Source organism: Emys orbicularis, chromosome 4 (genome assembly GCF_028017835.1).
Source record: "Emys orbicularis isolate rEmyOrb1 chromosome 4, rEmyOrb1.hap1, whole genome shotgun sequence".
NCBI classification, from domain to species: domain Eukaryota; kingdom Metazoa; phylum Chordata; order Testudines; family Emydidae; genus Emys; species Emys orbicularis.
The window spans coordinates 10,934,136-11,078,314 of NC_088686.1; the positions used below are offsets into that span (position 1 = coordinate 10,934,136).

The window sequence follows — 144,179 nt, forward strand, 5'->3', positions numbered from 1 at the left end:
ATAAGAACATGCTGATGGCCTGATTTATTTTTAGAAGTGCTGAACACCTGCAGCTCCCATTGACTTCAGCTGGAGTTGTGGATGGATCGCATTGTTGAATATCAGACTCAAGAGAGCTGAATCAAATGTATTCCTGGCTTTAACTGCCACACAATTCAGAGTTGGAGCAGAAACTAGAACCCTCCCAGATACTGGAGTACATATACACCTCTACCCCGATATAACGCTGTCCTCGGGAGCCAAAAAATCTTACCGTGTTATAGGTGAAACCGCGTTATATTGAACTTGCTTTGATCTGCCGGAGTGCGCAGCCCTGCCCCCCTGGAGCGCTGCTTTACCGCGTTGTATGCAAATTCGTGTTCTATCGGGTCGCGTTATATCGGGGTAGAGGCAGGTAAAACTGCTTGCTGTTCAGACTTCTTTTAATCTAAACGCAGCTTTTTGGCTCTCAATCCAATAGTTTTTACTTTTATTGTGGCATATAATCCTGTGTTAATGTGGAACTTTGTGGCGTGACTCTTTCTATGTAAGGACCCTTGGAAAAAGCAAGCTTTTGTTTTACTTACAAAATTCAGAACTAGTGGGTAATGTGAAAACAAGTTGTAAAAAATGAAACAACGTGTCCCGAGCAAAGTTACAGAAGCCATTTAGTTGCACAGCAGATGGACGGGACTATTGTGAGAGTAAAGCAATTCATTTTTAGTCAGTGTGGTACTTTAAAACGACAAGAAAACTAAACTGAGTGTAGGGGCTGGTCCACACTAACCTCCCAGTTCGAACTAAGATATGCAACTTCAGCTACGTGAATAACGTAGCTGAAGTCGAAGTATCTTAGCTTGAACTACAAGGTACTTACCGCGAGTCCACACGCGGCAGGCAGGCTCCCCCGTCGACTCCGCGTACTCCTCTCGCGGAGCAGGAGTACCGGTGTCGACGGCGAGCACTTCCGGGGTCGATTTATCGCGTCTAGACAAGATGCGATAAATCGATCCCAGAAGATCGATTGCTTACCGCCGAACCCGGAGGTAAGTATAGACGTACCCTAGTTCTACTCCGGAGGCTGAGAGTAAAGGGGCTGCCTTCTTGCTCAGCAGATCTGCCCTCTCTTCTATGTATCTGACTTCAGTGAAGAAGTAAGATTTTTTTTTTTACAACTTCTTGCCCCTGCAGAAGCAACAAAGCTCTGGGGGAGAGAACTGAATTCTTTTCAGGCTTGCATATCAACAGAATTGTTAGCACAGCTAGCTGTGCAACGCCTTTGTTTTCAAATTACGCCCTCAGTTACAGTGCCTCTGTGCAGGTATACTGGGGGGTAATTTGGCCTTCAGCACTTCTCTAATGGTTGCCTGAAAAGTAGCTCAGATGTAGTCCGGTGGTGGTGGTGGGGGAAAGGCTCAAATCAGAGATGTCAGCCTTCACAATGAATTTCTCTTCGGTTTAAATCTGATGTGCTCTCAGCTAGGTCCCTCGGGACAGGGTGTGAAGGCAGGCGAGAGCTTACAGGAGAAACCTGGTATATTTTGAGATTGAGGCAGAGAAGCATCATTTCACAGTGCCCGACTTCAGCCTTGCAGTCTGGTGGATTGAAGAGCAGACAAATATAGACCTGTTTCTCAACTCCCTTGTTTGCTAAGAGAAGGTGAAAGGGAAACAATTTAATCTCAAGTCCACCCATTTAAGTCTTGGGTGTTAAAGGTCTCTGGAGGAGTTAAGAGTTTGGAACCCTGGGGAATGGGGGTGGGAAGGATTGGGGGGAGTTCCGGGAATAGAGGGGAATAGGAGGGTGGCCCAGGAAGCTCACGGGGGAATGCAAGGGGCGTCCCTGGTGTGTGCAGTGTGCTTGGCCTACAGAAACTATGAAGTGTGGTTAACAGTTTGGAACAAGGCACTGAAGAGATAACAAAAGGGTACCTCTGAAGTCATGGGGAAAGAATGCTAAGCGGATTCTGGCACTAGCAGGTAGTGACGTTAAGGATGTACAGGAGTATTGGATAGCGGCAGCATTCTGAAAACTAAGATGGCTTATCATGGCTGTGGTACCAGTAGCGCTATTGCTAGTCAAATTATTTACCCTCCTGGTTTCGTCCATCATCCTCTCCTCTGTCTGCCCTGAGCTCTTTTTGTCACTTGCATAAAAAAAGGCCTGTTACAGCTATTGTAGTTAAATATCTCCCTTTCATAAATATTGTAAGAGGTATTAGAGTTTCCTAGATACTGACGTTCAGTCAGAAATTGTCTACCTCTTTGTGTACGTAGTTACACCTTTTTGAAATCTCATAGACTTTAAGCCCAGCCAGATACATGGGAAAAACTTCTCTGAAGTAACTCAGAGCCCTCCCCATCTAAGGTCCCCTCACCAGCCATTGGAGTTACTTGCTGCTAGCAGTCATAGATTGGCTACATGCCATTGTAGGAAGTCCCATCATACCATCCTCTCCATAAATTTATCAAGCTCAGTCTTGAAGCCAGTTAGGTTTTTTGTCCCCACTGCTCCCCTTGGAAGGCTGTTCCAGAACTTCACTCCTCTGATGGTTAAAAACCTTTGTCTAATTTCAAATCTTGCCTGAGCTATTGATAAGAATGGAATTTGTAGCTTTAGCTCAGCTCTCAGAATGGCGTCCTTCTGCCCCTTCCTTGACCATAATCTTCTACTAGTAACTTGGCACTGTGTTCAGGAGATGCTGTAGATTGTTTATGGTTGTCTGTGGTCCCTCTTCACAAAATCAAGGTCATTCAGTTGTGGGTATAACTATAGGCATCTAATGCTCCTACCTGATTAAGAGCTTCAGTCCTTGGTACTGCAACCTCATTGCTGTAATGTATGTGTCCTCTAACTATGCCCTTTCATGGTTAAAGGCCTTTGCTGAAATGAAACCAACTCTTGTGGAATTTATTAAATTAGTAACGTAAAGCAACTGAGCATCCCCCAACAAATGGCAGAAACAATAGCATGTTTGGAATGGAAAATATTTACCTACTGGGTATTTGCAGTGCTGAGATTATTGTGTTCAGCAAATGGTTTAATAGGATCAGTTTAGTCAAGGACAGAAAGAGGTATTAACAAGTCTTGTTTTTCCCTCCTCGTTTTTTTGTTTGTCTGTTATTACTTTTGCTTTAAAACACCAACTATGCTATATTGAGTAACTTTAAAGCATGTTCAGTAAAGGCTTCTAGCCTTCCCAGACATAGAGTTAAGTCTAATTTTAGGAGTCTGAGATTAATGTATGATCTGGACAGTATCATGAGTGTGTAACAATTAACTGATTGCATTTATGATTGATTTATCACACTTCTCTTCCAGAGACTTTTCTAGTTTCAAAAGTACTAGTTCAAACAGGGCACACGTGTTGGGTGCTCCTTTTGAATAGCGCATTGCATGCAAAAGTTGTCATGTACAGTAGGTGTATTTAGGTGTTTGTGTCAAAGCTGATGGAATAATTCCTTTATTAAAATTAAAATCACTGTTCTTGATTTCTAGATCTTTCTTTTGCACTTTTACTAATACTTGTAGAGTTTTCAAGGTGACCTGGAACATTCTTTCTACAGCTTGTGCCCGTTTTTGCTTTCTGATGTATAAAGAAGGTGAAAGGGATTTGTAACGTGGTTTTTTTCCTGTTCTTGGCTAAGACCTGGTCTGCATAGAAAATTAGGTCAGTTTAACAACATCAGTGGAGGGTGTGAAAAATCCACGCCCCTGAGCAGTGTAGTTAAACTGACCTAAGTCCCCGTGTAGACAGTGCTAGAATTCTCCCCTCAAACTAGCTACCGCCTCTCCGGAGGTGGACTTCCTACACTGATGAGAGAATCCGTATATCTGGTGTTTTAAGTGTAGGTAAGCCCTTAGGCCTTAACTACACTGGCAAGTTTCTGTGCAGTAAAGCAGCTTTCTGCGCTGTAACTCCCGAAGTGTACACACTGCCAACCAACTTAGTGCGCAGATACTGCGCAGTTGCAGCACTGTTTATATATATATAAAAAAAAAGCCACCCCGACGAGAGGTGTACAACTTTCTGCGCCAGAGCTACAACACCGTGGTGCCAGTGTAGACACCCTGATAGATTACAGCGCTGTGATTGGGCTCTGGGAGGTGTCCTACAATGCCATTTCTCGCCTCTCTGGTCATCGTTTTAAATTCTACTGCCCTGCTCTCAGATGACCAGCCGGGAGCCCCACCCCTTAAATTCCTTGGCAGTCCTAGGGCTATTCTCTAACCACTCTGAAGCCTTCCTCTCTGAAGGGCTACGATCTTTGAGAAAATGAGGATTGTATTTTCAAGGGTTTCTGTTCGACAATGAGGTGTATGGTTGGTCATGTACAGATGTAAAATATATAATCAAACAGTAACTTCTGGTTGGGTACTCTAATCAGTGTTCCATCGATGACGCTATGTACTGTACCCCTGAGGTGAATCGGCTAAATACTGTCTAAAAGAACCATAATCAACTGATTTCAGTTATGTGGTTACATACTACACCTAGAGTGCCGAAGATCACCTGAACACTGGAAAAACCTTGCATATGCAAGTTGATGCTCGTTTAAGTGCAGTATCTCTTCAATCTCTGCCACAGGATTTACTGGCATGGCTCAGGCTGCTGGGTGACCAAGATGCTGTGTCATTCAGCAGTAAGAAGGTTCATGAACCCTCTTGACAAAATCCCTGGGAAAACCCTGATTAAAGGTGCTAGAGCCTTAATGAAATCTTACAATGTATCTTTTAAAAATCAAAATGAAATTCTTTGTCCTTAGCAATGTTTTAATTTTTAAAGCAGCATAAAAATCTCAGGGGATTACATGCGTCTTGAGACCCCGGAGTTCATAGTGAACATACTTTTAACATGCAGGGCTAAGCTAAGAATGGCTCATGCATCAACCAGATGGAGCTATAACTTATTCCTGTCTTGCAGAGTACAAGTTTAGATCCAAGGATTAAAACTGATTGAATATCCATCTGAAGGTTGTATATCAGCAGAGAGAAACTGGAGTTCTAATTACACCAGTACTTTTGGTATTGTGAAATATAATACAAAGTTAACTCACTCACTTACAGGAAGCCAGTTGCTAATAAACAATCATGTTAGATGCAGCATTAGAAATGAAGTAATTGACTGAGCATTTTCTGTGATGTTGGGCGAGTGCAGGTGGAAAAAAGTGATTTGGCCTGTTAATTTAAAGTGAAAATAATAAAGCTGCCTAAGTTTTGATAACTGAGGGCAGAATGCAGTTCTTCTCCCTTTGCAGAAGGGTTAAAGGGATGCCATCAAAGGTGATAGGTTTAGAACTTATATAAGGAGTATAAAAACTTTTTAGATGGGGGAAGGAGGATTGTCAAACTTAAGAAATCAGAAGCTCAAGTTAAAAAGCCCCTTCCAGGGTAAACATCTGATGGGTAGCATGTCAAGGGTTTGTAGCAATGCATGGAATTTAAAAGTGTGCTGGTTAAACTTCAGGGCTTTTAATTGTGCTGCTGCTTGGCAGGGAGGGTGCACGTTAAGTAATTGGTTACAGCAGGATTTGTTGTGTTTGGCTGTTGCTGTGCATTGCGGAGTGCCACAACCACTTCCAAAGTGGCTCTGTCTTACTAAGGGCTGCACCTTGTAATGTCTATTGTGTTTAATAAAACTGCCGTTTGCAAACCCTATTAGGAAAAAGGATTATGGTCCTTTTTTGAAAAGTATCCTTATGCTGCTATTAAAAAGAATAGAAGTGAACAGGTTAAATAGTTCAGTTTTGATTCACTTTCCTTATTTCTTAAAGTTTTTCCTGTATCTCTTGATGAAAGTAGTTTCTCTATGCTACCTTCCCTGCTTCTTGACAGTTTCTCAAACCCCCCCCTCTCCCCCACCCCCCCGACCGCGTTTGGTTTCCCTTTTGCTTGGGAGGCTTGCAAATTGGACAGGAAAGAATGAATGGGAGTTAGAATGAAATTGTTCTAATTGTAAGCTAGTCACGGGTTCTCACAACAAATTTTTTGGTGGCCTCAGAGTGTGGCCACCAACTCTTGCTGGTGGCCGATCTGACAAATTTTCTTAAAATACTTAATTAACTTTAGGAAAAACAAATAAACCTGCACATATACATGCCCAAATCATTGTAATTTATTTCTGAAGGGTTTTTTGAACACTCAATAATAAAAATAATGTACAGTTGTATTTTGATGCCCCGGTCCCTGCTCCTCCCCCCTGCCCCCCGCGGACTCCACTGCTTCCCCCCTCCCATTGCCCTGAGCTCCCTTCTGCAGCTTTGCACCCTGGGCTCAACCCGCTCTTTGCCTCTTGACCACGGCACCCAGTAAGGCTGGCACTGCTGAAGCCTGGCCGCCCTGGGCTGAAGGCCCACGGCTGGCACTGTGGGGGGAGAGAGGGGCTGAAGCTTGGAGCCCTGACAGCCTGAGGGGCTGAAGCCAGGCAGGGGTGCTGAAGCCTGCACCTGAAGCCTCGCAGCTGAAGATTGTGGGGTGTGTGTGTGTGTGTGTGGGGGGGGGGGGGGGGCGGCACTGAAGCCCTCCCTCGGAGCCCCTAGGTGCTGCAGGGAGGGGCTGCTGCTTTGTCCTCTTCCCCCATCTCTGTTCAGGAGGCGGTCATGGCCTCAGGAAAACCCCCTGGTGGCCGCATCTAAGGCTACATCTACACTACAGGGGGGGGTCGATTTAAGATACGCAAATTCAGCTACGCGAATAGCGTAGCTGAATTCGACGTATCAGATCCGACTTACCCTGTTGTGAGGACGGCGGCAAAATCGACTGCCGCGGCTCCCAGTCGACGGCGCTTACTCCCACCTCCGCTGGTGGAGTAAGCGCGTCGATTCGGGGATCGATTGTCGCGTCCTGACGAGACGCGATAAGTCGATCCCCAAGAGATTGATTTCTACCCGCCGATTCAGGCGGGTAGTGTAGACCTAGCCTTAGACTCTGTATCAAAAAACCTTTATAAATGCCATCGTTCTCATGCTGAAGGCAGTCAGCTTGTCATTCTATTTACACTGTAACTACAATACTGTAGCTCTGGAAGTTTTCATGATAGCCTTGCTTATGCAGGGGGTTGCTAAGAGAAATTACACTATCCGATCAGTTTTTCTCATCAGGCATATCTGTGAGAGGCTGACTCCTTTAGAGTGAATGCTTTGACAAGTCCATGGAAGAAGCATCCACTTCAAATCACATCTTAAAGCTTTTTTTTTTTTTTTTTTTGGAAACTTTCTTCTGTATGAGAGGCTTCTGAATACTGTCTCTCCTATCACACTCCCTGCATTTATTCTATAGATGTCTGATCACAGAATTCATGGTGGAAGCGTGCTTTTGTTCATGCTCCTCTTGACTTTGTAGTGAGTCACAAGAGTAGAACAGGAGCAGAGACTGATTCTACTGAGATTATAGAGCTAGAAGTTGTAGCAATATTCTTTGGATCAAGTATAAAACACCTTTTACCATAAATAGGTTGCAGATGCATCTTCTGGTGCACCTGAGATAATGGGCTGCTTTCATCAGATGAGTCTGTCATTTTGAAGAAAATAATAATTAGGGCTGTCAGTGATTAAAAAATTAATCGCAATTAAACAATAATAAAATACCATTTATTTAAATATTTTTGGGTGTTTTCTACATTTTCAAATATTTCAATTATACCAAAATACAAAGTGTACAGTGCTCACTAAAAAACAAAAGAAATAGTATTTTTCAATTCACCTAATACAAGTACTGTAGTGCAATCTCTTTATCATGAGTTGAACTTATAAATGCAGAATTATGTACAAAAAAAATAACTGCATTCAAAAGTAAAACAATGTAAAACTTTAGAGCCTAAAAGTCCGCTCAGTCCTATTTCTTGAGCCAATCGCTCATACAGACAAGTTTGTTTACATTTGCAGGAGACAATGTTGCCCGCTTCTTGTTCACAATGTCACCTGAAAGTGAGAAGAGGTGGGGGGAGGGATAGCTCAGTGGTTCGAGCATTGGCCTACTAAACCTAGGATTGTGAGTTCAATCCTTGAGGGGGCCATTTAGGGATATGGGGCAAAAATTTGTTGGATGATTTAATTGGGGATTGGTCCTGCTTTGAGCAGGGGGTTGGACTAGATGATCTCCTGAGGTCCCTTCCAACCCTGATATTCTATGATTCTATGGCACTGTTGTAGCCAGTGTCACAAGATATTTACGTGCTAGATGCACTAAAGATTCATATGTCCCTTCATGCTTCAACCACCATTCCAGGGATCATGTGTCCATGCTGCTGACGGGTTCTGCTCGATAACAATCCAAAGCAGTGCGGTCCGACGCATGTTCATTTTCATCACCTGAGACAGATGCCACCAGCAGAAGGTTGATTTTCTTTTTTGGTGGTTTGGGTTCTGTAGTTTCCGCATCAGAATGTTGCTCTTTTAAGACTTCTGAAAGCATGCTCCACACCTCATCCCTCTCAGATTTTGGAAGGTACTTCAGATTTTTAAACCTTGGGTCAAGTGCTGTAGCTATCTTTAGAAATCTCACATTGGTACCTTCTTTGCGTTTTGTCACATCTGCAGTGAAAGTGTTCTTAAAATGAACAACATGTGCTGGGGGTCATCATCCAAAACTACTATAACATGAAATATATGGCAGAATGTGGATAAAATAGAGCCGGAGACCTACAGTTCTCTCCCAAGGAGTTCAGTCACAATTTAATTAACACCTTATTTTTAAATGAGAATCATTAGCATGGAAGCATGTCCTCTGGAATGGTGGCCGAAGCATGAAGGGGCGTACGAATGTTTAGCATACGTGGCACGTAAATACCTTGCAATGCTGGCTACAAAAATCCCATGCGAATGCCTGTTCTCACTTTCTGGTGACGTAAATAAGACGTGGGCAGCATTATCTCCCGTAAATGTAAACAAACTTGTTTGTCTTAGTGATTGGCTGAATGAGAAGTAGGACTGAGTGGACTTGTAGGCTCTAAAGTTTTGCATTGTTTTGTTTTTGAGTGCAGTTATGTAACAAAAAAAAAATCTACATTTGTAAGTTGCACTTTCATGATAGAGATTTCACTACAGTACTTGTATGAAGTGAATTGAAAAATACCGTTTCTTTTGTTTATCATTTTTACAGTGCAAATATTTGTAATAAAAATAATATAAAGTGAGCAGTGTACAGTTTGTATTCTGTGTTGTAATTGAAATCAATATATTTGAAAATGTAGAAAAACATCCAAAAATATTTAATAAATTTAAATTGGTATTCTATTGTCTATTATCCCTTCCTTAGGTCCTGGGGGCTGGTAAGCATCCTTAAGTTGAGCAGCATATTTTCATGTGGTGATTCACCAGAGCCACAGAAAGTTTCTCAGATTCATGGTCAATGGATCCCACTACCAATTTGTAGTGCTGCCTGTCAGCGTGTTCCCAAAATGCATGGTTGTAGTAGCGGCGTGAAAATTGGTTGTCCATGTGCTCCCCTATCCTGGGTTCACTGACAGAGGCTTTCCTCTACCTTGGTTAAAAAGGCCTGCTGTATGCCTTCCTGCCAGTTTTGCTCCTGCCTGCTGCCTGAGGTCTTCTCCAAAGTCAAGCAAGATTCCACTCACCTTATTTGAATAGCCCTTGCATGGCCCTGTCAACAATTAGTTTTTAAGTCTACTGCCCCTGTTGGTCAGACCTCCACTGCTGCTCCCGAGAGATGTGCATGTGATCTCCCAGGACCACTCACCTCCTTCATGCCAGCCTTCAGGCCCTCTACCTGAAATTCTGCTAAATCGTAGGACGCCTTCCACTAGGACTACTTGCCTTGATAAATGGAAGATATTGTCCGTTTTGGTCCATACAAAGAGATGTGCCCCCAGCTCAAGCTCTGATTTGCCATATCTTGGACTATCTTGTGTTTCTGAAATAACAAGTGACTTGTTCTCTGTTACACCTGTCTCTGAAGGTGGCTTTCTTGGTTGCTATAACCTTGGCCAGGAGAGTAGGGGAGCTGTGAGCTTTAGTGTCAGAGCCTCCGTATACAATTTTCTTTAGGGACACTGTTTTTCCTTCAGCCTCACCCAAAATTCCTGTCTAAAAGTGGCTTCCGATTTTTCGCATTATTCAAGCAATTTATTTGCCGATTTTCTTTCCGAAGCCTCATTCGAGTAAAGGGGAAGAAAAGCTCAACACTCTAGATGTTAGAAGAGCTTTGGCTTTTTACCTGGATCAGATTAGGCCTTTCAGATCTTCATCTGAGCTCTTTGTTGTGGTTTCAGACAGTGAAGGGTCACCCAGAGGATCTCTTCCTGGATTTCTAGCTGTAGTCCTTTGTGCTATCGATTGTCTGATATTGCACCTCCAAGTAAAGAAGTGACTCAGGCAACTTCCACAGCCTTCCTGGCTTGTGTACCCATACTGGACATTTGTAGGCCAGCAACCTGGTCGTCAGTCCACACGTTTGCCTCACTATACCATCTCCTCAATCTAGAGCTGATGCCAGATTTGAATGGGTGGTCCTACAATCCCTGTTCAAGTAGATTCCAAGCCCACCTTGTTTAAATTGCTTGTGAGTCACCTACAGTGGAATAAACATGTGCAATCACTGGAATTAAAAATGGTTACCTACCTTTCCATAACTGATGTTCTTTGAGATGTGTTGCACATGTCTTTTCCATGACTCCTCCTCCTTCCCCTCTCTACCAGAGTCTTTCCAGTTGGAAGGAACCCAGGGGCGTCAGGGGCAGCTTGGCCCTTTATACTTGGGTGCAGTGGTGTGAGGCACCAGAGGGAGCTCATCCTGCCCCAACAGGTACTGCTTAGGGAAACCTCTCCGACATGTTGCTTGAGTCCAGACAGTGTTGTGAGTTTGAGAGTCCTGAAGGAGTTGTATGTTGGTGATGGAGAAGACTGGCATGGTTCTGAAGGAGCATTCTTAGTAGTTGGATATTGTGAGCTGTATAATTACTGTAATAATGTACTGTAATCAATTTAATTACACTTGTGAAAAATCTGCATAATTACACTCCCCCCCCCCCCCCCCCCCCCAAGGATTAGGCTCTTGTGTAAATGTTCTATATTGACTCTGGCTGAGGGAAACATCAAATTCATTTTTTCAAGAGAACTAATTTGGCTCACTCACCAACACAAGAAGCTGGTATTATAGCGTAACTATAGCTACATCATAGTTAAAACTGAAGCTAGCTTTCTGTTGTAAGCCCAACTTTCAAACCTCCACACTTTTTATTTTTCCCGAAAAGAGACAAACCTTTCTGAAATTGCCTATGCTGCATCTCCTGTGAGGCTCGACTTTGTCTGGGAAGCTGGATTAAAAATTAGAGTTTTAATTTATAGTGTCTTGAAAAATTGTCTTTAACTTTCATTATTTACTTATTTTGACGGGTGAACTCTTTTTATAATATATGTAACTCACCTCCCCTTGTGGGTGAGGCCTCCGCTGAGCTTGTGTGTGATGACGTAGCATGAGGAGAGGTGGTCTTTCAGATAAGTAGACCCTACCCCCTTAGGGCTTTACTTGCTGATTTTTATCTATAAAATTCTAGCTGGTTAGGGTTGCCAACTTTCTAATTGCACAAAACTGAACACCCCTGCCCTGCCCTCTGCCCCACCCCCGCTGGCTCCATCCCCCCTCCCTCCATCGCTCACTCACTTCCCCCAGGCAGGGGGTTGGGGTGAGGGAAGGAGGCTGTCGCGGTTCCCAGCCAATGGGATCTGCAGAGCCGGCACTAGGGGCGGGGGCAGCACACAGAGCCTCCCTGACCGCCTAGGGGCCGCAGAGACCTGGCGGCCGTTTCCGGGAGCTGCGGTGAGCTAGGGCAGGCAGGGAGCCTGCCTTAGCTCTGGACCCCCACTGCCCCGCTGACCGGACTTTTAGCAGCCCGGTTGGCAGTGCTGACTGGAGCTGCCAGGGTCCCTTTTCAACTGGGCGTTCCGGTCGAAAACCAGACGCCTGGCAACCCTCTAGGCTGGTAGTGAATAGGGAGCCAGTTTAGATCCAAAAGCACTGGGGTCACGTGCTCCTGGAAGGAGGTACAGTGTAACAAAGACATTGCCAAATTCTGCACCAGCTTCATTGCTTAGGGCATGTCTACATTACGCGCTGGATCAACGGGCAGCGATTGATCCAGCGAGGGTCGCGATAAATCGACCGAGTGCTTTCCCGTCGACTTTGGTACTCCATCGGAGCGAGAAGCGTAGGCGGAGTCGATGGGGGAGCGTCAGCCGTTGACTTACCACAGTGAAGACACTGCTGTAAGTAGATCTAAGTACTTCGACTTCAGCTATATTATTCACATAGCTGAAGTTGCGTAACTTAGATCGATTCTCCTCCCTCCACCCCCTCCCCGTGTAGACCAGACAGTAGTCTCTTAAAATCATCAAAACGGCTCCACCTACAAACTCAGGTTATTTTCTATTGGCTTTGCTGACAAGAAATTCTTATTTCTTTGGAGGGAAAGTTTAGAAAAATTATCAGCTTTTACCCCAGACCAAGTGCAGCAGGGAAAGAATTAATGGGCTTCTTAAAGAGGGATTATAAATGAATCCCTGTACTGAGACTGTGGTGGAAAAATACTCCATACGGTTTGCCTTAAAGTGTCCGGATGTAGACGTGGTCCTTTGCTTTCCTCTCCCTTTTAATCTATGGCTGTAGCCAGCACAGAATTCTTACCCAGGACTCTGTGCATGTGTGAGAGAGAGACACTATGACTTGTTACTGACTCCAGATACAAAGAAAATAAAATTTCCTGGTAACTTGTTAGGATTTTTGCATATATTTTGACAAAATGTAGGGGGCACCATTATGGGTGAATCGGCACTGTAAAGGGGGTGGCTAGAGAGGTGACACAAAATTATGTGGCTGTAGAAACCGGCTGGATTCCTTGGCTGTTCATCTCTACATATTCTGATAATCAGGTGTAGGTTTTGTTGTAAAGGGAGTGATAGCGTGTTAGCTGGACTCCATTGAAGCGCACACTTCCAATCTTAATGATTTTTAAATGAAGTTTAAAGTTAATGAATTTGTAGTAGCATATTTTCAGATGGAATTTTAGCCTCTTTTTTTTTTTTTTTTGGAATGATTATAACTTCGATTTTTATAGGTGGATTCTTTTCTTTTGGCTTGTCTACACAGGGATGCTCAGAAAGGTTAATCCAAACTAACTAAAGTTGTGAATTAAAAGTGGATTAATTTAACTGCATTAAACCCTTGTGCGGACATTCTCATTCAAAAACAAAGTGGCCTTGATTCAATTTAGTTTAATTGGCCCGTGTACACCTGGCCACTAAAAGTTACCTAGGGCGCTTTAATGTAATACTGTTTCGAACACACTATGTTAAAATGCACCAGCAGGGTCTATACAGACCAATTAATGTGAAGCATGCTAATTTGCTTTGGCAATCATACTCCCAGAGAGTGCATTATCGCACCCTGTAGACAAGCCCTTGGAAACTAATAGTCTAAAGCAGGTTGAAGTCAGGAAAATAAAATTTGTACAGAAGTCCAACTCTGTTCCACTTTCTAACAAAGTGTATCCATAGTGTCCAATTCAAAAATAACATTAGGTTGTCAATTCTGGGCCTAAAATTAGATTTGTGGCTTTATTTTGATGTGTGGATGCTTGCAAGCATGTTCCCTTGCATTTCTGCTTTGCTTATGTACTCCACTGTCAATGTGCACGTATGGTAATGCAATGAACTCCCATAGAATTCTCTTGCCGTCTTATATGCTTCAGCTCAGATGATCAGTGTTATTACATGTTTCATAAGAACGGCCATACTGGGTCAGACCAAAGGTCCATCAAGCCCAGTATCCTGTCCTCTGACAGTGGCCAATGGCAGGTGCCCCAAAGGGAATGAACAGACAGGTTATTATCAAGTGATCCATGCCCTGTCACCCAATCCCAGCTTCTGGCAAACAGAGGCTAGGGACACCATTCCTGCCCATCCTGGCTAATAGTCATTGATGGACCTATCCTCCATGAATCTATCTAGCTCCCTTTTGAACCCTGTTATAGTATTGGCCTTCACAACACCCTTTGGCAAGAAGTTCCAGAGGTTGACAGTGCGTTGCATGAAAAAATACTTTCTTGTGTTTGTTTTAAACCTGCTACCTATTAATTTCATTTGGTGGCCCTTTGCTCTTGTATTATGAGAGGGAGTAAATAACACTTCTTTATTTACTTTCTCTATACCACTCATGATTTTATAGACCTCCATCATATCTCCCCCCTTAGTCGCCTCTTTTCCAAGCTGAAAAGTCCCAGTCTTATTAATCTCTCCTCATACGTAAGCCATTCTATACCCCTAATCATTTTTGTTGCCCTTTTCTGAACCTTTTTCAATTCAATATATCTTTTTTTTGAGATGGGGCAACCACATCTGTACGCAGTATTCAAGGTGTGGGCGTACCATGCGTTTATATAGAGGCAATATGATATTTTCGGTCTTATTATCTATCCCTTTCTTGATGATTCCCAACATTGTTTGCTTTTTTGACTGCCATTGCACGTTGAGTGGATGATTTCAGAGAACTATCCACAATGACTCCAAGATCTTTCTTGATTGGTAACAGCTAATCTAGACCCCATCATTGTATAGTTAGGATTATGTTTTCCAATGTGCATTACTTTGCATTTATCAACATTAAATTTCATCTGCCATTTTGTTGCCCAGTCACCCAGTTTTGTGAGATCCTTTTGTAGCTCTTTGCAGTCTGCCTGGGACTTAACTATCTTGAGTAGTTTTGTATCATCTGCAAATTTTGCAACCTGACCTTTTACCCCTTTTTCCAGATCATTTATGAATATGTTAAATAGGACTGGGCTCAGTACAGATCCCTGGGGGACACCACTATTTACCTCTCTCCATTCTGAAAACTGACTATTTATTCCTACCCTTTGTTTCCTATCTTGTAACCAATCCATGAGAGAACCTTCTCTCTTATCCCATGATTGCTTATTTTGCTTAAGAGCCTTTGGTGAAGGACCTTGCCAAAGGCTTTCTGGAGTTTCGCAGTTCAGGGCAATTGCATTTGTGTTTCCCCTCAGCGCTTCAGCAAGGGCACCCACTCTCAGCCCTCCGGCTTCCCTGGCCGTCACCTCTGTTGGGTGGAGACACGCAGCTCTCCCCCTTCTGACGGGGATGTTTCCAGGCTGAACAGTTCCATGTCTATTCCTAGCAGATACCAGACAGTTCTTCTTATGCAAGCTTATTTTATGAAGGTAAAAGCACTACAGAGAAAACATGAAAAACTGTAAGAGAACCTACACACATGCTAATAAGCTTACCAGGGTTCCCTCAGCCCTAACACAGGCTGTAGTAGGAGCAGTGCTTCCAAACCTCACCCTATGGGATTCCTTGTGGTTTCAAGTTCATCACATCTTCAGCTCAGAACACACATTTTTTGGGGGCCTCAGGAGTCCTTCTAAACCTTCCCTAAAGATTGGGGCCCTCCGTGGACTAGGTCCTTTCCATTTGCTGGAACAGGAAGATGGCCCTGACCCTGTTTAAAACCAGGATATTTATCCAACAAATCCTTTCTATGTCTGGGGAAAGATTCAGGACATTCTTCAAGGTAGGCCAAGATTTAGGCCTTCGTTTTCTCTTTCCTCTTCCCTTCAGCTCACTTCTAAGGTTATATCATATATCTGGCTATATAATAGGCTGAAATTTGATTTATCTTGGCTAAATTAAAACTTAATAAACATGGTTTAACTTTCTGCAAAAGGTTTGGATTGAGGGGTGACACTGTCACCCGTTACCCTGTATTTATTGGTTCTTGCTGGACAGCTTTTGAAGTATTTTGTGATGTGTTTTTTGGCATTTAAAAAATGTAAATTCCTGAAAATCAGGTGGTGGGGAACCCCCTCGCCCCTAAACTAATGGACACTAGTGTTATAAACTATAAAGCTTTCCTGTACAGACTAAGAACCTCTGAGAGGTGATTTGTCCTAGGATAACTGATTCCAGAAATTCTTATTTATGTAGATTTTCAGATTTGCACTTAAGTAACTATTAGTTTTGATATAGTAGCCTTAGAAGTAATTATCTATAAAATATTGTAGTAGTTAAGGAATCTGAAAAAACCTGACCTGAAACTAATTCTTGTTTTTCTTTGTCCTTAGATTTTTTTTTTTATTATTATTATTTTTTTTTTTAGGAAGTAGTTAAGAAAAAGCACAATGGAGTTTTATGAGTCTACCTATTTTATCATCCTCATTCCTTCAGTGGTTATTACAGTCATCTTCCTCTTCTTCTGGCTTTTCATGAAAGAAACATTATACGATGAAGTCCTTGCAAAACAAAAAAGGGACCAAAAGTTTCTGCCTTCTAAGACAGATAAAAAGAAAACTGAGAAGAAAAAGAACAAAAGGAAAGACGCTCAGAATGGGAACCTCCACGAGTCGGATTCTGAGAGCACACCTCGGGAGTTTAAACTGTCTGATGCCCTGATTGCAGATGAAGAGCACATACTTCCTGTTCCCTTGGGTCTGACTGAAGTTTCGAGCAGCGTTAGAGAACGGAAGAAGAAGGAGAAGAAACATAAGACTGTGCAAGAGGAGCACGTGTCTAAGGAGCCAGAAGGATCCAAGCCTGCAGGCAAGAAAATTGAACCAGTCCCTGTTACGAAACAGCCCACTCCACCCTCTGAAGCAGCAGGATCGAAGAAGAAACCTGGGCAGAAGAAGCAGAAAAATGGAATCGGTATATCATGTTGTATATATTACTTGCATGCCAAAACTCTGTTCGCCTTATTGCAAGGCAATGTAGTATTTAGTTATTTATCAGAACTGTTCTACCAGTTCTGCATTGGGCAAAAGTTCACTTCTCGTTTTTAAGGGTTTTTTGCTTTTTCCATATTTCATCTGGCAGTGATGTTCCCCCCACCCCCCCACCCCCAACCCATTTATTTACCTCTACCAAAATTGGTGAGAAGTAGAACTACTTTATCTCCTAATTCTGCTTTGTTCTATGGCAGGGGTAGGCAACTTATGGCATGTGTGCCGAAGGCGGCACACAAGCTGATTTTCAGTGGCACTCACACTGCCCAGGTCCTGGCCACTGGTCCGGGGGGCTCTGCATTTTAATTTAATTTAAATGAAGCGTCTTAAACATTTTAAAAACCTTATTTATTTTACATACACCTCTACCCCGATATAACGCTGTCCTCGGGAGCCAAAAAATCTTACCGCGTTATATGTGAAACTGCGTTATATCGAACTTGCTTTGATCCACCGGAGCACACAGCCCCGCCCCCCCGGAGCGCTGCTTTACCGCGTTATATCCGAATTCATGTTATATCGGGTCGCGTTATATCGGGGTAGAGGTGTACAACAATAGTTTAGTTATATATTATAGACTTCTAGAAAGAGACCTTCTACAAACGTTAAAATTGGAGTGAATAAATGAAGACTCGGCATACCACTTCTGAAAGGTTGCCGACCCCTGTTCTATGGTTTGGCTAAATTGGTCTTAAGCTATGAAAGGCTTGATTACCTCAAAGACTGCAGAAAACTGTTTGCTAGACACTCTCTGGCATCATGCTATCCCAAAATGAGGCCCTAGGACATGAGAGAGACGAGATGGGTGAGGTAATACTTTTTATTGGTCCAACTCACCCACTTTGTCTCGCTCATATCCAGGGATCAACATGGCTACAACAGTACTGCAAACTCTAGCACCTAACAGCTGCTCTGATGAGAGCGGGCATACATAAAGCCCTGAATCCTATGACAATTCATTTTGCTTTAAGTTACCAGGCTCTTTATATCAGTTGGTTACTGCAAAGTCCGATCCCTACGGTAAGAACTCTTTCCACTGGGTAACTATCTTGGAGCTGTAAGAAGTAGAAAATTTTAAATAAAATGCTACCTGGAGCTAGAAAAGAAACTGGTACAGCCATTATAGCCAACCTCAGTTACTAGAGTGTAGATCCTTCCTGCAGAAGGCAAGGATGCTGCCTGATCGTAGACTGATTTATTGGCTTGTTTATTATCCATATTATCGAGGTAGCAAAAGCTAGTATGTTAAATGTGTTAACTACAATTGCTTAAATATGAACAACGGTTTAAAAATACTCCAACTCTTAAAATAATTCAAAAACAATTGGAGGTCTTGGCCTTTTTGCATGCAGCTGTAACCTGTTAGGCACAGGGAGTGAAAAAAATGACGTTGGTTTGTGGTTTAGAATAGAAAAGCAGATGTACTAAATCCTACTGTGTGGGTATTCAGATCTTTTAAGAAACTGTCTTTGTGGGCCTGGCTATGAAATGTGGTTTGAAAAGACTGTTTTGAGGGCAACCACAACTAACTTTTGTCCTTGGATTACAGAAACTGCCATAACCCTATTGTGTGTTCCAGCTCTGATGGGAAGATCATGTAGTATACTCTCTCCAAAAAAGAGAGCTGAATGTCTATTAAAAGCAACTTTAAAAGGAATAGTTCCATAACATGGGACATTTTCTGCTTCTCACTGTTCCAGTGTTTGAGTGGGGAGAGGTGAATTGTTTAAGGGGGTGGCAGGAATACGTTGCTGAAGACGAGAAGTTAACTTTTGTAACAAAAAGACCATCAATTTTGCTTTTGTGCCGCAACGCATCTTGATTGGAATTGTTAAAACTAGAGAATGCCAATTGCCATTTGTTTCAGTCTTTGGTTTCACTGCTCTGTGTTCTGCTTGCATGTATAATTCCCAGCATTGTTGCTGCTGCTAAGTTTGCTACAACCCTGTATTGTCTTTGGGTTTAACTTGGCTTTATTACATATGCACGCAAAACTTTAAATTCTGATTAAAGTGTAGGCAAGAGCGTCTTCAGTCTGGAATGACTTTACTGCTTGTTGCAGTTTCACTGTTTAAATGTAGTTCTTTGTAAATCGAGAAGTGAATGTCTCTCTCATATCCCTTTTGTAGATGACCAGGATTCAAAGAGTGAGTCATTTATGTCTCCTACCAAAAAACAAGACCCACTGCTGTTCCAGCATGAGATAAAACAAGAAAGTGGATCAGGAAAGAAGAAAGTTTCTACAAAGAAACAAAAAATTGACAATGGTGAGAAAATACTACAGAATATTTCTTAGTTCAAATATCATTAACTGGGTATTATGTAAATAGGTGTACACTTGAGTAGCACAACCAATTTACATTCCCTAAGATTGGTAAAGGAGTAGCTTTTTCTAATCAAAAAGTAGGAATTTTAGAGGGTAGAGACCTTTTAATTTCCTTAAAAGAAAAGAAAAAATTATTCAAAATGGGGATTTGTTTTAGGCTTAAAAGCTACCTAGCTTTAGGCAAAAGTCATTAGAAAGTCTTCAAATTTCAATTACCCCAAGCCTTCTATTCATCCTTTCTCATAATACAGTGTCTCAATGGGACATGGAGTGAAATTGAAAAGTGACATATTTAAAACTAATAAAAGGGACTAATTTTTGTTTTACACAACACACAAGCCAATGGTACTTATTTATCCACCCAATGACACTGAGACTGAGGCGCTTGGTTAGGATTCAGTAAAGAACTTTGTAGGGTTGGGAACCTCCACAGTTATGTTAGGGATAATAAACCCTCATGTTTCGGAGAATAAGCTGATCATGAACTGGTCCAGGCGGTCATCACTTTGCATTTCGATTACTGCAACATCTTTTTTCTGGCCTTGACAAGTACTTTCTTGCCCTGCTCATATCCCTTCCAAAGGCTGCTGCAAGATCATATTCCTAGCCCACGTTTTGACCTGTCACCCATCTCTTTGGCTCTCCCTTCACTTTTGCTATCCTATCAAACCTAAGCTGCTTGTCTTCATTTTCAAGGCTCTTCATGGTGTATCCCCGCCCTATCATCTCTTATTTGCTAATGAGATGTCAGTTCCTGCCTCCAATCAGCCTATTATGCCAGCCTCCATCACCCACATGTTAGATTTTAGAACAAGCACCTTCCTGCTTCCCCCTCACACTTGGGAGAAGTTCCCTGCAAACATCTGCAAAACTGTTATCCTCCTCCAAAAATTCCCCTTAGCCGTGATGCCTTCAGAAAGCTTGACAATCTTTAGACTGTTGGTGCACTGAGAGAGACCACTGCCAGTCATGCTGACCAATATTTTCTTGTTTCCTTGGACTTCCCTGTCTGTCTTTATCCATCTGCCTCTTGTTCTGTTTGCACAGTGCCTGGCACAGTGGTTCATGATTGGGGCTTCTAGTTGCTATGGTAAAACAAATAATTAATAGTAAAAATAGCTGCTTCATGAGAGAACTCCTCAGAGGTATCTTCTTTCATAGTTGTCCATAAGGGAATTTCTTGCATGTTCCTCTGATGCATATGTGGCTAGTCGCTGTCGGACAGGTATTGATCCTATATGGCATTTTCTTTCTTCAGTCTGTTTCAGCCAGAGTGCTAACATTTCTTGGACCGTAGACCTTGCCCAGGCAGAGGGAAATCTACCAAAAACTCAAATAATTTCCAGCACCAGGTCAGCTGAACTGGCATGAAAACCAGTAATGTAGTCGAGTCCAACAGTCAAGCAGTTTTTACCCTTGTTTGGATTAGACTAATTTTTCAGCCAGTTTCAGTAGAACAGTGAGGGGGAGATGGCTGTAATGAGCTTACCTGTAGTATGGCTTCCAGCTGGTTGAGCTAAACTGCTCTTAGATTTAGGTTGGATATAATGGTAAACTTTCCTGAAGTAGACATGACTATGTACAGGATGGTGACTTATGATTCATAGGGAGTATAGGGTGCTCGGCTAAGTGTCAGAGCTGGTTTCTCTTGCCAGTGCTGACCTGCTGAGTGATCTTGGGCAAATCACTCCACCTCTTTGGGCAGGGACTGTCTCCTGCTGTGGGTTTATACATTGCCTAGCACTGGGACTCCCAATATAACTCAGCATGCTAGGCACTACTGTAGTACAAATAACCTGTGAGCTTGTTGCAAAATACTCAATTTCTTAGTGAAATTGACTTCAGTCTGCAAGTATGCTAGGCCTGACTGCTGTCCCTAGTGTATTCTGCCTAAACAGTTTAGTTTGCTTATGGGAATAACCTGCTGGGTGTATTCATGTAAAGTAGATCAGTACTTCACAAATGTAATAGTCATTTCCCCCCCACCTTAAACTTCATTAACGCTGAACTCTCCATGGTGTTACAGCCATAGGCAGTCAAGCCTCATAAGTTACATGTGGCTATTTCATTAAAGCGAAATGAAAGTTGGAATATGAGTCTGTCAGTTTAAGTGCTCAAAGGCGATATTGACAAATGTAAATTGAGTTATTAAATCATTGCTTTAGAGACACTCATTTGATTAGTTAATTGAACCCCTGTACTCAGGTTATTAATCTGTGGTGAATAATAGAAATGGGGATTTATGAAACTAGCTGATGAAGTTTTTAAAGGGGACCAGGTACATTTCACCCACCTCTTTCTAGCATGATGTGCTTAAGTTTTGAAGTGAAAGAGAACTATTATATGACATTAACATGTTCCATGGAACTGTAGTTGCAGCTTTGGTTGATGAGCCTCTTATTCATGCAACTACGTACATTCCTTTGATGGATAACTCTGATCTGAGCCCTTTGGTGGAAAAGCGAGAAGTGGCTGATATGGCAAAACAGGAGCTAACCGAGGCGATCCAGAAAAGCGGTGCTAAGAAACTGAAGAATGAAACTGATAAAGGTAATGTAACAAAAAGAGACAATGTAATCAACTTACAACCTCCATTGTGTGTGGCAGTTGCATGAATCTGTTGAGCTGAAGAGATGAATGTTCAACTCCATCTTCAGAATGTCACTATACATAGTTAAAATTATTCCAGTAGGAAAGCAGACATTGATTTTCTTAATCCTGAAAAAAAACCCTTTCTTCTTTCCTAGGAATACCCAGTCTTTTGGGGTTTATTTGTGACTACAAGGAATTGCTTTTACATTTACCCATCCTTTTGATCCTTTCTACAGTTCTGGGTAAGGAGCCCAGTTCCCTTATTGACTTCCTGGTCCATATTGGGAGCCCTCTGCCCCCAAAAGAAAGTTCAGAGGAGACCTGCAAGTCTCGTTCCACTTAAATTCATTAGGCAATCGCTGACTGTCAGTCCTTTTCTGGAACCCACCACCAAGCTTCTTGAAAGTCCAGTCATAGGGCTTGGGGGCCCTAGAAACCTGTCTGTTTACATACTCACCACCCCCGAATTTAAGTACCGTGTACTCTGAGCAAGCCAGTGCGCTATGAGGCATAAAACAATAGGGACCGAAAGAGGCTGCCGGACACTGCAGGGCCCTGAAATGTGACCTTCACATGTTTGAGTGGTGGAAGAGGGGGATGTTGGGAATGAGTGAGGTGGTGACCCATTAGTCAAGCCTGTAAAAAGGATCAGTCTCTTGATGTCCTTATAAACATTATCTAATTAACGACTTGGCAGCGTGCTTTATGGCACTTTGATTTCTATATACGGTAACTTAGACTGGCACTCCAGCACTTTTTCCCTGTGCTTGTAGTCCAGATGGCTGTTCTATATACTACAGTGAGGCTAAAAGCTTCTCAGTTGCACCCATCCCTTCTTGTTTACTCCCTTGAACGTAATTCAAATGTGGCTAATGCTTCTGTCAACTGGGATTTGTCCACCTAATTTAGAAACATTCCCTTATTTCAATTGTAAGCTTCTTGGGCACAGGGGCAAGGTTTTCCTCTATTTGCAGAGCACCAAGCACATGTTGCTTTGAGCCAAGTTCTTCTCTTCCTACGGCATCTTAACCTACTTGACTCCTGCCAGCCAGGGATTTTGGAGTTTCGCTCCATGATAACTGCATTAATGACGGCCTTAAATCTAGTTACTGCTTGATATGAAGGCCTGTGGTCAAGGCTAATACGGATTTATCTGCTGAATAGAGCAGATAATTAACTACAATGCTCAACATCTTTCCCTGGTCTGTGGGTTTCAGGGTTTTGTCATTCATTGGCTTGTTCTCTTTCTAGGTAATCTCTTGAGCGCTGGTAAAACTGATTATTTTTGCCACCTGTGCTTCTACCACTTCTGTGTTAGTAAATGGAAGATGGTTTTGATTGGACTTGTATCTCAGTACCCACGTCTAATCTTAAAAAACCCCATTTGGGGAGTGGGTTTGGATCCCTTACTGTTCTTCTTTGTATCTGCTTTTTCTTTTTTCTTTCTTTCATTCTTTCCAAAGTAATTAGTTCTCACAAGTTTCTCCACTGACATTCATTCTAGTGCTAATTGATGTTTGGTAGGTATATTGAATATGCCAGAACTTTGTTAAATTTTACTGAAATTACTAAGGATGGAGTATATTTTTCTGAACTGTGTTATCATTCAAATACCAAAGATAAGCAAACTGGATTTGACTGGTCTCTTCTATCCACATAAAATCAGTCTGTTTTCCTACTGCTAGATGCCTTCTGTAATTTAATCTAGGAATGAATCAGAGTTATTTTACACTGAGGCTGTTGTGTTATTCTTGAAAACTTCCATTTTCTCCAGTTCAGAGTCATGCTGCTTGATGAATTCAATATCCTTGCTATTTGCACATCACTCTTAGGCTAGGTCTACACTACAGCGGGGGTCCGACCTAAGATACGCAACTTCAGCTACGTGAATACCGTAGCTGAAGTTGCGTATTTTAGGTCGGCTTACCTGGCGGTGAGGACGCGGGAAAGTCGACCGCTGCCGCCGACTCCGCTGCCGCCTCTTGCCGAGGTGGATTTCCGGAGTCGACGGCAGAGCGATCAGGGATCGATTTTACCGCGTCTTCACTAGACGCGGTAAGTCGATCCCCGATAGACCGATTGCTACCCGCCGGATCGGCGGGTAGTGAAGACATAGCCTTACTTACGAAATAATACTAATTGCCCTTTAAATTGGGAACTAAGTGCAAGTTACTGTCTCTTAACCTAAAGACTCTCCTACCTAGTACACTTAATTCATGTGCTGGTTTTCGTTTTCTTCAACTTGTTGTTTGATTTGTGGCTGGTGACTTCATATAATTCTGCTGAGTGTGCAAATAGTGATAGGTATTCTAGTAGAACTATATTCCAAAGAGTCAGCTGTCAGGCTTCATTGTCATTCTGTTCTAAATATAAGTCATATTGTCTTCACTGAATACATGACTCTTTGCTGTTTAATTTCAGTTTGAAACATCATAATACATGTGAATGTGCCTACATACATTTATTATTTTGGAGCAAAGTAAATGGATATGTATTCACAACAGTGTAAATGTCATTATCATTTAATTATAGAAAATGCTGAAGTAAAGTTTAAGGACTTTCTCTTGGCTATGAAGAGCATGATCTTCACTGAAGATGAGGCCCTTTGTGTGGTTGAGCTGCTAAAGGAGAAATCCAGTGTGATACAGGATGCCTTGCAGAAGGTGAGCACTGTAAGAGCTATATATTACTATTTATTTTTAATACACAGGTGTTTGGAAGGGACACTATTAAGTTAGCTAGTCCAAAAATGTGACTTGCCCGAATAATGGCTGTCATGAAGATCTTGCATTCATTTCCAGAACACCTCTTTTTCTACTCACTCAGCGTTGTTTGTGTATACAAGTCAATGGTCAGCTATCAGTATATGTATACTGGTTATTGTACTAGGTCCTGGCCTGGTAGGTTGAGAGTTGGCTTTGCGCGCATGTAAAATGAACATTGGTTGGGGAAAAAAAATAGAGCCATACATTTCGGAAGGCAAGACCTACAAGATGGCGGCACTGCTAAAGCAGCCCCATTTTCTGACCCTGTCCTTTCTCGTGGAGATGGTATAATATAACTCCTTGTGTTATCACAGGAGCTTAAACACAGTGGGTGAATTTGGGCTGGTGGCAGGAAGAGGGATTGGGTCAAAAGGGAGAGGGAAATGAATGCTTTATCACACCTGAGAAAAGGTCACTGCATCCACTCAGTACAGATGTTTGTTTGAAGTGGGGCCAGACTGTCTGCCTTATGTAAAGTCCAACTCCATTACATGGGCCCCACAGCAATTTTCCTATACGTCTTGAAGATCATTTGAAAACTTGTCCTATGTGAAAAATCTAATGTACTATGTATGCAGCTAATTGTGGTCTTGAAAACAGATAATGCACTTCTGCATCTTCAATACATTCTAGAAACAGGAATTGTCATGTTAAGTCAGACCAATGGTTCATCTGGTCTAATATCCTTTGTCAGTACTTGATGCTTCAAAGGAAGGTGCAAAACCCCAATAAGCATGCTATTGCCTATCTCTCCATTATTTGGGAAGCTTTCTCATTAAACCCAGCAGTCACTGCATCGTGTGTCTTAAAATGTGTAAGGGATATCCCTCCTTCATCTTAACTAGTCAGCTGTCAGATGCTTATTCATATAAATATCTAAACTTCTCGAATCCTACTAGGCTTTTTGCTTTCATAGCTTGTGGCATTGGGTTCCACAGGCTAATTATGCATTGTGTGGAAACTTTCCTTGTTATAACTCTTTTTCCATTTGTTGACATCCAAAGAAATTAGAAGGCTCCTTATTTTATATTTTGACATTTGTTATTTCAGCTACCCTTATGTAATCTCCTATGAATCCCCAAAGTGGTCCTGATACTTTTAATTTCTCATGGATATTTTTCTATGTCTAAAATCACTTTGTCACCTAACCTGAACCTTTACATTCCTACTATATTCTTCTTGGGATGGGGAGACCAGACCAGAACACTGTGTGGATGGTGTTTTGTGTAAAATCAATGTGTATAGCGGTGATACTTTTCAGTAGTATTCTGTCTCATTAATACAGCCTAGCCCCTGGTTTGCATGATGTATGTCTATTTGTTGCTATTGATTTGAAGGGAGCTGTTTGAAACATAGTAGAAGTCTTGGCTTCTATAACCCCGTAAGTGTTAACTTTAGCAGGTGAAAATGTCAATATTACCCAATCAATAGCACAGGCTGGATGTGCGTGTGCACATGTGTATGTACAATATGCTTTTATAGAAAAGCTCCCTTTTCACTGTGTACTTTTTCAGGGGTTCACTATAAAGATTAGTAATTGTGGCCCTCGGACTCTGCAGAGAAAAGCAGGAAATATTGTTGTCAGTTACTTTATCAAGTGAAGAAGGTATTTGCTTTGTATTATTGAGCTGCTATCAAACAATTGGCTTACCCTACCTCTAAGTATTCACGTGCCTTCTACCTTTCTCTCTGCCACAAACACAAAATGAAGATGGAACTATTAATAGATAAATTTCAAAGAAAACGGAATATGGATCTCCAAGATATTTCACCAATTATCAGACTTAATCTAGAAATTGCCACATAGTCTCAAAAACATTTAGTAAGTCTGCCATGAGTCACGCTGAGTTCTAAAACGTCTATGTGCGGCAGAGGTCACAGGAATTTATGTCCGATCTAGAATTTGCCCAGTTCCCTTTTCTTCCCTTCTGTTTGCATATAGCTTTACAATAACATCTAGGACAAGTGTGAGTTATATATTAACCCTCTCCTAGGATCAACGTGATTCAATCATGTTGATAGACTTTGCCGCAGAGTAATATTCTGGCAAGTACAATGTTTCTGCTGTCATTGCTATATGTGGAGGGGAATCCCAGGGCAACATTTCCTCTATTAAGTAGTAAGATGCTCTAGGAGACCAAGCTTGTTGTGTCATAGCAGCACATAACTTTTTTACTACTTCTGTAGATAGCTTCTCCCCAAACCACCACATTCTTAGCTGACCTAAAATGTGGAGAATAATCTGCTCCAGTGCAGCTATACCTGCTGTGCTATGTGTTTTAAAAGCATCTCCTGGTCTAATGAAATTTGTTAGAGGCCTTTTGTAGCAGACTCAAAACTCCTTCTCATGCATTACGTTGCAGGTAGCAGGCTGACAAATGATTGCGTGCTGGATTGTGCAGCAGTGGGCATTAGCTGAAGGAGCTAAAAAACCAAAACCCCAGTCATGATTACTGCAACTTTCAGTATATGCCATAATTGATAATACAGTTTTAATACTTTCTGCATGTTTGATCACTTTTAATATCCTTTTGCTGTAGGCGAGTAAGGGAGATTCAGCTGCAACTATACACCAGCTACAAGAAAAAGACAAAATGCTTGCTACTCTGAAGGAAGAAGCTGTGGTTGCAAAGGATCAGTGCAAGCAGCTAACTCAGGTGAATATATTGAAGGGAACAGGTATGGAATTGAAAGGAAACTAACAAGGAACCTCATGGAATTTCAGTAAAGTCACTAGTTGCTAGTTTAATGAGATCAGTGTGAAACAAAAGAAGAGATTTTTCTCTTAGGAATTTATCAAGGCTAAGTCTTTTTGTTTGTTTGTTTGTTTCCCCTCCACCAAATGCCATTATTAGTGCATTTGTATTGCTCTAGTTTCCAGGAAGCTTTCAAGATATAACTCCAATATTTCAGTTAATGGAGTATGTGATTATTTTTAAAAAGTTGTGAGCATAATGTGTTAAACATAAGCATCCTCTTCATCAGTATAAGTAGGCTGGGTGTCAAGTATTATGGCTTCTAATATTAAAGATATTCATATGCCACGATTTTCAGTTGGTCCATTTTCTGATATCCACAAGCTCCCACGTTCCTATGCACAATGATCAGTGGAATTGAGGTTTTTTTTTTTTTTTTAATGGGGAAGGCACGGAAAGCTTAGATTCTTGATTGTTTTAGCCTGCCAGGTTTATGTTCACTGTATCCAATCCCTAACAGTTTAATTGTATAGGACACTGGTTTCATATAGCTAAATATAAAACAGTCTTCAGACTTTCTTAATTTGAAGATTTCAGAAGAAGGCAAAACCTAACAAAAGTGAAGAGAATCCTGTACAACAATTGGTAGATGTTGTAGTAGGCTGGAGAAGACTGTTTTTGCAGTAGCACTTGCGGTGGAGTGGAGGGGAATAGAGGTAGAAGCAGGAAGGCTTGAAATGACGGGTATGGACAAGCTTTTAGTGGGAAGGACTGACTTTTAGAAATGTATAGGGGAAAGTCCAACAAGATATTGAAGTTGAGAGCCTGGGCAGATGAGTGGGGACGGGTGGGGAGTGGTATTAACAGTGCTAACAAACGGTTTGGAGAAGAGGAAGTTGGCTGTGGGGGGCATTCAGGATGAGTTACTGGAAGGGCACATGTAAGACTGAACAGAGGGTGTGGTGGAGAGAGACTTGGGAGTAATTCATGTGTAGCTGGAAGCTGAACCTATGAGACTCAATGAGGTGTAAAAGGGAGGGGGGAAAACAAGGACAGAACGTTGGGGAAGGTGGCATGCAGAGTGAAAGGGAAGAACTACTGGTGGAGACACGGAAAGAGCAGTGGGAGTGGTTGAAAGAAAACCCGGAAGAGCAGAGTAATGCAAGCACAAGGAAGACGGCGAAATCGGCAGCATAGAGCAATAATGGTAGGTGGACAATGTGAGTAGAGCAGGAAGCCCTTGAACTTGAGGACTGTAACCTGGTGAAGAAAATTGACTTCCGCCCCTTCACTCTGCTGAAATGGAAGGAGAATGAAAAGAGGGATGGGAAGTGAATGCAATAGGAGTTGGCCGTCTCCAAGCTCCCGAAGCTTGCGAAAGGAGATATGGAGTGGCTGGAATGACCTCGAAGGTTTTGCACAATGGGGGAGAAATACTGGGATAGTTTTGAAAGGCAAGAAAGGGGGGGAAATGTGGCCAAGGGGACAGGTAGACTGGCTACCTAAGTTCCCTCTAAGCTGTGTGGCCGCGCTGCAGCCTATTAAGCACCACGCAGGCGCTCAGGGCTGCGGCGGGAAGAGATGCCTCTCCCCCAACCCCAGACCTGCTGTGGCGGGGAGAGGTGCCCCTTCCCAGCCCTGGCACGAAACCTGCCGCAACCTGGGGAGAGGCGCCTCTCCTGCAGTCCCAACCCAACCCTGGCCTGGACTTGCCGTGGCCGGGGGAGAGGCACCTATCCTGCGGCCCCAACCTTGGAGCTGCCATGGCGGGCAGAAGTGCCCTCCCCTTCCCCCCACAGCCTAGGTGCTGCTGCGGGGAGAGAGAGATGAGGGGAGTCCTCTCTCTCCCCACCCCAGAGCCCGCAGCCCCAGCCGGAGCCCTCACCTCCCGGCACCCAAATTCTCTGCTCCAGCCCTGAGCCCCTCATCCCTGGCTCCACCCCAGAGCCCGCACCCCCAGCCGGAGCCCTCACCCTCCCACTCTCCAAACCGCTCAGCCCCACCCCCGCCACATGAATTTTGTTATGTGCACCACTGTGGAGGTGATGTGTGACATATGTGGTGTACATAACCAAATTTATTCTGCATGTGCTTGGGAAAAATAAGAGGGAACACCGCTGGCTATATGTTCAACGTGAGATACCTCAGTCTGACACTGAGATAAAAGAGGAAAGGGTGTTTAGTCACAGTGGCAGTAACTTATCCCATAACTGGTGCATCTCAGAAGAAATTAGCAAGATCCTGGGAGGAGAAATAAGGGAATTTTAGAGGTGGAGAAGTGCTCCTGGGAGGATGTTTTGTAAGAGAGGTGACAGAGTTGAGAGAAGAGAGAATAAATTACTAGTGCAGGAAGTGTTTGTGTTCTCTGGGGCACGCTGCAGGGCAAGAGCAGAGTAAGCTAATTTTAAGGGGGTGCCACAGTTGCAAATTATTGGGCGTAGGGGGATATGAGAGAGAATGGAGTTGTGAATACGTACTTTGAATCACTGGTGGAAGGAAGGTGATGAGGGAAGTTTGGATAAATATCCAGACTGTTGCTGGCCCACAACTGATGCACATACAATATTAAGTTTAAAGTGTTTCTTAAGGTGTGGAAAACAGAGGTCTATTATTTCCAGATGGGTAGAAATCTGTCTCACTGGTTATAAAGGATCCCCTCATTAGTGGGAGGTAAATAGTAAATCAGCTAAGTGACAAAGTGTGCACTTGTTTCTGAGTTAAGTCTAAATTTCAGCTTTAAAAGCTTTTCTAGAGTTGAACACTGCATACAGTTTTCAATACATTGCCTTTTTCTGATTTCCTTAGCAGTTAGGTGAAAGAAATGGCCTGTTCGTGTCCCCATAGATGCTTTTGAAAATTAAGCCCTTGCTGCATTTCATTACATCAGACTGATTAATTCCCATTTTTCCAAAGTGATTTAGGCCTTTCAGTGGGACGTAAGATCCTAAGTCACTCTCTTGAAAACTTTACTCTGAGAAAAGCAGCATTATGAGGGTAATAAAGTTGTATCTCAGAGGAGAAGATAGCTTTTATTTAAGTTATAAAAGTTAGTAGTCCTAAGTAAATTGTGCATGTTTTTGCTAACTAATCTAATAGAAGCTTGGCAGAATGCTGCAGTCAACATTATTTCCTTCAGCATGCTCACAAATGTGTGTGCTTCCAAGAAGCAGTCCTGCAAATTCTGTCTGATGTTTGGATCTCTGCACCATCTAATAAACAATTAAACCAAATAAAACTTGCCTCCTTATTAGAAAATCATAAATTCATCATCTTGGTTATCCTTTCTTGGTCAGGGAATTCAGCCAGTCTGGATTGTTGAGTGTTTGCTACTAGTCTGTCGAGAACCTTAGAAGCAGGATGGTTTAATTGCAGAATACTGAAGATGCTACTGTTGCTGACCCTACAAGACACATGCTTTAGCTCGTATTTTATGACATTGTAAAGTGTTTGCACAGTAATGTGGTTCTAATAGTAATATTTTTAGTTTGTATTTAACATACTGATCATCCTGCACTAAGGATGCAGAATTGGATTGCACTTGACTGATTATTTGAGATTTAAACCTATACTGTGTGATTTAATGCTAGCAGTTATGTACTGAATGACTCTGGCTAGTGAGGGGACCTGAACATTAGACCGAACTCCACTTTCACTTCAGCCGGATAGTTCATCTGTACTGTACAACATATTGGATCTAAAATGTACTATACTTTTGCTGCAATCCGATAACTGCGTTCTCCTAGTTCATTAGACCAATTAAATTCTGCCCTTAGTTATACCTATAAAATATTGATTTCACTGGGGCATACAGAGGCAATTGAGGGACGAATTTGGCTTAATGTGATAGAAACACTATTCCAGTTTCTCTGAAGCAGCAAGAGACCATTCTTTTCATCGCAACACCCAATTTTACTTTAGTTGTGAAATTATAGAATCATAGGACTGGAAGGGACCTCAAGAGGTCATCTAGTCCAGTCCCCTACACTCATGGCAGGACTAAGTATTCTCTAGACCATCCCTGACAGGTGTTTGTCTAATCTGCTTATATGTTGATGCTAAATCTATATAAAATATCAGAAACATGTTGCTGGTCAGGCCAAACACTTGAATTCTTCTGTGGGTAAAGAATATTGATAATGGCTCTAATCTGACGTATATGGAATGTAATTAGTAATTTATCACCTTACAGTTTTTTGGGAGATTGAGGGGACAGGGGAAATGAACTTTTTTCCCCCCTGATTTCCTATCCAAGGAACTGGTTGCAGAGAAGGAGAGAAGCAACTTGGTTACGACAAAGATGAGAGAACGCATCAACGTGCTAGAAAAGGAACACGGTACTTTTCAGAGCAAGATCCATGTTAGCTACCAGGAAAACCAGGGGATGAAGATGAAGGTAAAGCTCTGTGAAAGCCATTTTGATTTCTTGAGTGAAGTACAAATAGATTAATATGAGAAATGAGTGTTTTAGCAAAAGGTGCAACACTTGATTTTGTTTCCATATGAATAAATTGCAGGTGCTACCCAGAATCTCTAGTGATTGAGGTGAGGAGTCTAGGATAAATTCTTTATCTAGGTGAAGGCAGCAAGCTCCTATAAATGGCCTTTGTTTTCAAGAGACCGGGCTCGTCATATAAAGTAACATACTGTATTACCTTTCATTCGTTATTTCCCTTATCTGCAAATGACCAGGGGTGAGCAGCATGTCTCCTGGCTGGAGCAAAGGTTTGGGATCTGGTGACTGCAGTTCTAGTCCAGGCTTTGCCACGGACTCTGTGACTTACCCACCCTGTGCTTCCATTGTCTGTACAATGGACATAACACCCCCAGTTCTTCATAAAGTGGTTTGTGATCTTCTTGTGTTATGTAATTGAAAAGTGCGATTCTTGAGGTGCAAAATCTATTTAAATCATCCAGCTTCAGAAAGATGGCCCTCATAGCCATACACATGGACTGGCACTATTAACAACTTATCTTCTGAATGACATGCTGGATGCAAAGCATCCTTAAAAGCAAATATGTTCATGGAGGGGGGTTATAAAATGCACTCCGCATTGCTAAACGCCTTACTGAAAATCATGAAGGACTCTAAGAACATAAGAATGGCCACACTGGGTCAGACCAATGGTCCATTTAGCCCAGTATCCTGTCTTCCAACAGCGACCAATGCCAGATGCTTAAGAGGGAATGAACAGAACCGAGCAAGTTATGGAGAGATCCATACCCTGTTGTCCAGTCCCAGCTTGTAGTAGTCAGAGGTTTAGGGACACCCAGAGCATGAGGTTGAATCTCTGAATAACTTGGCTAATAGCCATTGATGGACTTATCCTCCACTCTGCCATAAGATTGTCCTCTGAGTCATCTCAACCCTCATTATGCTATCCTTCAGTAACACTGTTACAATGTGACCTAAGAAGAACTTTAGCTGTATCAAAATCAAAGGCAAACTTGTTCCATCTACAGTCAATCAAAGCTTTGCAGGAAGAAGTATGGCTGTATTTATATCAACTGATTGACTAAAAACTCAGATCTTAGCATCACTCTTTTTTTTCTTTCTGCGCTGTAGCAGTATTGAGGGGAACGTGGACATTTTTAAATCAAGTGATACATTTCCAGTGTTTCTGCATACATCAGAGGGCACCCTGTCAGAATTACTGAAGCAAAGTAAGCTCTCCAGAGTAAGGCCTTTTGCTATCTATGTACAGCCCACTGCACAATAGGGTCCTGAACCAAGCCTGTGGGGAGAATGTAAATGGAACCTTCCCTGGTTTTTGGCATTCTAGTTCAACTCCCCCTGCTGGTGTACTATGGGAATTAGACTGCAGAGAAGGGAATGCTGTTTGGCTGACAGCCTGGTTATCTGAGCTGCCTATTGGTTTTTGGGTGCCTTTTCTTCCTGGAACTTCTAGGGTTGTGTGGTATTGAGAGCAACTTGGAGCCCATGTCAGTGTGAGCTAAATGTTGGCACTCCAGTAGCTTCTGTCTCTTTTCTGTCTCACCCCAACAGCAAATGTTTGTCTGACAGCCTTTTTGTATACAAAATCCTCACTGATGAATTAGTCATCTGATGAAACTAGGTCCTGGAACTGGTTTCAGCTGTCACTGAAAGTTTGGCACCAGTAGAGGAGGAAAGAAATGTTTAAGCTGCATGTGTTATAGACCCTCAACAAACTGGTAGCTCTTGCTAGCCAGCCCCTTCTGTCATCTGGCATATGGAGTCTGCCTTCTTCAGTGCTGAATCAAGCATTCTGGCTGCTGGCGCAGCCTTGTGGTGGGGGTCTCAAACTCCTGAGACAACAGGTTCTTCAGAGAAACTGTGTTCAGAGTGCAATAAAAGCACATGCATATCTGAAAAAGAGAGGATCTTATTTTGCTTCAGTTAGAATCGCAGGAATAAAGACAAGGCCCAAACTATTTTAAAGGGCTGATTTCCCCCCCCCCACCCCCCCAATCATGATTCATAGTCAATCTTCTCATTGTGGCTTTAAACCTCTGTGCACATTTTCAGTTTAACTTGACTTCAAACTTTCACAGAAATAAATTAACCCCTCCCCTGAATCTACTTTATAAATGTCTAGTGGTGTTTATTGGACTAAGTCACATAATCAGGAATGCTCAGTGATCTACCATTACTAGATTTGCATGCTGCATAAGAACACTGTGGCACATGCACACAAGAGGGAACACTGGTTTAAAAGGCAAATGTGTCCTTAATTCAACTCTGTGAGCTTAAAATATCAATAGGTTTTTGATTGGGGTACATATTTATTTGTGTATGGACTGCAAAACCTAAGAGCCTTCCAAATTAATTTTCTTGATCTGAGACTATTGTAAGTTTCTATTACAATACAGTAACAGTGTCTGTTACACAGCTATTGACTTCTCTTCCTCAGAGCTTTAAAATATGTGTGGTATTTATTTTAGTTCCAGCAACTTCGTGAGCAAATGGAGGCGGAGATAGGCCACCTGAAGCAGGAAAATAGTATCCTGAGAGATGCTGTCAGTACTTCTACCAACCAGATGGAAAGCAAGTATGTTCAGGAGTTCAGTGCCTCTGAGCCATCAGGTTTTTTAAAACTTTTGAGGCTTTCCCTGAAGATAGCTGTTCTGGCCACCTTTTAGGTGTTCCACTAACTGACACAGTCTCCACAGCCATGGCTTTATTATACTGGTATATAACTATATTCAATTACTCCTGGGGGGAATTCTGTGCCATTGTATGCATGCAGAATTCTCGTCCCCCACAGATTTCTTCACTTCCCCGCAGAAAAATGACTTTCTGATGGGGAAGCAAAGGGAAGCCACAAGAACGTTCATGCATCCCTCCCCAGCAGCTCAGGCACGTTATTTCGGGTGCCCGGATCAGCCAGCGGAGAGGTAAATCATTGCGGGGAAAGTAGGGCAGAGGACACCCCAGCCGGTGGCTCCTACCTTGTGCTGGCTCAGCTGCTAGTCTCGGCTGGTCTGCGGAAGGATAGGACCTGCTCTTTCCCTGCAAGGAGTGACTGGGGCCGGGTCAGACCTCCCCCAGCTGCAGGAAGCTCTGCACTGCCCCCCCCCCTTCCTGCTCCCATCCCTGCTCCGCCTCAGGGAGAGGGGTCACTGTAGGGGAACTGCTCCGCTGTGCACACAACTCCAATGCATCCGGACCCTTACCCCCATACCTGCCCCCCCTGCACCCAGACCCACCCCTCCACTGAGCCCCTCTGCACTCGAACTTCCACCCCAGTGAGCTCCCCGCCTCCCCCCCCCCCCCATACCTGGAGTACTACAAGAAGACCCCTGCACCCAGATCCTCACCCCACTGAGCCCCAACCAGCTACATCCAGACCCCCCACCCCACCAAGCCCCACTCCCCCAGCACCCTCAGGAGTAATGTTCTGACACTCAGTGAGTTAAGCACCTAGGCCGAGATCTTCAAGTGATTATTGGCTTTGGATGCCTCAATTTGAGACCCTTATTTTTCAGTGGGTGGGTGCTTGGTACTTTCTGAAGAGCAGGCCTCTTAAAGTTGCTCAAGTTAGGGACCCTCCAATGGAAGGAAGCATAGAAGTGCTAAGTGTCAGTATGTCTGACACTAATTATATAGCCCTTGGCCATGAGGCCTCAGTAGAAATATTGACCTTACAATCTTAAAATATTCCGGCTCCCAAGATTACAAGTCATTTTAACAAAAATATTAAACATCTGCATAAAAGATGCATCAAATGGGTAGCAATAAGATGATTATCTGTTGGTTGTTTTAGGAGAAGAGGGATAAGCAAAGTCATTCAAAGTTGCATATATTGTGACTCATATTGTTTCTGAGCCAATGAAGAGGGTTATTTGTGCTGCTCTAGCATCCTGAGATCCCAATAAGGGTAGATTCAGGGCTCTGTTGTATTAGGTGGTACCCAGACACATGCAGTTGATATGGTTCGAGTCAGGAACGTTATTGCTTTCTATGTGTAATTTTTACATATTCTGAAATGCTAAATACTTCTGTTACTCTACAAGAGTAAATTGGTATTAAACGCGTCTTTTAGAAGTACACTTTTGACTTGATATTGATATTTGAGTGTCTACTGATATTTCATTGACATGATCCTTGTGAACTGCAATTGCTTGAGATTACGTTATGAAAAACCAGTCATTCTTATTTCTTTAGGCAGTCTAGTGAACTGAACAAATTGCGTCAGGATTGTGCTAGACTTGTGAATGAACTGACGGAGAAGAACAATAAATTGCAACAGGAGGAACTCCAAAAGAAAAATGCAGAGCAAACAATTGGCCAGCTAAAGGTGACTTCTGTTTTCTTTATCCCTCTGCTATTATGCTGTGCCCTTAACAAAGCCTATAATACTTTGAGTGGGGAAATCTGCCTTCGGATAGTTTAGGATATATGAGAAATTTGAAAGGAAATCTTGCTAAAATACCTATTGCCTATAAGCCTACACATTTAGCTCTGTATTTACTCTTTCGATGTCTGATAAAAATGGAAAATTGCAATTGGTGGAAAATAGCAGGTCAGCATTTGATGCTTCCTTTCTAGGTGCGCTTTGAATATTTTGCACTTTTTAGTAATTATGAACACTCCTATTTAGTAAAAACGACTTCTACAGAAAAATGTAGTCTTTTAAAAGAAACTTTCGTAACTTAAATCTCTGAACATATTTGAACAGTCAAAAAATTGTGAATGGAATAATATCCTGTAGTAACTTACATAGGAAGCATTGTCCCAATAGGCGTTTCAAATGATGTAAGTGTCCTTTTGTTCTTGTGGCTGGAGTAACTTATTCAGATGCATGTATCTAAACAAAATGCTATATTTGTTAAGAGTAAGCTAGTTTTTCTGGCCAGCGATGTGCCTGATTTCCCCCATTCCCTCTCTTTGATAGAACAGAAGCGCTTCTCTTCTTCCTATGTGGACATATAATAACAACAAAAAAATCTGTCAAAAGGAAATTCAAAATTTCAGAGAGTGCTGGTAGCTTGTTACTAAAAGAAAATCAATTTGCAGTGAAAGAACCCATGAGTCGCTGTTGCTGGACAGGTGGTGACTACAACTGAACCAAATTTTGGATAGCAAATGCAGATTTACACAAGATCTGGCAATTCTGGATTCAGACACTCCTTCCTGAAGTTGAGGAGTGACATTGCCCCCTGTTAGTTGTAGAAACTTGTCTGCTAAAGAGCTGTGGTTTAGATTGTTTGGGATTCAGTTCAGAGTTTGGACTGCAAAGCTGTTGAAATAGACTGGATTGGCTTAGGGTGAGGCTTACTGAGTGCTGGATGTCTCCACTGTGGCCTTGCTGTATGTGGAAGGGAGGGACATATGCTGCCTTATATTGGATAGAGGTTTAGGAACATCGCTATGGGATGGTCTACAGTAGAAACTTACATCGGTGTAGCTATGCCTCTCAGGCGTTTGAAGAATCTGCACACCTGAGATGTAGCTATGCCACCCTAACCCCCGGTGTAGACAGCCCTAGTTACCACCTCTCGAGGAGGTGGATTAACTACAGCCAAGGGAGAACCCCTCCTGGTGCTGTAGTGAAGTCTACACTGAAGCGCTGCAGCTTTGCTGCTGTAGCTTTTTGAGTGTAGACATGGTCTAGAAAGTAGAGATGCACTCTGTTAAACAGGTCAGTATGGGGACTTGAAAATTGACCCTTTTTTCCTCTCTCCCAATTCCCACTTTCAATTGTTAGGTCCAACAGCAGGAAGGAGAGAGGAGATGGGAGGAAATCCAGGCCTATCTCAGGAAAAGGATAGCAGAACATGAAGCAGCACAACAAGGTATGAACACGTGTAGTTTCCTATTACTACCGAAGATGGCTGTCTCTCCCCTTTCCTGTATGTAAAAAGCATATTCTTGGGCAAATAACATTGAGCTATAGAGGGTTTAAAGGAAATGGTTCATCAATGTACTCAATACCTCCTCCAGCTGACATCTCAGGAAAATTAGTGCATTTCAACATGGGATCTATGGCCTGGGTTGTTTTAAGTGTGAAGGGTTAAGTTTGAAACTGCTATGCTTGCTTAAATAAAAGCTGTCTTTTGCTCAGTTTTCCCAATATATTACAAATGTTTCAATATTTGGTTTAATTAAAACCTTGATGTTTCTGCTGCAGATGTGCAGAATAAGCTTGTGGCCAAAGACAGTGAGATCCAGAGCTTGCACAGCAAACTTACAGATACAATAGTGTCTAAACAACAGCTGGAGCAAAGGATGTTGCAGTTAATGGAGGCTGAACAAAAGCGGGTCACTGCAGCGGATTCTGTGCAGTTGCAGGTGCAGGTACTGCATGAATAGCTGAAGAGCTTTCTCCGTGCAACAGAGCTTGAATGATATTACCGGGTTTTTGTTTTAACGAAGCTTTACAACTGAATGCAAGAATGAATATACTTTGTTCCAATGATCAGCTGGCATCCTGTAAGAGGAGATGCTCTAAGCTGCTGCATTGGTTTCAAGCAAGCTGGCTTATGTTGTATGGGGTATATGGAGTGGAAGGGAAGGGAATGTTCTCTTGTGGCACATATTGTGTTATATTCCTTGTTGTTTTTAACTTTACTACCAATAAGATAATGGTAATAAAAAAAATAGTGTTAACATAAGAACGGCCATACTGGGTCAGACCAAAGGTCCGTCTAGCCCAGTATCCTGTCTACCGACAGTGGCCAATGCCAGGTGCCCCAGAGGGAATGAACAGAACAGGTAATCATCAAGTGATCCATCCCCTGTTGCCCATTCCCAGCTTCTGGCAAACAGAGCCTAGGGACACCATCCCTGTCCATCCTCGCTAATAGTCATTGATGGAATTATCCTCGATAAACTTATCTAGTTCTTTTTTGAACCCTGTGATAGTCTTGGCCTTCACAACATTGTTCAAGTGTAGGTGCCTAACATGCAACTTTAAAACAGGTCAGTTAATAAGATCTAAAAAATATATACTCTTGTACATTTAAATTTGCTTTTCTTTTTGTGTTCTCTCTCCATAAGGACCTGATGGATCAGAAGGAGGCTTTGAAAGCTCAGCTTCAGAAGTTTCATTCACAAATGGCAGCCCAGGTACAGCATGTTCTAACACTATACATTTTGTCTTGCAGTCTTAACTGGTAAATGTTCTTTCAAAAGCCAGTTACAACAATTATATTATTTAAATCTGGATATGGTACATTGAACGTAGAAAGTTGCCATGACTCCTTGGGCAATAGAGCATGATGAAATATGCCACACATTTTATAGTTCACATAGAAATAGTGTCTACAACATTAAGTTGTGTGGAATAATTTCTTAAATCCAATGACTATTTCGGTGGAGACAATAGATGACTTGCGATAACTTTCACCGTTTTTCATGTTTTAAACGTTCTGGTTCCACTTGATTTGCTTTGACAACTTATTTCTTTGTACAGTGTCGTTAAATACTGTACATCAGATTTCAGCGCCTCATTAGAGGCTCCAGTCACATCCAGATACTTCCTGGCTTCTGGGTTCCAGACAATGAGAAGTTGACTCTCTACACAGCCAATCGTAGAAATCAGCAGGTTTAAAAAAGCCCACTTTAACTTTGCCTGCTTAATGCAGGCACAAATGGAACAAGTACAAAGATTCAGAGCTCCCTGCCTGCCTACCGCTGAGTATTGAATGTTTAGTCGTGCATGGACATATTTGCTATCCCTTCATAGAGTCTAAGGCTAGAAGGGACCACAGTGAGCATCTGGCCTGACCTCCTGGATAATACCGGCCATAGGGTTTCCGTGAAATCATTTTTCTTTGAACTCGAACCTGTCTTTTAGAAAAACATCCAATCTTGATTTAAAAACTGCCAGTGATGGAGAATCCACCCCCGCCCTTAGCAGGTTGTTCCAATTGTTAATTGCCTTCACTGTCAAAAATTTGTTCCTTTATATCCTGTATGAATTTGTCCAGCTTCAGCTTCCAGCCAAGCTAGACACCCACATGTGGCCTGAACAAACTGAAGACCACATTAATAATCTGGCGCTTGCCTTTTGTTGGAGAGTTTGATCCCTTCAGGAGTGAGGGCAGTGGTGGAGAGGTGACAGGTTGGGCTGGTTATTTTGAGGGAGGGGGGGTAGTGTTGGATGTCTGCCTACTCCTAAGTGGGGACTCGCGTAAATGACTGAGATGGCTTGTGCTGAGGTTGCCTGGGAGATTACCAGAGAGCGGTTGGTTCACATTCATTGTAGTCTCCTTGATGCTGTTCTCTGCCATCTAGTATGAGTGGGGAAACTGGATGTGAAGAATCTATGGCATTGAGGCACAAAACTGTAAGAGAACTCCCACAATTACAGGTCCATATGGTCCCTTATGGTAATGGTTCCTTGGCTCTTGGACCAGTGTGGGCAAGGACTTGAGTACGAGTTTATACCATTTCAATGTTCTTTGGCCAGGAAACATTGGGTATTGGCCTGCGCCAGTTTCAAACATCTGTAAACAAGTCCAGCAAATGTTATTTCTGGCTCAGCTTAGAAAAGGACTTTTTCGTTTTTGCTTTACATCCAGCTATTTTTCCCCCCCCCTCTGTAGAGCTCTGCTTCAGTCCTGGCAGAAGAACTACAGAAAGTGTAAGCATCCCTTCTCCTATATGTTTATGAAGAAGTTGCTTGCTTTATTGCCTGCTCAAGATGTAGAAACTCTTAACTCCAGCTCGGCACATACGAGAGAGAATTGTGAAGGAAACGCTGTCACTTAAGTATTTACTTTGCATTGTATGTGAGCCTCTTGGAAGCTGTGAAGCTTCTTCCTACGGATTTCCCCTCCCCACCCCAGACTTAGAGTACATTGTGTGTAGTTGTGTTCGCTGTGCGGGAGTGAGAGCTGCCCCTCTTGCTGACGTCTGAGCGTATGGATCGGTGGCATGTGCAGGGCCAGGAGAATGTTAGGACAGCCTCTAAAGCAGAGTTCCAGGGCACTTGTCCCATTGAGGGGGAGGGTGTTATGATGCACCAGGCTTCGTGCACATCTTGTAAACTCTTGGCAAGCATAGAGGATTAAAAACAAAAAAGAAAAACTTTATGTCCAAAACACTCTGCCAACAGAATTAATTATAGCCGGTTTGATTTTGGGCCTGCATATTCTTCTTTTAAGTGTAGCCTAACACTGTACATCCATTTCTGTGTAAAAGGTCTTGTTGCAAATTACTTGCATCTCTTATTTGTACAGGATTGCAGAAAAGGAGAAACAGATAAAGCAGGTGGAGGACTCTTTAGTCAATGAACATGCCAATCTAACCGGCAAGGAGGAGGAGCTCAAGGTATAGGAAATGCCCCTTTGAAGGAAACTGAATGACTAAAAAGCAAGCTCATTACAGAAGCTGTGATTGTGAACTGAAACCCACAAACCCAGGGTCTTGCATCCCCCCCACTGCCTTGATTGGGGCTCCTGTGGCTGTGGGGGTCTGCTTGCATAGGTCTTTTGGTGGGACTGGGGCCCGGGTTTGCTGTAGGTGTAACTTTTGGGTGGGCCAGAGTTTACTTTACTGCCTTTCTCCTAGTGCCTATAAAATAACTCCTATAGAAAAGCACATGGACACCCAGACTTCAGTCATTGAGGATTTTCAGCAAGGATTGCATAGGGTCAGCCTCCCCACAATCAAGTCCAAAAAGAACAAAAGGAATGAACTTAATACCAACTTTATAAAATCTTATGATAAAGAAACAATAAAAAATAACTACAACTTGATTTCTACCACATGACATGACTACTTTATAATCCACATACTTTATCTTCGCAGTTATACCTAAACATAAAGAAAACAAATGTAAACAGGTCCATCCCCACAGAAACACAGTGAGAAGAAACTCAGGGTTCTGAGAAGCTCAGGTTGAGTTCACGTGAGTCTCAGTTAGTCTTTGTACATAAGAACATAATAATGGCCATACTGGGTCAGACCAAAGGTCCATCCAGCCCAGTATCCTGTCTTCTGACAGTGGCCAATGCCAGGTGCCCCAGAGGGAGAGAACCTAACAGGTAATGATCAAGTGAACTCTCTCCTTCCATCCATCTCCACTCTCTGACAAACAGAGGCTAGGGACACCATTCCTTACCCATCCTGGCTAATAGCCATTCATGGACTTAACTAGATTCATTCATGGAGGTTCTCTTTTTTTAAACCCTGTTATAGTCCTAGCCTTCACAACCTCCTCAGGCAAGGAGTTCCACAGGTTGACTGTGTGCTGTGTGGTGAACTTCCTTTTGTTGTTTTAAACCTGCTGCCCATTAATTTCATTTGGTGGCCCCTAGTTCTTATATTATGGGAACAAGTAAATAACTTTTCCTTATTCACTTTCTCCACACCACTCATGATTTTCTATACCTCTCTCATATTCCTCCCCCCCCCCCCAGTCTCCTCTTTTCCAAGCTGAAAAGTCCTAGCCTCTTTAAACTCTCCTCATATGGGACCCGTTCCAAACCCCTAATCATTTTAGTTGCCCTTTTCTGAACTTTTTCTAATGCCAATATATCTTGTTTGAGATGAGGAGACCACATCTGTACGCAGTATTCAAGATGTGGGCATACCATGGATTTATATAAGGGCAATAAGATATTCTCCGTCTTATTCCCGATCCCCTTTTTAATTATTCCTAACATCCTGTTTGCTTTTTTGACTACCACTGCATGGACGTCTTCAGAGAACTATCCACGATGACTCCAAGATCTCTTTCCTGATTAGTTGTAGCTAAATTAGCCCCCATCATACTGTATGTATAGTTGGGGTTATTTTTTCCAATGTGCATTACTTCACATTTATCCACATTAAATTTCATTTGCCATTTTGTTGCCCAATCCCTTAGTTTTGTGAGATCTTTTTGAAGTTCTTCACAGTCTGCTTTGGTCTTAACTATCTTGAGCAGTTTAGTATCGTCTGCAAACTTTGCCACCTCGCTGTTTACCCCTTTCTCCAGATCATTTATGAATAAATTGAATAGAATTGGTCTTAGGACTGACCCTTGGGGAACGCCACTAGTTACCCCTCTCCATTCTGAAAATTTACCATTTATTCCTACCCTTTGTTCCCTGTCTTTTAAACCAGTTCTCAGTCCATGAAAGGATCTTCTCTCTTATCCCTGACAACTTAATTTACGTAAGAGCCTTTGGTGAGGGACCTTGTCAAAGGCTTTCTGGAAATCTAAGTACACGTGTCCACTGGATCCCCCTTGTCCACATGTTTGACCCCTTCAAAAAAGTCTAATAGATTAGTAAGACATGATTTCCCTTTACAGAAACCATGTTAATTTTTGCCCAACAAGTTATATTCTTCTATGTGTCTGACAATTTTATTCTTTACTATTGTTTCAACTAATTTGTCCGGTACTGACATTGGACTTACCGATCTGTAATTGCCGGGATCATCTCTAGAGCCCTTTTTAAATATTGGCATTACATTAGCTATCTTCCAGTCATTGGGTACAGAAGCTGATTTAATGGACAGGTTACAAACCATAGTTAATAGTTCAGCAATTTCACATTTGAGTTCTTTAAGACTCCCCCTTCTCCCCCCCCCCCGCCCCGCACGACCTGTTCTGTCCTTCCGATATACACCTCTACCCCAATATAACGTGACCCAATATAACACGAATTCGGATATAATGCGGTAAAGTAGTGCTCCGGGGGGGTGAGGCTGCGCACTCCGGTGGATCAAAGCAAGTTCGATATAACGCGGTTTCACCTATAACGCGGTAAGATTTTTTGCCTCCCGAGGACAGCGTTATATCGAGGTAGAGGTGTATTTTGTACCCTGGAATGATTGTGTCCCATTGATTGTCCCCACTCCACCAGGTTTCTGTGATGCCTATTATATCAATATCCTCCTTTAACATGGGGAACTCTAGTTCACCCATCTTATTATTTAGACTTCTAGCATTTGTATACAAGCACTTGAAAAACTTGTCACTGTTTATTTGTTTGCTCTTTTCTGATGTCCGATTCTTTTTTTATGTGAATGTTTCTCATCTGATCTGGCCCCTACTTTATCCTCTTCCATCCTCTGCTCCTGACTAGAACCTGGAGATTCTCTATCATTAGACTCTCCCCTAAGAGAAGTCTCTGTCCGATCCACATGCTCCGCTGCAGCAGTCGGCTTTCCCCCATCTCCTAGTTTAAAAACTGCTCTACAACCTTTTTAATGTTTAGTGCCAACAGTCTGGATCCACTTTGGTTTAGGTGGAGCCCATCCTTCCTGTATAGGCTCCCCCTATCCCAAAAGTTTCCCCAGTTCCTAATAAATCTAAACCCCTTCTCTCTACACCATCGTCTCATCCACGCATTGAGACTCTGAAGCTCTGCCTGCCTACCTGGCCCTGCGCGTGGAACTGGGAGCATTTCTGAGAATGCCACCATAGAGGTCCTGGATTTCAGTCTCTTTCCTAGCAGCCTAAATTTGGCCTCCAGGACGTCTCTCCTACCCTTCCCTATGTCATTGGTACCTACATGTATCACGACCACTGGCTCCACCCCAGCACTACACATAAGTCTGTCTAGATGCCTTGAGAGATCCGCAACCTTCGCACCAGGCAGGCAAGTCACCATACCGTTCTCCTGGTCATCCTAAACCCAGCTATCTATGTTTCTAATGATCAAATCTCCCATTATTGCCTTTTCCTAATGACTGGAGTTCCCTCCCCCGGAGAGGTAATCTCAGTGCGAGAGGATACCCCAACATCATCTGACAGGAGGGTCCCAACGATGGGAAGGTTTCCCTCTGCCTCTGTTTACTGCTCTCCTTCCCTGAGCCTTTCATCCTCCTTAATAGCGCAGGGGCTGTCTGACCGGAGGTGGGACAAATCTAGTGTGTCCCGGAAAGCCTCATCAACATACCTCTCTGCCTCCCTTAGCTCCTCCAGTTCTGTCACCCTGGCCTCTAAAGTCTGTACTCCGTCTCTGAGGGCCAGGAGCTCCTTGCACCAAATTCACACATACGCCATCCGCCCACAGGGCAGGTAATCATATATGCTGCACTGAGTGCAATAAACTGGATAGCCCCCAATCTGCTGCTGGGCTTCTGCCTACATTCTCTCCTACAGCTACCTAGGTTAATGAAAGGGTTTTTGTTTAAATCAAGAAGATTTGATTATAGTTTAGGTTTAAGGTTTTAAAGAATGGCAAGTGTACCTCGCCCCCTTCCCACTCCCTTCCAAACTCCCTCTTGAAACTCCCTGTTAGCGGCCCCTGGTCGCTTGCTCACTGCTTTATAAAGCCCTGGCCTTCCTGATAGCCCCGCCCTCTGACTGAGGCTCAGCCAATGAACAGAGGCTTCTAGATGTCAAACCTTGGGTTAGAAGCTCACAGCTTCCAACTGCCACGGTCCTTCAGACAGACAGACAAACACAAGCTCAGCACCCAGCAAGTAACCCCCAAACACAAACACACACTACAGACCGCCACTTACCCCAAGGGTCCCATATGTGCTCCTCCTTCACCTGGAGAACTCCCTCTCGAAACTCCCTGTTAGATTTTGGTGATCAGTCTGCTGAGTCAGAGGGTACGTCTACACTTACCGGAGGGTCCGGCGGCAGGCAATCAATGTTCTGGGATCGATGTATCGCGTCTGGTTTAGACGCGATATATCGATCCCGGAAGTGCTCGCCGTCGACGCCGGTACTCCAGCTCGGCGAGAGGAGTACGCGGAGTCGACGGGGGAGCCTGCCTGCCGCGTCTGGACCCGCGGTAAGTTCGGACTAAGGTACTTCGAATTCAGCTACGTTATTAACATAGCTGAATTTGCGTACCTTAGTCCGAAGTGGGGGCTTAGTGGGGACCAGGCCAGAAGCATTGCAACATCTTCCCTCCACTTGGTTGTAGAAACCTCCAACTGGAATTAATACAGACTCTTCCCCCTCCTCTGCTGAAATCACTGTTAGCTAGTCAGCTAGCTAATTAACCAGCCAACCACTCCGTTTAAGTATATAGATTAAAAAAACCCCACCCTGCTGCAAAATGCTTCAGGCTTAGGGAAAACCGCCTGTTTTCTGCTCCTGTGGCCTGGCTTCTCCCAACTCACACTCAGGGCACGTGGCCTTTTGCAAAGCACCTGCCCTGACTACTTGTTCTCATGGAGTCTGAGTCCAGCAAAGGGGAACCTATTAGAGCAGAGCCAAAACTGCCACACACAAGTCCAGAAACTTCTGGATGTGGAGAGCTAATTGTGCATCTGTCTAGCAACAGTGATCCAGACCCAACTCATTCCTATCCCCTGCCAACAGATCTCTTCAAGAGCTGTCTCCCTATTAGGCATGTAGGTTACACGGGCAGATGAACTTCAAGGAAGTAGGGTTGCCAGGTGTCCGGTTTTCAACCGGAAAGTCCATTTGAAAAGGGAATCAGGCAGTGTCTGGTCAGTGTGGGCGAGGGGGGCGGGGGAGAGGGAAGGGGCAGCCTATTGCCTGGCTCTGAAGTGGTGGCTCCTGCGGCAGCATGCACGCACTAGCTTTGAGGAGCAAAATTTGCAGGGCTGCAGCGGAGGACAGAGTGCAGGGGCCCATGGCGAATGGGGTGAGGGGCTCCCAGCAGGCATGGAACGTTCCCTGGGAGGGAAGAAACGCGTGCTGTCCTGCCAGCCAGCACTTTCTCCAGCCACGCTCTCAAGCAGCTCCAGGACGGGGAGGGCTTGAGTGGGCAGGGAAGGGGACTGCTGGGCAGGCAGCTCAGAGGGATGCCTCTGTGCAGGAGGGCCATGTCCTAGCTTGCCAGCAGGGCTGCCTGGCTGCTTCCGTGCGGCTACAGTGCTCTTCTGACCTGCACTACCAGGTGGCCTGCTGGAGCTGGGGCTGCAAGTCCCTTGGGGCTGCTCATGCTGGAGTTGATGGGGAAGAGCAGTGAGCAATCGGGGGAGGAGAGGGAGAGGAATGAGTGAGGGGCAGGGCCTCAGCGAAGGGGAAGAGGTGGGGCAGGGGTGTCCAGTTTTCAGACATTAGAAAGTTGGCCGCCTTACAAGGAAGTCCGAGATTATCTTGGTGTTAACGTTAGGCTCTTAGCAAAAGGTTTTGTGAAATATTTGCACTGAAGAATATGGAATGACTTGAAATAGTGTCTTTAAAAAGCAAATGAATTCATCTCTTTTTCTCTGTAGGTGGTACAGAGTATGAATTTATCCCTAAAAGCGGAGGTGCAAAAGTTACAGGCTCTGACAAATGAACAGGTAAAATAACCATGTTTACTTAACTCATTAAGTGCCAGATTCTGCCACACAGACACCTGAGTGGCACCGTACTTTGCGAGTAACCTCATTGATTTCAATGAAATTACTCTTGGAGTAGGGTAAAACTATGAAGGCTACAGATCTGGGCTCATTAGTGATGACTTTTGAGAAACCAAACATCTAAGGAATCTTTTTAAAAAAGAGTCTGCTTATTTAACACCCCAGTTACTGCAGTATACAGCTTTAATTTGTTCATCATATGGATTCATTTAAATTTTCAAACAGATTCCTTCAGGACACTATGCCCACAGTTGTGAATACAGAGACCATGATTGCATGTGCAATCTTGACCACTATCTAAAATAATCATACATGCACACCGCTTCCCATGTGCAGTTCTAAAAATCTGGCCCTTCGCATTTCAGTCCCGTGGCCAGGCATTTAAAATACTTGACAGTGCTTTATTTCATCGTAGTGAGTGCTGGATATCTGAGAGCACCAATGCAGAGGACCAATTGTTGAACGTATAATGTGGAAGATGTGAGCTTGCAGTCTTTAAAAATGAGTCAAGATAACATTATTCCTTCACTTATGTTGGAGACTAATATAGTGAAAGAACCAGTGAAACTGACTTATTCTAGCTTGAATATTGGGGAATGTGGGGTTGATTGAGTCTTGTGATGTAATATGTTAAGACTCTGCTAATCCTCTTTATATCTAGGCTGTTGCTGCACATGAACTGGAGAGGATGCAGAAAAGGTAGATTAAATAAAATAAATCCAACCATCATTTGGTAAACAATTTTTTGTGGCTCTTTGTTTATACCTTTTTTTAATTGAATGGATGCTTTTTGTAAGAGAGTGGAAAAGGGAAGCATTTTTAACTGTGTAATTTACTGTCTCAGTATTCATATTAAAGATGACAAAATAAGAGCACTTGAAGAACAGCTACAAGGACAACTTGCCCAGGTTTCAAACACAAGGGAAGAATTTAAGGTACTGTACTCTGTGTTTAAGCTTATTTGTAACATTTTCTAGATTTCTGAAAGATTCTGTAACAGTGCAAACAACTGCACTGATTTGCAGAGCGGGGCTGTGTATTTTGAGCTGTGAAGACTGTAAACAGAAATATGTAATATTGCTGGCGTCCTTTCAGGATGTCGTAGTAGCAGCAAGCTGTGCAACTGAGTACATCCGTGTTAAAAATCCATTTACATGTACTAGGTGCAGCTGTGAAGACTAATGTCTCTAAATAGTTAATGAACTCTCTGAAAGGACAAGATGTTCAGTAATAACCATGACAGGTTTTTCTGCATGTCATATTTGAAATGTGTCCTGCCAGATGTTGGTGCGTACATGGTTTGGATTATCATGTTGCTAGTGATCTGATTACAACTTTTTCTTAAACTCTAAATAAATGTAAAAATATCTGATTTTGCTTTTAACTTAAAACTTCTCATCTGTACTATGGCAGCTAAGCTATTGATTAAAGATATAGCTGTGCCAACATTTGAATTCCTTTGTGCAGAGTTATGTTTGTTTCTGTAATGTGTGCACACAAGAGCGAACAGCGTTTAAAAAATAAACAAACCCCAAACATCCTCGCTTCTGGATTTAAACCCTTATAAAGCAAGGCCTGCTTCCCATGAAGGGCTTTGATGCCTTCTTCCTAAAGGTAGTTCCTTCAGCACAAGGGGGACAGCCCCTTTACTTCTCTTCCCACACAAGATTAACTCTGCTGTGAGCTGACACACAACCTCCTAGGGTAACCCATAAAGCGTGGGTAGTCAATAGGCAGACTGTGGGTCAAAGCTAGACTGCCAGATGCTTTTGAACGAACCCCAAAATATTTTATTTACTTAATATCATTCTTTTCTTTTCTTTGGAGTCTGGACCTTGACTATACCTTGACCAAGAAATTTGGATCCTGACAAAAAATAACTACCCCTGCCATAAAAGATGTAACAGTGCTGGGAGTTGTAGCGCTTTTCATCAGAGGAAAGACAGAACGGGATGAGTATCCTAGTCCAAAATGGATTGATTCTCAATCATAACTAGTTGTGCAAATAACTGATCTTTTAGCTCGCTGGGAATTCTGGGAAAAAATGTTTCAGGTCAACCTGAGAGAGAATTTAATTTTTTTTTAGCAAACTGTGAAAAGTCAAAGAAAAATTCATTTGGGGTCCAACAGTGTTTCATTTAGATTATAAGTGCTTTGAAACATTTTTAATTATTATTTTTTTTTTTTTTAATTTTGAATCATAGAATATCAGGGTTGGAAGGGACCTTAGGAGGTCATCTAGTCCAACCCCCTGCTCAAAGCAGGACCCATCCCCAGGCAGATTTTTGCCCCAGATCCCTAATTGGCCCCCTCAAGGATTGAGCTCACAACCCTGGGTTTAGCAGACCAATGCTCAAACCACTGAGCTATCCCTCCCCCCTCCAATTGAAATGTTTCGACTTCTTCAGTTTTTTTCAACACAGTTTTTGGCAAAACAGACACAAATTTTGTGAAATGTTTCGGTGTTGCCAAACTTGCATTTTTCATGGGAAAAATGCTTTTGGCCAAAAAATTTCGCCCAACTCTAATCACAGTCCTTTTTGTTGTACTCCTTTCCTGTCTAAACTTGCCCTGTAAAGCTTTGGGGTAGATACCATGTGTTTAGAGAAAGTGCCTTGCAGATTTTTTAAGGATTCTGAAAATCACTGGTAAAAGTGGTGTAAGCTGGGTTCTAAAAATACATACTGATGGAGGAGCTAAATGTAGATTTAAAAAAAGACTACGTGGTGAATAACTGCATTTCCTGCCTTCTCCAGCAAGTGGGAACAATCAGCAAGTTGTGGACAAATAGCTGTGGAATGATCTAAAGTGCCTAGAAACTAATAATGGTTTTATCTAAGCTAATGGGACTTTAAAGGTGAGCAGGAAGGGTCCAGCTATGATGGTGTTGCTTTCAGTACAGAAGATAAGAATGTATTGATCCCATGGATCCTAAATTTATTATCTCCAGTCTGTAAAGAAATATTTTTACTGTTCTGCTCTTCATAGTGTCCAATGGATGTTTGCATCCCAAGCAGTACTAAGTTGGTGCCAGTCTCCAAGAGAGGTGAAGTGGCTATGCAGTCACCTGTGTAACTGGTGGGGAGAAAAATGTGTTCATTAGAAGCCAGCGTTGTTTCAGAAATAGCAATCTAGGCTAGATGTGCAGTCTTTTTTTGAGGTCTTGATTTGCCAGTTAAGATAGGGTTCTGTTTCTGCTCCAGAGAAACTGCTTTGTCGCCTCGAGAATGATTATCAAAGGCAGAGGAGGGACCCACAGTATGATTACTTGCCTTCTTGTAGGCATCTAGTCCAACAGCTGGAGCTGGAGCGTGCAGGAGACTGCAGACCCATCTGTTTTTGCTGTGTTTATAAACATTTTAGGGTAGCTTGCGAGCATCTGGGAGGTGATATTGGAACCTTTGCTTTACAAAATGAGCATTTTGTAAAAGCCAGTCATCAGCAATAGGTTGACGTGGTGCTAATAAGTGGTTTTCTGTAGGAGGATAGACTAGATTTCACTGTCGTATACTAGGTAAGAGCTACAACTCCCAGCACTGTTACATCTTTTATGGCAGGGGTAGTCAATTATTTTTTGTGTGATCCCATCCCTGGGGATGAGGACTATTTCTCTTGGCTATCTGGGGACAAAAGTCTTAATGTTCTGAGGAAGCAAGAAAGAGGGAAAAGCAACTTTTTTTTTAGTCTTTTGTTTTTTATGCTACTGTATTTATGTTTTAAAAAAAAAAAAAAAAAGCTGCAACTTCTCTACTTATGATTCATTACATGGCGAACGTTACAAAACCAAGCAATTTGGGCATGCTGTTCTGAACTGACGGCTTGCTATCTCCTTCCAGGTTCTTAAGGATCAAAACAAAGCTTTGCAATCGGAAGTTCATAAACTGCAGGCTCTCTTGTCCGAGCAGGTACAATCAATATTTACTGATGTCTTGTTAAATAGCCGGTGTTGTTGTTTTTTGTCTTAAAGAGTTCTGCTTCCGACCAGGGTCCCTAGTTGAGCTAGTTGAAAACTCAGCTGCTCTGTCCATTGCTTTTAGAGCCCTAGTTTTACTACTGCGAGATGGAAGGTCCTTTGTGGCCCTAACCTGATGGGTGAGCAGCAGCTTTCAGTCAAGCTGCTGGATATAAAGAAAATCCACTAGAGATCCTCAGGAGGCCCGTGGGGTATCAGGAAGCCAATGTTGAGTCAAAAGCTTGGGAACAGATTGCCCAAGCGGTTGACGAGTCAATCTGATTGGTTAAATATAACTTGGTGAGCCATGCTACACCCTCCTCCACCAAGATGTGTCAAGACAGAGGACATCACTCTTTCCTTTTGTCTGTATGTCACCTGTCCCAGCAGCCAACATGGCCATTGGAGATCAGAGACATTTGGCTCAAAATCCCTGAGGGTTCTTCTTCATTTGGATTTTGGTGCTTACTGGCCTGTGTTTTCTTGTTATAGGCTTCTCCTTCCCCAGGGGTCCTGATGACCTCTCAGGCACAGTTCGTTATAATTGTAGCTCAGTCAGATGGGGCTTGTTGCAGCAGAGAGTATGGAAGGTCATGGTGTTACAGGTGAAACAGCACTGGTAAATGAGACAGCATCTTGCTAGTGGAAGGAGCCCCGCTTCTTCATTTGGATGAGGCTCATTCTCTAGCTTGAGCTGATCAGTGAGAGACCAATGCCCCAAGGAGGGAGGTGGTATGGGGCACTTTAAAGGGACAGCTCCTGGCAGTGACATGGAGGCAGTAAACTGGTCATTCCACCAGGCAAGCCCTTGCTGTGCTAATGGGGAGGGGGGATTGCTCTGTCTCCTTTTGTCCTGGGTCACTTTACATGGATGTGATGCAAGGCTGAGTGGAGGTGGATTCTTGCAGGCAATGGTATGACTCTTCTCGTTTGCTCCATGTGGCAGGTTGTTACATAAGAGCCTTGGCCATTTGACCCAATGTTTTAGTGCAGGGGTAGCAACCTATGGCACGCGTGCCGAAGTCTGCACACGAGCTGATTTTCAGTGGCACTCACACTGCCCGGGTCCTGGCCACCAGTCCGGGGGGCTCTGCATTTTAATTTAATTTTAAATTAAGCTTCTTAAACATTTTAAAAACCTTATTTACTTTACATACAACAGTAGTTTAGTTATATATTATAGACTTAGAGAAAGAGACCTTCTAAAAACGTTAAAATGTATTACTGGCACGCGAAACCTTAAATTAGAGTGAATAAATGAAGACTCGGCACCCCACTTCTGAAAGGTTGCCGACCCCTGTTTTAGTGTATTCACTCCACAGAGGGAGTGGGAGGTGCAAGACAGCTTGCTATCAACATTTAGCTCTGTGTGTACTTTGTAGATGCTGTTGCGTTAGGTCCTCTAACTCTTTTACTGCTTTTGATGCTCTTGGTTTCACTGCAGCTGTAAATCGCACAGAATTACCTGCGCTTTCATGCAGGTTGTCTGCTAATACTGTTCCCTCCCTCAGAGTTTTGGGCTGGTCTCTACTCCAGACTGACCCTTTTTACCATGTTGTCACTCACCTTCCAGTTTCCAGACTGAATTGCCCGCTTGTTTTCCCTTGAAAGGGAGCGGTAGCCATTCATCTGTGAGCTGCCTCTTGTTTTGTGCCAGCTGCCTTTCCTCTGCGGTAGGGGCTTGTGACAGGACGAGGGGCAATAGTACCATATTTCTTCAGACAACCAAAACTCTAGGCTTTACAGCGAGCAACATAAAGCTAAAATTGAACTTAAAAAATCTGGACCCCTTTGTATTTTTCAGTCTAACCCGATGAACCTTTTTCTAATAAACTTTTTCCTTGTGTAAAGGCCCACTGACTATCATAATGACCAGTACTACTGGTTATTCTTAGTCTTATTCCTGATCTCTTACCTGGAGCACTCCCCCACGTATCTTGTTCCTTACCTACCAGACAAGTTGGTAGTGGCTGCCTGTGAAAAGCATCAGCAAAAGACATGGCTTTACCCTTTCACCACAGGTCTTGCTGCCTCAGCTTTGAAATCTGTTTGGCTGCAGTTATAGCTGCCAATCAGCAGCTCCTACCCCTGGAATGGCTCCATTGTTCTAAGGTGTGACAGTTAGAGATTCCCAACTGGCACTTTGGAGCCTGATGCAGGGTTTTCTCCAGCTGTTGGCTTGAGCGCCTCCTCCCTTGTGGGTGGCATTAAAAAAGCTGCTGCCAGCATGCACTGCTGTTGGCCCCTGCATAGATGTAAAAGCCAGAGCCTGGTGCGTGGTGCCTCAGCTAAGTACATAGATTTGGAAAATGTAGAAACTTTGATCTTGATTACACTCGTAGGTGTTCAGGTCTGTGGGCTGGAAGTTCTGAGCCAGATGCTGCAGGGTGCTGGGCGTCCTCAACTCCCACCGACATCGTTGGAGTTAGGGGGCAGTTGGTACCTCATGAGATTGAGCCTGATGTCCAGAGCTCCTTGCTGTTTGTGAACTAATATGAAGAGTATAAAAGCTAGCCTGGCCCAGCACTCCTGTCCTAACGGGTTCTAATCCCGCTTTCCAATAGCAGTATTGGGAGCACACATTATGAAAATCCTACCTCTTGGACTAGTTTAATCCAATAACTAGACAAGCTGATGCTAACCAGTCCTTTCTGTTACTAAATCTTAAACCAGTGTTGATCCAATCGGTGACCAGCTTTTCATACTTTAATTTATAGGCTAATAAAGAACTGTTGGAGCAAATGGAAAGGAGGTAAGGGATTTTCAGCTCTCATCAAGGAAGCTAAAATACCTACTTGATCCTATGGCAGTAAGGTTACTGTTTTTTCCCTGAAAATTTCTTGTAGGGCCAACTTGTTTCTTCATGGAGAATATCTTGTAACATCTTTGTTTAATTTCTCAGTATTACTGAAAAGGATGAAAAGATAAAGACAGTTGAAGAACTGCTGGAAGCTGGGCTCATACAAGTGGCTAATAGGGAGGAGGAATTGAAGGTAAAAATCTCTTGCAATATTATCATCAGTGGGAAATAGAGACTGGGGTTTCTCATGTTATGTGTAACTTTGAGCTGTGGGTCCCCATGTCAAGGTTCCAGAACATTTCCTTTGAATAGGGAAAAGTGACCTCCTTGAGGCCAAAATGTTCACTTCCTGCTGCTGATGTTTTCGTGCACAAGTTAGAACAGTCTATTCTTATTCTAGAGGAATTTGGTAATGTCCTAGTTGGTCAGGACTAAAAACCAGTGCGATCGACATGTATATGTCCAGAGTGATTAGTGACAAGATTACATCTAGAAAAAGTTATTTAAACTCTTGGGATTATTACTGTAGCTTCTGTGATTTTTCTACTCTAACGGTAGTTGGAAGATGAAGTAAATTGTAAACCGATCGAATTTGCTTTTACTGTCCACCTAGAAGTATTTGTAAATACATCAAAATGGAAGAATGTTAAATTGATGGGAAGCCCAGAAAGCCACAGTGGCAAAAAATATCATCCACTTCCACCTCTAGCTGGCCAGCAGACCGCTCCTTTCCTATAGAACACCAGTCTGAGCATGGAGATCTATGTACTTGTAAATGACCGGCTCAGTGACTGAAACTCCAATCTAGGAATGAAACCATCTGCCATAAAAAAAGCTACAGTTTGCACAAAAAGCAACAGTCTGGTAGTTAAGCAACCAAAGTTGCTGTGGGCACATCATTCTGGTGCTCTTCACTGCTCTAGCGCACTGTGAATTGGTGTCTAGTTCAAGGTGTGAAGGCTGGCATTCAAAGGCCAAGTGAGGACTTTCACAGAGGCCGAACGGAGGCCATGGAACTTGGTATCAGATGAAATTGCAATGATTACTAAACTCGCTACAAAACTTTTTTTTTTTTTTTGACCTAACATTCCTGCAATAAATATTTCCATGCCCCCTCGCCCATGCCCCCCTCCTGTAATTCTGTTCAAAGTAGCCCTTGAATGCTACTTGCTGGGAAGGAGAAGAGTGACTATTGCTGGTATCTGGATGATGCTCAGATACAATGGTGGGTGCCACCATAAACTACAAATGTACATATTGTGGGTAGGCAGTTTTTAAGGGGTCAGAAAGGTTGACGGGTATTTGAAGGGTGTGTAAATTCCCAGAGAGAGGAGGCTTGTTTCACAGTGGTAAAAATAAGAAAAGGAAGCTTTTTAGGCTAAAATAAGAAAATTACTGGCTTCCCTTGACATGTAAAACTAGACTAGATAAAACATTCTATACTGGCAGGGCGTAGGGAGATTAGATCTAGGTGGGTCTTTTTTCCATCTTTAATTTCTATCCTGTTTCAGTTGGAGTCAATTTAATTGAGAGAGATATAAAAACTTGAAGGACAATATTGCTTTTATGAGGAATCATCCAAAGAGCAGTGAACAAATTTGTGTTTGATCTTTCTTAAAACTGCATTTTTCACTTTTCCTGTGTATTTCTCTTTAAAAGGCACTGCGAGCAGAAAATTCATCCTTGAAAAAAGAAGTTCAAAATCTGCAAATTCAGCAATCAGATCAGGTAGTACTTTAAATCCTAAATTGTATTACATGCAAACTACATTAAAAGAATTTTAAGATTTAAAAGTCAAGCACTCAAAAGTTAGGAAATGCCATAACTGAGATTGCCTGTGTGACTTTAATTTGGCACCTGTGTGTATGTATTATGAAGAAGAGCGCTGTGTAGCTCGAAAGCTTGTTTCTTTTATCAGCAGAAGTTGGCCCAATAAGTAGGGCCCTACCAAATTCATGGTCCATTTTGGTCAATTTCATGGTCATAGGATTTAAAAAAATCATCAATTTCATGGTTTCAGCTATTTAAATCTGTAATTTCATGGTGGTGTTGTAATTCTAGGGGTCCTGACCCAAAAAAAGTGGGGGGGGGTCGCAAGGTTATTGTAAGGGGGGTTGTGGTACTGCTACCCTTACTTCCATGCTGCTGCTGCTGCTGGTGATGGCGCTGCCTTCAGAGCTGGGCAGCTGGAGAGCAGCAGCTGCTGGCCAGGATCCCAGCTCTGAAGGCAGAACCGCCAGCCAGCAGCAGTGCAGAAGTAAGGATGGCATGGTGTGGTATTGCCACCCTTACTTCTGTGCTGTTGCCTGCAGAGCTGGGCCCTCAGTCAGCAGCTGCCACTCTCCGGCCACCTGGCTCTGAAAGGCAGCAGCGCAGATGTAAGGGTGGCATGTTATGGTATTGCCACCTTTACTTCTGTGCTGCTGCTGGCGGGCGCTGCCTTCAGAGCTGGGCACCTGGCCAACAGCTACTGCTCTCCAGCCACCCAGCTCTGAAGGCAGCACAGAAGCAAGGGTGGCAATACTGTCAACCCCCCCATAAAATAACCTTGTGACCCCCCCCGCAACTCCCTTTTAGGGTTTCCCTTTTGAGAAACACTGGTCTCCCCCGTGAAATCTGTATTGTATAAGGTAAAAGCACACAAAAGACCAGATTTTACGGTCTGTGATGCGTTTTTCATGGCTGTGATTTTGGTAGGGCTCTACCAATAAGAGATTACCTTACCCACCTTGCGTCTCTATGCATTGAGCCAACCTTTGGTTACATAATCTTGTACAATTTTTTGATACCCACATGGGTTATCAGCAGGGTTGGAACCATTAGATCCAGATATTCAGATATTTGCTGACTGCAGAGGAATGGTGAGACTCAAGAATCTTGGGTTCCATTCTAACTTCTGGAAAGGAGCCGGTTCTAGTGGGTATAAATTCTTCAATCTGTTCCCCCAAGTGGGACCCTCTTCTGCCCCAGCCCTTCCAACCCATTCCTGACTTATCTCTTCTCCCACTCCTTGCTCCTCATTCCGGCCCCATTCTCCTTAGCTAGCCAGTCCCAGTCTCCATTCTGCAGGCATCTCATCCCAGTCTCTTTTTCCAGCAAGTCCTAGTCTCACCTCTCAGAATATCCCATCCCAATCTCCTTGTCCCACCATTCCCAGTTCCATCCTGTGTATCTTCCCCGTTCTCCCTCCCTCCCAGTCTCTCGCCTCCAGATCTTGAAATGGAACGCAGGATTCCGGATCTCACCGTTCCTCTGCTGTCAGCAAACATCTGTGAAACCCACTGGCAAAGTCTTTCTCTACTCCTCTCTAGCGCTGGCCCACATAGAGGGTGACAACCTACTACTGCTGTCAGTTACTCCATTAGCTCAAATGGCAGAAGTCTGTGCCTCTTGATCTAAAGGTTCCAAACCTACTGATGACACCCATGGAGTCTGTATGATACCATACAATGCAATTTCTGTGTTTAGTATTTAAAAAAACAAAAGAACAAAAAAACCTAGGAAATTACACATACAAAACCTGTGTTCAAAATATTAAAGTTGCAAAGTCAAACCTTCAAATTGGGAAATGCCAGAAGTAAGGTTGCCCAGGCAACCTGAATGTAGCCCTCTGGTACATATGAATTATGATGTCTAATTATATGATCAAAACTTTGATCTAATTTTTTTTTGGGGGGGGAGGAGTATGTGTCCATTATATAATGCTCTTGTTTTATTATTTGGGCAGTTGCAGGAGTCTACTCACCTATTGGCACCGGGTTTCACCCAAACAGCTCATGAGAGCACTTTTAATACTGAAAAAAGCTCACGGGGAGCCTATATAAATTTCTACTTACTGATTTTGAAGTTTATAAATGTACAGTATCTATCCCCATTCTCTACTTGCTTTACTGGCTGATAAAATGCGATCTATACAAAAGAATAACAAATCCAGCAGCAAATCCCAACCCCTTTAAACCAGACAGTTGGCAAAGAAATTTCTCTGCCTCTTGCTTCCCCCAATATCTCAGCCCCCATCTCTCTGTCCTCCCCAAAGCTCAAGGAAATACAGATCATGATAACAATCTGGTGATATCAAATAAAGTCTGTTAGGCACTATGTGCCAATGATTGTAGGTTTTTTTTACTGTATGTACTAATAAACCTACCCAATTAATTGCAAAGCATGACCTGCACTTGTACACAGAGTTATTGATTGCACTGGGAGTGCTGTCTGTGACCTGAAAAATGGACCGGTGACCTTAAGGTCCAGGCAGAGGTTTTGAGTCCACTGTCTTTTTGGTCTGTGTTTGTACAGTGCCTGCCTAGCCCGGTGGGGTGCTGGTCCATGCCTAAGGCTCCTACACACTGGGGTAATTCCAGTGCCTTTGTGGTATGTCTTGACCATTGTTAAAGAAGCAGTGGCTGGGCTTTATCTCACGAGGCATTGCCAGTTTAATAGCTCATCTTGAACCTTTGCTTTTGGGGAAGGTTTTTCTGGAGCGTGTTGCAATAACTTGGATGAGTTTTGTGATGATGGTGGTCACTAGTCCACTAGGGACCACCATAGAAGTCATCAAGCCGCCATCCTATGATAAAAACTTAGGGCCACTACAAACCCAGACCAAATTCAAACCAGCATCTTAGAGTTTGCAAAGCTTTGTGTCCCATTACTGATCCCTGCGCTCTCCAGGCCCTTTCCCTCCCACTAACCACCAGTTAGTTACTTTGAACCCTTCAGTCTCTCTAAACTAAATATTTGTTTTGCTCAGATTTCTTTTGAATCAGTTGTGGAAGAACTTCAGAAAGTGTAAGTAGCATTATGAACCTGTTATCCCTCTGCCCTAAACCTCATTCCACTTTTCCAACTCCTCTTTGCTATGTTCAGGGGTATGTTGCCTCTCCTGAACATTCCATTTTAATCCGGTGTACAAAGTTTGCATGGCTGTATGAGCTCTGAGCAACACATCAAGCTAAACTAATGCTTCTGTAAATCCAGTAATAGATCTACACTAAATAGTGTAGGGGACAGGAATTGATTGACGTAGGACTCACATTAGTTTTGCTAGCCCAGGCCTTAGGGGTCTAGGCCTGTCCTTGGTCACTAGATGCTGGACCATTAGATTATTGGCTGGTTCTCCTTTAATGTGTGTGAAAGGAGTGGATTTGTATTTCTTACCCTTAAAGGTTAAGAAAAACAAAAAAACAGCAGTAAATATTTTGCTGAAGCATGTTTGCCAGAACTTGAAATCTGAAGGTAGGCATGTGGCCTACTAGGACTACTGCTACTGATTACAAACCAAACTAGGTACCTACCAACCAGGGTGACCAGACAGCAAGTGTGAAAAATCGGGACGGGGTGGGGGGTAATAGGAGCCTATATAAGAAAAAGACCCAAAAATTGGGACTGTCCCTATAAAATTGGGACATCTGGTCACCCTACTACCAACGGTGCACAGAGCTAGTTATTGCAAAAGCAAGCTTGTACCACATTGCCCTATCCCCCTCCTTCCGCTACCCTGGGTGTGTGTAGGATACCCACTTGTGTGGTTTTGATATACAGATGTACAGCACCAAGCACAGAGGGGCCTGTCTGGGGCTCTTAGGGGCTACTGTGATGTTAATAATGATCGCTTACGCTACTTCAACTAGCTTGTGACGTTTCCTCTCTGTTCTGTGCTAAGAATCCGTGAGAAGGATGGAAAGATAAAATCGGTGGAAGAACTCCTGGAGGCTGAAGTCCTCAAAGTTGCAAACAAGGAGAAAACGGTTCAGGTACCTATCAGAGTCGTGCTGTTGCCTTTCTGTGTCTGTGCCATTAACTTCCATTTATTTGTTCTTGCCTTGTATTTAGTAGTAATAAACTTGTAGAATACATTTTGTGGTGCTGTCTCCATTGTCCAATCCTGTCTGTTTTGTCATTGAAAAGGCTTTCACACAGGAATTAGAGGCTCTGAAAGAAGAAGTAGGAAATTCCCAGCTTGAGATGGAAAAACAGGTAAAATTCCTTAGAGCTGGAAGTATGGGGCAGCCTTGCAACGGATGCTTTGCTTACTAGCATAACTGTTCTAGTACGTCAGCTGTTTTACTGGGGCCTGTCACTGGATGAGGCCTGGTTTTGTAGGGTGAAGTTTGTTATAGGGAAGGCCCTTTACTTCTGGTTATTGTGTTTAACATTTCATGGGAATTTCAGGGTTTGTTACAAAAATTAAAAAAAAAAAAAAGTGTAAAAATCAGTGCAAAAATTAACTTCACTTTTTTCTGGGTAAATATCGGGGTTAATACTGGGGGACAGGAAAATACCCCAATGAATAAAGAAAAGTAAGAGTACTTCTGACCTGGCTCCAGCGGGAGAGATGGTGGCCCAGGTTACCAAGCCACTATCTCTCCTGCCGAAGGGGTCCCAGAAGACGTGGGGGTGGAGAGGGCACCATCTACCCACTCTGCCTCCTTTTACCCCTTCCAGGCCCGCTCTGGAAGGAGAGATGATGGATCAGTTACCTGATCTGCCCAGGTTACCGAGCCGCCATCTCTCCTGGAGCAGGGAAATGGGTCTCTGGGGTTCCCCTTGGGTCTACCCAGGTTACCCGAGATGACCCCTTTCCTTCCAGAGCAGGGAGTCAAGTCTAGGGAGTTTAAAGTAAAGTTTAAAGTCTAGGCACTTTATTTAGGATTTGAGCACTGATGTACATGTATGCACACGTGTATGTGTCTTACACAGCCTTACTTTAACAGCCAGTCTCGCATTAACACTTAGACTAACTTATTTTTAACCTAAACACGTCTAACTAATGTAGTGTATTGGATTTTCTTAACATCATCAGTCTCTTTGTGTTCCTTAGTGGCCCAAAATTCAGATGCAATTCGGTAAAAAATAGCTTTTTGTAAAACCGGGAAATTTTTTTGGTAAAAATCTCTACAAACCAAAATGAAGCCCTTGGTTATAGGGTACAAAACTATAAAGATACAGTCTAACAGACGTCTTCCTCAGCGACCCCATAACAGATACTCAGTCCTGTGCTTGCTAGTGAGAGACTTGGTGAGAACTTGTAGCTCAAAGCTCTGCGCAGTTAGTTCCAGCAGCTTCACACCTTCGTTTCGTAGAGCCCTGGCACCCTCGAGTGCCTCCAGTGTTCTGTTCCCTTTGACTACAAACAGTGAAGGAGCTTCCTCTTACTGTCCTGCGTCAGCTGCTCTACCAGCTCAAAGCTACTGGGTCAAAATGGTATTTTCCTCCTGTCAAATCCTATCCATCCCCTCTAAAGCTAGAAGGCCTGTGCTCTCGGCATTTCTGTTCTCCAGGTATACACGCCAGCCATTCTCTTCCCTTAGCCAGTAGTTGCAAACAAGTCTTTGCAGAGTGAGTTTTCACTCCATCTGTGAGGAGCAAAGAGGTAAAAAAAAATGTCCGATGTCCTAGTTTATCTAGTGTCCCAAACAATGGGTCTACTGTCCCTATTTAGGATACTGTTGTCCAGGCAGTCTTCTCCATCTTGCTGTCAGGAAGTTGCTTGATATTTTGCCTATACTTTATTTTTCTTGATTTCACCCCGTTGTTCCTAGTTATACCTCGATGCACTACCCTTGCTCTTACCTCTCGTCTGTGCTCATCCCCTTCAAATATTTAGAGCAGTGGTTCTCAAACGTTTGTCTTGGTGACCCCTTTCACGCAGCAAGACTGAGTGCAACCCCCCCTTATAAATTAAAAACATATTTTTTAAGGTACACTATTATAAATGCTATAGGCGAAGCAGTGATTGGTGGTGAAGGCTGACAGCTCATGACCCCCATGTAACAACCTGACGGGTCACCACCTCATTTGAGAACCCCTGATTTAGAGGGTGTTCGTCAAAGTTATACATCATTTTTCTGTCTAATCTTTTCTCCTAAAGCAATCCCTCCTGATCTTGATGTTTGCTCAGCTTTTTTCCCTTAATTCTCTGGTAGCGTGCCCAGAATTGAACACAATATGTAGCTGCAGTCTCATGAGAGCTAGATAGGACACCACCTCCTTGAAGTGCTGCTCCGGGAGGTGAGAGCTGTGCTCGTGCAGTGCATTGTGGGAGACTTTGTGAAACCACCAGGGCACTGTGGAGTGTTAGCAGAGCGCTAGTTGAACCCTTTTGGCTAGTCAATCCACACTGGCACCAAAATGATTGAGGACCCAACACTGTCTAGCTCTGATGCGTAGTCTGCTCTAAACAGTAACTAGTTCCCCTGTAAACTGTTTGACGCACCTGCGGGTATGGACATGAGGTGTTTTTATAGTGGAACAAACATTACTTCGCATGATGCATTTCTCTGCTGTAGACAAGGCCTTGGAAATAATTCAGGTTCTAATGCAGCACTGGAGCAGGGTACTACCTACTGGAGTTAATGGGCTTTGAGCTATTGTGATTCCTGCCAGGTCTCTTGCTAGGAGTATGGACCGTAGGCTTATAGTCTGCTGTTTTGATATAGAATTCAAATGAAAAAATATTCCAGGTAAGCTTTGTCTCTCCCTTTCATCCCCCCACAAAAATTAAATACTCCATTTGGCATCCTTCTTTGAACAGAGACGTAAAGGGGCACTGGCAGTCTGGAAATCCTATTTAAAAATCTCTTGTGTTCAGATCTAAATTAATAAAAGAGATCATCTGTTTTGAACTTCACTCAGGGTGGCTAGTGGAACAAAACAGATGTCTTTAGGGTCCGTTTATGCCTCCTGGTTCTCGTACACTGGCCCAGTGCTGGAGTGCTGCTATTTCTGACACTGCAGGGAGTGTGCTAAATCATTATGAAAAGTGTGTAAATGAGAACATTCAGTTTTGTAACTCTTTCCCCCAGACCTAAACTACTAGACAGTGACCCTTTTAACAATCTCTGATGGCCTTGTTTTCCCATTCTTCCTCCCCAAACTAATTTTAATAGTTGTCTGTTTACTTAGCTGTATATACTGGACTTCGATGTGGATAGCCCAGTCTTATAGGAGTGATTTAAGTACCAAATGTTTGTCTTTAGGTATTGATCACTTCACAAGTCAAGGACCTTCAGAACCTGTAAGTACTGTTACTATAACGGAAGCATATAATCTGCTCTATGGCATCCTTCTTCACATTTTGTTTTAAGAACATTTCAACTTCTCTGACCTCCATTCTGTGTGAAATGAGCAAGTAGTATTAGTGGACAAGCATCCTTGTTACGAATGCCATTGCCATAGCGGGGCTGTTTGCTGAAATCGCCGAGCAGGTCGTCAGGTGTTCAGTGGGCATAGAGACCCAACTACTTGACAGGTGCTACATCCAAGTCAGAGTTGAGAAACGCTGGCAGGGCAATGTGGGACATTTACACTGGTATCCTTTCTGTACTTGTGTGGAAAAATACGACTTAAATCTCCATGACTATCCATTCAGCCCCTTTCATGTGGAGCGGGGAAATATCTTGAGACAAGGGGAAATGTGTATGGAATAACTGCAATGTATATCGGTGCAGAATTTCAGTCCACTTTGATTTAATGAGCTGTAGCATTGATCAAGTGCGCCTTTCAAGCTCCCTGCAAAAGCAGAGTGAAATGGAAGTGTTCATACTCCCGTTCAGCTGGCATAAACTGCAGTGGAGCCTTTGATCACGCAGCCTGCTCTTGTTTGTTATGCACTCGCTGCAAAGTTTGTTTTTTTCAAATGGATAAAACACTTTTTTGTGCATAATGGTACAGGTTGAAGGGAAAGGAAGAACAGATGAAAACTGTGGAGGCCTTATTGGAAGAGAAGGAGAAAGATATTGCTAAGAAAGGAGAATCGTTGCAGGTAAACTTTTTTTTTTATTGTCCAGCAAAGTGTTTGATGCAATAACTATGAATACAGAATTTACAGACACTTAAATCTTTTTCTATCCAAAGAGTCAACAAGATACAATTACCCACTTAACCAGTAAAGTTCAGGAGCTAGAGCAACAGAACTTGGAACAGCTACAGCAGGTATGGATTCCAGAGCAGAATGGTCTGGCAACGTCTTTGGGTTTTTGTAAAGGCATGGGCCATCCCCGGTACAGCATTGTGGGTGCACCCTGCCTTACTGCCCTATCAGGGGAAGTTAACAGATTCACTTTCACAGGGCAAGGAGGAGCCAACACACACGAACAAAATAGCATTTCTCCTTTTACTAAGGTTTCAGGACTGTAGCAAGTACCGTAAACAGTTCATAGGGTCCTCACCTCACCTGGGTCAGAGCTCCCAACTTAAAGTCCACAGAACAAAGCCTCTGGTTAGGTTAGTCTCCTAGGGCCTGAGGAAAACCACCATCACCTGCTGCTGCCTGCATGGCTTCTAGTTCCAATACACTTCCCTCTCTCTAGTTCAGCTTCCTGTTCCTGTTGAAATAGCCAGCCCTAGGATGGGGCAGGGCCTCCTTGCTTACACCCCAGTCTGACCCTTCACACTTCTGAATTGGACAAATGCTTTTTGCTTCTACTTATGGCCCATTTGAAAGGACAGGCCCTGGTTTAACTTAGTGATTTTAAACCTATTTAGGACTTGTATACACTTGAAAGTTAATTTGTATTAAGGTAGAGTGAATTGATAGTGCAATATCTATTCTGGAATAACTCCATATGTAGACAAGCCCTTGGTTAAACCAGTGCAAAAGGCTGTGCGGACATGCTTATTTCGATTTGCAATGGCTTGTCGTGGTTTAGCTTGAGTTGATTAAGACAAGGCTAAAGTTGCAAAAATAGCAAAAATTGAGGGGGTTTCTTACCAATAGTGGCGGTAGCAGTGATCTGAAGCCTTTGAAGTTTGTGAACTTTATCACATTTATCTGCTTTTTGGCCCCTTGAGGCTGAACTGAAGTGGTGTGCACGTCTTGGAGTTCTTTGTGCAGACCACATGGTAATTGTAGCTAGTGCAGACTGCCTGTCTTTCAGTGTCTCAGACTGATGTGAGCGTGACATAGACACAAGACAGAGCATCCATCTCCCGGGGGCACTTAAAGCCCTGGCCTGGAATCTCTGAGTGCCTCTCCCCTTTGATTTATCACAGAAGTTGTGATGGGCTGGGTTTTTGCTCTTTGTTCCCTGCATGGGGCACCAAAGGGCTGGCATGCAGCATGCTCTCAACGTAGGTTGCTGCTGCATAAATTAACTCTACAGTGCTGAAATTTGGTTCATTTTTCTGAGGGCAAGAGGTGGTGCCGAACACACACACTCTGTCTTAAGTCAGTCCTGTAGCCAGGGAGTAATTTATCCCACTGGTGGCTGGAGGTGGTAGAGGCTGGTTGAGTTAGATTTGTGCCAGTTGGCATCAGTTTTGTGGGGTTTTTGTTTGTTTGTTTGTTTAAAATACGGGGTCATGTGGTTTTTGGAGCAATATAAATGTTTAAACTCAATTGACCTAAAAACCTTTGGTCTTTCCTAGAAAAGTGACACTTCATTCTCTGTAGTTCCCTTTGTGAAGTGCTTTGAGATCTACTGATGAAAAGCGCTATATAAGAGCTAGGTATCATTATTCTGACTGATGTAAATGTTCACTGTTAAACTGAAGGTGTTTACTGTGCTGTCAGTATGGGTCTGAATGTTTCTGTTTGATAGGTATCTGCTGTGTCACAAGTCCAGGATCTGGAGATCTTGTAAGTATGCCTAGCAGCTTCTCAAGTGTCCTCTTCTGTGCTTTCTGGTCTCTGTGCTGTGATTTATCTTAAATTGAAATGTGTGGGACTTCATTGTGGGAATTTTTATGTGCTTTGGTGTAATAAGCTTTAGTGCCGATGGAAGTGCAGCGGCCTGACTAAATACTAATGCGCATACACAGAGCAAAAGGAAGTGATCATAGAGGCGTCTTTAATTTCACTAGAATCTTAACACGTGCCTAGTAGCTCTTATGTGTTGAGCACTCTCGGTATTCTGTTCTCTCCCCATCTGCCTTGACATTAAGCATATGTTTGACGAAGTGGCCAGGGTCTATACAGCATCAAAGGGTACGTCTGCCTGGCCCCTGGCAGCGAGCCTTCAAGTGCAGGTTGACAGGCTTGGGCTTGCGGTACCGTGCTAAAAATAGCTGTGTCCACGGCACTTTTAAATTGGACCTTGGGTTCTGAGATCCATTTGCTACTACGGGCTGTTTAGAAGTACCCACTCAGGCAGCAACCAACTAAACGGCAAGAGATACAGATAGCTAATTTACCCCCACAGGTATCAGAGGGGTAGCCGTGTTAGTCTGGATCTGTAAAAGCAGCAAAGAGTCCTGTGGCACCTTATAGACTAACAGAAGTATTGGCGCATGCATCTGACGAAGTGGGTATTCACCCACGAAAGCTTATGCTCCAATACTTCTGTAAGTCTATAAGGTGCCACAGGACTCTTTGTCGCTTTTTACCTCCACAGGACTCCTGAAGCACTCTACCACTTGATTTGTAAAGTTACATTTTCCATTGTCTTTTTGCTTTCATGCTAACCGTTAGTGTGACAACACTATCTAACATTAAGAGAGATAAGGATGCGCGTATTTGGTGTTTCATAAGAGAGTTGCTTTAAACATCTTTAGATTCAGATAGCTTAGTGTGCTTCTCAGAGAGACAATTCATAGATTATATAGCCAGAAGGGACCACTGTGAACATCTAGTCCACCCGCCTATAACACAGGCCTGTATTGACAGTGATGGAGAATCCACCACAACATTTGGTAATGTCCCACGCCTGTTCAGCCCAATAAAAGAGAGATGGAATCGCCTTCCACAGTCTTGAAACATTGTCCCTGGCCATGTGCCTCAGGTGATATTCTAGCTACTTCCAGGCCAAACCTGGGATTCCAGGTTGAAATCACAGAAGCCAGGTTTAATTCTTCTAGGGAGCTAGCTGGAGGGGGATTTGTAACCTTTCCCCTGTTTCTGGTTTGAATGTTATGTACGTTGATGGTGACTAAATGAATTTGCTGTTAAGTGACATGTGAAAATGACTCAATAGCTTCAGGCCAGTTCTTAGTAGGCAGGTATCTGCAGTATCACAGCTGGTGCTATTTTTGGCTTTCTTGGCACAGAGATCATAGATTGCTTGTATGTGGAGACTACTTCGTGCTGTGGTGGTCCCTGTGGATTGACCTTGCTTGGCAGCATCTTATGTCATGTATATGCTGTAAATGTACAGGCTTAATTTCTTGACTGTTGTGAAGCTAGCCCTCTCTAGAGCATCAAACTCTCTTATCCAGAGTGATACTTATTTTTTAATCAATGGACTTTTTGATTTCCTGAATGAACGTCACAGATTGAAAGAGAAGGAAGAAGAGGTGAAGAAGATGGAAGCTGTGTTAGAAGAAAGGGGGAGAGAAATTACAAACAAAGGAAAACAGTTACAGGTGAGATGTTAATGGGGAATAAGCGTCCTATGCACTAGTGTCCTGGGTGGTAAACAGGAGTGCACGGGTGTGAAGATAATGTCATCGCTTCTCTTTATTTATACAGGAGGCACGAAAAGAAAACGACTTGTTTAAAGTGCAAATCCAAGAATTAAAGCAAGAGACTTGTAAGCAGGTATGGCTCCCACTTTGACTGTGATAACTGACATTGATGGGGCTCATTGCCGTGAGTATGCACAGCAGGCTAATGCCCATTCTTTATCAGCTGCCCCAATCCTGGAACAATTTAAAGACATGTTAGGGGAATTTGTAACTGTTTCCCAGTTGCTGGATATCTGGTGCCTCTGTCCCTACTCTCCCCCTTATTTTGTGGGTCTGCATCCGTGCTGCAGTCTTGATTACCCCGCCACATTGCTCCCCTGCTTCACATTCACTCCCCTTCAGGCCACGTGTTGCAGTCACCAACTTTCTGGCCAAAAAAGACTGGACAGGAGGCTGCTAATGTTGCTGCTTGATCTGGCAGGGAGCTCTGGTGAGCAAAGCAAGGCACCTCCTCGACAGCACTCCCAGCTACTGTTAATCCGTTTTAATGTATTTCTGATCTGTTTGTAGGCGTCTCTGGCTGTCCAAAGCGACGAGCTGCTGCAAGTGTAAGTATTGCTGGTAATCGTTTTTTAATACACGTGACTTCCATTATTGCACTGAAAACTTGTACCTACTACAAACCAAATGGTTTTCAAAAGCATCAGGCATGCGAGTGAGAAATGACTGTAATAAGTTAGGTGTCTGGTAAATTGGAGCTTCACAGATGTAACTCTCTGAATCGCAATCGCTAGCTCAGGTGTTCTGCAAACCCTGAATCTCTCCTATTCGATGTTGAGGGCACAGTGGAAGCAAGCCATTTCTTAGAGCTTAAATTTAAATACGCTCAAGGTTAATGGGCTAGCCTTACCCTTCTGGTGGCTGAGATGAAAATTCATTTAAGGTTCCAAGCAAAGTGAATTTTCAGATCTTTGCTTCCCAGTGAATTCTTGTGCATGTCATGAAATTGCCTGGCTGGCCTAAATATCACCTTGAGGAAAAGCTCAGGAATGACAGGATATTACAAGCTAGAAGTGAAGCATGCCGAAAGAATTGTGTTAAAGGTTACGCAGTGCTTGCTTACAGTGTGTGTAATGGTCTCTTGCTCTCGTTCTCATGCATTAAAATGTGCCACATATTTTTTTCTCTGCTTGGTTTACAATCACTTAAATACTGCTGAATACCTCGCACTGGGTTCTACGGATCCAGGCAGACATGCTCCCTACTCCAGAGAGCCTGCAATCTAAAATAGACAGGAAGTAAAACATCCCTTGCAGAAGCGGAGGGAGTAGATAACTAAGGGTGAGCTGTTGAAAAGGGTTTCTGGAAGAAATGGGTTTTGAGGAGTGATTTGAAGAAAGGAGTCTGGCAGGCAATGAGAGAGGGGTGCTGGCCCAAAGAGAGGGGCAGTCTGATTAAGTGCTTGGGGGAGGGGAGAGCGGGCGGAGGGGGACTAAAATGAGCAGTAAGACAAAAGCATTGGAAGCAAGAGGAGGACTATGAACAAAGAGGTAATGGCACAATTATGCAAGACCTTTCAGATGAGGACTAGGTGTTTGAAATTGCGCACTTGTTCAATGAGTACTGCATGATCGTGACTCTGTGCAAGATGGGTGGATCTCTCCAAAACTGCCCCATTTTGCATGCAGGCTACATTAATCTGCCTTCGCTACAAGCAAAGTGGGAGAAGGAGAAAATCTCAATATTTGACTCTAAGTATCTTGCATGTGAAGATTTGTGACCGACTGTTCTGCTAATTCAGTATTGCAGGGAAAGAGACCGAAATCACCAGTCTCCGAAATGAGCTAGGCTCCCTGAAAAATGCTGTTGAGCAACAGAGGAAGAAGAACAATGTAAGTAAATTCTTCAAAAACTCCAGGGGTATTTCTGTGTGCGTAAAACTAAACAGTGCCCAATATTCTGCTGCCATGAAAACAACCCCTGTTCTATAGCCCTGTACCAGCTTGTGTGCTCACTTCAATTCTCCCTTGGTAACAGCTACCCTAAGAATCCCTTAGTTTGCCAAACACTTGAGTTTTGCTATTAAATCTTTGTACTTTCTCTTAACCCCTGGGGAAGGGGAAATTGCTGGAGAGCAAGATCTAATGGCATTCTCATAAACTTCAATTTAACGTGGTTAACCGTACTGTCAAACTTAGAGTCTCACTGGGGAAAAAGACGGTTGCCGTTATCTGATTTGTGTGTTGGACAGCACAGAGAAATAATACCGTCATGACTCAAATCTGGCTTCCCCCGTTTCTAAAAATGTATAATCCCAGTTCTTACAGTGAAAGGTGAAGGGCCGCAAGTGTCCCTTCTACTGCAGCCATGGCAGTGCTCCGATCATCAGCTGATGGGCGAAACAAAGTGATGCTTGCACTCATCTCTTCTCACACGTTAACCTATTGCATTGCTTCCACAACATGCATAATCTGTGCCAGGCTGGACAACAGGAGTCTGGAGTCCATGGATGCTATGGGTGTCTTAATAGGAGAAAATGAATATATAAACATTGACAAATCCAACAAATCAAACCTATTTATAAAGCAAAATAGTGTGTAAGAATCTCTAATGCACATGAGTCAAGAAAATTCTGGCTGCCTGATGTAAAGGGGACACCTGTAATACAAGAAAATGCCAAGAAGAGAACTTGCTAGCTTGTCTGTGGTGAGCAACAACATAGCTTCAAAGCAAAACCAGAAATGGTGGGGAGTTGACCAATGAACATGTGTTCTCAAAGAATAATCAGCATGGGACAATAAATTGACCATGTCTCTTGTATTCCTGGCTCATATTCTGTGGAATGCCAGGTGTACGTGCCCCCTTCACTGCACACACAACTCCAGTTAAAGCTAATCAGAGACCACGCCTTTAGGTTCACGCCACTCCACAATTTCTCTGGGACGTGCTTGCTCTTCTGTAACAACTACATTGCGGTTGGGATACTCAGGCGACACAGTATGTTTGAATGTATGTTTGGATGTCATGCTTTTTGTTTAGTAACTAAAAATGCAGCCGTCTAATCAGTAGCTTGCCAAGGACTTACTGTTAGTTTTGAAGGCTGGAAAAGGCAAGTTCCCAAGCACCAGCAGTCTTTCTTCCCAACCCAGCAACCCTTTCCGGATAATGGAGGTGCAATATTTTATCTTCAAATTGAGTTAACTAATTACCTCGGACTCCAAACTGTGAAATATGATCTATCTTGTGGAGAACATGTTTGACGACCTTGCCAAGAAAGAAGTAGGAGCACAGCAAATTACTGTGTCATTCACGGGCAGATTGGGAATGTGCTCATCACTCTGGCAAAACTCCCAAATTAAAGGGGATGGGTTAGAAATGAAGCTGGGGTCTCTTTAATTCCATATAGTGAGGATGAGTTTTGTGTAATAATGCAAATTGAGGCCCTGATCCCATGCTTGGGTGCAAGGATCTACCTGCCGGGATCCTATCACAGGATTGGGATTTAAGCAGATACACTTCCATGTGTATTTAGGGTCATTCTAGATTAGGCAGCTCCACATGCCTAAACTCTGTTTTGTAATCTGTGGTTTGGTGTCTGTTCCTCACTTCTGAGTACTTTCCTCTTTCCTCTCACAAGTGCAGTCAAAGTGCAGGGTTGTCAGCCCAATAATAATATGCTTGTAGTACACTAACAATGGGGACAATTCTGAATACATGGGTGGGTGTACGTGTGGGAAATTGGCATTTTTCTTTCTTCATTCAAACTCTTAAACATCACACTTGTTTTTGCTAGTGTACGTCATCTTATTCAGCAAAATCACCTTGCAGTAACCAGCATTTAAATGCAAATTACTGAGTGTAATACAAAGTATACCTCTGAAGGAAAAGCAGAAACAGTTTGAATATTGGATGAACTGAAATCATTCTTTCTAAAAATGATTAGGACCTTCGGGAGAAAAACTGGAAAGCAATGGAAGCATTGGCATCAACTGAAAAATTGCTGCAGGACAAAGCGAACAAGACTGCCAAGGTTGTAATGTTAACTGGTAGAAACAATGCATTAAACTAGAAACAAATCTGCAGCTGGTTTTTTAATTCAAATTGAAGCATTTAACTTTTACTGCAATTTACATAGTCTGTTCTGAATGAGCTTTCATATACTTTCACCTCTGCTTCTACCTGTCGTCTTAAATTACTTTTATTTTTCTTAATTTGTGGGCATGCTGATTTGTTTTTGTTTGCATAATTGTTAGAATCATTGTCCTTGTGGTGAACTGTCAAAAGCCAGACCCTAACCCTTACGCCTGAACTGCTTTCAGTGGTCAGTGGCGTTTCTTTTTGGTGTCGGGCTGAATGAGTTTATTGCCTAATGAATAGGAACAACTGGATTATTTTAAAAAACCTTGATAAAAATCGTGCCCCCCAATTTAGTGGGAATTCATATTCCTGAAAGAATGGGAAGCTCAAACGCCCACTGAAACACATGTTCAGAGTGAAATCATGGAATTGTGAATGGGTTGTTCTGAAAGGAAACTTGGACTGAAAGTCCTGAAATGTCAAAATAGTAGAAGTGCTGCTGCTTTAGTGTGTTTGGGGGGAGGGTCAGCTAGCCAGAGGAAGGGGGAAATAGGACTGAATCTCAAGGTTGTTTCAAAAGAAAGCTGCATGCTCTTAGCTCAGCCCAGCATTCTGAGAAATAGGCGTATGTAGCTGCTTCTCGCTACATTTAATTGCTCTTTCTTAATCTGAAGATTTTTGATGAAACTGGCATTTGCTTCTTTCGGTGAAGCCTATATTGCTGAAAGCTAAGATTAAATTGAACCGCGTAGCTTTACGGCCTCGTGTCTCCCCCATCTGTCTCTGACACTGGATCCCAGACTACTAAGGGTGCAGATGTCACTTTCGGCTGAGTAACTGCAGAGTAGGAGGCTCAGTAATGTATAAGTCAAATTTAAAAAAAAAAAAATTAAATTGTATTAGTGAGGAATGCTTCCCTTGAGCACAGTTGGTACAGCTTGCCTTGTTTCAAAATAAATCCAAAGATCCTGAATAAAGAGGAGTGTTAACTGACTGGCAAAAAGTCCATACAAACCCATCTATTACAAATACGGTAACCAAACATTTCATAGGTGGTCCTGTTTAATATTAAGGTGCCCTAAAATAATACTGTGTTTTGTCATTGGGCTCATATTGCCACAAATTGTAAAACACACACAGAAAAGGCAAAGGAAACGCATAGAATCTCACCCAGCTCTAATAATAATTTTTCCATTTCATCCAGGGCTCTGAGAGAGATGGCGGGAGGGAGGAGCTACCCGTTAAGTATAGTAAAATAAAATCTAGAAAAGATAGCATTGCTTTCTTGGCCTGGTTCAAATGTGCATTAACACAGTTTCCTCTTTGCCTTTAATTATAAATTAGGGGGTTTTGTTGGGGTGATTTAAAAAAAATAATAATAAAGTTGATGAGAACCAATGTGGATTCTTTCTACAGTCCAATTCCTAATTTGTTACTATTAAAATATCACTTAATTTTTATTACTGATTTGAAGTGTCTACATAATCTGAGCATAAGCTTTCGTTGGCTACAGCCCACCATGGAAGCTTATGCTCAAATAAATTTGTTAGTCTCTAAGGTGCCACAAGTACTCCAGTTCTTTTTGCGGATACAGACTAACACGGCTGCTACTCTGAAACCGTACATAATCTGAGGATGCGTTTTCTCTGCACAGTGTAGTCCATGTTCTGACAGGGTGACTGTGCGCTCCTATAAAATTCCATAGGAATGCTTTAGATTGGTGCAGAATGCAAACAACAACCCAAAATCAGAAACAATGTGAAGGCCAAGTTCTGAAGCAATTCAGTTTCAGAAAAATGTTGGCCATATTTGAAATAATGGAGCCTGTGTTAGTCTAAAACTAAGCCCTGGCTTAGATGCGCGATTTGAGGCCTAGAAAAGGATATTGCCACGTCTATGAAATTTATTACTTGCTTCATGAGACCCTCTCTCTCTCTCAATGCAGGAAAGGCAGCAATACTTGGAGACTGCGGAGATGAAAACTAGAGAATTGCTGCAGAAACTGTTCCCCAAGGTGTCTCTTCCTTCCAACTTGGTAAGATAAGCTCCAGTACACTGGGTTATAATGTCTGTATGTGTATTCCATTGCATCTAACCTGTCCTACTCTTTACGTACCCTGCCAGCTGGTAACAGCTGGACACGTGGTGCACACAGCTAGTCTGCAAAAAAAAAAAGATCATATTACTGTTGCCTCATGCTGCCTCCCCAGGATCTGTGTCAGCCACCTGTTCTGTCTTGACATTTGCCAAGATTGCAAACTTTTTAAGGCAGGTACTTGTCTACTGCCTGGCACAGTGGGCCTCAATATCTGACTGGAGCCTTTTTAGGCTCTGCTACAATATAAATCATTACTGGCCTGACTTCCCACATGGGCTGAGCATTCCCCTCAACTCCCATTAACAGACCTTTTTTAGGCTGTTTCTAAAGTAGTTTTATAACCAGTGAAGAAACTGGTTTGAGTCCAGAATGTCTTCAAAGGTACGAAAAAGGGTGCTTGATTCTGAGAGTTAACCTCAGTGCGTTGAGAGGGAGAGGAATTGAGGCTACAAAGCTTGGGGCTCTATTTTGTTTTAAAATCTTTGGAGTATTTAAAATAAACACTTAACACAGAGAGGTGCTGACTTTCTATTGTGCCGGGGATTGCTTGACCCCCGCTCTGCCCTAGGCCCCACCCACACTCCACCCTTCCCCCAAAGCCCCACCCTGCCTCTTCCTGTCCCCGCTCTGCCCCGCCTCTTCCCACCATGTTCTGCACCCTCCCCGGAGTGCACATGGCCCTGAACAACTGATCGCGGCGGGCGGGAGGCGCTGGTAGGGTGAGGTGCTGATCGGTGGGGCCACCGGCGGGGAGAGGTGCTGATTGGGGAGGCTTCTGATGGATGACAGCACCCACCATTTTTCTCCCATGGGTGCTCCAGCCCCGGAGCACCAACGGAGTTGGCGCCTATGCTCTTACATAGCCACCTTCCTGGTGAGGTCTTTGCGTCCGTGTGGCAATAGCCAGTTTCATGTACAAGTATCGGGGGTAGCCATGTTAGTCTGTATCCACAAAAACAACGAGGAGTCTGGTGGCACCTTAAAGACCAACAGATTTATTTGAGCATAAGCTTTCGTGGGTAAAAACAAGGCCAATTCAATCAGTAATTCAATAATTGGACACCACCTCATCAATTATTGAGTGGATCACATCCATCCTGATTGAATTGGCCTCGTCATCACTGGTTCTCCACTTGTAAGGTAACTCCCTTCTCTTCATGTGCCAGTATATTTTTGCTTGTATCTGTAATTTTCACTCCATGCATCTGAAGAAGTGGGTTTTACCCACTAAAGCTTATGCCCAAATAAATCTGTTAGTCTTTAAGATGCCACCGGACTCCTCGTAGTTTCATGTACAGGGATCTTGAGAAATGATGTTCTCCAGGTCCTCAGAAATACCTGTTTGAACATCCTAACATCTACAGATGACATAAATACACAAGTTTTTAGTCTCTACTCCTTTGGAAACTACCATTTTGAAATGTGTCACTCCCTCTGGGACTCTAATTGTCAGGTTTGTTTGTGCACAAAACTGACTATGCAGCTCCTGCAGATAGGAGCTATGCATTAGATTCCCACTCACTGAGAGTTGAAAATCCACACCATAATTTCAGGTAGGAAACAAGTGTTTCTAAAATAAGCTCCCTATTCAGATTTTAAATTGTGGATCGTTTTAATTACATGCATTTTTCCCAACAGAGTCACAGTGAATGGATACATGGGTTTGAAAAGACGGCAAGAGAATATTTACGAGAGGCCTCAGGTTCAGAGGAGGTTAAGGTCAGTACAAATAGCGTAAGGTACCCTGTGTGTAGCACAGATCTGTTTAAACTTGTGAATTGCTTATGAGGTTCTAATCAGATAACAGGCTGCGTAAAAATTGACATCCGTAATGATATTAACAAACCATCTATAATGAAGGGATCTGAGCAATTTGTAAACAGGCAAACAAAATCTTGCGAAATTGTGAGAGCAACACTACGTAGTGATGTAAAAAGAACTGGTGGTTCTTTTGAGAACTTGTCCATGTGGATTCCATTATTGGAGCATACGCGCCACCTGCGTGCGAGATTCTTTTGGTCATCGGTGTCTGTTCGGGCCGCACCTGCACCCTAGGTCTCCTCGTACCCCACTCACCTGAATGTGTGATGGGTGGAGTGGGCCTGACTGTCCCTCATTTCCTTCTTGCCCCCTGTGGCAAGGAGACTGAATCCCAGCAGTGTCTGCCTGCTTTTCTGGACTACTGTTAATTAGTGCAATCTTCTGGACCCCGTATTGGTGAAGGAGTCGAGTGACAGTTGGGTCCTTTATGCCCTGGCGTGGGGCTGGGGGTGTGAGAGGCGATCTAGGTGTAGGTGCGGCTCCAATGGACACTGCTGGCCAAAAGAATCTGATTTCACACACGGGACACGTGGAATCTGTGCGGACAGCAAGCCTCAGAGGGTCACATTGACTGAACAGCAGGTTAACCATTCTTTAGTGGCTTCCAGTTAAACTTCCCCTCCCCCTCCACTGCTGCTGCATTGTCGTGACATTAATAAACATTGAGTCTCGCTGTCGGTGATGTGCTGAAACACAGCACCAGCTGTTACTCATCCTCTGTTTTTAGAGAAAACTGCTCACGTTTATAGCTCTTGATTAACTTAAGTCAGACATCTACAAAACACTTCATTATAACCCAGTGTACTGGAACACTTTATGCAGCGTGCAGTTGCATGCTGCTAAAACCAGCATTCGTTTATATGCCCGGCACAGCATTCCCAGACTCCGTGGTCTTAGATCTGTACTGTTAGAGCACGTGAGGCTTACCTCTTGTTTTCAATAGCACCACACTCATTTATAATTACGAAGGTTAAAGACATATAGGAAGAACCTTAGTTGAATGTTGTACCTGATGTCATTTGAAGATTTCCCTTTCCATGCTGTTGCAGAATGAAGTCCTGTAACTGTGTATAACCTAGGGCTTGATAGTTACATTAAGATGATTAATTATAGAACATAAATGTGTCAATTGATGTAAAATCTGTGGGATTTCTCTTCCCCCTCCCTCTTCCTCCCCTCTTTCCCCCACCCCCCCCCACCCCATAGGCTATGGAGCAGAAGCTGAAGGAGGCTGAGGAAGTGCATATAATGTTACAGCTGGAGTGTGAGAAGTACAAGGCAGTCCTTGCAGAGACGGTAGGGAACCATGTCACTTTCACCCAATGACACTGCAAACTGCCAGTCTTCCTATTAACTTCCTATGAAATTAACTAAAATTCTGTGTTAGGAGGGGATTTTACAAAGACTACAGAGGAGTGTGGAAGAGGAGGAGAGCAAATGGAAAATAAAAATTGAAGAGTCCCAGAACGAACTTAAACAGGTATTTATAAAGATCTGTCTCCTGAGCCTTTTTTCATTTCTTTTGGATATTTTGTGTGTGGTTCAGACTAACACTAGAATATTTTGCAAACCTCATTTGTTAGGTGACTTCCTAACCACTGTTTATATGTAACATTAAGTCAGTCTGTAATCAGTGTAATAAAATACAGTGAGAGATACTGGGTAACATCAAGGGCTTGCCTTGACGCATTGTGATACTGTGTGTAAGATCATCCCTGCTTTGGAGAGAGACCTCTACACACTTAAGGCATTACAAAGTGCCTTAGATTTATGGGGCAGTTCCTTACAGTAGTAAGAACAAACAAAGAAAATATTGTTGCCTTTTATCCCAAAGGAACTCAAATTATTTTACAAAGTACATGTACAACTGTAGTGAACTTTTTTTCACTGCTGCTGTGATGCAGCTGTTTCTGGGGTGGCTGCTGTTTAATAGTGCACAGAAACATGGCATAGCAGATAGGACAGGAAGTTGAGAATGCTGTATCTAACACATTCCAAGTGTCCAACTGACATGCCCTAGAGTCTGAATTCTTCTGCCCCAGTAAATCACTGTCCATACTACTTTCAGTCTTCTATTTTCTCACTGGCAATTCAGATTATGAAGACAATGATCTATCGGTGTATACAGAGCCGGGTGGTTGTGTCAAGGTTTAGCTACAGTCAATTCATAACCATTTCTCTGAAACTGTGAAAACATGACTGAAAAATCAGCTGCAAGCTTCCTTCCTTTAGAAAAGGATCCATTTATAGCACGAGCAGCAGAAAAGAGGCTTGTAACTCTTACACGCTTCCTTCCCTACCCCAGAATTAAAATAGGTCAAACCAATTTTTCAAAAAAAAAAAAATTCTTTCTAAACTACTTCTAGGCTGAGAATTTGAAACCCAGGGTATCAACCTGGAGCAAATGTGTAGAGCTGAATTATAAACCTCTTGTTTGAGAGATTTGTAACAGGCTGACGTGTCTTTAACTATAGATGCACTACCATCTGCTGTCATAATACAGATTTTATATATGGCTAAATCTGCTGGGTTTACCTATTTATAGTTTATGAATGGACACCATCTTCCCTATCAAGCAAACATGAAGGACATTTGCCTTAGTATGAATAATAGAGGGCTGGTTTAGTACTTGTCTAATGAGTCTTTTGTTTGGGATCTAAATATCTCAGGCAGAGGATTCCTTGTATTGTGATGCAGAGGGGAAGTGGTATGTGAGAGAGTGGGAGGGGAGGCCCCTTAATATACCCAAGACTTGGACTGTTTTACAAAATGTTTACTGTACCAAGATTCTGTTTTTAGATGAATTGCTGTGGCTCTGATAGAGCTCTGATAGATCTCTGATAACCTTAAATTGTGTATTCATCTGTATTGAAAACTGCAGATGCGCTCTTCAGTCGGTTCATTGGAGCATGAAATTGAGAGATTAAAGGAAGAAATCAAAGAAGCTGAAACTGTATGTTTAAATATTTTATCCCTTTGAAGCTTTCCGTTCGATAATATCTAAAACTTAAGTCACTTCTTAAATTTGAAACCTTTTTGGGAACTATTTAACGCAAGTAGAACAGTTTTGTACTGTCGATTTTAAGCTGCATTGCAGATTCAGCTCTAAAACCTTTTGGCAAAGATTTTGAAAAAGTGGGTGCCTGAAGTTTGGCTCCTAAGACTAGAGTTAGGTGCCTCCATAAATGGGCTGATTTCCATAAGTGTTCAAGTTAGTGGGAGCTACTGGGTGCTCCCCACTTGCAGAAATGAGGTCTCTTATGGAGGCTCCTAACTCTAGTCTTGAGAGCCGAACTTCAGGCAAACACTTTTTAGAAGTTTTTTTTGTTCAAAGTTCAAATAAATCTTAGGCAAAACTGAATTTAAATGGCCAACCTGTGCCAGCTGCAAGGTTTGAGAAGATAAATAATTATTTTATATTCAACAGTAATGTTTTAAGAAAAAAATAACAATGAAAGGAAGCCATCGGAAACTATTATGTTAACTCTGTGTTTTTTTTTTTTTTTTTTTTTCTAGCTTAAAAGAGCGAGAGAACATTTGGAAAGTGAACTAGAAAAGGCAGAAATAGAGCGATCCACTTATGTTTCAGAAGTCCGAGAGGTAAACGTAACTGACAAAACAACATTCCTTTTGCTTTTCTATGGTAATAAGTCAGTTGGCATAATGATAGAACCTTTAACTAACAGAGTTGAGTTGGTGCTTGTGACTTTTGGGTAGACGGACACACTAATAACAGAGCAGAAGACAAACAGGCATCCTAAGGAGACAAATCCTAAAAACTCTAAACTTCATTTCAGCTCAAAGATCTGTTGACTGAATTGCAGAAAAAACTTGATGATTCATATTCTGAAGCAGTAAGACAGAATGAAGAGTTAAATTTGGTAAGAAACGTGTTCTCCAGTGGGCCCACATTATGCTTATATGGAGAAACCATCACAAATCCTGTCTGTCTGCTAACCTCTTCAGCTTGGTGTTTTTGTCCATTGCAGTGTCATTTTTGTAGTATGACTTTTACAATTTGTCTTTCTCTGTTCCTAACTATAGCATGACTGGTTCTTTAGAAAAGCCTTAAGATATTTTCATACTCCAATGAGCTTTTTTAGGATCAGTGTTTCATGTAATGTAGACAAACAAGTGTAGCTGCATGTAGGACACGTTTGAATTACCAAAAATGTGTGTGCGCCAATCAACCTAACATAGAAAATCCACCTTGGGCTTTCTTCCAAAGATATCTAGAACACAAACACTCCACATAAACACGAAGGAGAAGAGTGCGGAGCACCCATCATAATTTGAGTTGTAAAAGCACCGAGGAAAGAACTCTGCATATACGAATCAGCCCAAACTTCTCTGGTTTTGTTCCCATTGCTCAATCACTTATCGCTGCTCTGAAATAGCTAAGTGGTTGTTCTGGGTATTGGCATACAAATGTGCACCAGGCTGCATTTTGATTCTGGAGACTGCCTGATAACTAATGCTGCCCCGGTAGGCTTTTCAAAGTGGAGCTGGATGAACCCAGGTCTGGCCTGCTGCTCCATATACATATTTTCCAGTGTGAAGGTTAATCCAACTCAGATACCTTTCTAACTCCCCGTCATTTCACAGGGAGGCTGGCGTTTGACCTCTGAGAATGGACGATGCCTTAATGTGCCTGTGTGTGACCAGAGCTTGCTTTGTGCCTTCCAAGCCAGAATCACAGAGTTTTCTCCCCACTCCTAGTCTCCATGCCTGTTTTGAATTTTTGCTAGGATGGTAAACCCAGCATTAATTTCCCCAAGCTGGATTGCAGTACACCTCTACCCCGATATAACGTTGTCCTCAGGAGCCAAAAAATCTTGCCGTGTTATAGGTGAAACCACGTTATATCGAACTTGCTTTGATCCGCTGGAGCGCGGAGCCCTGCCCCCCCCCCCCCCGAGCGCTACTTTACCGCGTTCTATCTGAATTTGTGTTCTATCGGGTCGTGTTATATCGGGGTAGAGGTGTATCATGCTGACCAGCCCTAACAGATGCAAAGCTGGTCTGGGTTAAGTCTTCTCAAGTTTAAAAAACCCAAACCTACTTGAGATCAGTAGTTCTAGAAGTGAAGTGGGATTGTCGCTAGCATGTAGACGTTCTTCCAGCTCTCAGCTGTTACCTCCCCGTGCTGGTGTCACCACTCTGAATACTCTGGGAGGTTTCTGATTACCTGGTGTTACAGGTGCAGTGCCCTCTCTGTGGGCTTAACTTCCAATCCTGGCTTGTAAGAACCACTTTGACAACTGCAGCCCCTGGAGAGCAAAAATTTACTTTATTGCTGTGCAAACTGCCTAATGTCCGAAGGAAACAGACCTTAAAAAATGAACATTGCCTTTGCTTAAAAAAATGCACGTCTTTAACAGGGCTGACACACACACTCAGGGATTCGCAGTCACAGCTCTGCCCGCCTGACCGTTTGAAAATCACCGGCAAAGTTCACCCCTCAGTCTACAGCTGTGACTGTTAAAAATCCCAGCTTCTTAGCAAGGTAGCTGAACCAGGGTCGGCTCCAGCTTTTTTGCTGCCCCAAGCGGTGAAGTGGGAAAAAAAAAGATAAAGCCGCGATTGGCAGCAATTCGGCGGCAGCTCTACCGTGCCGCTTCATTCTTCGGCGGTGGGTCCTTCACTCTGAGAGGCACTGAGGGACCCGCTGCCGAATTGCCGCGGAAGACCCGGACGTGGCGCCCCAAGCACCTGCTTCCTTCGCTGGTGCCTGGAGCCGGCCCTGAGCTGAACAACTACAGACCAAAGGGGCTGGCTTGGTGAAGTCTGTAGGGGCGTTATCATCCCGTCACCTTCCCTGCTGCTTGTTCTTGTGTGATGAGGTAGCAAACCGACTGTACTTCTCGCATACAGAACATACAGGAATAGTCTCCCGTTTGGATGGGTTTGCACCAGGCAAGAGTTTGAGGACGAGACAGTAAAATTCACAAGAATTCTGCATTTGGAGCACCCTTATTGTTCGTTTTAATCCCCTGCTAGTTCCCAAGAAGAGTGAGCAGTAGCACAATGTGCTGCATGACCAGGAATCCACCAAAGCAGCCCTTCAAGGCTTCTAGTGAACGTGCCCCTTTGAGAATCGTGCATTAAGTGTTGCAGCCGCAGTCCTGGAGGCGTTGACATGCATGTCAAAGAGCAATACAAATAATAAAAGGATATACTTAAAATTACAATCATTCTTCAGAGGCTGTATTTTGGTGCAACCAACACAAAGAAATCATTCTCCTTGACTGAAACAGCTTAGTGTTCTAAATAGTAAAGTCTAAACACCATGAACATTTTAATCTCTTATAGATGGCGATAAACCATTAGACACGACATTAGTATGCTGGTGGAGCGAACATCCTTGTAAAGAGTAGGAGCTATGCTACGATGACAAAGACAATCTGCAGTATATCGCACAGCAAATTTTAGTAGAGGGGACAGTTTGATCGGAGCTACTAATATATTGTGGCAGTATCCTTAAATGCTGGACGTTTGCTGTGAATTAAGTCAAACATCAACCTTTTTTGGTATCAACTTTTCTTACTGGCAGTGTAGCTTGAAGTTGAAACCATATGCGGTTGTCACACTGACTATAACCCCTACTCTCTCTGTAGCTTTTGTTCCTTTCATTTAACTGTACAGATTTGAATCTCTTCCTTGGCTCTCCTTGTAAATGTTGTAGCACATGTTGACTAATCCCCTGAGTGTAGTAATTGTTAGTCATTTTTTTTCCTTCTGCAATCAACGATGCACTGTATTAATCCAAGAAGGATACTAATTAAAAAAGAGCCTTACTCTTTCTTTCTATTTTACAGCTGAAAACACAGTTAAATGATACGCTAGCAAAACTTAAAATTGATCAAAGTGAAAGGCAGAAAGTAGCTGGCGACTTGCCTAAGGTAAGGGGGGCTATTTAATAGATGCAGATTAAGGTATTATAAAAGCTTGATTTTTTGTTTTGAACCAGGCACTAATAACATCTGTAGTTCCGTGGTGCTAAAATACAGGCTGACTATAAAATTTTGAACTGAAAGTTTGTGGAGTGGGATTGTAAATTCTAGGGCCCAAATTCTGATTTCCAGACAGTGGTACTGTATATGGCCTTGGAGAGCGGACACACTATCTGACTAAGAGACATATCTGCTTACTTAAGAATAGAACAGGGACAGAAGGAAACTACTGAAAAGCTGTATAGCCAGTGATTGTTCTGCTTAAAACTGTGTTCTGTTCATTAGCGTTCATGCTGATGCAAATGTAATAGATATGCCCTTAACCGTAACCATTAGCAGTAATGAGTTAAACAGGCATGCATATACCAAGTGTATTGCTGGAATAGACCCTATAATGTTACAAGGTCTAGAAAAGAAAAATTTCTGCCTGAGATCAGTGATTCTTTACCAGCAATTGTTGCACGTGTTTTGCAGTGGGGATAACCTAAGATGGGTGAGAAACGCTGATGTTGCTAATCAATATATAAATTGATCTCACATGGAGGGGATCAATACTTGGATTTGAGGAAGTTTCACTTAGTGCACTTGATGCCACCTTTCCGTCACACTCAGTCCTGGGGCTGGCTGGCTGTTTGCTTTAGATTGTGTTGGTGTGTAACTTCTCCACAGAGGTTGTTGCAAAGGCCTGGGATTACTGGAGCGCAGTGCGCTCCAACCGCCCCACTGTCGCTCCTGTTCTGCTTGGAGGATGAGATGGGGTTGCATGAGGCCGCTTGTGTCACTCTCCCATGCTGAGGGAACCCTTAGCTTCTCATTTAGGGCAGCTTTAATGCCCTTCAGTGCTGTGGGAGAAGTGCGAAAGCAGAGTGCACTAGAATAGGGCAGGTTCTAGCCCTTATTTCTCAAGTCCACATGGATATAACACTCTTGCTCTTCCTGTTGTTTTGCTGAAGGAGTGTTTCCAGTTGTAAGACCATTCTTTTAATCTTGGGAAGAGTTTCATATGACACGTCAGTGTGTTCCACTGAGATCCTGATGTAAAGAACAGCTCTTCTCAGTAACATTTAAAGTTGTGTGTGCTCTCTCTAGCTACTCTGAGGGTTGTAGATGATGGTTTGGATTATGGTAGCTCCAGCCTTGCACCAGGACCCCTCTGTGCTGAGTGCTATACAAACAGAACAAAGAGATGGTCCCTGCCCCAAAGCGCTTACAATTTCAGACAAGAGACAATAGATGGGTACAGACAGACAGGGGAGTTCAAGGCATCGATGAGACCGTGTAGGTGAGCATGGACGGCAGTGGTCTCATTGCACCAGAGCCGAACTGTTAGGTTGTTTTGTAGGCATCATGGAAAAAGCGTGTTCTAAGGAGGGTTTTGAAAGACCCTGAAGAGGTAGCTTTGCAGTTGTTTATGGGGAGCTTCTCCCAAGAGTGAGGAGCAGCAGCGTGGACAAAAGCACCAAGGTGCTTGTTTGAAAATTGAACAAGTGGGTGATGGAGGCTGGGGTCAACATCTTGATAGTGAATGATAGGCCTTGAAAACGAAGACCAGTAGCTTAGATTTGCTGTGATAGAGAAGGTAGAACCAGTGGAGGGGTGCAAAGAGAGGGGTCAAAATGACAGGCGAGGAAATTGATCTTTGCAGGAGCATTCAGAATGGATTGCGTTTGTCAAGGTTGCAGAGAAGCATGTTGCAGTAATCGAGATGAGAGCCTGGACAGGAGTTTTCGCTAAGTGGATGGATAGGAAAGGCCGTATCTTAAAAACGTTATGCAGAAAAAATTGGCAAGATTTAAACCTTGCCTGGATAGGAGAACTTAAAGGTCTGAGTTGACGATGACACCCAGGTTGTGAGTCTGAGTGACAGGCAGGATGGTGGTGGTGTTCCAGTGATTGAGAGGAAGAAGCAGGGAGGCCTTGGTGGGGAAGATTGAAAGCTCTGTTGAGCTTCAGCTGACTGCTAGATATCCTTGAGGAGATATCAGACACACCAGGCTTTTAGTTTGGACAGATGAAGACATCTTTAGTAGAGGTAGGTCTGCAAGCCAGCATTGTTGGCAGGGTGGACATTGCAATTGGAGAGAAGGGCAAAAGACTACGGCAGCTCTGCTTTCTGGGTGCAGGGATGCATTAAAAAGATATCAGTGGCCTTATTTAACACTTTCTAAGGTGCAAGAATACCAAAGCAAGTGATGGTGCAGTAACCATAATGTATGGGCTGACTGTGTTGATTAATTCCCACAGTAACAGCAATAAAGTCACTCCATCCTAGAGGATTTTTATTGTATTCTACATAAATGGCAGATACACTAATTGGGTTTCAGATGCTTATTCAAGTTAGTCTTTCACATTAAACTATCTGCTGTTGAACCTTTTTCCTAAACTTGACAAAAGGCTATTAAAATTCCCCACTAGCATAACTTTCACGTGTAGCCAGCCTGACATGCAAAATACCTGATTGTAAGAAGACCCGTCAATCTCAATGAATGGCATGGTTCCCGAGCGAACATAACATAAAACAGATTTTCCTCCGGAACACTTATTTCCTGTGTGTCTAACATTAGCGGTTAGACAGGTGGTTTGCTTTCCATCCTTTAATTGCTGCCTCTGTTTTTCCCTACAGGCCCAAGAGTCACTAGCATCTCTTGAGAGAGAAATAGGAAAAGCTGCCGGGGATGCCAACGTTATCGAGAACAGTGATGGTTGCTCAGAGCCGGTGAGTGTTTTCTTTGAGTCCGTCTCCAGGGGCAATTCAGATCTTATGCAAAGCGTTAACTCTGAGAAATGAGCTGTAACTGCAGAACGTACAATATTCCACTGGCACTGAAATCGGGTCAGGAGATTTACCTAGCCTAGAAAAACGTCAGAAGTGCTTCCTCCTTGAGCTGTATCCTCTCACTGCTCAGGATCACAAGGGTGTTTACACTTGGGCTCGGCCAGTATTTGCACCATGACTCCCTTATCTTTCAAATTCACCTTTGGGGGTGGGGCCAGACGGTTGACTCACGAGCCAGGGTTTTCAAAATGGAAATAAAATTGGCGTGGTCCTTTGGGTGCAGGCAGGTGGGAAGAGTTTTAACATCGCTTCTCCCTCATGAAGGGACACTTAAAAATGATCTTCCTGTAACTAAATAAGCTTCAAACATGAAGCATTTGATGGGCACTCTGAAGCATGTAATTCCACATGGAGACTGGCACCTTGTCCTGCCTCAGTATTGCCACACGCATGCTTAACCCCTTCAGTCAGAGCCATACGAACCACAGGGAGGAGCGCATCAGCCCACTGAAAGTGTCTTAGTCCCGCTTTAGCTGATGCCGGGCCACTGGGAGCATGATGACCCTGGTCCAGCGTGGCAGCAGTATCTCGTTGGTCTGCATTTCAGTAAGCAGTGATCCGGAGAATCCCTTTGCGCTGCAGTGTGGCAGCTTTCTGGAGTGGGGGGCTATTTTGCGATTCTCGTCATCGGAAGGTTACAGCTGAAATATTTTGGCGGCTACAGAGTTGGACAACCAACATCAAGCTGTGAATGTCTGTGAAGGCCTGACTTGGTTAAACACGTTGGATGTCTATCGTGAGCCCACACATGCCATGTTTGTGCATGCAAATTGGGCTAAAGAGCTAAACCATGTCAGGGCAGATCTGCTTCAGCTTTTGACTTCCCAGCAGCTACGTTCTGTCAAAGGGTGGAAGAAATGTCATACACCGGACCCTCACTAGAATGCGCGTCTATATAGCGCGAATCCGCATAGAACGCGGTCGCGGCCATGGATCCCAAATTTAATTACTTTCATTGAAATTCATTTAAAGCGGTCTCCGCTATAATGTGGTCCCCGCGTTCACGCAGTACTGCGCATGGATCCCAAATCCCGCGTTCTAGCGAGGGGCCGGTGTATTTGAAGGGACGGAGCTGCCGATGTCGATGGGACAAGCAATTTCAATTGATTCCATTTTGCTACTGAAGGTAAAAGTGACTTCAGAACCCTAATGGAGCAGAGTTCTCCACAGAGCACTATAGAAGAATCCTTGCTCTGCAGTCATTAGACGTAATGAATGGCAGAGTAGAAAGCAGTCAGTCATTGACACTGCTTGACTGTTGCATCACAAGCTACAGAGCCCGCAGCCAAAGACACATCTGGTCCCATGACGCTATTTAAGCTTCAGGACTGGGAAGTTCCCTTGTGATACAGAGAGTTTGCAAACATACAGAGATGTCAAGCAAACAAGTCAGGAGATTCAGTCACGTTCCACGCAGAGGCCAGCTGCACTGAGGCAGGATCCTCTTTGCTCCGTCAGTTCTGAATTATGGCTGCTTAACTAAAAAGGAAACTACACTTGAACCATTGCACATTTAAACTCATTGCTTTAGCGTTACAACACCTGGCTCACTCAGATGGCTTCAAAGATGCCTCACTGAGCACTAGGGACATGCCAGGTCTGAATTCACAGAGAGGAGCTGTGTGAGTTCTAATAGTGCACAGACATCTGGACACTTTCTTACCTAGCGAGTACACTCCTTTGAAAGCACAGTTGCAGGCTTACCCATTTCTAATCTCTGAATCCTAACGTAAAACCCTACTGCAGCGCTAAATACTTGAAGTTCCCTGTGTAGTCTGTGACTGAGATTAAGCACTGGGCTTGCTGTCTGTCTGGACAGGAAGATGAGAGCGGCAGGCACACATAGGATGGGAGTTTTCTTTGGCTCCTTTTCCAACATCTTTTTATCTGAGGGCTTTTTAGAGAGTGTACAAGGGGCAAATATTGCTTCCCCACCTGCCCCGGGAGAGCTGAGTGCAGAGGAGCTGGTGACGGCAGGCTGTGGGAAGCTTGCAGCGAGGGAGTAGTCGGCACAGATTCCCTCTTCACCAGCTGCGGAGGAGAGGATGATGGTGGATGCACCAGTCAGAATCTTTTCTTCCTCGCGGTGGAGAATTACAAGTGGAGGGAGGGCACAGCAGCGAGCATATTGCAGCCCTGAAATTGTAACTGTGGCTGTGTCGGGTTGAGCCCACGTCTAAGAGGGGGAATTGGGATTTGGCCCCAAGAGGTATGAATAATACAAGAGTTCTAGCCAGTCCCTGTTAGTGAAACGAAATTATACAATGAATATGAAAGGAAGAGAAGCAGACAGAATTAGAGAGTGAGAGCGGAGAGCTCTCCACTGGAGGGGAAGGGGTGTAAGAGCGAATAAAAAACAGCATTTACCTATTACCATAAGAGAGGAGCAGTCCCAGTTGTACATTATTGTGTATCCATATGTTGTGCTCTCATATGCAGCTGTCAGTTAATTGTGGCTCATTAATTTGCTAGACTGCAAGTCAAACTTGCAATCGTACTTATTGATCCATGTTAAACACTTGAGAGAGTGCTGAGGTTCAACATACATCGATTTTAATTGTCTGATCATTTATAGTGGCTACTTTATTTAATGTAGATTCCCAGTTATTTTTACAGTAGAGAAACATGTTTGCAGATCTCTTACTGTGCAAACGTAGCTCTCTCACGTTCTTACCAACCTACATGTCTTAGATTAGTTGGGACACCAGGACAGAGCTGGGAGGTTTGATTTTAGTGTCCTTCGTTGATTTTTGATGCATCCAGTCAGAACCTTAGCCCAGTGGGATACATATTTTTTTTCCATGATCGCTTTCCGCTTTGGACAAACCATTTACTAAAGCTGTATATTTTAAGACTTGATTATTACAAAAATCTTACCCTTCAGTAGATTATCTAGTGGTGATTGAACTAGTTCTGATAACATAGGCTGAGGACCTCTTGGAAACCATATCTTAATATTCAACAGCTCTAAAAGTGGTTCTGTCTGAACTTGTCATTGTAATTTCCCCATAACTAATAGGGTGGGTTTTTCAGAAGTACTAAGCATTGGTGTAACTGTTCCCAGTGAAGTCAATGGCAAAATTGCTAATGATCTGGTGAGAGCAGAGTTAAGCTAATGCTGGACACTTTTGAAAATTTCACTCAAAGTGCCTTTCTGTATTCCAGCGGAGTATTGGAATAATTGCAGTCACTGAGGTCAGGTTTTTTTAAACTTGTGGATACTTGCAGATGAAAGCTCCCCCAGTGTCTTCCAGCTGCAGAGTTTCCTGAGCTGAGTGAAAATAGTAACATCTCAGTTTTTTTGTATGATGGGCTTATGTGGAATCGTCTGGTGAAAGTAATAAATATTTGCAGTCTAAATAGGGGTTTATATCATGTTTGGTTCTAGTTTTGCCTGAGCAAGTTTGACTTCCGGAATCCAGAATAAATGGATAGTGAAGTTGAAAAACCCAGGGCATGTCATCTATTTATGCAAAATATGAATTTTGGATAAATAACTAGTGCTGACGCTATTTTGATTGCATCAGGAGAGGGACCTCTTTCTAGATCTTGTTAGATTTTATAGTCCTCTCTTTCAGCTGTCGGTTTGAGAACCTTATTAACTTTAGATCCAATTGTTTTAAAATGTGGTGAGTGCAGCGAAGTGCACCAAACAGGATAGAGAGTCAGTCCATAGATTCTCCCCAGGGCTGGGCTAAGAAACCACCCCTGGAGGCAGAGGGAGTGTGAGCAGCCAGCCAGCAGATGGCTAAGCAGGCGTTCAGAGCCAGAATCGGAGTGCTCTCTCCTCCCTCAGTGCCGAATCTGAGCTGCTGATACTAGGCCAGCTTTCTGCTCTTGGGACTAGAACTGTGCGCCGTCTCCAGCGAATAGGAGCTGGAGCTTTGTGCCCCAGGGCATGACCACCATTATATGCTGCTAATAGCAAGATCCATATGGAAACCAAGCTCTTTATAAAATGCATTGGTGCCTTGTTCGCCAGCTTGTGGGGAAGGGCAGGGGGCCATCACCTAATGTAAACTAGATAACCATTTCCTCTGCTCCTCCCACCCATCACTAGCAGCATGTCGATTAGAATTACACGTATACATAACTCCTCCGGGCCGCCAGCTGGGTCCTTCTGGACACAGTTGGGTACAGACTGACTTGCCTCACACAAGGTAGTTGCTATAATCATTGTCAGATTGCTGCGTTCTGGTTCCCCTTGCTAACCGTGCTATCCAATAGTCATGCCTCATGGGGTGCGTCCTGTACTCTGATCAGATATTCAGTGAGACCTGCTGGTTATTTGGTACTAAGCTGCCAACAGTCCGACACTGACACACTGTGGCTACCCCACTGCAAGTGTAAGTCCCGACTCAACGGACCCTTCACTTTCTCCAGTGTTCTCTGTGTGGGGAGACCCCTGTTTGTTGTCACAGTTGCATGGTGTATACCGGTGCGTAAGAAGGCGTCTTTTTGGATGGAGAATCTAGTTCTGGTCTCTCAGTAATTCGATTGTAAATGAGCTATTAATGATTCCTTTTTTCGCTCCCGTTTCAGGAATTGACTGAAAAAAGACTAAACCTGGCAGTGACTCTGAGCCAAGATGTAGGACACGTCAAGAAGCTGGTTGTGTCAATAAGCCAAATGCTCTCAAAGGGAAAAGAACACTATCAGCTAGTAGGTAGGAAATGGATACTTTAGCTGTAACCTGGGGTATGTCTACACTGCAGTAAGACACCCACAGCCGGCCCATGTCAGCTGAATCAGGCTCGTGGGGCTCGGGCTGTGGGGCTATAAAATTGCAGTGTAGTGGTCTGGGCTGGGGCTAGAGCCCGAACTGTGGGACCCCACCAGGGAGGAGGGTCCCAGACCGTGGACTCCAGCCCCAAATCGGCTGTCTACACTGCAGTGTGATAGCCCCACAGCCCAAGCCTGATTCAGCTGTCATGGGCCAGCTGTGGGTGTCTTAACCTGGGTATGTCTACACTGCAATATCTGTCTCAGACAAGCATTCTCTAACTTCGTGACAGGTGGATTTTAACAAGACTGGTGTCTGTTAAGTCTGATGTTTTAGAGAGGCTCTGTCAAAACTTCTAAGGGGTACCAGACCTGTTCTTACTCCTTTTTTGGTCCCTCCTCCATTCAGCCTTCTCGGATCTCAGCCTTTTCTGCTCCTCTTTCTAGGCCTGAGGGCTCACTGCATGGTTGTGACTTGACAATCACACCTCTTTTTCTCTCTGCCTCTATTGACAGATGTTTGTCTCTTCCACACAGCAGTCTTGTTTGCTTCCATAGTGCCTGCTGCAGTGCAAAAGATCATACATACTGATGTATCTTTGGAATGGGTATCAAAATAACCGAGTGAGATTTTACTGAGCGTGCAGTGGAAGTATGGAATAGTCACTGTGATATGAAATAGCTTAAGTTTCAGGCTGGGGGCATAGTGACACCTGTTTTTGTGTTATTGGGTTTGCATGCTTTCATACAAAGCTACCTTTTAAAAACCAGGGGCCTTCCATAGCTGACCACCTAGTGCTGACGACCTGTCAGGTGGCCAGAGCGGACAGAAGGTTGGACAAGCCTGAGGTGTTGGAACCTTCTCACAGAACCCATCAGACTTGAGACAGCTAAAAGTTAGAGAGATGGAGGACTGCGAAGGCCACAGGCTGAATGGAAAGAGCTACTATAGCAGACTAAACAGAGTTTGAGGTTCAGTTTATAAGAATTAACCATTAGTTTTTAGGTCGTGAACACAGGGGAGGTTCAGTGAAGTTAGTGTCTGAGCTGTCCCACCCTTGTATTTAGAACAGATATTTTCTTCTTCCTCCTCTTAGCGTCCATGGTTTTATCTCAATGGCTTCTGTCTTCTGAGGGGACAGGAAGCTCAAGTTTCTTCAGAGCTGCTTTGTACCTTGGGTAACGAGGCATTATAAACAATAGAATGATGATCACTTTTTGCTATCATCCTCCCAACCCACTGGGCGTTGGCCTCCATACTGTCCTAGACTTCACCACCGAGGTGACCATTAGCCCAGTTTTGGGGATGACCCGCTCAACTAATGTTTGCTGTACATGAATTTCTTTGAGCAGTAATTATTTGTAAACTCCTTGGCTTAAGTGGATTTTTTTTTTCTTTCTCTTGCAGAATGAAGTCATGGGGGAATCATTAATTTGAGGATAGCAGAAGGCATTGTATTATATTTTGCCAAATTAAAGCCTTATTTATGTTTTCACCCTTTCTACTTCGTCAAACACTGAACAGAGTTTTGTCTTTTCTAATTCTTGTTAGACTACTGATTTAAAGAAGAAAAACTCTGTAGACACCTCCAGAATTTAGTTTTATAATAAAAATTGTTTGGATAATTAGACCTCTACATTCCTGGAGATACAGTAAATGTATAATCTTTTATCTTTTATTTTGCTCAGTAAAACTTGTTCAGAAAAATCCAGCGGGGAAATGACAATGGAATAAATATAACATTTTAATACGGATGTTGTACACTGTTTTACTTAGATACATTTTGGGAGTAGCTGCCTCTGACTTCAGCCTCAAGTAAACACTCCTTTTTTGGTTGCTAATGTAATCGGTTTTTGTAATGGTGTCAGCAATTAAAGGGATGCTTATTATTCAGAAAGTGCTTCCGTTTTTCTTGACTTATTGGCATTGCCAGGAAAGTTCCATGCCTTCCTCCCTGAAGGAATAGCACCAGGCTATATTGGCGTGCTGGTGGTGGTCTGTGTCTGGTACAAGGCCCGGTCTGTTCCCTTCAGAGGTCATCTCCAAACAGACACTGCAACACAAACTGGGAAACTTATGAATAGAGCCCTGCAAATCCGCGGGTATCCACTTTATGTCCATGGATATCCGTGTACCATTTCTGCGGGTACAAATGTATCCGTGCAGGGCTCTGATGGTCAGAGCCGGGCGGGCAGCTGTGAGGAACTGCGTCGTGGATCTGGGGGGCAGGGACACTGGGCGGGGGGCTGCTTGGGCCCCACGCCCAGGTCAGGTGGAGGGTCTCCCGTGGCTCCCCACAGCTGCCAGCGCAGCTCTCCCCGACCTGGTTCCGGCCAGGGGGGCAGCTCGGGGCTGCAGACTGGCAATGGTAAGAGCCAGGCAGGCAGCAATGGGGAGCTGCAGTGGACCCTCCACTTTCCCTGGGCAGCTCCACAGGTCTCCCCTTAGCCAGGCCAGCGTGGAGCCTAGCCGGGGAGCTGCGGGCAGGGCCGGCTCCAGGCACCAGCCAACCAAGCACGTGCTTGGGGCGGCACCTGGTAAGGGGCGGCCAATCTTGGGGTGGCGGGAGGCAGCGCGGCGCTTGGCCGGGGGGGGGGGGGGGGGTTCCGGCGGCGCAGCGCTCGGCGGGGGGTGTTCGGCGCAGCACTCGACGGGGAGGGGTTCGGCAGCGCGGCGCTCCGCGCGGGAGGGCAGTTTCAGCAGCGCGGCGCTCCGCAGAGGGCAGGGGTGTTCGGCAGCGTGGCGCTCAGGGATGTTCGGCGGCGCTCGGTGGGGGGTGTTCGGCGGCGCTCTGCACGGGGGTGTTTGGCAGCGCGGCGGGGGGCGGGGCCTGTTCGGCAGCGCGGCGCTCGGTGGGGGGGTTTCGGCGGCGCAGCACTCAGTGGGGGGGTGTTTTGGCGGGGCGGGGCGGCGCTGGGGGGGGTGTTACGGCGGGGCGGCGCTTTTTTTTTGCTGCTTGGGGCGGCAAAAAAGTTAGTGCCGGCCCTGGCTGCGGGGAGCCGTGGCAGAACATCCACCTGCCTGCGGTGCGGGGGAGGAGGGGTTCAGAGCCGCCCTGGCCGTGTACCCGCCCCCCAGGCTGCCCGTCCGGCCAAGCGCAGGTGGAGGGTCCGTGACTCCGTGGAGGGTCCCCACAGCTGCCCACGTGGCTCTCCCCAACTGGGCTCCAGCAGGGCGATGCCTTGGAGCCTCAGCCCAGCCCCCGGGGTAGAGCCCTGCAAATCCGCATACAATTTTTGCGGATTGGCTGTAGATACACATTTGTGTATCTGCACAGGGATCCACTTACGAAAGTTTTCTCTCTGACGGTCTCAGGGGGAAAAAAAGATGGTGTTTTTAAAAATAAATTCTTATCTCCGTTCGTAAGAACGGCCATACTGGGTCAGACCAAAAGTCCATCTAGCCCAGTATTCTGTCTTCTGACAGTGGCCAATGCCAGGTGCCCCAGAGGGAATGAACAGAACAGGTAATCATCAGATGATCCATTCCCTGTCGCCCATTCCCAGCTTCTGGCAAACAGAGGCTAGGGACACCATCCTTGCCCATCCTGGCTAATAGCCATTGATGGATCTATCCTCCATGAATGTATCTAGTTCTTTTTTGAACCCTGTTATAGTCTTGGCCTTCACAACATCCTCTGGCAAGGAGTTCCACAGGTTGACTGTGCATTGTGTGAAGAAATACTTCCTTTTGTTTGTTTTAAACCTGCTGCCTATTAGGGTAAGTTATTCAGTTCAAAGCAAAGTTGCAGGAAAATAGCATGGGATGATTGGTGGTGGGGAAGGGAGCCTACCAGAGAACGTGACACAGTCTATTTCACAGAACTCTGTAAATGTTCTGTTCAGATGGATTGTGTTCATTGGCGATGTCGGCTTAAAATGTGTAATTAACAATCTCTTTATGGTAAAGTTTTTGGTCCGTGTCTACACGGGCTTGCTGCCCCTTCCCCTTGCACTCTTGCACTGGGAGTGATGAAAGTGATTTCAGCAAAATGGCCACCTTAAGCGCGAAGTTCAAATGTTAGTTGTGATTTACAGTTCAATTGTTGCTTCAGTTCGTTCATGGTGACGTGCTTAGAACTCTTAGGTTATGTCTGCAGTGCAGCTGGGAGTGTCATTTCCAGTGCTGGTAGGCAAACTCATGTAGCAGTGGACGTGGTGGTGGTGGTGGCCAGAGTCCAAGCCTGTCCCGCTCCCCTGGGTCTGAGCTCAGGCTGCTGGCCTGAGCTGCTGCCAGCGCCTCAGTGTCCATGCTGCTGTTTTCAGCAAGCTAGCGGGAGTCTCTCTACCCGGGCTGGGAATCGCATACCCCTGCTGCAGCCACACACCCTGGCTGCTGGGCTGAGCACAGAATGCAAGTTCCCCTACAAGTCCAGCCTTCTAGGAGCCCGAACACGGCCAACGCATAGGGCGGCTCGTAAACATCCGAAAACTGAACTTCCAGCGGAAGGAAGAACCTGCTGGTATTTGACCGACAAGGGGCTTCAGTGGGAGCTTCTCCACCAAGCAGATCTGGCAATAGCCTGCATGGGATAAGAAAGTTGTTCTGTCTGTAGTGATGGGGAATGGAGAAATCCTTCCTTTGCTATACACTGAGATTAGATGGGCCCTGTGACATTGTGCAGTCTATATGGTTTTATAAAAACATAATAATAAGTGACTATAATGTAACTGGAATATGCTTCATGCAAAAGGTCTCTTGTAAGGTATAATTACAACGCTTATAATGTACTGAGTGTGATCATCCTATTTGTATAAATGTACCACTCTTGTATCTAAAACTAGAAATATGAAATATAACTCTGAGGGCCTATTGTAATTATGCAAAGTGTGGGCCATTAATGGTGGTTTGGAATCTTGAGGACTCCCATTAACCAGGACCATTGTCTGCAGATGGCTGTTTACCTGTTAGTCTTCCTGTATATGTGTGTGCTGGCAAGTGGGTAATGAAGTTTTGCAGTGACATGTGATCATGTCACCTGACCTGGAATCCATCTTTAACCTGGTGCTTTTCCAGTGAGGGGGTGGGGGGTGGAAACCCAGAGGGACAAAGGGTTCCCGCCTTATGCAAAAGATATATAAAGGGGTGGAAGAGAACAAGGGTGGAGAGGAGCCATCATGAAGAATCCCCTAGCTATCACCTGAGCTGCAACAAGAGCTATACCAGGGGAAAGAATTGTGCCCAGGCCTGGAAGGTGTCCAGTCTGAGAAAAAGCTTACTGAAGCATCTCTGAGGGTGAGATTATCTGTATTCAGTTTGATTAGACATAGATTTGCGCATTTTATTTTATTTTGCTTGGTGACTTACTTTGTTCTGTCTGTTACTACTTGGGACCACTTAAATCCTATTTTCTGTATTTAATAAAATCACTTTTTACTTAGTAATTTACTCAGAGTATGTATTAATACCTGGGGGAGCAAACAACTGTGCATATCTCTCTATCAGTGTTATAGAGGGCAAACAATTTGAGTTTGCCCTGCATAAGCTTTATGCAGGGTAAAAGGGATTGATTTGGGTTTAGACCCCATTGAGAGTTGGGCATCTGAGTGCTAAAGACAAGCACACTTCTGTGAGCTGTTTTCAGGTAAACTTGCAGCTTTGGGGCAAGTCATTCAGACCCTGGGTCTGTGTTGGAGCAGACGGGAGTGTCTGGCCCAGTAAGACAGGGTGCTGGAGTCCTGAGCTGGCAGGGAAAACAGGAGCAGAGGTAGTCTTTGCACATCAGGTGGCAGCTCCCAAGGGGGTTTCTGTGATCCAACCCGTCACAGGCTCTTTGCCCTTTCATGGGCTTCTATTTTTTTAAGAGAGCATGTCTGTATGAATCCAGTAATGCAGGAGGGCGTAGGTAGCCTCGTGAACAGTTGTAACTGACCAGGAGCATCTCACTTCGCTTAATTTCCAATAGCACGTCCTAATATTATAATCCACGAGAAGATGAATAAAGCAATTGGGAACTGATGTGACTTAATCATGGAAGCTTGAAATGGGTCAGCGAAGTTTAGACACAGCTTTGTACTCTTTTCTTTCACTGGCCATGTGGGATTGTTTCCTGAGGTTCATTCGCTGGTACTTCCTCCAGTCTAGTGTAACAGAAATGGGAGTTTCTCACATGGGCTCATTGTTTTCCTGCTGCTTGTCTATAAGATGCAAGTTCTGTCCTGAGCTGCCCTAGCAAAACCATTCAGGGCAGAGTGCTGAATCACAATGTTGGTAGAAAACTCGTCTGTCTCAGGGTCGGGGGCTTGGTTTACTGCGTACACTTGGCCTGCATTTTGAAAACTCCCCTGTTCCTTGGAAACGCCTTACTTCATTGCCTGCAAGACGGAAATGCGCAATGGGGGGGAGGGCTGGAGGAGGGGCCTGGGCAGTAAGCCCTAAAACACCTGCCCTGGGCTGTAGGGACCATTGGAGGTAATATTAAAAATAAAATCCTATCCGAAGGCATTACTGAGCCTCACCACATCTTCCCCCTGCTTTTCCCAACCTACCACCATTGCAGCATGCTTCGCTAGCCTGAGTTTCAGCCAGCTTGCTGTCATCCATGCCCTGGCTTCTATCAACCCCAGGGTATAATGCGTTCAATAGCACCGAATGGCTCAGACCTAAGATTAGCTGGGTGTTGACAGTGTACTGTAAGCAATTTAGGCTATGTAGCTGGAGCACTTAGTCTGTTCCTTCGCTAGAGGGAGACAGTAGCTAATGGATACAAAGACACTTTGTTGCAAATAACCCAACGTGAATGTTCAAATGCAGACGATGGCTTTTAATTGAAACGCCAGAATAACTCTCCTGGGATGCCCTGTGTTGTGAGCTACATGCAATACTGCAAACAGGTTTTCAACCTTGTGCTGGATTTTTAATATTTTTGGGAGTACAATTATACCACAAATCACTTCCCTTTGTACATAATCGGCCACTTAAAAATAGAAATGAGAAATGTCTGAAGTCGTCTGTTCATTCATTGCCTCTTACGCAGGCTTCCATGCACCAGGTTGACTCTACCTCAACATTTAATAGATTCTTCCCTTCCTGCCATATGTAGTAGACCTGTTCTCCATAGTCTCTCAAAGGCCTTTTTGTTAACTTTCAAAAGCAGCCATGATTACAAAATCTCTCATATTCCACCTAGTTATTACCTTAAGGGGAAACAACCTTCATTCAGGAATTTTCTAACTTTCAAGTGCTTGACTTTGCAACCTTTACATTTTTTTAACATTAGTCTTTTGGTATGTAACTTTTACCTTTCTTAAAAAAAAAAACAAAAAAACCCTGAATCCTATTATGTGGAACCATATTGACCCCTCCACATGCCATCAGCGGGGTTGGAACTTTTTGAGGCACAGGACAGACTGCTAGCCCTGAAGCTAACAGGACTAGGAGCGATAGTAAGCTATTATCCTATATGTGGAGAGGCCTTTTGTGGGGGACGACACACACATTTTCACAGTGTGTTTTAGATTTGTTTGCTGAGAGTGGAAGGATGTTGGGACTCATTACTCAAGTTTTTGGACGGGGAATGATCCCAAGCAATTGCAGATCCTGGCCCATTCTCCTCTGCTCCCAGCATCTCTATCTTCTCCTATCTCTCTCCCCACTGCATCTCCTAGCCTGCCCTTGTTCTTGACACCCATCACCCCACCCCTAGCTGCTCACTCCAGGCATTCAAGTCAGGCTGTTTACTCCTCCCTCCCTGGGCCCTAGCAGTGAAGGCATTGAGAGCACGGCCGAGACAGGCTCCCTGCTCTTAGTTCTGGTGCCCTGTGCTGGGGCTGCCCCGGGCACTTGCAGGAAAAGTACTAATTGTCCTCAGGGTGGATCACAGTCAGCTTTGTGAGGGGTCCTGCTGGTGGTGGTTGGCGTGCTTAGGGTAGAGAGAATGGTTGGATAATTTTACCAGCAGCCTGTAACAATGCACCTGCAAAGAGCTGTTTTTTCTCAGGTTTCTAATTTGACCAAATTTGGATGGATTTTCCCTGGGATGGCAAAAGACACCTCTCTGACCTTAGGGAAATGCCCCTACTCCAAAGAATGGAGGCCCTAGAGCTTCTGAGCAAAACTGTTAGACAACTTTTTTTTTTTTTTTTTTTTAACAGCAGCGAATAATGTATGATCCACCAGCCTCGTTCTTGGTAACAGCTGACCCATTTCTGCTGAAATCTTCTCAAAAACGTAGCCTGTGGCGGGCAGCTGCCATGGAGAGTTTTAGCCTGAATGGTTAAAGTTTGGCAAATTTATAAGCAACTGAAACCAGGGTCTTATAATGTAAACTATTAGGCTACCTTAACTCTAGGTGGTGCCTATAATGAAGGATACGATTATGTCACGGAATCCGTGACTTCCAGTGGCCTCCATATCATCGGGGGCCCCTGCAGCTCACTAGCTGGCAGTGTAGTGTGAAAAACTATCTGACTGAATTTGCTACTTTAAGGTGTATTGAGCATGCTCACATGAACTGAGCATGCTCCGTAACATCTGCTGAAGCCAGCAACGGGGGACCCCTGCAGCAGCCCAGCTGCTGCGGGGGGATCCTTCTGCAGCTCCCCAGCTGCTGCCACCGGCAGGGCCTCCCCCGCAGTTCCCATCCCCGCAGGGCGGTGGGGGGACCCCCCCAGCTCCAGCCCCACAGGGCGGCAGGGGGAAACCCCCCAGCTCCCAGCCATTCCGCCTACTCCAGATTCCACAGAAAAAATCTGATCCCCACCAGAGGGAGGATGTGGCAATAGAGGATTCAAGGAAGGCAAGTTTGGGTGGGACCCCTGGATCTGCCAGCTACTGAGGCACAAATCACTTACCATGCCTACCCTATCAACAGGGACTCCTCTCTGATTGCTGGCAGCACTGTCGCCACCTTTGTGATTTTCTGGGGGGTGCTTGACCCCCTGCTCTACCCCAGGTCCTGCCCCCCAGTCCACCCTAGGCCTTGCCCTCCACTTCACCCCTTCCCCCAAGCCCCCACCTCCACCCTGCCTCTTCCTGGCCTCACTCCACCCCTGCCCCACCTCTTCCCACCCCATTCTGCCCCCTCCCCTGAGCATGCCCCGCCTCCGCTCCTCACCCTTCTCCCCAGTGCATCCTGCATGCCATTGAACAGCTGATCACTGGTGGACGGGAGGCACTGGGGGAGATGGGAAGGAGTTGATCGGTGGGGCTGCTGGTGAGTTCTGAGCTCTCACTATTTATTTTTTTTTCCAGGGGTGCTCCAGCGCTGGAGCACCCATGGAGTCGGCGCCTATGGCTGGCAGACTCCACAGCTTTCTACAGCCTGGGATAAATCTATGACATAGAAATGAGTCCTAGTAATCAAAGTGCCAAGAAACCACTTCAACCCCTCCCAGGCCATCACCATTTTTCCAGAAACTACCTTAGAATGTCCACCAACCATGGTGGAACATCTGTGAGGACAAGCACTGCAGACTTGACTCTGCCTTGGTTTTATAGCACTCAGGAAGTCAGGACCTGAAAGCCTTAACAAAGCATGAAATACAAGTTCAGGGTGGAACCCGTCTTCAGTGTTCTGCACTTCTCTGGTCAGAAAAATTCATACGAAACATATTTTCAATGGGGGAAAAATGACCTTTTGTGAAAATTGATTTTTTTTTTTTTTTGTGTGCAAAAAACTGTAGTTCAAAGAAAAAAAATTCAGGTTTTGACTAAGTGAAAGTGTATGAGTTTAATTTCCCTCATTTCTTTCTCCTTTCCCTCACTTTTCAGTGATTTAAAATGGAAAAAGTATTCCTGGTGGAATTCTGGGCCAATCTGCACACAATATTTTAAAATTCTGCATATTTTATTTGTCAAAATAATAGAATATAATTACTCTGGTTTCAATTATTTTGATAATTTATTTATATTACAATGCAATGGATGGAGAATGGGAGTGGGGGAGCATTGGAGGAAATCCCCAAGCCTTCTTGCCTAATAGTAATATAGCTAGGTTTGACCCTTATTTATTTCTAGTTATTATTCAACAAATATATGCAGCCATATGCTTAGTGTTACATCATAGGCAACTGAAGAACAAATGAGGGCTGGAGAATCAAACTTACAATTTATATTGGCTACTGCCCATCTCCAGAAAGGTCAGGAGCAAAAAGTTCATGGGACACATTTTGATAGGAAATTTTTAGACCGTTTCTAATTGCTAAAGGACCAAAAATTTAGACCATTTCTAATTGCTAAAGGACCATAAGCATTCATAAGGCCATACTGTCCTTTACGCCACTCTGGCAATGTAAAGGAGCCTTAAAACTTTTATACTCCTGGGGGAATTCACAAAGACAATGGGAACAATTCACTAAGCAGGCAGGCTGCTACATTCTGCTCTGAGGGGCAGGGCTGGCTCCAGGCACCAGCGTAGGAAGAAGGTGCTTGGAGCGGCCAATTCAAAGGGGTGGCACTCCGTCTGGTATCAGGGCGGCACGTCCGTGTCTTTGGCAGCCGTTTGGCGGCGGTTCCCTCATTCCATCTTTTCCTCTTTGAGCTGCCGCCGAAGAGGAAGAGAGGGAGGACCCGCCGCCGAACTGCCGTAGAAGAAGCGGCGCAATTGAGCTGCTGCCGAAGTGCCGCCGCTCATCCTTTTTTTTTTTTTTTTTTTTCCTTGCCGCTTGGGGTGGCAGAAAAGCTGGAGCCGGCCCTGCTGAGGAGACAGAGCTTGCCCCACTTTTACCTCCTTAGAAACACCCCGAAGCCCTTCCCCCTCCATGCCAAGTGCGCTGCAATAGTGAGCGAGAGAGACAGTCGGTCAGTGTCTCTGTGTGTGTGTCTCTCTCTCTCCTCCCCCACCCCCCCCATCAGTGATTCACATCTCTACCAGCTGCTCCGGGTGCCCAAACAAACCTGCCTGCACTGCCAGGAATGGGCGCGTGACCGCTCTTGTGCCTTTCCCTTTGCTTTCCCGTCAGAAGTCATTTTTCTGCAGGGAAGCAAAGAAATCTGCGGGGGACATGAATTCTGCGCACATACAGTGACACAAAATTCCCTCAGGAGTAAAAAAAGGAGTGAAAAAAAGGAATGGGAATGAAAACTGAAGAAGTAGAATGTTGGTAGCAAATTTTCACATTTAAAGAAAAAAAAATCTCCCCAATTGTTCCTTTTCAAAAAGCTTCAGAATGAAATTTATAAACTGAAAAAGAAATTGCAAAAAATTACTAGTATTTCTCTGCCACCGTTTACCCCAATGACTGACTTCCGATTGCTAATGGTCTTTGCTGAGTCATACCTGCTTGTTTTTGTTTAAACCTAGATGCGTGTGCTTGGATTTTTCCATAAGTCTCTTCAAAAATTGACATAAGAAGTGGTTGCATTTCTGGGGCAGATCCTGTTCTAGAGAAATCCAATTATGTGGTGTATTGAGGACTGTGCTGGACTTGCAAGCTATCCCTTTACAAGCAATGGGTGGTCCTTGCAGGCTAGGGGTGTGTGTATGCAGTGTAAGATAGTTTTTAAGCTATCCAGGGTTAATCAGAGAACACCAAAAGAAAATGTGTTATGAAACATACTATGGCAGTATACTATGGGTAAGTGCTGGTATTAAAATGGACAATCTCTGCAATCCATTTTGCAGTCAGTCAGGTATGGTGCAATTGCCTCTTTGTGGGAGGGAGCAGCCTGCTTTGTGTCTCTCTCTGGTTTTGGGTTCTTGTGCATTATTCTGAATTCTAAGAAATAAAGTGATGTTACTATTATCTCATTTCTCTATGTGTGTGCTGTGAACACAACAAATTATTGCCTGTTTACTTAAGCGGGAGAATATACACTGGTGTGGCTTTTGCTACACAAAGAAGTACTGGCCTTATCCCCCAGGGGTTAAAAGTAGAGAGTCCTGCCTTATTTCTAGGCTAAAAATAAGGCAGAGGCCTTTCCTTTTGACCCATGATGAATAAGGCTAGTGCTTGCTTGCGTAGCAAAATAGCTTTTTTCTCAGAAGGGCTAATTTTATCTAGAAGACTTGGATGATGTGAGGACAGCACAAGAATGCAAAACTTCTGTAATAAGATATGTGTGACTGGCTGACTTTGTAGGAAAGTTTTGTGATGGTTACAAAAGTTACAGGGAGAAATTCAATTTTTGCAAGTAAAAATCCAATGTTCAGAACTCCCCTAACAGTTTTGATTAAGCTAATGTGGGTTTATATGACCTTCCCTGGACTTGATTAGATCATTAGTTAAGGTTTTGGCTTTTGGTGTATCAGTAGAACAATCTATGTTTGGGGCTCATCACAGCTTCTGATCTTTGGTTTAAACCTCTCGCAGCGAATCTTCTATTTTTGGATGGGGAGTTCATCTAAAAACATGTATTTGTAATCTCAGAGGAGTTGTGTCTGGTTCCGCATCATTTGAGGGAGATAATTAGACCAGAGAGGAAGCAGGTCTTTGAGAGAGCCTATTAGTTCTCAGTTGTGGAGGATGTGATTGTAACATGTACAGTTTTGGTTTTTAAGCATGTCTGTCAGTCCCCCATCACACAATCGCAAGCTAATGAAGGCTGGGTGTTTAATCTTTTCTCTGTTGGAAGCTGAGGTTTCAAAACACTGAACATTTAAAGCATTAACACTTAGCTTGGTGGAACTCTAACTTCTCGAGGCAAAAGGTTAAACAGCCCTAGCCACTGTTTAAAATCTGTGAAGAATAGGGATGCGCTTTGGCAGGTGTGTGTGTGTGTGTTTCTTGGTCTACACTACAGTTAGGTCAATGTAAGGCAGCTTACATCGGACTAACTCTGTCAGTGTCTACACTAAAACGCTCACTGCACTGACCTAATAACTCCACTTCTGCAAGAGGCGTAGCATTTAGCTTGATGTAGTTAGGGTGATGCAGTGTCTGTGTAGACATTGCATTGCTTACGTTGCCTGTTGGCTGTCAGTCCCTCACAGGGTTCCGGGTGGAGCCTGGCTGTCCCGGGGCTGACCGCTTTGACTGTGAGCCCCAGGGTGGGGTGGGGTCTGGCTGTCATTGCCCCACAATGCCCCACAGTCAAGTCGATGGAAGTGCTCCTGTTGAGGACGCGCACTGCCAACAAAGGAGGCATCGCATGGACATGAACTACTGCAGTAATTACTGCGGTGGCTGTACGTCAGAGGTGGGCAAACTACGGCCCGCGCACCACATCCGGCTTGCAGGACCCTCCTGCCTGGCCCTGAGCTCCTGGCCCGGGAGGTTAGCCCCTGGCCCCTCCCCTGCTGTTCCCCCTCCCCCGCTGTTCCCCCTCCCCCGCAGCCTCAGCTCACTGAGCCGCCGGCGCAATGCTCTGGGCAGCAGGGCTGCGAGCTCCTGGGGCAGGGCAGCTGCAGAGCCCGGTCTGACCTAGTCTCTGTGCTGCGCGGTGGCGTGGCTGGCTCCAGCTGGGCGGTACGGCTGCCTGTCCTGGTGCTCTGGGCGGCGCAGTAAGGGGGCAGGGAGCAGGGGGGGTTGGATAGAGGGCAGGGGAGTTTGGGGTGGTGGTCAGGGGGCAGGAGTGTGGATAGGGATAGGGGTGGTCAGAGGGAGGGGAACAGGGGGGTTGAATGGGGGCAGTCAGGAAAGAGAGGGTAGGTTGGATGGGGCAGCGGGGGCAGTCGGGGCAGGGGTCCCGGGGTGGCAGTCAGGAATGAGAGGAGGGGTTGAATGGGGTGGCGGGGGGCAGTCAGGGGTGGGGGATCCTGGGGTAGTCAGGGGACAGGGAGGGATGAATGGGGCAGGGGTCCCGGGAGAGTGGGCAGGGGACAAGGAACGGGGGCATTGGATGGGGCAGGAGTCCCGGGGGGGCCGTCAGGGGCCAAGAAGCGGGGGGGGGGTCGGATAGGGGTCAGGAGCCGGGCCATGCCTGGCTGTTTGGGGAGGCATAGCCTCCCCTAACTGGCCCTCCATACAATTTCGGAAACCCGATGTGGCCCTCAGGCCAAAAAGTTTGCCCGCCTCTGCTGTACGTCGACGTAACTTAGGTCAACTTAATTTTGTAGTGTAGACAAGGCCTCAGTCTTTGACCAGGCACTGGAGAGACAATCAGGCTCAGTGTGGCAAGAAGCTGATTTGATCAAGTCATTCCTCTTACTAGTATTTTTACCTAGGTCTGTCTAGCAAGCAGCACTCTCACCCATCCAAATGGAGACACATCAGTCCCTGCGTCAAGCCTCTATCTGATGAAGTGGGCATTCACCCACGAAAGCTTATGCTCCAATACATCTGTTAGTCTTAAAGGTGCCACAGGACCCTCTGTTGCTTTTATCTAAAAAAAGCTCTTCATAGCACACTTCACTGCGGTCAAGTGATTGGAAAGACAAGTGGTTTTGGAGAAGTGCCCGCTTGCACGGTCTGTGCGGAAAAGCAGGATTGTCACGTTGCCCTCCTGTGAGCCCAGGAATCTGGCTTTCCAGCCCAGTACTTGGCCAGTGGAAAGTGCTCCTCTGTTTCCAGGTCCCTTTTGATTCCTCATTCAGATGCAGCCCACAGGATGGGATTTACCATGGATATCCATGAGAGTGGAGTTGGGCCAGTGCTGAGCCTTTGGACAATCACACCCCACGTCTCTGGAACATGAGGCCAGTTCTAGTAAGGGAAAGCGATGTAAAGGGGGACAGTCAGACTTTCCCCTGTGCTTAGTTTGCCAAAAGTTGGACTGCAAGTTGCAGTACTGAATATTAGCCAAGGTCCATTGTCCGTTAGATACTGGAAGTGTTTATTCAGAGTTATAGCCAGGAGCTACTGTCTGTTTTAAAAATCCAGCCATATCCTCCTATTCAACCTACTCTTTGATGGTTTCACTTGGCTAGTTCAGTGGCTTTTGTCTGTTAGCTCCATAGTACCCTTTGGAGAAGACTTCGTGGCTTTTAGGAGCCTCAAAGGCCAGGTAGACGAACAACCAACACATTGTTATCTGTAATCTGTTAGTCTTTAAGGTGCCACCAGACTCCTTGTTGTTTTTGTAGATACAGACTAGCACGGCTACCCCCTGATACTTGACAGCACATTGGTGTCCTTACCAATTGAAATCAGCTGGTCAAGCGATCATCTATACCAGACAAATAGATCCAGCCTTCTAGCAATCCACACACTCCATCGCCCTGAGAAAGCCAAGATCTTAGGAAGATATTCACCTGTAATATAGGTTTCATGAACAACTGTCCCAAAACATTCCTGCATCTCTTAATTCACTCCCTCGCTATTCATTTGCAACAGCACATCATAATAAATAGTGAGACACTCCCTACCCCCACAAAATCATAGAGGAACAATCCATTCTGGTGAGATACAAGTCTATTTTAGACTCACACTTATATAACCAGAGGCTGTTGCATAGATGTCTTCCTGGTGCACCCTTTTTATCTGTTCTGTTTTGGAAATTGCCCTACATTGATTTTCCTTCACATCTTCCATCCCATATGTAGTTGGCTGGAATTCAGTAATTTCAGGCATTGGAGTGAGTAATAAGCTACTGCCTACCAAGCTCACCCAAATGCTGCTTTCCCTTGGTGAGCCAAGCAGTGGTGTATTGTGACACCATTCCACCTTGGGATGCTGAGTTCATCACTAGGCTATGGAGCGCTGGCCTTTCTATGGAGGAGATTCTATTGTCTCCGTTCTCTTGCCTTCGTTTTAAAAATGATCTGTGCGTAAGGGAAAGCAATACTGGGCAATTCTTCTTAGCTTTTGCAGTTCTAACGATTATTTGACCATAGCCAGTGCCGGGGCTAGCCTATTGGGGCCCCTAAGCAAGGATATTTTGGGGGAGCGCCCCCCACTATACATACTAATAATAGGAGTCCCCCTTAAGCTGCTTGGGACCCTACGCAATTGCTTATGCCTAGTACTGGCTCTGACCATAGCTAGAAGCTAAGAGCACCAGTCATAAACTAGGACCCTATTGTGCAAGGTGCTGTATGAACACAGAACTGGAAGATGGTCCCTGCCCTTAAGAGTTTATATTCTAAGACAAGCAGGGGAGCACAAAGAAATGATGAGACAATGTGGGTCAGCATGAATGGGCAGTGGGCTCCAACTAGACCCTTCAGTGTTCAGATGTGGCACTCTGTACCTCAGAGTGGCACCCTGGAACCCCCATATTCACCCTGTTTGTATAATTATGATACATTTCATACAAAGCATGCCATGTAAGCTATCACATGAAAAGTCAAGATCTGCTGAAACCCACTGTTCTGTCCAAATATGTATATCGTTGGTGTGTATGAAGTTATGAGATTTTGCTGTATGGTTGTTACTGAAATATGTTGTAAGTTTGAGAGTCTCTAATGCTAGTTCTCCAGTGACAACGACAAAGGAGGTGACCAACACCTGGGCAGGCGTTGAATAATCACCACCAGCCATTGACCAGCTGGGGAATATTAAACAAGGGATTTATAATTCAATGACATTTGCACAAGCACCGCATGAGGGGGACTGCTCAACTGTATGACTCAGCAAGGCCCACCAAGCATGCCTGGACTAGTGTCTTCCAGGCACATGGACTGAGGATAGAAAATTGGGGACAGTGGCATCAGGCTTTTGCCTTTCTCCTCCCCCACCTACGCTGGAAGCAACAAGAACGTTGAGAAGCAAAAGACTTGAACTGAGGAGACTGGTCCCAGGCTTAAAAGGGGAAACCTGTGTATTAAGAGCTGTTACATCTAGTGGGGTGAGAAAACTACTTGATCTAAATACTGCCTAGTGTAATAAGGTTTAAGATTTAGCCTGTGCATGTATCTTTTATTCTCTTTGGTAACTATCTCTGACCTTTTGTGCCTACCACTTAAAATCGATCTTTCTATAGTTAGTAAACCTGTTTGTTTTACCTAAAACAGTGTCTTTTGGTTGAAGAGCTTGGGAAATCTCAGCTCAGTTTCACAAAGGCTTGTGTGTTTCCTCGTCACATCGAGGGAGGGGCGGACTGGGTAATGAACTTACCTTGATCAGGCTTCTGACCTGGGCAAGATGGTACAGTTCTGGGGCGCAAGGCTGGGGAGCTGGGAAGAACTGGCTCGTGCCTTTCTCTGCATGATTCGTGAGTGGCTCTGGGAACATTCAGGCAATCTAGCTGGGTGTGGGGGTCCACATGCTGTTGTGCTGAGTGATAACAGTGCCTGGAGGGGGTTGCTGGTTGTAACTAGCAAAGCATTGTGAGAGACAGCCCATCTGGAGGGTTAAGGGTGCCTAGCGGTACCCCAGTTCCAGGTTGCACCCTGGGGATCCCGTCACAGAGATCCCTGAGGTTTGGTTAAAAGGAGCCAAGCAAAGAAGAAATAACATAACGAGGGTTAATTTTGGAATAAACATAATTTCTGTGTCAGGAGACTGTAACTCATCTTGGCAGGGGGATAGATACAACGATGTTTGTCCTGTCTCTAGCACAATGGGGCCCTGATCCCTCTGGACACTGAGCTCTTTTCCCACCGCTATCTGATATGATCCCATATGGAGGTTGTAAAACTTAGCATGAACAATCATGCAATAAAGATCTGCTCTGCCCAACAGGTCATTATGGAACAGTTAGGCCCAGATGCTCATGTGGTGTAAATCATCAGACAGCAGTGCTAGGTTCATTTATACCAGCTGAGGATCTGGCCCTGTTTTCCTCATACAGACGTGTTAAAACCAGGTGAAAGAATTCTGCTACGCGTTTCTTTCTATTACCCAGCACTGTAGCTGCAGAGTCTCCCTGGCTGGTAGACGGCAATAGTAGAATTTTTTCCAAAGCGCTCTGGTCGGTAAATGGGGGACCCTGCTTCAATAGTCTCTGACTGACAAGACACTGTCATATGCAGCCATGCTGGCAGACGACTGTTAACATTTCAGTTGCAACTCTGTTGCGATGATCACGCAACGTGATGAGTATCGTTAACCACAAACCGCTCTGAACGAGGAATGGAGGCTGGAGGAACTTTAGACTCATAAATCACATCTGATACGTTTCTAGAGATTTCGGAGAGAATACCCAGTTCAAACCTGTAGAGGAACCCAGTACGTTCTATCGGTGCCCAGTTCAGTGATCAGCAATCAGCTGTACTAAAACGTTACCATTTAATATTGCCTCATTCATTTAAGTCTGAGCTACATTGGTTAGGTACCAAAGCCAAAAGACGGGCACTTGAGTATCTCAGTTGGGACCATGTACATCTCGCAGCTTGTTGTACTGAGCAGCTTGATCTGGTGTCTGGATTTCTAGCGGCAGAAACTAAATGCACAGAATGTAGTCTTATCTAAATGATCCGATCAGTGCAGCATTTCCTATCTTCCTCCTCATCTCCATTATCCACCTGCTAGCCTAATAGTCTCTCCAAGCGACTAGGGAGATATGCTTCACTGGTGGTAACTAGATTGATTTCGCTGTGTGGCAATTGCCTTTCTTTTACCTGACACTGGTGGTGGTAAGAAAATAATAATCCACCCAAATCAGTATTGTTAACCTGTAGGCTCCCTTGGTTCTGTGATTAGAGACTAGTGTTCTCTTTGTGCATTGATTTCCCATGTTTAGACTGCTTGTACAGAGTGACTTGCTCTGTGATCTACTACTTTGCCAGAGGAGTCACCTTTGATTTATTTGGTGTGACCTGTGAACTTTAAAAAAAAAAAAAAAAAAAAAAAAAAAGTAGAGAAATTAGCATCAGGAGGAGGCCTCCTGTGGTGCTCTCCAGTTACAAGGTCCCACAGTTGAGTGGCTCTCAACCGCATGGCAATGTTAAAAGAAGAGGCCTATAGAATTCTTGGTCTTGTGTGGAAGGGAGAAGTGGCTTGTGTAATAGGCCTGAGATCAATTTGCATAGCGGGGCTATGCACGGAGGCTCCTGGGCAAAGGGTCCCTCCCCTGTTTTTTTGCAAACAGCTCTCATCTCAAGCATGACAAACTCACTACCCCAAACCCATGTCTTCATAGGTGCTGAAACTGGGGGGGCTGCCGCACCCCCTGGCTTGAAGTGGTTTCCATCATATACAGGGTTCCCAGTATGGTTCAATGGCTCTCAGCACCCCCACTATCAAAATAGTTCTAGCACCCCTGCGTGTCTTGCAGGGTATTTATCTGTAAGGGGTCCCATGTGAGGTATGTACGGAAAGCTTGTAATTTATCGAGACTCCTCACCATTGCAAGAGGTGCGTATAGGTAATAGTTAAACGATAATGTACCTATATGGAAAGTATGCTCTGGGGTCTTGGAGTAAAAGTTAGTCAGCAGGGGATAATGCATCTCGGTGATGGCCCAGTCAAGCAGGAGGGAGGTGTCACCCCTCGCTGGTTAGCCAGTGTTGTAATGCAAGACTGGGGGTTAGACTAGAGCCTTGCGGTCCTTTCTAAGCCTATGATTCTAAGCCTCCGTTGTCTAGTCTTGCTCCATACCCAGAGTATCGATGGAAAACTGTCGGAGACAACTGCAAGCGATCAAACCCACTTGGGGGTAAAAACAGAACATTGCGACAGCCAGAGGGTCACCCTGCCTGTGAGTAGCCAAAAGACTGTTTCTGTATAACACAGGATGGGAGGAGGCACTCTGTACCCATTCATGCCGTTCTTCAATAAACTTTTGCTTGTTTTATTCCAAGTGCTGTGTGTTATACAGGAGCGGTGGTTACAGGTAAAACCAGTCAACTGGGGCGCGTTGCTCCTTTGGCTCAGGGATTTCTGTGAGTAGCCGGCGTCAGGGGCCGGATCTTACAGGGAAACGCCTCAAAAGGACTCAGGGACTGGTGTGAACCTGTTGTTAATCTGCGAGGCGAAGACAGGGCTGGCAAGCCCTTCGGAGAGTGCTTGAGTGGCTAACAGCTCGTTAAAGCCACCGGCCTAACACCCCGCCTCCTCAGGTAGGCTGCTTCTCCATAGAGGCAGGGGGTAGCATGGGGACTCCATCCTGGGTGCCCGGGGAACTGTCACATGGTGATTGGGAGAACGTTCGTTCCCCTTTGCCCTTCTATAGGTTAAGGAATGTAACGGTGTTTAGTGCAGGGATTAGCGGCGAGGACTCCTGAGTTCTCTTTTTGACAATCCTGCTGAGCTTCAGTCTGGTGCTAAACACCTGTTTCTGCTTGGTGTGTGACTGCTTCCATCGCCATCCTTGGGGGGCAGGTGGGAGGCTTGGGATGGAGGCAGGAGGCTTAACTCTTTGCTGATGAGGCCCTTTGAGTCCCCCTGTGGAAAGGCTCCGTGTACATGCACCCACTCTACGGATTGTCATGCCTCTTTGGTCCTAACCTGGGATCGGCCTGGTAGCTTTTTAGCGTGACCAGGAGAAATGAGTCTCAATTCACGGTCAGACCTGTGGGGACTGCCTCCTGCCACAGCCTCATTCTGCAAACCAAGAGAGGAGGTTCTGATGGTGACTCATGGGGGACCAAGAACATCTGAATCAGGGAGGGAAAAATGAGCAAGAGGCTGAGAAATATACAGTTCTGAGGTCTAATCCCAGCCCTGCTGGCGTGTTGCTGTACGGCCATGGGTATGTCAGGTCACTGCTCCGTGCCTCAGTTTCCTTTCTCCAAAATGGGGCAGAACCTAACTCACAAGAATCTGATGACTCTTAAAGCTTGCAAAGAGTTCTGACTTGGTAAAGGGCTTTTTTTTAAAAAACAAAACAAAACCCTAAAGGGATAGGAACTGTAGGAAGACTATTTGCTTCTCAAATAGTTACTTGCTTAGAGACCCTCAATGTTGTGCAGCACACTCCTAGCAGTGTGTAGGGCTGACGTGCAAACAAGTTACTCAGTGAGGTTCCCCTATAGTCCAGACAAGTAGCGGAAATAGTTTCAAAACTCCTCCTTGGATTCAATCACTTTCCTATCGCATGTGGACACGAAGCAAATTGGTTTGTACTAATCCGAGCATCTGGGAGTAATCGACAGCTCAGGCTGCATCTGTCATTCCCATGAAATTGTCAAAAACGATTTTAAATCTAACGTAGGCAACAAGACCAGAGTGAGCCTGTCTGGATCAGACCGTCCAGCCCCAGCGGCATCATTAATTCAGTGAATGCAGTTGTAAATTGGGCAAGAATAGACAGCGGATGAGATTACCAATGCTGCTGCCTCCGCGCACTGGCTTGTCTGATGGATGCTTTGCAAAGATACAGTTTGTTTTTGCATTGTTCAGACAAAATATGCCATCTGCATGAAATGGGCTGCTTTGCTCTTTCCCAGCTTGAGGCTGCTTTAGATGCTAGACATAGGAATTAGGCATGCATGTTTGGAAGGGCGTATATGCCTGCAGACATAACATGACTGGAGCCGTTCCTGTATACCTGGAGAGCTGTGATTCTGAATAGGGCTCTGAGCTGTAATGAAATGACTGGCCATGTGCCTTTTCCAGCTACGAATGTGAGAAGTGTTGTGAATTGTTGTTTTGTCTATTTCCTTTTCTTCTCCTTAGCGCTGTATAAACTCCAAATCAATAACAGGTCAAGCACAATCCCCAGCCTGATCAGACCATGGTGGTGGTGTTGGGGTTCTCGTCTCCTGCTCCTGCTGCTTCCGTCCCCTCTCTCTTCCCACTTTTTCTCCTCTTTTGAACAGCTCTGTGCAGCCCTTCTCTTCTCTCCCCCCATGTAGCTGTCATCTACCATTACCCAACTCCTCCCCATCAGCCCCCCTCTCTCTCTTACCTCCCAATCTCCCACACTCATCCTCGGTGATATCAGCTTCCATCTTGATGGCCCGTGTGACCCTTAGCAACACGTTTCCCCCTCTCACCTCTTCATCCAGCCTGCAGCCCTGGTTCAACTCTCCCCGTCATTGAAAGGGCTACTCACTTGACTTGGTCTTCGCCAGGCACTGCTCTCTCTCTTGCAGTTACCCCTCCCCAACCATCACCCTGTCTCCTTCAGCATCACCCATCAACAGGTGCCCTGTCACTCGGCCTGCCCATGATTTCCAGGCCATCAGCATTGAACTTGTCTGCTCTCAGCCCTCTCCTCCTTTTCTTCTGGTGATTGATCTGCTCCATGCTTCACTCGCTTCCACCCGTGACTCTTTTGACCCCACTCCCATTGCAAAATCCACCCTGCCAAACCTCAGCGCTGGTTCACCCACAGCGTCCCCTTTCCCCCTGCCTGCAGAAATCCCAGGGCCAGGCTGACTTCCTCCACTACCTGCTTTTTCTGCCATCATCCTCCCTAACCAGCTCTACCTCGCCAACTTAACTGCTTCCCCAGTCCTCAGTCCCAGTTGCCTTTTCCCACCTTTGACTCACTCCTCAAACCTTCCCTTCCTTCCTTCTCCACTTCTCTCTCCAAGCAGGATCTCACTGATTTCTTCCATAAGAAAACTGACAGAATACAGACGTTACCTTTCCCCTTCCTTTCCACAAATCTTTCCTTCTCCCCCACGTCACGGACGCAGAAATGTTTCCTGCTCTGGTTGTCTTCGCTAAACCCTCCACTTGTCCCAGGGACCCCATCCCATCTCCTGATCTCCTTGGTGCCCACGCTCATCCCCTCTCTTCCTCTTCTCCTTAACCTCTCACTCTCCTCCTCTTTCTTCTCCCAGGCTTTCATCTCCCCCATTTTAAAATAACCGGCGTGTAACCCTGCTTGTTGCTCCAGCTAACACTCCATCTCCAACACCCGCTTATCTCTAAGCTCATGGAATACACCATTTACAATCACTGCCTGCAATTCTTCTTCTCCAATTCCATCCCAGACCCTCTACAATCAGCTTCCAGCCCTTGCACTCCACAAAGACTGCTCTCGTCACAGTCTCTAATGACCACCTCCTAGCCAAAGCTTCACACCAGTACTTCCAGTTTAGTGTCATCTGAAAACTTTCTGAGAGTGCAGTCCACACCACCCTGCAGATCATTAATGAAGATATTGAACAAAACTGGCCCCAGGACCGACCCTTGGGGCACTCCGCTTGATACCGGCTGCCAACTAGACATGGAGCCATTGATCACTACCTGTTGAGCCCGACGATCTAGCCAGCTTTCTATCCACCTTATAGTCCATTCATCCAGCCCATACTTCTTTAACTTGCCGGCAAGAATACTGTGGGAGACCGTATCAAAAGCTTTGCTAAAGTCAAGGAATAACACATCCACTGCTTTCCCCTCATCCACAGAAAGGAATGGATCTGAGGGCTACTTTTGATTACAGGACCCAGGAGCTCCTGTTTATCTCTGTTGCCCTGCCTGTTTGCTTCTGGCAAAGGCAGACTACGAGGGACAGGATATTTTGTTAATAAACTGTGTGCATGCGGCTACAGCGATGGATGGATGTATTGTTACTAAATATTCTCTTTTAAAGAGACAGGCACGTGCTCTGTGCTGATCTGCTCATTACCTCGTAGCGGGGCATCTCGCAGGGTTCAGAAATACTCTCCTTGCGATATCATTTTTCATAATCACTGCTGATGTGTTCCATCTTGTACTTCCTGAAGGGGAGCGTTGATTAGGGTAATAAAGACAAGCTATGCTAATTATTGCCATGGCTGAAATTTACAATAGGCAGCCCGCAGCATCAGTTAAGAAAAATGGTGAGCGGTAACCCCATGACAGAAAACTCTCTGACAAATCAGGGCCTTTGGAAATGGAGCTCGGTCCCCCACAGCCCGTGTCACCAGTCAAATGCCTTCATTAGGAATGAATAATAGACAGCAGAGGGATCACAGGGGAAGGCTAAAAGTCATGCTGACTTGTTACATGCGCTGTGTGCTCCTCTAGCCAGGGCCGGTGCAACCATTTAGGCAAACTAGGCGGCTGCCTAGGGCGCCTAGTGGTTGGGGGCACCTAAAAGCCCGCTCAGGCGAGGAGGTGGAGTGGAGGTGAGCTGGGGTGTGGGGGCGCGGGGAGGGCCGCCCACAGTAACAGTGGGGGGTGCACAGGGGAACCGCTCCCCGCCCCAGATCACCTCCACTATGCCTCCTCCGCTGAGCACACAGCCCCCGCTCTAAGTCTCCTCCAATCGGCGCCGCAAGCCTGCGAGGGGAGGAGAACTAGAGCGGCGCTGGCGTGTTCAGCGGAGGAGGCGGAGCCGAGGTGAGCTGGGGCGGGCTCCCCTAGCAGGGTTAGCTTCCGCGGCGGGGGTTTCCCCAGGCGGGGTTAGCTGCCGTGGGGGGGGGGTCTCCCCGGGCGGGGTTAGCTGCTGCGGGATGGGGGGTAGCTGCTGCGGGGGGGGGGAGGCATGCTCCCTGGGTGGGGGGCTGGGTTAGCTGCCGCGGGGCGGACGGGGTTAGCGGGGGGGGGGGCGCAAGGTGGAAGTTTAAAGTGCAACCAACCTAGAAATCCTTGGGCCAGATTTATGGAGTATTTAGGTGCCTAAACATGCAGATAGGAACCAAATGGGATGTTCAAAAGCCAACTAGCTCCCATTGAGTTGAACGGGTGCTTTTGAAAATCTCATTAGGTGCCTATCTGCATCTTTAGGCACCTAAACACCTTTATAAATCTCTCCCCTTGTCTCTGGGCTACTGTGCTGAGGCTCTGACCACAGTGGTCCCTGCCACAGGCCCGACTTCTTGCAGCTACGCTGGTTGCAAATCTTCTGCCTTGGCTGGGTTTGGTAAGCTTAGTGTTAGTGGTAGCACTGGGTGGGAAGTGGGTTTTGTTCCCACAAAAATTATCAGTGAAAAAGTTTGGGTTTGTTGAAATTTTTCTGCAAAGGGCTTTGGGTTTTTGCTGAAAAACTGAAGATCCTTAAAAAAAAAAAAAAAAAAAAAAAAATGGGGGTGGGGGAAGGTGAGAGGGGGAAGTTGGTTGAAAAGTTTCAGTTGATGAAAATTGAAATTCTTTTTCGAAAACCCTAAAAATTTAGTTGGAAATAGAAAATTTTACAGAAATTTGTTTTGCTGGAAAAATAATGTTTTTTGTTAACGTTTCAGCTGAACATTCTGACCAGCTTTAATTACAAGTGAGTAAGAATTAACATGGCAGTTGCCTGTGCTCTCTGCATGTGGTGTGTAGAAGTTAGCACTACTTTATTCTGCGTTTCGTCTAGCAGGTGTAGTGGACAAACGTAATGAGCTAACTTAGTGTCCATCTTTTAAAAGGAGACGCTGAGGAACTATAGACCAGTCAGTCTGACCTCAGTACCTGGAAAGCTACTAGAGCAATGTATAAAACATTCAATTTTCAAATACGTGGAGGATGAAGGGGTAATCATTAGCAGCCAGCATAGATTTACCAAGAACAAATCATGCCAAACCAGCTTGATTTCCTTCTTCAACAAGGTAACTGGCTTGGTGGCTAGGGGGAATGCAGTGGACATAATATACCTGGGCTTTAGCAAGGCTTTTGACACAGCCCCACATGACAATCTCATAAGTAAGCTGGAGAAATCCAGGCTCAGTAGAACTACCATGAAGTGGATACATAACTAGTTAAACAACTGCAAACAAAGAGTAACTATTAATGGAATGATGTCAGTGTGACGGTTTGCCTGCCCCTCCAGGGTGCGTCCTGATGTACTGGGGTCCCACGGCGCCTGCCCGTTCCACCAGCCTGGGCTCCCTCACCCTGTCCTGCTGAGCCAAGCCCTCAAGCCTCCTCCAGTACGCACACGGGTAGGGTCGCACCCGGCTGTAAAAGGACACAGACACTGAGATCAGCTCCATGTGGGAAGACTCAGCTCAGGGACTGCCCAGCACTCAAGTGCACATCCCCTCTGGAGTGTAAACCCAGAATTGTATTGTGTTGCACTGCTCAGAAATCTGCACAGCGTAAGTTCATGAAAATCACCCCCTCCCTCAATGGGGAGGAAGATATGCACAGCTTTTCACCCCCCCCCCAGCTATGAATTCCGCAAACTGGTTTATAGAAAACCAAAACAAGTTTCTTAACTACAAAGAATAGATTTTAAGTGATTATAAGGGATAGCAAACAGAGCAAAGTAGATTAGTGAGCAAATAAAGCAAACACGCAAACTAAGCTTGAAATAGCTACAAGTAGTAATTTCTCACCCTAAAGGTTGTTTTAAGCAGGTTGCAGAGAGTCTTGGAGACACACTTCTTCTGCTTGCAGCTTAGAATTCCAGATATTCATTTCACAGTCCAGACACCTTCTAGCCTGGGTCCAGTTCTTCCTCACTTCAGGCCTAGGTGTTATTAGCAGTCATCTTTGGCGGGGATTCAGTGAAGAACCGACCTTGATTAACTCATTCCTCAGCCTTAAATAGGATTTACATATGGTGGGAATCCTTTGTTTCCCAGTTTGATCCCCATCCTCTACTAGTGGAAAAATACTAGCAGTCCAAGATGGTGTTCAGTACCAGGTGACATGATCACATGACCATGCAGTGTCAAAGCAGCATTCCAGGAAGGTGGAAGATTAGCATCTTCAAAGACCTATTGTTCTCCCGAATGGCTTATTGACTAACCAGCCAGACTGATTGCATTTTGTCTGGTGGGCGTTCCCCAGGTGTAAACACAGTTGTAATTGTTACTAAGGCCTGGTCTACACTAGGCGTTTATGTCGAATTTAGCGCCGTTACATCGAATTAACCCTGCACCCGTCCACACCACGAAGCTATTTAGTTCGACATAGAGGTCTCTTAAAATCGACTTCTGTACTCCTCCCCAACGAGGGGAGTAGCGGTAAATTCGAAATGGCCATATTGAATTAGGCTAGGTGTGGATGGAAATCGACGCTAATAGCTCCGGGAGCTATCCCACAGTGCACCACTCTGTTGACGCTCTGGACAGCAGTCCGAACTCGGATGCTCTGACCAGCCACACAGGAAAAGCCCTGGGAAAATTTGAATTCCTTTTCCTGTCTGGGCAGTTTGAATCTCATTTCCTGTTTGGACAGCGTGGCGAGCTCAGCAGCACTGGCAACGATGCAGAGCTCTCCAGCAGAGATGGCCTTGCAATCCCAGAATAGAAAGAGGGCCCCAGCATGGACTGATCGGGAGGTCTTGGATCTGATCGCTGTGTGGGGCGATGAGCCCGTGCTTTCCGAGCTGCGCTCCAAAAGACGGAATGCAAAGATCTACGAGAAGATTTCTAAAGCCATGGCAGAGAGAGGATACAGCCGGGATGCAACGCAGTGCCGCGTGAAAATCAAGGAGCTGAGACAAGGCTACCAGAAGACCAAAGAGGCAAACGGATGCTCCGGATCCCAGCCCCAGACATCCCGTTTCTACGAGGCACTGCATTCCATCCTAGGTGCGGCCGCCACCACTACCCCACCACTGACTGTGGACTCGGAGGATGGGATATTGTCCACGGCCGGTTCCTCGGACATGTTAGCGGACGGGGAAGATGAGGAAGGAGATGAGGAGGATGAGGCAGTCGACAGCGCTTGCAACGGTGATTTCCCCGACAGCCAGGATCTCTTCATCACCCTTACAGAGATCCCCTACCAACCGTCCCCAGCCGTTAACCCGGACACAGAATCAGGGGAAGGATCAACCAGTAAGTGTTTTAAACATCTAAACATTTATTTTTAACAGAACTGGAATATTAACAATAACAACAATGGGTTTTTCATGATTAGTTTGCCCAAGGCGCTTAACGTTTCAGTCCTGGGCAGTGCAACTATTGAAAAAAAATCTAACAATGTCCGGTTTTGCATGATTGTTCTGCCCAAGCCGCTCTACTGTTTAGTCCCTGCCAGTGCAGCTACAGTAAAATGCGGTCTACATGTCCGGGGATAGAGCAGTAATCCTCCTGGGACATCTCCATGAAGCTCTCCTGGAGGTAATTGGAAAGCCTTTGCATCAGGTTCCTGGGGAGAGCGGCCTTATTGGGTCCTCCGTGGTAGGAAACGTTTCCGCGCCAGGAGACAATCAAGTACTCCGGGATCATTGCCCTGCAGAGCATGGCGGCATACGGCCCTGGTCTTTGAAGGCTTTCCCGAAGCATTCTTTCTTTATCACTGTCTGAGATCCTCATCAGGGTGATGTCGCTCATGGTGACCTGCTTTGAATTAGGTAGGGGAATGTTAGTATTGGGACTGCTTTCCCGTTCCTTTACAGAACTGTAACCGCCGGTTTACAGCCACGCGGTGGAGGCGGGAGAGGGGCAGCATACAGGGATCTTTCCCTGGGACAGCCGTGAGGGGGTGGGACAGGGGCAGAGTTCATGCTTGCCGGATTGCTGGCAGCAGAGACTGGCATTGCTTTCAATGTGAAAGGAGGCCAGTGCTACTATTAAAGTTTTAAGCAGCCACAAGTCTACGGCTTACCATGTCTGCCTGCTACACAAATTCCGGTGTCCTGCCACGCTTCCCAGATCGGCAGTGCAAGACCCCAGGCACTGAATGCGAGGGCCGAAAATTCGACCTTGTCCTGAGTGCGCATGTGATAGGTGCTGTGCATGGTCTTGTTCACAGAGAAAGACTATGCTCTTTGTTCACAACTACATTTATCTTTCTGAGGAATTCACTCCCTTTTTCCCATTCCCACAGCCACATCTGCGACTGTCTCCCAACCCAGCCTGGCATCACACTCCCAGAGGCTAGCGCAGATTAGGCGGAGGAAGAAGAGGACACGGGAAGACATGTTCTCGGAACTCATGGGCTGCTCCCGAGCCCAGGCAGCCCAGCAGACCCAGTGGAGGGAGAACTTGTCCCAAATGCACCGTTCACACATGGAACGGGAGGAGAGGTGGCGGCAGGAAGACCAGCAGGCGACTCAAACGCTGCTTGGACTAATGAGGGAGCAAACGGACACGCTCCGGCGCCTTGTGGATGTTCTGCAGGAACGGAGGCAGGAGGACAGAGCCCCGCTGCAGTCTATCTCTAACCGCCCTCCCCCGCCACCAAGTCCCATACCCCCCTCACCCAAAGTCCAAAGAAGGAGGGGCGGCAGAGTCCGTGAAAACTCTCACTCCACCCCTGCAGACTGCTCTACTACTAGAAGGCTCTCATTCCCCAAAATTTGACAAGTCCTTTCCTTCCCGCCTCACACAAGCCCCTGTCCAAGTTTCACCCCCCCATTTCATGTGTAGTTGCTAATAAAATATACGTTTCTGTTAATTACTGTTTCCATCATGTTCTTTTGGAGGAGAGTCTGTCTGAAGGGGGGGAAGGGGGTTGGTAATTGGACAGGACAGTCACCTTTAGCAGGGTACAGAGGCGGGGGCAGGTCAAGCAGCAGGGCACATAAACAGTGCAGTGACTAGTTACCCTGGTCAGTCTGGGAGGTGGTTTTCATGTTCTGTGTGTGTGTGTGGGGGGGGGTGGCTCTGTGACTTTGTGGCGGGGGAGGGCAGTTACAGATCTTATGCAGCGGTCCTTATCCTGGATCACAGAGCCACGCAGCAGGGGATCTGTAACCCTCCTCCCCCTGCCACAAAGTCACATAGCCCCCACATACAAGCAGTCCCGATCAGGAGGGCTGGCAGGCTCCGTTGAAACAACCAGTCCACCACTGCGGAGCCTGTCATTCCTGGAGTTTAGAAGCGTCATTTGCATCAGTACACTACACCCGCTCCCCACCACAGTCTGCGTCCCAGGTTTAAAACATTCCCGCAAAAACAGTAATAAAGACAACGGTGTTCATTAACAAAATAGAACTGATTTTATTTTTTTGGAAGGGGGTGAAGGGGGTATGTAACTGGAGAGGATAGTCAACATTAACTGGGTAAAGAAACGGGGGCAGGTTCAGCTTCTCTGTACACAAACTGAAAAGTCACAGGTTACCCTGCTCACTCAGGAACCTAGCTTTCAAAGCCTCCCGGATGCACAGCGCGTCCCGCTGGGCTCTTCTAATCGCCCGGCTGTCTGGCTGGGCGTAATCAGATGCCAGGCTATTTGCCTCAACCTCCCACCCCGCCATAAAGGTCTCCCCCTTGCTCTCACAGAGATTGTGGAGCACACAGCAAGCTGCTATAACAATGGGGATATTGGTTTCGCTGAGATCACAGCGAGTCAGTAAGCTTCTCCATCTCCCCTTGAGACGGCCAAAAGCACACTCCACCACCATTCTGCACTTGCTCAGCCGGTAGTTGAACAGTTCTTTTTCAGTGTCCAGGGCGCCAGTATAGGGCTTCATGAGCCAGGGCATTAGCGGGTAGGCTGGGTCCCCGAGGATCACTGTAGGCATCTCCACATCCCCAACAGTTATTTTGTGGTCCGGGAAGTAAATACCTTCCTGCAGCCGTCTAAACAGACCTGAGTTCCTGAAAACACGAGCGTCATGAACCTTGCCCGGCCATCCGACGTTGATGTTTGTAAAACGTCCCCGATGGTCCACCAGTGCTTGCAGCACCATTGAAAAGTATCCCTTTCTGTTAATGTACTGGCTGGCCTGGTGGTCCGGTTCCAGGATAGGGATGTGAGTTCCATCTATAGCCCCACCGCAGTTTGGGAATCCCATCGCGGCGAAGCCATCTATGATGGCCTGCGCGTTTCCCAGGGTCACTACCTTTGAGAGCAGTACCTCAACGATTGCGTTGGCTACTTGCATCACAACAACCCCCACGGTAGATTTGCCCACGCCAAAGTGGTTCGCGACTGACCCGTAGCTTTCCGGCGTTGCAAGCTTCCAGAGGGCTATGGCCACTCGCTTCTGGACAGTCAGGGCTGCTCGCATCCGGGTGTCATTGCGCTTCAGGGCAGGGGACAGCAACTCACAAAGTTCAAGGAAAGTCCCCTTCCGCATGCGAAAGTTTCGCAGCCACTGGGATTCATCCCAGACCTGCAGCACTATGCGGTCCCACCAGTCCGTGCTTGTTTCCTGGGCCCAGAATCGCCATTCCACAACATCCACATGACCCATTGTCACCGTGATGTCCTCGGCGCTGGGTCCCGTGCTTTCTGACAGGCCTGTGCTACTCTCAGACTTCAGGCCCTCACCGCGGTGCCGTAGCTGCCTCGCCTGATTTATCTGCATCTGCCTCTGGGAAAGGTGGATGATAAGCTGCGAGGTGTTGACAACGGCCATAACTGAGCGATGGTCGCAGCGGGCTCCATGCTCGCAGTGCTGTGGCGTCCGCGCTGTCACTGACCAGAAAAGTGCGCGAACTGATTTCCCGCCGGTGCTTTCAGGGAGGGAGGGAGGGCGGTAGTGACGGACGGATGACGACAGTTACCCAAAAGCACCCTCGACACATTTTTTTACCCAGAAGGCATTGGCGGCTCGACCCAGAATTCCAATGGCCAGCGGGGACTGCGGGAACTGTGGGATAGCTGCCCACAGTGCACTGCTTCCAATGTCGACGCTTTCCCCGTTAGTGTGGACTCACAAAGTCGAATTACTGCCCTTAGTGTGGACACACACGTTCGACTTTGCAATATCGATTCCACATATTCGATTTAAGTGAAATCGAACTACTCTCGTAGTGTAGACATACCCTGAGACAATATTCCTTACTTCAGATACAGAAATGATACATGTATACAAATAGGATAATCATAGTCAGTACATCATAACCTTTCCAAAGGTACCTCACATGACCCATCTTGCATAAAACATATCTTAGTTATGCCATATTCATATCATAATATCTCCCTGAAGAATATGAGGTGTACTGTCACAGTCCGATTGGAAGGAGGTCTCAAGTGGAGTTCCACAGGGATCTGTTTTGGGCCCAGCGTTATTTAACATCTTTAATGTGCTGGATATAGGTATAGAGAGCATACTGATCACATTTGTAGATGACACAAAGCTGGGGTGTGTGGTGGTGGGGAGTTGCAAACACTTTGGAGGATAGAACACCATCCATAAAATTCAAAGGGATTTTGATAAATTAGAGAACTGGGCTATAGATGACAAAATGAAATTCAATAAAGACAAATGGAAGGTGCTACACTTAGGGAAGAAAAACCAAATGCACAAATACAGAATGGGGGATAACTGGCTTGGCAGCAGCCCTGCTTAGAAGGATCTGGAAGTTGTGGTGGATCACAACCGCAACGTGATTCAGCAATGCGATGCTGTTGCGAAACAAGCAAATGCAGTTTTGGGTTGTATTAACAGAGGCATAGCATGCAAGTCACGGGAGGTGATAATACCGCTCTACTCAGCGCTGGTTAGGCCTCAGCTGGAGCGCTGTGTCCAATGATCCAGAGGCAAACAACAAAGATGATCAAAGGGATGGAATGCAAGTTAAATGAGCAATGGCTGAAGAACTTGGGCATGTTTAGTTTGGGGAAAAAAGGAGACTGAGAGGGGACATGACAGCAGTCTTCAAATACTTGAAAGGCTGCCATAAACAAGATGGAGAAAAATTATTCTCCCTTGCAACAGAAGGCAGGACAAGAGGCAATGGGTTCAAACTATAGCAAAGCAGATTTAGATTAAATCTCAGGAAAAACTTCCTAGCTGTAAGAACAGTAGGACAATGGCACCGACGCCTCAGGAAGTTGTGGAATCTCCTTCGCTGGAGGTTTTCAAAAGGAGGCTGAAGCCATGTGTCTTGGATGGTTTAGACACAACAAATCCTACATCATGGCAGAGGGTTAGACTAGATGTCCCTTGTGGTCCCTGCTCACCCTATGGTTCTAGGATTCTATGGCTGTGCCTTCAGGGGACTTGGCACTGGCCCAAAGCAGGAGTCCAGATGTGGTGGGAGACAGAGCAATCTTGGACAAGGCTGCAGTAAAGATGCTTGGCCGAGAAACACAAATGCCATTTGGCAAGAGGCTTTGATATTTGTTTTCCTTCCAGAGCCGAGACCTTTCCGAACGTTTCACAAAAACCAAACAAACCCGGCCACCCGCCAACATACCCACCCCAGAATAGCCAATTAAAGCACTCACCTGGGCTGTGGGGGAGACAGATCTGAGTCCCTGATTTGGAGCAGGGACTTGTCCCTGGGTCTCCCACATCCCAGAGATATAACCAGTGGGATATTCTGGGCACTCCTGGACCTGCGAGAATTTCCTCTCAAAAGGGAGCTGTGTCCATGAAAAGTTTTGGTTTCAATGAAAAAACACTTTCTGACCGCCCCCCCCCCAAAGTTTAATTGACAACTTCCCCACCAGTTCTAGCAATAAAGGTGGAACCTCCTGGGTTGTGTCTGTGTATTAGCTGTCTTTGTGTCAGATACAAAACCAGGGACATTACAGAAGGGTTGGCAAATGGGCAGACATTTAATCTGCTTTTCCTTCTTGAAGACTGGCCTCTTCCTTACAGGGAGGGATAGCTCGGTGGTTTGAGCATTGGCCTGCTAAACCCAGGGTTGTGAGTTCAATCCTTGAGGGGGCTATTTAGGGGTCTGGGAATTGGTCCTGCTTTGAGCAGGGGGTTGGACTAGATGACCTCCTGAGGTCCCTTCCAAGCCTGATCGTCTAGGATTCTACAAAGCTGCAGATAAGACAAGATGGGACAAGAGCAATGTTCCTATTACAGGAGTCATATGTATCAAAGCTGCTGTGCATGAACAATTGTGTACATAATAAATACAGAAAGCACCATCTACTGACACACAAGGACATTGTTTGTGAATCTGTAGGGTCCACCAAGTTGTTGTTGTGTGCTGCTGATGACTTCCAGGATCATTCTTCTAGCTCAGGTGGGCCATGGCTGAACAGGCTGTGACATCTTCCCTGGTGTCTGACCATTCTCCCAATGTTTCACTGAAGAGGGTTGTCTGTGATCTCTGCCAAGAGCTCAGAACTAGCTGATTGTCATGGTTATTGCGCAACCTTTGTACAGGAAAGAATTTTAGAGGTCTTCAACACGTCTGATGTTATGTTCCAAAACTGTTGGGCATGAAACCAGTTGCCTGAGGGGTGGGGAATCTGAGCACTGAACCAATCAACAGGAGAACAATGGACATCGCTGGACTGAGCCAGTTTGTGTTGACAGTCTGGGCCAACTGCAGGCTTTGGCATTTACAAAAACAAAAGAAGCCCAATAAAAGTCTCTGAGTAAGGGAGCCCCTGGGCTGTGGGACAATTGGCTGTAATCGTATAAGAAAAGAACAAAAAGAACAAGGAGAGATCCATTACAGAGGAGTGACTCTGCCAGCACGGGTTGTCTCACGAAGGATGGATCCCAGCTTTCTAGTCTGACAGGCACTGTTTGGAACTGATGAGGGTGAGAAATACCTTATTAGACAGGAAAGAAGTGTTGAATTGAGGTGAAACCAGTGAGCTGTGGGGGAGGGGCACTGTTTCCCTAGAGGCAGTGGAGCGGCATGCCTTGCAGGTACCCAGAAGATAGGGGGCTGGGCACTCGAGTATAACAGAGTGGGGGGTGTGAATTGCTAGCCTGCGGAGGGACAGAGCGGGGCTTGTGGAGCCGGGTGTGGAGTTCGTGTTGCCAGCAGCCGGTGGCAGGACAGAGTTTCCCCTAGGGGGCACAGACAGGGCCACCTCCTGTTGTGAGCAGGTGGTCGTGATTCGCTCGGACATCCCCGAAAAGTGTCTCAGAGGCCGTGGCTGCACACGGCGTCCAGATTACACAGCTTTTAACCGAACCCTCTGGTAAAAGGGAGACGGAGGAAAGTTGTTGTGATCGGCTTTCAGATGTTTCACGAGCCTCCCTTGTTGCTTTTGCTTCAGAGATGAAGTTTGAACGGCGAAGAGCAGCTGATGGCTCATGTTAACAGGCCCCAAACATGTCACCGTTGCGTACTGTGGCCCTTTACTGTGTGCGTAAGAAACGATCAGTGATTGGAGTCTGTTGATAATGGCGCAAAGCTGATCTTTGATGGCTTCCTTTGATAGGGAAGCTAGAACATCATCGCTGTTCAGTGACAGCCATGGGGGATTGGATTCTTCCAGTGGAGCCATCGCTTTTCACCTTTAGCAGGGTCACCATAGATGTTATGTCCACAGTTCTGAAGCGGCTTTTCCACGTGAATGAATTTGTGAATCCTAAAGGCAAACTGCTTCTGACAGCGCGGTTGCTGAGCGTCCCGGCCTGGGCTTTCTGCAGCGGGGTCATGATGGTAGGGCAATTTGCAAACTTCTCCCTCCCCACGTGGAACTCTCTTAAATTCGGATCAGTTTCAGGGAAGCTCCTGAATGTGAAGAGATGCCGGTGTGTATCTGTCTGAGGTGCTGAGGGTGTCAGAGCAGAATGAATCGTCATCGCCAAAAAATCCAGGTAGCTTTGTGGGTGTCAGTCTGTGTCCATGGCGTGCAAGCTGGCTGGTCCCATGGTAATGGCTTTCCTCCTCATTTCCAGTTGTTAAATTGCATTAAAAGACAGAGCTTATAGTACACGACTTTCCTAATGTCGCTTTTCTGTGCAAGCAATTGCTGTGTGCTCCACAAGGAGGGCATGCTGGGGGCGCAGGGTTCCATGTGGCGTCGAACGGGAGGCCTGTTGTCTGTTGGACAATCTCTCCCTTAAGATTAAGCCCATGCTATAAAAAAGAGCTCCTGCTTTATTCTGCATGTAGTGGGAAGAGAGCCTGAGACATAAGCCTTTGTATCAGAGGCCCGGTATGAGGCAGGACCTGCTCACAGAATTTGGCAAGAACAGGGCTAATATTGCAGAAATACACATTCCTGAGAAGTGCTAGTCACAAAGTACTCACGCAAACACATCCCGATATCAAGGATGGTACAAAAACATTCCCCAAGGATAACAGAAACACACTGACCCTTCCTAAAAGATAAGGTCAGGATGACAGTATATAATAAAGATGTTTTGATTGACCCAACATGTACAAGGGGATGGGTGATAACTAGCTACGTCAGGGGGCAGTAACTAACTATGTCAAAGGAGTTAGTACTAACTTGTTTGTGTCAGGATATAAAGATGTATTTCAGAGGGAGTATCTTTGTTTGGCCTAGGAAAGGAACGGAAAGTCCTGCCGTTCACTGAGCTGGTCCATTGTTACGGGCTGTGACGTTATTGATATAATCTGGGACCATATAGAACATGGTTGCAACCAAAGTCCTGTAGTGGCACCAAATCTTGTATAAAGGGGGTCAAATGAGGTGTCTAAGACAAGGTTATGGTTTGCTGGTTATGATTATGCTGTCTATATGTGTGTGTATCGATTTTGTAGTTGAAGTTATAAATATTGCCTCTAAACTGTCTGTATTTCAAACTTATGCTATGCTTCTGGGAAACATCCCAGACAAGTTGGTGTTGGCTCTGCCTAGCCTGCCTGATGGCCCATTAAGGACCATCAGCTATACAACTGACCCATTGAGAGAAGGCAGATATGCCTTGCAACTCGGCAAAGTATGCAGGGACTTGCCCATGTGACTCCAGACTCCATTTTGCTGTAATTTTCCACAGTAAGGACAAAGAGGTGTTCTTACACCTGGAAAGGACTATAAAAGGCTAATGCCTCTCCTCCATCTTGTCTTCAATCCTGCTTCGTACCTCTGGAGGAACTTTGCTACAAACTGAAGCTCTGAACAAAGGACTGCGGACCCATCCCAGCTGGGGATGTTCCAGAGACTTGAGCTAGACCTGCAGTTTATGCTATCACTGTTACAAGACTGAAACAAGAACTTTGCCATTACTGTATGTAATTGATTCCATTTAACCAATTCTAGCTCTCATCTCTATCTTTTTCCTTTTATGAATAAACCTTTAGATTTTAGATTCGAAAGGATTGGCAACAGCGTGATTTATGGGTAAGATCTGATTTGTATATTGACCTGGGTCTGGGGCCTGATCCTTTGGGATCAGGAGAACCTTTTTTCTTTTATTGGGGTATTGGTTTTCATAATCATTTGTCCCCATTACGAGTGGCACTGGTGGTGATACTGGGAAACTGGAGTGTCTAAGGAAATTGCTTGTGTGACTTGTGGTTAGCCAGTGGGGTGAGACCAAAGTCTTCACTGTCTGGCTGGTTTGGTTTGCCTTAGAGATGGAAAACCCCCAGCCTTGGGCTGTAACTGCCCTGTTTTAAGGGATTTGTCCTGAATTGGCACTCTCAGTTGGGTCCCGCCAGAACCGCATTGTTACACGGGCATACATGTATTAATCGTCTGATAGAGTCTGCGGGATACTAGTACTGTGCTTCGTTGACAATAAACCTGGCTGGGTGTCTTCATCCCTTAACAGATCTTGTGGTCATTGGGCGGTTCGCTTGAGGTCTGTGGTGCCAGCCATCTGTGCAGGACTGGGGCAGCACAAAGAGAAAACACACAGACGCAGCCAAACATCTAACCACACTGCACTTTGATGAATCAGTCTGTCACGCTGCCTCTTGGTTTTCCCAATGACTCTTGCACTTGGTGGCACCCGCGTAACCATAACGATAAACACAGGAGCATTCCCCAGCCCTTTGGATCTGTCCAAGGCCAAGCAGCCATTGACCACACATTTCAGCGCTCTTGGGTAAGAACTTGGACCTCATCACCACTGTTCTTAACATCGTGTTTGGATTTGAACATGGCACCTTGGCTCTAAGCAGCATGGTTTAATTCTTCTTGGAACTGGGAACCAGCAGGTTGCCTTGTATCTTCGTTTTCACTGGGGGCTAGAATTGACTCCATCCACCTTGTCTCGACAACATCCTGGGACCAACATGCCAACAACAACATTGCAAACAGATTAATAGATTCATAGATTCTAGGACTGGAAGGGACCTCGAGAGGTCATCGAGTCCAGTCCCCTGCCCGCATGGCAGGACCAAATACTGTCTAGACTATCCCTGATAGACATTTATCTAACCTACTCTTAAATATCTCCAGAGATGGAGATTCCACAACCTCCCTAGGCAATTTATTCCAGTGTTTAACCACCCTGACAGTTAGGAACTTTTTCCTAATGTCCAACCTAGACCTCCCTTGCTGCAGTTTAAGCCCATTGCTTCTTGTTCTATCCTTAGAGGCTAAGGTGAACAAGTTTTCTCCCTCCTCCTTATGACACCCTTTTAGATACCTGAAAACTGCTATCATGTCCCCTCTCAGCCTTCTCTTTTCCAAACTAAACAAACCCAATTCTTTCAGCCTTCCTTCATAGGTCATGTTCTCAAGACCTTTAATCATTCTTGTTGCTCTTCTCTAGACCCTTTCCAATTTCTCCACATCTTTCTTGAAACGCGGTGCCCAAAACTGGACACAATACTCCAGCTGAGGCCTAACCAGTGCAGGGTAGAGTGGAAGAATGACTTCTCGTGTCTTGCTCACAACACACCTGTTAATACATCCCAGAATCATGTTTGCTTTTTTTGCAACAGCATCACACTGTTGACTCATATTTAGCTTGTGGTCCACTATAACCCCTAGATCCCTTTCTGCCGTACTCCTTCCTAGACAGTCTCTTCCCATTCTGTATGTGTGAAACTGATTTTTTCTTCCTAAGTGGAGCACTTTGCATTTGTCTTTGTTAAACTTTATCCTGTTTAACTCAGACCATTTCTCCAATTTGTCCAGATCATTTTGAATTATGACCCTGTCCTCCAAAGCAATTGCAATCCCTCCCAGTTTGGTATCATCCGCAAACTTAATAAGCGTACTTTCTATGCCAATATCTAAGTCGTTAATGAAGATATTGAACAGAGCCGGTCCCAAAACAGACCCCTGCGGTACCCCACTCGTTATGCCTTTCCAGCAGGATTGGGAACCATTAATAACAACTCTCTGAGTACGGTTATCCAGCCAGTTATGCACCCACCTTATAGTAGCCCCATCTAAATTGTATTTGCCTAGTTTATCGATAAGAATATCATGCGAGACCGTATCAAATGCCTTACTAAAGTCTAGGTATACCACATCCACAGCTTCTCCCTTATCCACAAGACTCGTTATCCTATCGAAGAAAGCTATCAGATTGGTTTGACATGATTCGTTCTTTACAAATCCATGCTGGCTGTTCCCTATCACCTTACCACCTTCCAAGTGTTTGCAGATGATTTCCTTAATTACTTGCTCCATTATCTTCCCTGGCACAGAAGTTAAACTAACTGGTCTGTAGTTTCCTGGGTTGTTTTTATTTCCCTTTTTATAGATGGGCACTATATTTGCCCTTTTCCAGTCTTCTGGAACCACAGGTTTGACCCTGTGTAACTGTGCTTCCCTAAACAGTCTGCATGGATGGGGGCAGAAAATCAAAGTCAATTGTCACTTTGCTTTATAAACTAGAAGAGAATCAATACCACTTTTGCATACATTAGCAGTAGGAAGACACATTAAACCCTCCTTTCTAGTGTTTCCTTTAGCCTCCCACTCAATCGCATGGGCTGTCCTTTCTTTAAAATCTTCTGATTAAAATATTCCATTATCATTTGACCCCCAGTTGCATAATAAACATACCATATGCATTCTGAAGATGGGGTGGGTGCATTATGAAAATGAGACGATGCATCGGATTAAAGCAGACAGGCAAACATAGTTCAACAACAACCAAGCCTTTGAACTGCAGCGTCCTTATTTTAGTCAGTAATTTATTTTCTTACACTTTCATCACCTTCCTTCTACAAAAATTCCCTTTAATCTGAAAACCAGGAGTCTTTTGTTGTTGCTGCTGACTAGTGAAAGTGGGGTATCCGGTAAGTAGAACGACTCAAAAATCTTCTGTTATCCTAGAGAAAAACATGTTCCCAATTTTTGGTGGGTTTTTTAAAATCTTTCTGTGCTGAAACACAATAGATTCGCTTATTCTAGTCCATAAAAATGTAGCAGGGCAGTTATGAGGTGACAGAACAATCACTCAACATTTTGGACAGTTACGGGGTGTGTGTGTTTGCTACAGCTGGGGAGGTGGGTAGTAAATGACTAGCCACTCATTTCTCTAATGGAATTAAAAGATTTACATGCTGTACAGAGCAATAATAGGGCTGGTGATACCGACCTGTCTGTCCTGCCTATCCAAGTGGGCTCAGATGACTCCCTTCATTTTATACCTGGCTCGAAGTTGCTTAGTTACCAGACGAGCTCGTGAACAGCAGAAGAAATGCCTACGGAAAGGCTTTAGCTGACTTTGCTGGAGCAGTCCCTTTCTGATACCTCCACCTCCCACTTTGGGCCTTATCTACACTAAACTTTTTCTCAAATGTCCCATTATTGCAGCTCCTCCAATAGCAGCAACAGTGGGAAGGGCTAGTGTAGACTTGGTGTCATTTAGCCCTCTTCTGCCTGGGGTTAGATACCACCACGATTGAAATGCCAGAGGCCAGGGCTGGATTAAATCACAAGCCCTATAGATAGATGGCTAGAGCCTGACTCATAGAGCCACATGGTGGGTCAAGATCTCAGTTTCATTTAAAAAAAGTTTGTCCTCAACGATGTTTGAAAACATAACCTGAGGATAAACAATGCCTGCCTGAGTCTGCAGAGAGCCTGAACAAATAGCTCCAAGAGGTGTGAACTGCTCCAATGCATCTTAACTCTGAACCCTGCTGCAACCCAAAAGAGGGCCAGGGCCAAGTGGGGCACCATGTGGGGTGTACCAGGGCCTCAGATTGCCTTAATTCAGCCTCGCCAGAGCTGGTCTATACAAGTGTCCCCCTGTATTGCTGCCACTGCCAAAGGTGCCTCAATGCTAATGCAGTGGTGTGTACTGTTAAGAAAAATGCTGGTGCAGATACATACTACTGGATCTGTCTGTCCTAGATTCTCCACACAAGTGGAGACAAGGCTTTTCAAATGTACCGTGCAAGGCAAAATAGGAAATGATTGCCCAGAGTATGTTCTGCTTCTCAGTCAGGAGCTCTTCTGTCATTTGAAAATGTCAGTGACAGGTCATTTGAGGCCAGGCACGCTGCAGCTGAACAGAAAGAACAGGAGTACTTGTGGCACCTTAGAGACTAACAAATTTATTAGGTGCCACAAGTACTCCTGTTCTTTTTGCGGATACAGACTAACACGGCTGCTACTCTGACAGCTGAACAGAGAAGCTCTGGCCACTCATTCCCACCTTCACTCCAGGGACCCTGCCCCCTGCAGCACAGGGCAATGGCTTGATTGTTTGCAATTAGCAGGTAATAAACGTCATTTAAGGGATGTTCTTGTATGTGTTTATGGGGCCTGGTAAAGGAGACCACAGCCCCATTGCTGATGCTGCCTTGGGGGGCGGGGAGAGGAGGCTGTCTCTATAGTGTGGTGTCAAGTATCAGGGGGTAGCCATGTTAGCTTGGAAGTTTCTATGAGGAGAGGTCTCTACGTTTTGACTTACCTATGGGCTTCATAGTCTGCAATGTAATTGTAGCATAGGTGACATGTGATTGGGGGGGGGGAGGGGCATGCAGGGTTTAGGGCCCCACCCAATTTCTGCTCTGCCTGCCAGGATGAGAGAGAGAGGGACTCTGTCCTTCTCCCGCTATGCCTGCCCCCTGGCACATTCAGCCCCTTTCCCTGGCAGCCAGGCCCAGGCAGGGAGCGGAAGGCGTGGTAGGGAGTCACTTCTCATGCCGACTGAGTGCTAGGTGCCAGATGCCCCAGAGGGAATGAACAGAACAGGTATTCATCAAGTGATCCATCCCCTGTCGCCCATTCCCAGGTTCTGGCAAACAGAGGCTAGGGACACCATTCCTTACCCATCCTGGCTAATAGCCATTAATGGACTTAACCTCCATGAATTTAATAGTTCTCTTTTAAACCCTGTTATAGTCCTAGACTTCACAACCTCCTCAGGCAAGGAGTTCCACAGGTTGACTGTGTGCTGTGTGAAGAAGAACTTCCTTTTGTTTGTTTTAAACCTGCTGCCCATTAATTTCATGATCTTAGCAACCTACCCCAGGAATGCAACAGCCTCTCCTAATTTGCATAAGATGCAGTAGAGTGACACTGCTCTCAGGTGAAATTCTGGACCCACTGACATCATTGGCAAAAATCCCTTTGACTTCAGTGGGGCCAGGATTTCATTCCTCCTCTTTAATACTGAGGTCTGGCCGGGTGGGTCCCAGACCCAATGGGTCCCAGCATGCAATACTTCATAGAGGCCCCCCACTCTCATCCGGAAAGAGCACTGCTTAAGGGCCATGCCTGTGGACTGCAGACAAGGGTGCTGGTCTGCTGAGGGCCTGCAGGTGGGAAGTTGGCTGCCCCTGCTCCCTGGGAGTTGAGTCTGGGAAGCGGCGTGTGGTCTTCGTGGCCGATATCCTCACGGTGAGGTGGAATCAGCCATGCTACAGCATCGCTGCTAAGCTCAGCTCACGTGTGGCATGGGACTGTTGTGCTAATTACAAGCTGCTGCCAAGCCAAGGACTCCTCAATGCACTCTAGCCAGAGACAGCCGCTCAAGCTGAACATTGGCAGGAGAGCATGTGGGGGTGAAGGATTGTCTCATTTTTGATTTTCCTAAGAGTTCTGAGCATCCTTAGAATGGGAGCGGGGGAGGGGAGAGGAGGGTGTGATGGAAATGTGGCATCTGTCTGGCAGGTTCGTTCTCCCCACTCCCACACAAGGAGATGTTTCTCCTCCTTACCTCTCAAAGGAAACAATACAGCTTTTCCAGCACATTAGCTTCTCCTTCTGTAGCAAGGGAGCAGCAGCTGATCACAGCGGTGCTGGCAGCGGAGGCATTTCTAGCGAGTGAAATGGAGAGATGGGTTGTAAGCTCTTTGGGGCAGGGATCACATCTTCACATGCCTTTGTACAGCACCTAGCACAACAGGACCTCAGCTCCAATTGGGTCCTCTGGATCCCACAAAGAGTTAAATAATAACAATAGCAGATCCACTCCTTTGGGGGTGTTGCATCCTGTAAAAGGCATGTGCCATCTCTGTGCATGCCCTTGTGGCCCTGTGTGGTACTACAGGTATGCCTTGCCTTGATTTCCCCCACATGGGAAATGGGGCATCAGTAAGGTCACTTTAAAGGATCTGGGCAAGGAGAAGCCAAAAGAAACATAACAGAATAGCATGTCCTCTTCAATAAGGTCTCAGGGAAGCAGTAATTGTAACAGCTGACAAGGCCCTCACCCCAGGGCATTAGTTGAGAGCTCCCAAATTTAGAGTCCACAAAACAAAGTCTCTGGGTCTAGTCTCTCTCGGGGTACGATCCATGAAGATACTTATGTAACAGCCACAGACCCCGGTCATCACGGGCGGGATTGAACCTGGGACCTTTGAAGCTTAATGCATGAGCCTCAAGCCACATGGCCCTTAGCTAAGGCTGTAGAGCAGACTCATTAATCTCTCTCTAAGTGGTCTCGGTGCCACTAGATGGGACAGAACACCACACCCAAGAGTTGGGTGGGTTACACGTATGCGTCCAAGTCCTGTTTTTAGGCACCACTCCGATGGCCAAAACTGCCACTTGGCTGCTGCCTGACCCTGCAGGCATCTAAATTTTTGCCTCCAGGTATGCGTGCCGCTGCATCCCTCTAGGTGCCTATCTCCTGCCTAAGCCCCAGAGTGAGTCACCAGCTGGGAACGATCGGCATTCGGCTGCCTAAGTCACATGTGGGGCCCGATCCAGTAGGTGGCATCTGAGCATTCCTACCTTATTGTCCTGCACAGGACCTATCTTCTTCCAGTTTGTCAATTGCAAGCAGAGATAGGCACCTCCCTGAGGCCCAACTTAGGTGCTTATTTCTATGGGGGGGTGGGGCTTAGCACACACCTCTCTCATCGGCTTCCTCCATTGGCTAGCTTAGGTGGCTCCATGCCTAGCATGCTGGCTTTGTGGGTAGCATTCCAAGGCACCTATCTCTCCCCATTCATTGTATGGGAGACTGGGCACCTAACTCAGGCTTTGTGGATTACAGTGTTGTTCCTGTGATTTTCTAAAGGTAGGTGCCAAGATTCTCATCATTGTAACGCCTAAGCCCCTATGTGGATATGGGCCTTGGAGCCTAAGAGAGCCACCAGCACACACTGCAGCCTGCATGGCTTCTAGTCCCCTCTTCCTTGATTACACCCAGGCTGTCTTGGTTGTAGGCTCCAGTCTATCCCTTAACGGGGTTGTACACACCTTCATGCATCCACTTTTCAAGCGGGAGTTTCATGTCATCAAGCTGAGAAGAATGCAACGTAGGCCTGGCTTGATATGAATAACTGGACATGGGGGAGGCCTTGTTTCTTGAAAGACAGGATTAGGGAGGTAAATGGGTCATCAGGCTGAAAACAGAATGTCTGGACTAGCTAAGATAAGGGGGAACACCCAGGGAACCACTTACAATGGACAAGATAACAATGGATAAGATAAGCCCGCAATATAAGATGAGGTAAAGAGTAAGGTGTCCCTGGACAGTGCGTGCTGCACAGGGATTGGTTCCTACAAAGTGACCAAGCCAATCCCAAACGTGTGATGCAAGGTATAGTAAATGCAATGTAATGGGCAAATGTATATAAAGGAAGAGGTTTGCTGTGTAACTTTGGATGTATGGTACACCCTATGCCCACCCACTTTGCATGAGTCTGGTCAGCTCAGCATAGGTTTGCTGTATGCCAAATAAAGGAACCTGAGTGACGAGACTGAAGCCAAACTGAGTTCTTGGGGAGCCAACTGGAAGAGGTCTCAGGGGAACCCCGACATAAACAAGTGTATTTTAGATTCCAAAAGCATGTATGAAAGATTTCAGCATAGGCCTCTCTATTTATGATAGTCTTCTCAGTGGTGATTAGGTTGTTGTGTTGCCTAACGCAGCTGGACTGGTGAGGGTGTTACAGCTGCTTGTTGCATAAGACCATTCATTTTTTTCATGGAATGAGCTCTCTAGTCATTGGCTTTAATAGCTGTTCATCATTGGAGCCCGATAAGTTATCTGAGTATGCATCCCCAAATACTGAACTTTGTCTAGGCTCTTCCAAATAAAAAATTTTCCCAAAGATTTCTGGCCTATTTTAGGTATTCCGGTTGCTACTAGTTCCCATTTAGTACAATCGCTTCTCCAACCTCTGTGAACGGGAATGCAGGTGAAATTCTTGAGGAACAACAACTGACATGTTAACCAGCTTAACCCAAAGATTAGGTGGGTCACAGCCCTGATAAAGCAAGTTAACAGAAAAGAGGTGAAAATGGACAAGCTTGTTATTTCTCAGACACCTGCACTTCTTTTCAACTAGTGGGTGCGATGTTTTTCTAAAATGCTGGAACATTACGGTGAGGGTGGCAAAACGGGTAAAGCATTGTGGGTGCTTTTTAAAATGTGCATGCTCTTTTCCACCAGCACTGCTGCGAAGTAAGTTTTCTCCCTTATAAGATGCTCATTTAAGCCCATCGGAACTTCTCATGTAACATGTGATCACTCACATTTCCAGATGTAATTAAGGCCTATTAGCTGTGTTTTACACAGACTAGTTTAAATTAAGCAGCCTGATAGCTGGAGCCTTGTGATCAGTGACAGAGGTGCTATGGAGAATTCAGTCAAAGACTAACTTTTCTTCTCCAGGGTCTTCTCTTAGGACATTGGGGCCCAGATCCTCAAAGGTGTTTGGCACCGAACTTCCACTGATTTAATCTAAATCCCTTTTGAGGATCTGGGTCTGGGACAATTTGAATAACTAGCATATGCTGGTCACTTGCTTTTAACTCATTTGCTAGCAGACCCAACTGAGAACTCTTCAAATCATTTCTCAACATGGGCATATGTTGCTTTCTCTAAAATAATATGCAAATGACTTTGAATGGGTGTTTGTGGCTTTATATACAAGTTGGCTAACTTTTCACAAGCCGTTAAAAAGCCCTCTCCCACTAGAAGTGTGGGTGAGAGCTTGTAGACAACATGTGGTATTTCCTTCACTTAGACAAATCTTGGCTTTGGGAGAATTTCAATTTCAATCAGTTGTATAGCTGATGGTCCTTAATGGGCCATCAGGCAGGCTAGGCAGAGCCAACACCAACTTGTCTGGGATGTTTCCCAGAAGCATAGCATAAGTTTGAAATACAGACAGTTTAGAGGCAATTTCAACCCACACCCCCAGCCAAGTAAACTAAAAGGTTTTCGGTGTTGACGGCAGAGGGGTTTGGGCTAAACCCCAGGTAACTGTGGGACATACCCTTAAAGTTAACACCATATTGAGATGCATGGGGCAGTTCACACCTCTCAGAGCTGTTTCAGGCTGTCTGCAGACTCAGGACTTGTCTTCCCTAGGCAGGTTTTGCCAGGATAGCTGTACCAGCATAGTCACGCTTGCAAAAGCCTCTTAGTAGAGACACAGTTATACTGGTATAAAAGGTGCTTTTGCCAGGATAGCCTTTTCTGGTTCAATGAATGAAATAAGCTATACTGGCATAAGCACTTTTATGCCAGTATAATGGTGTCTGTACTAGGGTCTTTGACGGCATAACTATATTCAGCATTATCAACCACCCTAATCCATATAGATATGCTGGCGAAACCTTTTGAGAATAGATACATCCTCCTGCTGACAGTACTGCATTGGTTATGCTTGGGTCACAGCTTCAAGGTTTTCTTTGCAAATGTGAGGGCTAGAAACTTACTCTTTTAAAAATGAAAGCTGAGATTCTGATATAATCACATGACTCCAGCAGCTGGGACTCTAGGCATGGGCCTATATTGCCTATGACTTACTCTGGCCCTGCCAGGCTATAGACCAGTAGCAGATTATTTCCCCTGTTATTATTTATTACAGCAACACCCTGCTGTATCAGAGACTGAATTCTGATTCTAAATCACAGTTTCCTACTTTGCCCCTTGGGCAGAGCAGCCTCTCAGGGCAAATTGTAAAGACACAGTCCGGCCCTTAAATACTTCTCTTTCTATTGCCAGCCTAAGAAATTGTGAGTACAAATGTGTAGAGCCCTGCGCGGTTACAAAAATGCGGCTCTGCATCTGATCCGCATCTGCCAGTATCGACCCGCGATCTGCTAGCTGTCTTTTACCTGTGTCCTCGTCCGCATCCGCAACAGCAAGCCATCTTGCAAGGACTGGGGGCGAAGGGAGTTAGATGAGCGAGTGGGGGTGGGCCTGGTCTTGCAGGGAAGAGGCAGTGTGAGGGTGGGGACTTAGGGTAAGGGGCAGCGTAGGGGCAGGGTCTCGAGGAGAAGGGGTGGCGGGGAGGGGAGGCTGGGGAGGAAGGGATGGTACATCACATGCTGCTCCCGGGGCTCACAAGCGAAGGCATATGGCAGCAGCAGTGCGTGTTGCATCACAGTGGGGCGGAGGGGTGGGACACTGGGGCCTCGCCTGCTCCATTCCTGTGGCCGGGCCCTGCTGCCCAGGAGCGGGCAGGCTGGGACTGGGAGTGCGGCCAGTGCTGCTGGGTCGGGCCATGGTGTGGACACTGTTGCTGCCCGAGGGGCCTAAGCTGCTGGACAGGAGGCGGCGCGGTGAGTGGGTGCTGGACGGTCCCGATTCTGACCTGCCGCCCAGCCCCAGCCACTGGCTGCTGGCCGCCGGCCCCGAGTGTACTGCGCCCTCTGGGCTTCCCGAGCCAGACGCCGCGGGCCAGGCGCTGCCGATGAGTAGAGCCCTGCGCGGTTGTATCTGCATCCGATCCACTATCCGCAAAAATGGTCTGCGAATACGAAGCGGATATCCAGGGATGTGCAGGGCTCTACAAATGTGACCCAGAACTCAGCTGAGAGACCTCTTCCCTTGGATTTGTTATCATTGTACTGAATCCTCCAGCTAGAAACTGCTTTTTAATGACAGCACAAGGGGGCGGTGACCTGGATTGTGGTGTTTCGAAATTAAAAAGGAAGTTCCCACCCACTTCAAAGCTGCTGCGTCCGGCTAACAAAACGAGTGAGCCCGAAGTCTGGCCGGCATCCCTCTGCAATCATCTGATTCTATTCCAAACCCTTTCTACCAGCTCTTGATATTTCACTTACTCCTGCAATCTCAGGGCTCCCTGCAGTGGTGCGGGAGAAGGTCAGGTTGGGTATTACTTTCCAGAGTTCGCTATTTATAAAGTGTATCTTGAACGAAAAAGCTTATTGTAGCAAATAGTAGGCTTTTGTGTGGCGCTGCTGAATAGGAGGGGTGTTCTCCTGTCACCATGACAACAAGCATTTGAATTAAGACCAGGCTACTTGGAACAATTTGCTGTCACATGGTTCACAGGAAACACTTTGAAACCCTTGTAATCTTTTCAATAGGCTTGATTGTTAACATCTTCCCAACTTAATCGTTAACTTTGTTCTGTAACAGATAATTACTGTAGTTTGCATTTTTCTGTCCCTCGCATGAACTGTGAAATTCATGGAACGTAGGCCATGCAATGTTTAGTTCTTTCTCTGCTTGAGGAGGTAAAATCAGGAGATTTAGCATTTCATTCCCTCATCACCGCCTCTTCCCCCAGCACCAGTGTTCATCGCTTGGAAAGTTTGCACTACAGACACACATATATATGGGGTTGCGTTCCTTGTTTCCCACCCGCCTTCTTTGGAAGCGTCTCTATAACGTGTGTCTGGTTTTGTTCGGGTTGAGATGTCCCTTTCTCTGTGTCTCTGCATCTGAGGGATATTTTGTGCTTTTAAAGACTTTTTACCATTTTATTCATTATTTGTCTGATAGGATAGGGGCCCCCATCATGCTAGGGGCTGTATGGACACAAAATATGAGCCAGTCCCTGTCCCAAAGAACTTAGAGTTGAAACAGACAAAGCGTGGGTGAGCAAACTGAGGTGAAATGATTTCCCCATGGTCACACACCAGGTCACTGGCAGAGCCAGGAACAGAAGGTGGGCCTCTGAGTCCAGTACCCTATCCACCAGGCCATGCAGCCTCTCTATGATGCTTATGTTCCAGTCCAGTGATTTAACCACAAGACCAGCATTCCTCTCTGGTCACATAATGGAGATTTAGTGTGGATTTTTCTCTCTGATCTATCGCAGCTCCACTCTCAGGGCGTTTTTTTAAAATCAGTTTCTAAACAACCTGCTCCCGGATTTGCTTTGATCACGCCGTACTGTTCTCCACTCTCCTTCATTGCTACAAATTGGGGAGCTTAAATATTCCACGGTGAATTATGTCACTCTAGAAGTCTAGTGAACAGATTAGATCTATGCCATGGCACCCTGAGTAGCCCCTCCGTGGGAAATCCTGCCACAGAAGGGAGAGTCTGTAAAAGTCCAGGGGCAGTCGATGACTCAGCGGCAATGATAATGTTATCGATGTACATTTGCATTGTGCATTTTGTCCTGAACCATCTCCCAAGCCCTGGGCCTGATCACCCGAGGTGCAGCGTGCCCCCAGTTCCCACGGAAGCAAGTAATCCTCACGGGAAAGACTCAGCACCACTCAGCATTGGGCCTGAAATGATGGCACCACAGCTGTGACTCTACAACGAAGGTTGATGGAACATGTAGGGGTGACTTTGTTGGTGTTCTTTCTTTATTATTTATGTTGTGGTAGCACCTAGAGGCCTCCTCCAGGATGGGTCCCTGCTGGGCTAGGTGCTGTACATTATAGCATTGGATTTTCAAAAGCACCTAGGTGGCGAAGGCCATGTCTACACTAGCGAATGTGGCACAGCTGCGCTGCTGTAAGATGGCTCGTGTAGCCGCTCTATGTAGAGCTCTCCTGTCGACATCATAAAACCAGCTCAACCAGCGGCGGTAGCTATGTCGGCGGGAGAAGCTCTCCCGCTGACGCAGCGCTGTGCACACGAGCACTTAGACCAGCGAAACTTATGTTGCTCAGGGGGATGTTTTTTTCCCGTCCCTGAGTGACATAAGTTTTGCCGACATGCGTGGTCACGTAGACATGGCCTAAGTCAATGGGACTTGTGCTTCTAAACTGCTTATGCCCTTTTGAACATCCAGCCCTCAGTAAAAGATCGTCTCTGCCCCAAGGATTTTACACAATCACATTATCTAGTATTAACACCACATGCTGCAGCACTAGATGGTGACCTGATGCAGGCTGTGAAGAACAGAATACTTCTTCCCTACAGAAATGACGGTGTTGAAAGTGGGGAGAATGTAGCAGGCCGGTTAGAATGGGGCCAGCGCAAAGACGTTCTATTCCCTAATACATTGGAGCATTCCTGGGACTTTAGCATTATCCTGACTCAGTCTGATTTCCCCTGGATAAATTACAATGTGAATCAGCAGGAGGACAACAACTGGCTGTATTTGAGATGCCCCATTGTTCTGCATTAATTTGATTTTTATTGTGCGAGGGCTGGTGGTGATAAACTCATTTACAATTCCTATGCCTGCCACATGTCCTTTCAGAAGTACTGAATGATAATCGTGCATTCATTACCCCAAATGAGATCCGTGCCAGCCAATCAGATTGCTGGGATGGCTCACCGTTGTTCACTGGTAAAATAAAAATAAATCTTTCCTCCAGTCAGAAATCAGGTTATTCATAAAAGTGTGGCCCCCCTTCAAAAGGTGCTTTTATGGATAAGACTGTATTCTCTCATTGGCTGAGGCACATAATGCTGCTGCTCTCTAAAGCAGTTGGGTTACAGCAGGTCAATAATGCAATTGACACTCCAGTGCACCTACATCCATCAAATGAAATGATTAAATCTACATCAGTCACTAGGCATAACAGAAATAATGTCATTGTGACAGAACAGTGTTAGAGGATCTATTTCTCCTGCCTTGAAAATAAGCACTTTCGTCTTTGCCTGAGTATTTATGTAGTGGCAAGGAGACTATTATCCTGTGACAATGGTCCGTTTTGTTGACATTATTGCTTAATTAATGGACATTTGCATTTTAGATTGGGGTCAGGGTTCCTGCCTTTCACACTGAGGGTATGTCTACACTAAACGCACTCCAGCAGAGCAGCTGCAGCTATGTACTGGTAGACTTATTACAGCGACAGAAGAGGGTTTTCCATCACTCTCGTCAATCCACTCCCGCAAGAGGGGGTAGCTAGGTCGGCAGAAGAATTCTTCCATCAACCTACTGGTGTCTACGCCAGGGCTTAGACTGGCTTAACTACATCTCTCAGTGATGTTGCGAGGTCTCAGCAACATAGCCAGGTCGACCTAAGTTTTAGGTGTAGACCAGGCCTTAGGAAACCTGAGTGCAAACTTCTCAATTTTCGCTGGAATAGTAACATAGGACTTTGGAAGGCTGTTCTTCTGACCTCAGTGCAAAATCATACATCTGCTCCCTCCCACCACTGGTGGCATGTTGTACGTGGAAGCAAGTTTTAGGCTTGTCAGAAGGTTACCTTGACATCAACGACAAGCATCAAGCCTTTTAAACACCCAGTTGGGTTCAAAAAAAGTCTCGGCCTTGCCTGATGTAGCTTGACTTTGAGAATGGAGCCATTTGTTGTACCATGATACAACTACAATACATTAATGGTACCCATTGTACTGATATACCAGTACATGTCAGCCATTAGACAATTAACTTAGTAAACTGCCCACAACCAATCATAAACTCAGACAGGGACAAGAGACTTGTGCCTTGCCTGGGATGCCATCAATGATGCATTATGGCATTAATTACGAGGGCTGGAGGAGGATTACAGAGCATCTAGGCTTGATAGAGGAGGTCTGTGATCCATCCTCGGAGAACTAGGCCGGCGATGGGTCCCAGCTCCTCCATCCCCACTGAGCTCAAATGTCTTATGGTAAATGCAGCAGGACAGGTGATACGATCACTGGCGTTCCTCTCTGAAACACTGGTGGCACAGCATGAGTGCTGTTTAGCAGGCTGGATGTGCCTGAATGAAAGGAGATCACCGTGGAAGGAGGCAAAGGCCCGGCCCAGCCCTCACCTGTCAACATCCTCCTGGGAAGATGGAGTGTGTCTGAGGAAAGGAAAAGAGATGGGCCTCTGCTTCTGCAGGAGAAGGAAAATATGCTCTCTCCAGAGGGCTGCTGCCTTCACATTCAGGCGTCATTTAGGCCCCGATCCTATGAGCATGTATTCACATGCATAACATTAGTCATGTGACTCATCCCATGAGGTGGTTCACATGTGCAGAACTGCTCAGGTTCAGAAGTGTTTGGAGGAGCAGGGCGCTTGGGTCTGAGCCAGTCCCTACTGAAGTCAATGTAATGCCTCCCGTTGCCTCTAGTGGGAGATGGATTAGGCCCTGAATTGTACAAAGGTCTCACCAGGTGCTGAGTGCTCTCACCTCTCAGGAATTCACTGGAAGTTGAGGGTGCTCAGCCTCTCTCGAGGTGTGGCGGAGGAAGAATCAGGGCTGGGAGGTGGATTGGCCTCCCAGGTTTTGTGTACAGGTTTAGGAAAGGTATGAAACGTCTTGTTCTACTGGGGGAAAGAAAAGAAAAGAAGAAGAGGCTGGTAAGTGCTTTAAAAGCAATAAACCATTAATGGCAAAGTGCCTGCGTGAAAGCTCAGATATCATTCCCTCAATTGCAGCCTGTACAGGGTAATAGTCCTGTGTCTTTGAGTGAAGAATAATGGGGTTATAAAAAATGCTTCCAAAGGGAAATGGCCCCATTCAGGAGCTTTTTAACCATACAAGCAGCAGCTTTTCAGATGCAATCTTCTCATTTTCCCATGTGTTTGTTCTTCGCTGCTGATGAGAACTGTTGCTGGTTTTACTCTGGAATGCAAGTGTGAAGGGAAGAAAAAAAGCAACCCCCCCCCAAAACCCCCACAACCTTTCAGCAGCAGGAGTTCTAGATAGACCCTCAGAGTCTTCTGCCATGACCTTGTTCACAATAGGAATATTAGATCTTTGGGGTGGAAGCTATTTGCCACTCGTGAGAAATATGCATGTTGTAGCGGAGTAGATTGTTGATTTAGAAGAATGTAGATTTCTGTGCTAGTTAGTATGGTACTGTTGCACCTGGGCCTGAGTGGTTAGCCAATATTTGGGGCCTTGCTGCGTTGTTTCTGTTAGGAGGAGAAATTGATTATCTGAGTCAGGTATTTCCTTAGTGCAATCCTGTTTATTTATAAAGAATGTACATAAAGTCCCATTTCCCTGAACACAGTAAGAACAACAGCAGGCAGTTTCCTTGCTCATGATTTCCAAGACTGCCTTTCCAGCCAGTCCTATGCCCCAAGGAGCTCTGTCTCTGCTCCCTCTCAGGACCATGCTCATGACTGCTTCTTTCATTGTCTGCTGACTTTCTCTTGACTTTCTGCTGGTTTTCTTCAGCTTTCGGGACACTTTCTCTCTTGGACTGACATACACACACAGCTGCAACCAATCAATGTCCCAACCCCTGCATTTGCAATCAGTCCCCAAGGAAACCCCTCAGCCCACATGTCTCAGCTTCTGCTCAGGCATAGCTGTGCCTTCTATTGTTTCAGTGCTCACTACACAAAGGGGCATTTAATTACTCCTTCACTTAACCTGAATGAAGGATGTTTAGTACATCCCTCAGCTATCACCATGTCTGTGATTGATGGCAGCCATTAACACCTTTTAGCATAATGGACAAAAGGAAGGAATGGAACTGTAATAATCTCTCATGTTCTATATTGTACCTCTTATAATGCGCCATGTAAGCACTAAGGGCCAGATTTTTAGAGGTATTTAGGCACTTAACATTGCAGATGCTTCTGGGATTTTCAAAACACCAAAGCACCTAACTCCCATTGAAACCAATAAGGCCTAAATACCTCTAAAAATCTGGCCCTGAGAGTACAAGCTGTGTGTCAGACTCTAGGCACGTGTGGGGAGGGGTAGAGTTACTCTGCTGACTCATCCTGGAAGCCAGACCGGGTGAGTTGCATTAGTACCTCTTCAGGCCTATAAAAGGCTCAGTGGCTTGGCAGGGAAAGAGAGAGTTGGGAGAAGTCTAGCTGAAGGAATGCTTAGGAGTAGTCAATTTAGGCAAGGGTTTATGTTAGTGGTACTGCCCTGTTTTGGGTTCTGTTACTTCCGTTAAAAATAATGTAAACTCTAGGAAAGGGAGGAGGTTTTGGACTATGCTGCATAGGGTGTGTTGCTGTGTGTATGTGAGGAAATGATATGTGGCTGCTGCTGGTCCCAACACCTTTCCCATGAATTAGGTTCAGAGGTAAATCTTGAGTAGGTCCATTGATATCAGTGATGTTACTCTGGATTTACACTGGGGTAACTGAGATCAGGCTTTTAGTTCTAGTGTTAATAGTAAAATAATACTGGACAACTACCTAGTGCCTCTACTTCAGGGATCTAAAAGCTGTGTACTAATGTTCTTAACATCACTAGCTTCACATTATAGGTGAGGAAGTTGGGCCAGACTCTCTAATGGTGGCTCCTACTCAGAGAAGGAAGAAAATAGGGGTCAGTAGCAACTCTGCGGCATGGTTCCCAGAATCCTGCATCTTCCAGAGCTCTGCAAAAACTTGAGTGGGATATAAGTCCCTGCAGATTTCCTACTGGAAATCAAACAGAGAATTGATGCTGCTTCAGGTAGCTAATGCTAACTCCCTGGGGTCTCCTCTGCAGTTGCTACTGTGCAGACAGGTAACCAGTGGCGATGCTACCAGGGAGAAGGGGACTAACAGGGTAGCGGTGGGAGTCTCAAGGGTTGTATGGAGCTTGGGATGGTTCTCTGGCTTTTAGGGCTGAATCCTGTGATTGTTCAGTAGGTGGCACCCAAGTCCCTCCCCTGACAGAACAATGATGAGGAAGCTCCACCAGTCCCTGATAGAAGGGAAGTGCAGTTCTACTGTGAAAGGTGGCTGTGCTGATTGCCTTGAGGGGCTCAGGATATGTGGCTTTCAGTGACTCCTGATCAAATGGGCTCAGTTCACATGCACAACCCTGCGTTCTACCTGCCAGCCCTGTAACCGCAGCCTGGGACCTGAGAGTCAGGTTGTCTTCTGGTTTCTACTAGCAACCAGAGGCTGAGCTGGGTGCTGTCCCTTCGTAGCCTTTTTAGTGGGGCTCTAGAGCTGTGGATGAGAGTCAATTTTGTTTAATAGTTCTGCAACTAAAAACCCATCCCTGTGTTGGTGTGAGAACCATCGTCTTGGCTGACAGCCCAAGTACCTACAGCTTGAGCTAAGGAGCCAGGCTGCATAAGCAGCTGCTACCACAGCCTTGCATTTCTGTGGCTTTGGCACGCAGAGGGGTGCGTTTGTCCTACAGATCTAACAGAAATAAATAAAAGTAGTCTCACCCCCTCTTTCCCCCCCCCCCAATATTGCCACTAAAGTAAATGGCTGTGCCCCTGGACGAACAGCACATTACATTTGCTCAGTAAGATGTCATTTCTACTCAGGCTACGTCTACGCTTACAGCGGCAGGCGGAGTACAGGCACAACACCTGGAGCGAAGTGCTGCGGAGAG

The 144,179-nt window shown here is 45.1% G+C and overlaps 1 protein-coding gene across 1 annotated transcript; it reads left to right on the forward strand.

The window, feature by feature from the left end:
- Positions 1–16,097: 16,097 nt before the first annotated feature.
- On the forward strand, positions 16,098–90,846 carry KTN1 (kinectin 1). Its single transcript, XM_065402429.1, has 43 exons — positions 16,098–16,653; positions 18,860–18,997; positions 21,430–21,606; positions 24,181–24,320; positions 26,954–27,070; positions 31,362–31,502; positions 34,031–34,137; positions 35,754–35,886; positions 37,297–37,384; positions 37,720–37,886; positions 38,589–38,657; positions 40,139–40,176; positions 40,775–40,865; positions 46,680–46,748; positions 47,470–47,507; positions 47,653–47,743; positions 50,645–50,713; positions 53,478–53,512; positions 53,663–53,753; positions 55,220–55,288; positions 58,311–58,348; positions 59,223–59,313; positions 59,468–59,536; positions 62,539–62,576; positions 63,233–63,323; positions 63,416–63,493; positions 65,101–65,138; positions 66,769–66,859; positions 66,966–67,034; positions 67,472–67,509; positions 68,703–68,793; positions 70,845–70,931; positions 72,924–73,013; positions 74,715–74,795; positions 76,104–76,193; positions 76,285–76,377; positions 77,779–77,850; positions 78,414–78,497; positions 78,695–78,778; positions 81,716–81,799; positions 84,474–84,566; positions 89,229–89,348; positions 90,817–90,846. Exons 1-43 carry the CDS (start codon positions 16,131–16,133, stop codon positions 90,844–90,846), a joined length of 4,131 nt encoding a protein of 1,376 aa, XP_065258501.1. The 5' UTR covers positions 16,098–16,130.
- Positions 90,847–144,179: the final 53,333 nt, after the last annotated feature.

Coding starts and splice junctions, on each gene's coding strand:
- KTN1 (XM_065402429.1), top strand. CDS start 16,131: ATGGAGTTTTATGAGTCTACCTATTTTATCATCCTCATTCCTTCAGTG. Junction 67,035..67,471: donor AGCAAGAGACTTGTAAGCAG/GTATGGCTCCCA, acceptor ATCTGTTTGTAG/GCGTCTCTGGCTGTCCAAAG. Junction 68,794..70,844: donor AACAGAGGAAGAAGAACAAT/GTAAGTAAATTC, acceptor AAAAATGATTAG/GACCTTCGGGAGAAAAACTG.